The sequence below is a fragment of the Pavona decussata genome, unplaced genomic scaffold (genome assembly GCF_977016875.1).
Source record: "Pavona decussata unplaced genomic scaffold, jaPavDecu1.1 SCAFFOLD_242, whole genome shotgun sequence".
NCBI classification, from domain to species: Eukaryota; Metazoa; Cnidaria; class Anthozoa; order Scleractinia; family Agariciidae; genus Pavona; species Pavona decussata.
Genome location: NW_028145647.1, coordinates 35,844 through 158,087, shown reverse-complemented (window position 1 = coordinate 158,087; position 122,244 = coordinate 35,844). Strand labels below are relative to the sequence as shown.

Genomic DNA, 122,244 nt, shown 5'->3' with positions numbered 1-122,244 from the left:
TCGTAGTTTTCGTAAAGGTATGGAAACGTCCCTAAAGGTTTATTCATCTATTTTAATCGCATGTCCCCTACTGCATTTCTTATACTTTGTGAAGACAAAGAGTTTTCCATTTATGATCTCCTTCGATGTTCATTTGAGGCTGGTTTACACGTGCGATAAATACAAGCAAAAGGTGACATACGCAGGCGCAGTGAATTATAATTTTGGCGCCAAAATTTTAAATCAAAGATGGCGGACGCCGAGGAGATATTCAGCGACCAGGAGATGTTTCTGCTTGTTCTTCTCTTCTGCTAGTCCTTGCGTTATCCCGGTTTACACGGACGACCCAACGACGCAAACATAAGCGTAAGCACAAGAAAAGGGAACGAGTTCGATCATTTTCTTATGCTTGCGCTTATGCTTGCGTCGCCGCGGTTTACACGTTGGTTTATGGTGCTTATGCTTGTGTCGCACGTGCAAAGCAGCCCTTAAGCCACTGACCTAGTACTCCTTCTAGTGCATTTTTAGGCAAGGGCGTTGTTAAAGGGGAAGTATCATGGGGTTTTTGACCTCTTTTGTTAAAAAAGGTGAAATAAGACCTTCACTTTGCTACCAAATAATTCTAGACCAATGAGAGGAGAGAAATCACTTCAATTCTTGACAGGAACAACTCGTGATCTGTTCTAGCGCATTTTGGAAACAAAAATACGAAAACTTGAAAAACATTATCCTAACATTTTTCAAGTTTCAATCCATACTGGCCTACTCTGTGTCTGGCCAGAGGCACTAATCGACAGTTTTATTGCACTGGGGTGATAATTTATAATAAAACTAGACAATTTTTTTTTCTGCTGTCAGACAAACATTTTTGGGTTTTGAAATAACATCAAATTCTCGTGATACTTCCCCTATAATCGTATGTATGCATGAGTATAGTTTCAAAGTAAACTTTTCAAGGGCCCTGGGAAATGATAGCCGAACATTTCAAAGTCACTCCTGAAAGTTTCTCCCAATCTATAAATAATTTCACGCGGAACTTGTGAGTAATATTCTAGAAAGTGGCTGGACGCCTTGGACTGGCGAACTGGCGGAAGAGTCACGTGGTCATCAAGTCCTGCCTTTCTCATGAAGTAAGCGCCGTCCTCTGCTAAAGTTTCAAAATGGCCAATAAAGTCAAAATCGAAAGCACATGGAAAGCAGAGCTTTTCGATTTGTCGCCAATGCACATCACCAGCAATCACATTATTATTCGATACAATATACGTTAGAAATTCTGTGAAAGTAACATTATTTGTTTCTGTGCCAAGGTTTTCTACGTCGTGAGGTCTAAATGCTCTGACCATCGATCTACGAAACCAATTGGTATAAACTCTATGTTTGCCGAAGAATTTGTCTAAATAGCCAGAGAGTAATCTGTGAAATGGCTCACGAACGAACAGAAACTTAAAATGGGTCGCTTGACGATTGGATAAGTCCGTTTCGTTGTACTCACTCAAGAGTTTCCAGTGGTTCGGCAAATGAACTGAAGATTCTGTTTTTATGACTTTGCTATCATTTCTCACACGAATCAGAGTCGTTCTTATTAGAGTGCTGGCAATCTTGGGAACGGAACAGTAAATATAAGTGTTTTTGTCGTCGATTATAAACCGTTCGAGCTGGTTTTTCTTGTACCAGGGCAACTTTTCACGAGGATGTTGCTGGCAGTAATTTTTCAGTTGTTGTTTTCTCGTTTCTTGTCTTTCGGCTGCTCTTGTGAAGATTTCTTGAGCTGATCGAGAAGACCTTGACTGCAAAGGGAAAACAGGTCACTTTTAGAGAGGCATTATTACCGTCAATATTATTTCCATACAGTTTTTAATTTGGTGAGCTGGCCTGATAATGGTTTCTGGTAGCCAGTCTATTATAAAGCGGATTTTATGATTACTGGTTATATTTTCTGTTGTTTTTATTTTTTACTTTTATCGACAATCTCATCAATATACTGTAAAATATTACAGTTCGAGCACTCCTAAGAAGTCAGTGCCAAATTGTGTCTGGCTTACAACGGTCTTCAGTTTTCCTCTAGCGAATCAAGTTGACTCTCATCCTATTGTACACCGCATGAACACAATGTGACGTATGTAATGGATCAAAGAATAGGCCATTTGCGAGTACTTTAAACCTCATCACCAAAGCGAGGTTAAGTGCAAAGCTTTTCATGTAAAAATTAATTGTGTTTTGCATGATGCCCTTTTGAAAGCTTCTGATCTGTAATTTTCTTAACATCTTCAACAATCAGGACGCGAGTTCGTTGCATCAGGAGGCGAAAAACAAATCGATCAGACTATTGTCCTATTTTCTCAGTCAATACTCATTAGCTAGAGAGAGTGGTTTTCATTTGTGCGTCGAAAGTAATTCCATGTTTGTTTTGGATTTGTTTCAGTAACCTCCGTGATTCAGGTTCGTAAAAGCTCGCACCATTTTGAAGTAAAACAACAACCAAACGTGACTTCGTCAACTCGCCGTTTTTCTGAGTTTGCTGTCATTGTTAACTATGGCTTTTTAGTTATGATTAGCTAGTTATGATGTTTATGTCTTCCGTGATCGGCCCCAGTGATTACAATTGAAAACCGCTCTATCCAGCAAAAGCTCAATAAATAAACACTTACCAATTTCTTATCTACGGTCATGGTCTTGAGGTCTGACGACAGTGCAACTGGTTCTATGAATGAAATCAACAAAAGACGATGTTTATAAAAGAGTTAGTTTTAAGCTTCAGAAGAAGGTGATCTCATGTTAGTTACGATTATGTCATTTACAACCATGAGGAAACACCGCAAAGTTTTGCCAAAGGTTTTGTACGGTCAAGAGGCCACCTAAAGGGTTTTTAAAAACCTGACCGGCTATTCTTGTGCCCGCAGTTGCTGCTGCGGTGGTCGCTCTGAAGAAGCACATTCAGACCGAAAAACCTCACTACTTCAAATTAACCCCGTGGCATCGCGAATCAAAAGTGTTAGAAACAGGAATCCAACTAAAGGCCCAAAAGATTTTTTGAGTTGTTGTTGTGGAAGTTCTGATTGGATAGAAGAACGACTTTTAAAGGATATCAACGCTCATGAAATTAACGCGAATTAAAAAAAAAATTGGGTTAATTTCAATCGCATTATTTTCTTTGAGTGTTAATTTCCGCGACTTAATAAAGTGGACCGTTCATTTTTTATTTTAATTTCTGTTTTATTTTTCGAGGAAATTCAAAACTTAAGCAGTAGCTCTCTTTGTTCAGCATGTTTCAAGGTTTGAATGGGGAAAGTATCTGTTTACAGACATTCTTGTTTTTTAAATGTGCCAGCCATTAACTCTTTCAAATGTCTTTTTATTTACATGTTTTTGAGTTCCCTTTTTATAGATTGATCTTGCAGCATTACAAGCAACGAGAAGTGTTTACAACCATAATCGTTTTTAAGAACAGACTAAGAGCTTTCTATTCGTTTGTTTCTAGAGTGATTGACAGGTGACCCCAGTGCGGAGTTTTGAAGTCGATCAAACAGCATTTTTGTTTCCTTAAACTGGGAGAAAATACTTTTTTTGCCAGTCTTTATTGAAGGATCATTATCTGGCATCGTTTGTCTTCTGACAAAAGCTGTTCCTATACCGAGCAAGTAAAATTATCGTTTGCCGACGAGCGGTGAATTAAAGGAAAAATATTAAAGAGTAAAACAAAACAACTCAGGCTCTTTGTTTCACTCCAGCCAATAGGCCTCTGATTGGCATCGTTACCGTAAATCATTTTCGATATTTAAGCTACGAAAGCCGAGGAAGGACTTCCGACTTCCGACTTCCAACTCTTTTTTTAAAATTTTTTATTTTTTTTAATTTTTAATTTTTATTTTTTTTTTTTGAAATAAACTCTAGTGAAGTAACAAACGGCAAAATGTTTTAGCGCGTTTTTAGTTTGTTTTGTAGTGCCGACATTCTTTCGCTGAAATTGACTTCTGAGATAGTTTTATCTATAAGGTTATCGGGGTAACCTCTGTTGCGTAGTCTCTGTTTGAATAGAGTGATGTTTTCTTCAAATTTTGTTTTTGACGAGTTTGTTCTGAGAAGTCTTAAGGCTTCGCCTTTGATAAAGCCTTTCCTGACGCCTGGAGGGTGGCAGGAAGAAAAATGCGTGTACTGGAACGTTTCTGTCGGTTTGAAGTTCGTGCGCACGTCAAGTTTTGATTCTTTTTTTAATCTTTCGCCCTTGTATACATATGTGTCAAGGAAAGTGATTTCAATATCTGAAATTTCAGCCGTGAATTTTATGGTCGCATGATAGTTGTTGGCTAGCTCTATAACAGTTTGGATTTCATTTTTGCTTACGTTCCATAGAGAGAAGACATCATCGATGTATCTCTTCCATGTAAGCGGTTTTGTAGCACTACGGCCAATTATTTCTGTTTCGATCTCTGCCATGAAAATATTGGCAAAGGATACTGCCATCTTTGTACCCATTGCGGTCCCGTATCTTTGGAGGTAGTTTTTTCCATTAAAGATTTAACGTTAGGATTTAACGTTAAATCCGTGAGCCCCTAAATTAAACATTGCGCATTTTCAGCGTCACGCAGTATTTCCGTCATATCCTGCACGTAATGCCTTTTGGGTGTTTTTTCGCTGTTTGCACCCTCGTTGGAACGTGATTTGTACTACAATGATTAGGTATAAAATATGTTCTATCACTGTCTTGTTCTAACTCCCTGACGAAGTCTGTGTTATCAGACGAAACCGATAGTAGATAATAAAGAAGTTGACAAGATCTGTTGCTGTGTGCTACTCACTAGAGTTTATTTAAAAAAAATTGAATAAAAATTAAAAAAAATTGAAAATAAAAAAAAGTTGGAAGTCGGAAGTCGGAAGTCAGAAGTCGGAAGTCGGAAGTCGGAAGTCGGAAGTCCGAAGTCGGAGGTCAGAAGTCGGAAGTCGGAAGTCGGAAGTCGGAAGTCGGAAGTCGGAAGTCGGAAGTCGGAAGTCGGAAGTCGGAAATCGGAAGTTGGAAGTCGGAAGTCAGAAGTCGGAAGTCCCTCCTCGGCTTTTGTATTAAGCTCATCTGTCGGTGCCACAATTGTCTTTTCTTTTTTTTCTCGTGACTCACACGTCCCAGTTTCGGTTGGTTTTTATTAGGGAAGGAGTCGGAGTCGCAAATCAGAAGCGGCGAGCGTTACGATCTAGTGGAAATAAAACAACGATTACGCTGATGATTCCGTCGCTTAAGATCTAGTGAAAACCGGATTGTCGATCGTAGTCGAAAGCAGAAGAGGAACCCAAGAGACAACATTTTTATGGCCTGAAAAGGTGCGGTCTTGGTGTTAGGTTATCAGGCAGAGGTTCGGTCAATAAAACTTGGTTTATCCTTCTGCTAGTCTGTTTTTCAGTAGATCGTAAGTGATGTGTGAAAACAGTTTTTTTTTTCACCAGTGGGAAAACAAGGTTTTGCGTTCACAAAACGGAACACGGACGGACGAGAAACTCTTCAAAAATGCTTTGGTAAAGGCCTTTCTCCTGGGGGAACACTCGCTGGGTGCAAGAAGGACCGAGATCTCTTACGGCAAACGAATTTCTTTGAGACAGTAAAACCACACAGAACTTGGCTCCAACGTAGGGTTTAATACCAAAACTATAACCAAGGATCTAGCCAAGGATGTAACCAAGGATGCAATCAAGGAAAATCTTACAAAGCACTTGTATTTAAGCCTTAGCTATTGAAGCGATTCGAATTACATCATTTGCCAACGAGTCATAACAGAATACAACAATCATTTTTGAAAGCTTATTGGACGAAATCTAAGCTTATTCTGAAACATTTATTACTTTCAAAAGCTACACAGGTGGATAACAGTTTAACAAAAGGCTAGCGCAGGTTACAATAACACTTCAACGCTCAATTACAGTTATGATCTTATAGAAACCGTTTACGCCTAAATGAATACAACAGATTATATTTACGGTTTACTGAACTTGAAAGTAAGGAACTTAATATTTTCTACGTTGGTTTTTATATTTTTATCAGCAAAGCAAATTAAACTAAATATCTATAAATCCTCTCATCACAGATGGAATCATCGGCGCAGTCGCAAGAAAATGGAATTCTTGCGACTCCAATTCGGTCGATCATTAGATAACGGAATTCCAGCGTTTTGGTTGGCTTAGTAGCCGTGGGAGATCGGTCACTACCGTTCCCAAATTCGCAATTAGCCAACCAGAAGCTTAATCTACTGTCCTGATATCCTACTATAACAAATCGATGCCCTGATATCGCACGATATCACGGTCACTTTCACGTAAAGGAATGTTACCGTACGATAAACTGAAAAGAGGTTTTACTAATAAAACATAAAACCTCATAATTAAAAATTTAGCTGTTGATTCTGGTCGTAAATAAAATAGAGTAAAAACTTTCCCGCCAAAACTAACTCGAGGGCGCTCGCCAACTGCGCGACGTTTGCCGACAAGTACCAAAACATCCAGACTGAAACGATGGAGTCGGATTTCCCAAATTTTTTGCTAATTTGGAATGATTTTGAAAATTTCGAAAATGAAACTCCAAACAAACGAGTTAAAAAATGTTGTTGTTGCCGTTATTCTTCTCGCGGGTCACCCGATAGGACGCCTGACAGATTTTGTTAGCGTAAATACTAAAAATAGTCGAGCCATGACTCGACCAAACTCGTCTGATATGCCGCCGAAGCGTACCAAAATGGTTCGATTAATTATACTTTATATAATAAGATATTATGCCCGAAAAATTGCGGCCGTTAAACTGCCTACCGCTCTTTCTTGCAAAATGAAATCAGCAAGATCCAGCAATATTAACAGTAATATTTCTTGGTTGTTTTTAATAAAACAATAATTTTATCCGCTATTGTTGGATGATTATAGCCAAATCGAAGCTACACGTCTCGTTGGTTTAAGTATTTATCACTGATCCAGCGCAAGCTCATGGAATAATTAACAATTATTCACCGAAGTGGAGGTGAATAGTAATGGCTATTTACCGAGCCGCGAAGCGGCGAGGTAAATATCCAACACTTTCACCGACACTGAGGTCAATAATTGTTTTAGTATATACCACACAAGCTGAATAACTAATGGACCAAAAAATTATATTATTTCTGACAATATACCGACAAATGGTATGAAATTTTAAAATCTCGCGCACAACGCGGTAAGCGATTTCTTATTGTAGAAAGTTCCGTCTCGCTTTCTTGCAGACAAATAAAACTTTTGGAGACACTTGTTTAGTTCCTACGGTGTAATTTCTTCAATTTTTTCTGTGCAATTTGTCTAAATGTTGGAACCATGCTGAAAAATATTAGATGTTTCATTGTTTTCATTGTAATTTTAGTGCTCGGCAGTTTTCGTAAAAAAGGGATTGTATTTTCATTTTTCGCCTTAGAATATGAGGTTGAAAAGATTGAACAACTTACCATTTAATGTCCTCAAACCAAACTTTGTTGCCATTTATGTATTTTTATCAACAGCCGCCTCGTTTATCGAAATAGTTTCCTCTCAAGTAACCGTGGCGAAAGGGGAAGCCATCTTGTTTCTCTTCGGCTGCTCGAAGGTGAATAGTACTTGCTAATCACCTCCGAGCTAGCCAATCAGCGCGCGCGAAAAGTACTATTCACTTGTGTGGTATATACTAGTTGTTAATGATAACATGCATGACTTGTTGTGTGTGCTATCATAAGCAATAACTGTTCAGTTTTGATAATTTCCCACTAAATGACCTTTCTTGCCAATTTGGACTGTGGTTACCGGGCTTTGTGAAAGTAAAGCCATGAACTAGAAAACAAATCGCTGACGTCACAGTCGATATTAAGGTACCAATCAGAGGCCTAATGACGATCTTTTGCGGTGATGATTGACACATTAAAATAACAAAAATAGTGTTTGTAAACGAAGCTTTTTGTTTGTTGAAAACAAAACGTTCATCTGAACAACACTTGAAAGAAGAGCTTAACAGAATGATTTCTAAAACACTACTTGTACTGGATTTTCTTGACGATTTACGACAGGCATGATCGGCTGACAAGCGCTGTGAATCTATTGAAGAGCATCTCTATGAATTAAACTCCCTTCTCATTGTTACTCGTTAAATAGATTTTAAAGCTATAGAGTAGTTTTCCAGAAAACAAAGAGAATAAAGTTGATTTATTGAGCAATAAGAATAAAGCTTTTTTGAAGCTCTTTTTTTATCGACTTACAACTTAAACCTAATTTCGAATTTCTTCGAACACTGAGACTGATTCAGCAAAATCGGAACCGTTGTGTTTAAGGCTGTAGCGCATGTTTTAGATCGCCCTAAAAGGCCTTAACTGTACCTTACGTTTTCAAACGTGAGAATGATTTCAAAGAAATTGTTGTTCATGTAAGCCCAGAGTTATTATCACCGATAAACAATTCGACATATTATCAAAAACAACTGTAACCACGACTCAAATTAACCGTGAGGGGCACCCGACAGTTCATTAATCGCCTCAGAAATTCAGATCGGAGTTGTTTTAAACCAAATCTAAAGTACATTGGAAACTCTCAGCTCAAAATTTGTGGAAAAATCAGTATCGACTCAGTTATTACTTTCGTTTTCAGGGGGCAGATATCTCGTTAAATATGTGATGTAAAGCAACAATAGCTAGTAAATTCGGGAAAGGGGATAAAATTTCATTTCCTAAAAGTTTCAATTTCTGCGACTTCATTTTCAGCTAAATTATCCGAACAGATCGTACTGTATTAGCTATATGCATTTAAAAGGCCACCAAACGATCAAGGAGCGCAAAAGACAACATTTCAAGTGTTTTGCTGTAATCAGTTCTCGTTGGGTGTCTCTGAAAATAACTCTCAATAACTCGATAAACTTTTATTCAGCAGCGACTTACCTCTAACAGTTTGCTTCGAGAACAACTGCAGCCAAATACGAACTACTACAAGCAATGGCAAAGTAGCCAACAAATGTAGAACACGACGTCTTCGCAGCATGTCGAATACTAATGATCCGCTTAAACTTCGCGGCTACAAAAGAAATGCCAGCAATGTCCGGTTGAGATGCCTCCAAAGTCGCTAGACGAAATCTCCTTCCAGCTGGATTTCTTGAAGTTTGAAAACTGTAGCTTTAAGCTTTGAACTCCTTTTGTGAGAAAATTAATACAAGAAACATTATTATTGGTAGTAGTTAATCGATTACATCAGCGGTGTGTTTATTGATGGCACCTGAATGGACATAGCTGAATGCATCAGTTCCAGCATTAGGCTACCTCACTAGGCTACCTTTTAATGATAAAGGAAACGTCCACTCTCGAAACATGTTAACGTTACATTATTGAAAATACAATTTTCTTTGAAATTCCATTGGAAAACATGGAAATAATATTTCGGTGTCGGAAAAAACGTTATTTGATTATCGGCTATTTTCGCTTTTAAATTCCCCGCGCGCCGCCATCTTGGATGTCATGACGTAATAAGGCTGCTTAATTGTTTCACACAAAAGAACTTCTGCTGAATAACAATAGCGGTAACCATTACACGTGATAAAACTCAAAATGGCTGCCCCCAGGAAATTTGAAAGCGAGAGTTGTCGATAATCATATCTAATTTTTAACACACTTGAGAGTCATTTCTACGTTTTAGACGAAAATTTAGAATTTAAGCACTATTTCCAACGCTTACCCGTCAATTTGTAGTGAGAGTGGAGGTTCCCTTTAATGCTTCTATTATTTATTATTGGCACCTTTTTGCTGTAAAATTATATCATTACATAGCATTTTTGCTTTGGCTCAATAGATTTGTTCGTTCAGTTTTAGGAAATGTGTGTTCCTTTGCGTTATTCTAATTCTTATACCTTGAGCTTCATTTACGCTTTCAGCACTTGGTTTCTTTGACGTTTAACACTGAAAAATGCTTATTATTCGTGATCACATTATTTATTATAATTATGTATGCAGCGCCTTTTTAGCGTAGAATTACATGATATCTTGGCATTTTTGCTAATGGTTCTTTAGATCTATTCGTTCAATTTTAGGAAGTGTTTGTTGTAATAACATCATGTGAGAAACAACCGTTTAAAAACTAGATCTTTCTTTGCTCTCGAAACCTGCATTGTACCTGACAAAGTAACAAACACTAAATGGATATTTAACCAGGTAGAAATGGCGGGAACTGGGTCCCCAGAGAATGCATGCCTAACAACAGACGCAGTTTTTTTATAATGAAAAAGTAAAAAAGAAAACAGAAAAAGAAACTAAAGCTTCGCACTTGCTAAATTACATAAAATTGAATAAGGTGTGATGAGAGGATTTATAGATATTTAGTTTAATTTGCTTTGCTGATAAAAATATGCAAACCAACGTAGAAAATATTAAGTTTCTTAGTTTCAAGTTCAGTAAACCGTAAACATAACCTGTTGTGTTCATTTACTAGACGTAAACGGTTCCTATAAGATCATAACTGTAATTGAGCGTTAAAGTGTTATTGTAACCTGCGCTAGTCTTTTGTTAGACTCTTATCCACCTGCGTAGCTTTTGAAAGTAATTAATGTTTCAGAATAAGCTTAGGTTTCGTCCAATAGACTTTCAGATTGTTGTATTCTGTAATCTGACTCGTTGCAAAATGATGTAATTCGAATGTTTCAATAGCTAAGACTTAACAGGTGCTTTGTAAGACTTTCTTTGGTTACATCCTTGGTTACATCCTCGGTTATGTTTTGACTGTACGCGAGGTTACGGTTTTGGTATTAAACCCTACGTTAGAGCCAAGTTCTGTGTGGTTTTACTGTCTCAGAGAAATTCGCTTGCCGTAAGAGATCTCGGTCCTTCCCGCAGCCAGCGAGTGTTCCCCCAGGAGAAAGGCCTTTACCGAAGTGTTTTTGAAGAGTTTCCCCGTCCTTCCGTGTTTCCGTTTTGTGAAGGCAAAACCTGTTTTCACATGTGTTGTAATAACATGAGAAACAACCGTTTAAAAACTAGATCTTTCTTTACTCTCGAAACCTGTATTGTACCTGACAAAGTAACAAGCACTAAATGGATATTGAACCAGGTAGAAATGGCGGGAACTGGGCCCCCAGAGAATGCATGCCTAACAACAGACGCAGTTTGTTTTATAATGAAAAAGTGAAAATAAAGCAGAAAAAAAACTAAAGCTTTGCACTTGGTAAATTTCATAAAATTGAATAAAGGCATATTGGCAAAGAAACACTTGAGCTATGAGCTATGAGCTATGATAACGCGTTAAGGTCAGTTCCTACGCGGTTTATGACTGTGCAAGAAAAGCAGATCTTAGCAAGGGCTATTGGAATCCAAAAAGAAAACTAGGGGTAACTACGCTTTTTTAGAGATAATTAAGCAGCGATAATTTGAAAAAGCGCCAAAATACAAATTAATTATCTCTAAAAATGCATGGTAACCCTTTATTTTATTTTCGGATTCTAGTAACCCTTGCCAAGATCTGCTTTTCCCGCGTAATTATAAACCGCGCAAAAAAAATCTCTGTTTTAGCAGGCACGGCCATTAAGAAACCCGACTTTTTCGGACCGTTGAAAGATGCGCGGAACGTATGGGCAGTAGTACCGTCCTTAAATTGTCTTTAAAGGAGCTTATGGCTTAGACAACACAAAGTCCTTTAAGTTCTTTGGCGGTTTTCGTAGAAGCTCAGATCTTAATTCTAAGAACTGGCTTGGCGGAAGACAGTGCTTCAGCTGGAGAAACCTCTGATCCACTCCGACACTTCATCATCTGGGCTAAGAGTGGGTATGGTTACCTTTTCGGACACCGGAGACTGCGACTCGTCCGATCGCGGAACAAAGTGGCCTGAGTTTTTCGGCATCTGATGATTGTGCTGACGGCTCAGTTGTCTTTCGTAAGTGAACACGATTACCGAACAACACCATGCGACGTCTCTACCTCGTACGATCTCTCGTCCACTCGACTTCGCACAAATCCTTTCTGCCACTCTCGCTTGCCCAACTGAGACGGCTACGGTCTTACTGTATCTCCTCTCTTCAAACGATCCAGATCGACAGCACCTCTGTTGTAATACCAAGCCTGTTGCTGTTTGCGCTGTTCAAACGTGGCTCAGTCGGCACAGCGCGTTGTCTGAAACTTCCTTCGGTGCAAGCAAATTGGTTGTCATGGGTAGGAGACTCCTACTTCTTCTGTTGAAGAGACGCTGAGTAGGACTGAATTGGATACCAACAGGTGGCGTATTACGATGGTAGAGCAAGACAAGAAAGACATCTGATCCACCTACTTTGCACTTCCTGAAGATTTTCACTCTTGTTGTGGTGGGGACTGCTCGTGAGATGTTCGAAGTCCCGCTTCTTTGCGAACTTCAGGAAATAACGTGACATAAATTGCGAACCGTTGTCAGACACCAACTGCCCTGGTATGCCATACCGAGCAAAGTCGAACAGATCAGCAGCAACACGTCCAAGGTTGATTTGGGGTCTTAGATATCTGCTGTCATCCCTGGCCAGCACAAACACTCACGTGCTCTGTTTAGGCAGCCATTTACTCTAAGGTGTGAGTTGTGAATTCGTTTTAGAAGATCGGAGGACTTCGAATCGCTCGCCTTTGAACATAAGATCATCATCAAATCAAGTTACGTCGCGTTGCTTCTAATACGGGGCAACTGATAACGGGTGCGTTGTCGCCGCGATATCGCTAACCTCGAAGCTGTTCTTGGAACTTGGCGGCTATTTCTGAAACTTTGTAACAAACATAACAACCGAATTTGTTATAAATAATCACAAAAATATCGCACAAAATCGCAACGTTCGAGCGCGACAAAATCGACTCAGTGTGTAAACGGCCCCATGTGCCTCTTGAAAAAGTTTCTAATCAATCTTTTCATCGCTCAGAAATTATGCAGGTGAATGAAAACTAAACTAGTCACAGTACGCTAACACACGATATTTTCGGCAATAAGGCCGAAATTGTTCCAAAACTTACGGATGAAAAGAACACTTGACACCCCAGGCAGATTTAATCAGCAATTAGTGAAAGGAAAAGGCTGCATGTGCAAAAACTTGAAGGGGATTACCAGGGAAAGTTTGCGTAAATTCAAACCTCTGTAAAGGACCTCCAATATATTTAGTGATCCCCTATCGTGGTTAAAAATACTAAACTGTCAGTATATCTGCAGGCGGCCACATCAAAACCAATCGTACTGTAATATGTTTATACTCTTATTTATTATTTATCGTTCGCAGACTACTAGTTATCACTGAGAAGGGTCGACGGGATTCTGTGCCCCGCTGTGTGCGACATTAACTATGCATTTGTTTCCGTGCAGTTCGTTGCATGTTTTAAGAGACTTTCCCGAACGCTTACTGCAGAATTCCCGAGGACCTCACGCAAAAGGCAAAATGGAACAATTCTGCCGGGAGGCTTTCCAAGACTTCGCAGAGAAGGTCTCTCTGTGATTTGCGAGGTACTTGAAGCATTTTTGGTTGTTCAGTAAGATACTCATGTCCTTATCAGAATGTGTATTCCGGCATCCGTCATCCGTTTTCAAAAGAGGATCGTTTTTTAACTTGTCATCTGTCCTCATGGGCATACTGAAAACGTGTATTTCACACTTCCTTTCATAAACATTTTAGAAATATAAATTTCAGTTTCATAAAGTGATTGATATGCGAGGCAATGGCAACTGTGAATGAATAAAAGGAACTGCCGCGCATAAAGAAGCATCTTATCGTTTCTCGATTCTCATCGGTGGACAAAGAAAATTTAAATCAGACAGTAGGAGGAATTTTACGAGACTTTTGAATTCCCAGCTAGCTCCTACCTTAGTTACATCAGCGTGGATTCAAAAGGTCGTGGGCTTCATATCCGCTGAACGAGAACTGATTGCAAAATAATTAATACTCGGAAGTACTTAAATTGGAGGGCATATTACTTTGACTATCGTTTTTGTTGTAGGTTTACACTAATCTCAATCCATATCTAATTTTAAAAAACAACAAGTATTTAAATTAGAGGGCCTATTGCTTTGATTATATCTTTTCTAAAGTAGGTTTACTCTTATCGCAATCCAAATCTAAAAAAAAGCAAGGAAGATGAAAAGAGAGACTGTCAAACGAGAAAAAGGAAACAGGTCAAAGGGAAAAAGATAAAAATTAAAAATGCTATACTTAGCTGTTGATTTGAACTCCATCCCTCCAGCTCCCACGATCGAGCTATTGTAGTCTCCTGTAGCTCAGTGGTAGAGCATTCGAGCTAGTATACGTAAAGGGCCATGGGTTCTACTCAGTCCTAATGGGAGAACTCCAATTTACTTTTTCCAAGTACTGATGCCTGTGTCACTGAGTGACAAAATACATCTTTCGTGCACCTTGATCAGTGCTCAACGAATTGTGTCATTTATTCACCAGGCTCCAGTTGTTCAAAGAGCGGATAACTTTATCCATGTACTGGATAAGTCGCTATCCAGCGAAGCAAATGAACTCCAACTAACGCTTTTGGCAAGTTTTCCACACATTCCAATTCTTAAATTTGACATATGCTTCCACTCTTTTCACAAATTATAGGACTATCGGGAAAATCTTGCACACATTTTATCTGCCGGATAGCGAACTATCCAGTGGATAAAATTATTCGCTCTTTGAAAAACTGGGGCCAGCCTTAAAACGTGAAATTACAAAATAATTGAGACACTCTCAAGTGAAATTTTTTTGATACCTCTTTTTCTATTAAATTTTTGTCGCCGTTTGTTTATCCCCTTGACTTGACTTAGTAAAATTGGATTTTTCTTCTTTAGAACAGAACTAGGGGACCATTTTGTACTTTATACCGAGAGGTATCGCATACTGCACGAAAACAGACCATCATCTTTTCATACTTTTTGATTTCAAACTATTTCCGACCCGATTCAAATATTTTGAAAAATTCGCCACTAAGGTATCTTTTCCTTTTCTTGTTCAAAACACAAACTGACACAAACTGTAAAGGTCAGTGACATAATTTGTAATTTTCTGATGAGCTATTTTTCTTTGAAGCTAAAAAAAGATGTGAAAATAAGAAAAATGATCAAAAGATCAAAAGAAAAAATAACTAGACCAAACTGAACCTACACAGGTCGAAAGACAACGCGAACGCAGAGGACTTTCGGTTTTGACTCACAAAATTGTTGTTCAGGACCCTTATCGCATCTGCTCCTGTTCGATCCTACTGCAAGCCAGATGAACAGTTAGAAGTGCAATACGACAGCAGCCAAAGTCAGAGTGATCTTGGTGCGGCCTTGATGCAAAACGGACATCCAATCACCTACACAAGTAGAGTGTTAACGTAAATCGAATGCCGTTACGAAAAAATAGAAAAAGAGAAGTTTAATGACTACACTTGTGGTAGAAAGGCAGAGTTGTCTTCAGTCATAAACCCTTGGAGTCAATTTTCAAGAGGCCGTTACGTTGTGTTCCCAAGAGGTTACAAGTCATGATCATTCGTTTGCAAAAGTGAGGCATAAAAAGGGAAACAGGATGCTCCTGGCAGACAACCTTTCTAGAGAGTTCCTTCCGGCTGGCAACCAAGAAGAGTCAGAATTTGACACGATTAACATGATTTAAATCATGTTAAAAGTACTTGCCAGTATCAGAGGCAAGACTCCAGCAGATTCAACGAGACACCAAGATGGACGAGTCTCTTCGAGTGTTAAAGTCTGTCACTGGCAGAAGGGTTGGCCAGAGTGTAAGAGTAACCTACTCACAATTATCTCTTCTTATTATAATGTCCGTGACAAGATGTCAGCTCAAGATGATCTTATGTTAAAACTGAAAGGCGAGCGATTCGTAGTCCTCCGATCTTCTAAAACGAATTCACAACTCACACCTTGGAGTGAATGGCTGCCTAAACAGAGCACGTGAGTGTTTGTTCTGGCCAGGGATGACAGCAGATATCTGAGACCACAAATCGACCTTGGACGTGTTGCTGCTGATCTGTTCGACTTTAAAGGGAAAAGTTCCCTAGTCCCGTCCGACTATAGCCTCCCCCGCAGTCGTTTTTAGGGGACTCGAATTACCTCCTCCCCACAAACGCCTGCTTACCCAAGCGCCACATTCCTTTCCGTCGCTAGGCCAATCACAGCGAACCTTCTAAAATCTGGAAGGTTGACCTCGACCTCAGAGCGCCTCTCGCGCGCAGTCTCGAACAGTAAAAAACATCACGGCAGAGACAGAACTTTACCGAGTCTGCGTGAGCCTTGAGTATTGTGTGTCCTACGTTCAAACTTTCTCGTTTAAATGCCTATCAACGGACTGCAATCAAAGAATTCGAATTCTTGACGGGAAATAGCGATATTTTCGTCAATTTGCCGACTGGTTACGCAAAGTCGATTAAATATTTATTAAGCTTTGCCTTCAATCTTGTCGACCTTGTTGGTGTGGAGGAAACCGAAATATTACCCGATATGTCGGTAAACTTTAAAGATTTTGCAGTTGAAACTCGCTTTGTAATTGCAATTTATTCGGGGGCATGTACGACATAAGCTGACATTTTCCACAAGGACCACAAGTTGATCGGCTCTTTGTCGTTTAACTTTCCGTTTAATAGTCTTCAATGGACTGATAAATACTGCAGATCTTCCCTTGAATCGAGTTAGTCTCTCGAAAACGAACACATCTGCTCCAGAATAACGTAGAGTAGCGTAAGAAGTGATATCTTCATCGACTGTCAACTCGATCAGGCGGGGAAGATCGACTATACTTTCCCGAAGATTTTGAATCTCCCAGCAGATAACGGTGTCAAAAGGTCGCACAAGAAGCGCTTGTATTCACACTTGATATTTGTTTTGGTGTTTCAGCCATGACCAGCCATTCCAGAAGTGAAAAAATATATGTACATTCTAACTGGACTCCCGTATCTCTCAAGACTGTACCAGAGACTGTACAAAGCTCGCGGGAAACGGAAGCGGCCGTTGTAACCAGGAATTTGATTTGATATCATTGGACAATGCCTCGATGGTGATTGGCTAGGATGCTTGGGGAGTAAAACAATGGGAAAGGAATGTGGCGCTTGGGTAAGCAGGCGTTTGTGGGGAGGAGGTAATTCGAGTCCCCTAAAAACGACTGCGTGGGAGGCTAGTCCGACTACTACAGTGATTTGTTCGAGCTTGATCATCTGCGATCCACGGTACCAGTCTGTGTCATCAGGAAATTGAAAGATTACTTTGCACGGTATGGCATACCAGGGCAGTTGGTGTCTGACAACGGTTCGCAATTTATGTCACGTGATTTCCTGAAGTTCGCAAAGAAGCGGGACTTCGAACATCTCACGAGCAGTCCCCACCATAACAAGAGTAACGGTAAAGCTGAAAGCTCGGTGAAAGAAGCTAAGAAAATCTTCTGAGGAAGTGCAAAGTAGGTGGATCAGATGTCTTTCTTGTCTTGCTCGACCATCGTAATACGCCACCTGTTGGTATCCAAGTCAGTCCTGCTCAACGTCTCTTCAACAGAAGAACTAGGATTCTCCTACCCATTACCGCCATTTTGCTTGCACCGAACAACAAACAACAACAACAACAATTTATTTACAGATTTAGATTATATAAAGGGCTTGTCCCACAAATAGCCAGAAAGCTAGTCGAGGCGGGACAAGACAAAAAAAAATTACAGCAAATTACAAACATTCTGGAAAAACGGAAAACTTAACTTTACACAATAACGCAGATTTCGATAAGGCTATACATCAAAATTAAAGTAAATTATATGTAATTTTTTATTATCATTAATATTACAATAGAAAAGAATGATGTTTCAGACAACGCGCTGTGCCGAGCCACTTTTGAACAGCGCAAAGAGCAACAAGCCGGGTATTACAGCAGAGGTGTTGTCGATCTGAATCCTTTGAGGAGAGAAGATACAGTAAGAACGTAGCCGTTTCAGTTGGGCAAGCGAGAGTGGCAGAAAGGATTTGTGCGAAATCGAGTGGACGAGAAATCGTACGAGGTAGAGACGTCACATGGCGTTGTTTGGCGTAATCGTGTTCACTTACGAAAGACAACTGAGCTGTCACCACAATCATCAGATGCTGAAAAACTCAGGCCACTTTGTTCCGCGATCGGACGAGTCGCAGTCTCCGGTGTCCGAAAAGGTAACCACACCCACTCCTAGTCCAGATGATGAGCGGAGTGGATCAGAGGTTTCTCCAGCTGCAGCACAGTCTTCCGCCAAGCCAGTTCTTAGAATTAAGATCTGAGCTTCTACGAAGACCGCCAAAGAACTTAAAGGACTTTGTGTTGTCTAAGCCATAAGCTCATTTAAAGACAATTTAAGGACGGTGCCTGCTTTTACTACTGCGCATAGTTTACGTTCCGCGCATCTTTCAATGGTCCGAAAAAGTCGGGCCTCTTAATGGCGGTGCCTGGTAAAACAGAGATTTTTTTTTTGCGTGGTTTATGACTACACGGGAAAAGCAGATCTCGGCAAGGGTTACTGGAATCCGAAAAGAAAATAAAAGGTTACCATGCATTTTGTAGAGATAATTAATTTGTACTTTGGCGCTTTTTCAAATTATCGCTGCTTAATTATCTCTAAAAATGCGTAATTACCCCTAGTTTTCCTTTTGGATTCCAATAGCTCTTGCTAAGATCTGCTTTTCCTGCGGAGTCATAAGCCGCGTAAAAATAGCAAACAATAAGCAAGGAACCGCACAACGAAAATGCTGCAGGTATACGCAGGATCTGTGAAAGATCTAATCAGCCAAAATATAAATGACTCAAATTTCTGCAAGGCTGATCGGACTGCGTAGAAAACTTAACCCGACAGCCCTCAACGCGTTATCATAGCTCATAGCTCATAGCTCAAGTGTTTCTTTGCCAATATCCCTTTATTCAATTTTATGTAATTTAGCAAGTGCGAGGCTTTAGTGTTTTTTTTCTGTTTTCTTTTCACTTTTTCATTATAAAAAAAAACTGCGTCTGTCGTTAGGCATGCATTCCCTGGGGACCTAGTTCCCGCCATTTCTACCTGGTTAAATATCCATTTAGTGCTTGTTACTTTGTCAGGTACAATGCAGGTTTCGAGAGTAAAGAAAGATCTAGTTTTTAAACGGTTGTTTCTCACATGATGTTATTACAACACACACTGCCTAAAATTGAACGAATAGATCTAAAGAACCATTAGCAAAAATGCTAAGATATCATGTAATTCTACACCAAAAAAGGCGCTGCATACATAATTATAATAAATGATGTGATCACGAATAATTAATAAGCATTTTTCAGTGTTAAACGTCAAAGAAACCAAGTGCTAAAAGCGTAAATGAAGCTCAAGGTATAAGAATTAGAATAACGCAAAGGAACACACATTTCCTAAAACTGAACGAACAAATCTATTGAACCATAGCAAAAATGCTAAGTAATGATATAATTTTACAGCAAAAAGGCTGTACAAACATCATGAATAATGCCAATAATAAATGGCAGAAGCATTAACATTAATATTGAGGTAGCCTAATGATGTGAACTGATGCATTCAGCTGTGTCCATTCAGGTGCCATCAATAAACACACCGCTGATGAAATAGATTACCTACTACTAATAATAATGTTTCTTGTATTAATTTTCTCACGAAAGGACTTCAAAGCTTAAAGCTACAGTCTTCAAACTTCAAGAAATCCAGCTGGAGGGAGATTTCGTCTTGCGACTTTGGAGGCATCTCAACCGGACATTGCTGGCATTTCTTTTGTAGCCGCGAAGTTTAATCGGATCATTAGTATTCGACATGCTGTGGAGACGTCGTGTTCTACATTTGTTAGCTACTTTGCCATTGCTTGTAGTAGTTAGTATTTGGCTGCAGTTATCCTCGAAGCAAACCGTTAGAGGTAAGTTGCTGCCGAATAACTGTAGTTTATCGAGTTGCTGAGAGTTATTTTCAGAGGCAACCAACGAGAACTGATTACAGCAAAACACTTGAAATGTTGTGCTCTGCGTTGCCAGATCGTTTGGTGGCCATTTATATATTTGCGTTAGCTAATGCACATGAGTAACAGTGGTCTGTTCGAATGCTTTACTGAGCTGAAAATGAAGTCGCAAATTGAAAGTTTTAGGAAACGGAATCCGCCTTATCCCCTTTCCCCACGAATTCACTAGCTGTTGTTGATTTCACGAAAATGCTTTACGTCACGTGCACATTTTTAACGAGATATCTGCCCCCCTGAAAACGAAAGTTATTACCGGAGTTGATACCGAGTTTTCCACAAATTTTGAACTGAGATTTTCGATGACAACTTTAGATTTTCTTTAAAACAATCTGAATTTCTGAGGCGATTAATGAACCATCGGGTGCCCCTCACGGTTAATTTGAGTCGTGGTTACAGTTGTTTTTGATAATATGCCGAAATGTTTATCGGTTATAATAACTCTGGGCTTACATGAACAATTTCTTTGAAATCATTCTCACGTTTGAAAACGTAAGGTACAGTTAAGGCCTTTTAGGGCGATCTAAAACGTGCGCTACAGCCTTTTAAAAACACAACGGTTCCGATTTTGCTGAATCAGTCTCAATGTTCGAAGAAATTAGAAATTAGGATTTAGCTGTAAGTCGATAAAAAAAGAGCTTCAAAAAAGCTTTATTCTTATTGCGTAATAAATCAACTTTATTCTCTTTGTTTTCTGGAAAACTACTCTATAGCTTTAAATCTATTTAACGAGTAACAATGAGAAGGGAGTTTAATTCATAGAGATGCTCTTCAATAGATTCACAGCGCTTGTCAGCCGATCATGCCTGTCGTAAGTCGTTAAGAAAATCCAGTACAAGTAGTGTTCCAGAAAGCGCTCTTCTTTCAATTACAGTGTTGTTCACATTAACTTTTTGTTTTCAACAAACACAAAAAGCTTTGTTTACAAACACTATTTTCGTTATTTTAATGTGTCAATCATTACCGCAAAAGATCGTGATTTGGCTCGGGTTGGTATCTCAATATCGACTGTGACTGTCACAAAGCCATAACCACAGTCCATATTGGCAAGAAAGGCCACTTGGGAAATTATCAAAATGAGCAGTATTGGTTATGATAGCACACAAAACAAGTCATGCATGTTATCATTAACAAATATTCCATGAGCTTGCGTTGGATACTAATAAATACCGTAACCAACGAGACGTGTCTCTCCGAGTTGGCTATAATTATCCGATCCCTCATCCAACAATAGTGGATAAAATTATTGTTTTATTAAAAACAACCAAGAAATATTACTGTAAATATTGCTGGATCTTGCTGATTTCATTTTGCAAGAAGGAGCGGAAGGCAGTTTAACGGCCGCAATTTTTCGGGCATAGTATATATAAGGTATAATTAATCGAACCTTTTTGGTACGCTTCGGAGGCACATCAGACGAGTTTGGTCGAGTCATAGTTCGACTATTTTTAGTAGTTGCGCTAATAAAATCTGTCAGGCGTCCTATCGTGTGGCCCACGAGAAGAATAACGGCAACAACAACATTTTTTAACTCGCTTGTTTGGAGTTTCATTTTCGGAATTTTCAAAAATCAGTCCAGATTTAGCGGAAAATTTGGGAACTCCGACTCCATTGTTTCACTCTGAATGTTTTAGTACTTGTCGGCAAACATCGCGCAGTTGGCGAGCGCCCTCCAGTTTAGTTTTGGCAGGAAAGTTTTTACTCTTTTTACGACCAGAAACACCAGCGAAATCTTAAATTACGAGGTTTCTGTTTTATTGGTAAAACTTCTTTTCAGTTTATCGTACGGTAACATCACTTTTCTTGAAAGTGACCGTGATATCATGCGATATCAGGACAGGGGACTAGGCTTCTGATTGGCTAATTGCCAATTTGGGAACGGTAATGGCTGATGTCCCACGGCTGCTAAGCCAATCAAAACGCTGGAATTCCGTTATCTAATGATCGACCGAATTGGAGTCGCAAGAATTCCATTTTCTTGCGACTGCGCCTATGATTCCGTCGCTTACGATCTACTGAAAAGCAGACCAGCAGAAGGATAAACCCATTCTTATTGACCGAACCTCTGCATGATAATCTACTCGACTAGACCTTTTCAGGCCATAAAAATGTTGTCTCTTGGGTTCTTCTACTGCTTGCGACACCGACAATCCGGTTTTCACTAGATCGTAAGCGACGGAATCATTAGCGCAATCTTTGTTTGATTTTCACTAGATCGTAACGCTCTCCGCTTCTGATTACGACTCCGACTCCTTCCCTAACAAAAACCAACCTAAACTGGGACGTATGAGTCACAAGAAAACAAGAAGGTTGATGGGAATCGGCCATGTGTTACGAGCGCAAGTAGGAAATTAACGCTGGTATTAATTAAGAAGTGTATTGAAATAAACGCAAATAAGGGGAAATTTAGCTTGAAATCAAGACAATTAACCGACCAAGGAGGCTAAATTTCCGAACGAAAGAAATTTTTAGAAACGAAAGCGTGGAGGTCTCGTATTAAAAGACAATTGTGTCATCAGCAGTTGAGCTTAAATATCGAAAATGACATACGGTGAAGATGCCAATCAGAGGCCTATTGACTGCTATTGGCTGTTGAAACAAAGAGCTCGAGTCGTTTTATTTAACTCTTTAAAATTTTTACTTTAATTGATCGTTCGTCGGCGAACGATAATTTTGCTTTTTCAGTATATGAAAAGAACAGCTTTTGTCAAAAGACAAACGATGCCAGATAATGATCTTTCGATAAAGACTGGTAAAATAATGTATTTTCTCCTAGTTTAAGGACACAAAAATGCTATGTTTGATGGACTTTAAAACTCCCCAGTGTCACCTGTCAATCACTCTAGCAACAAACGCATGAAAGCTCTTTGTCTGTTCTTAAAAACGATTATGGTTGTAAACATTTCTCGTTGCTTGTAAGGCTACAAGATCAACCTATAAAAAAGGAACTCAAAAACATGTAAATAAAAAGACATTTGAAAGAGGTTAATGGCTGGCACGTTTAAATAACAAAAAGAATGTCTGTAAACAGATACTCCCCCCATTCAAAGTTGAAACAGTGCTGAACAAAGAGAGCTACTTCTTAAGTTTTGAATTTCTCCTGCCCAAGAATTGAGAAAAAATAACAGAAATAAAAAAAAATGAACGCTTCACCATATTAAGTCGCGAAAATTAACTCACAAATAAAATAATATTAATAAAAGAAAACAATGCGATTGAAATTAACCCATGTTTTTATAACTCGCGTTAATTTCATGAGCGTTGATATCCTTTAAAAGTCGTTCCTATCCAATCAGAACTCGACGACAGCCTCCACAACATCATCTCAAAAAAAAAAAAAATTGGGCCTTCAGTTGGATTCCTGTTTCTAACACTTTTGATTCGCGATGTCACGGGGTTCATTTGAAGTAGTGAAGTATTCCGGCCTGAATGGCTTCTTCAGAGCGACCACCGCAGCAGCAGCCGCGGGCACAAGAACAGCTATATCCCTGGTCAGGTTTTTAAAAACCCTTTAGGTGGCCTCTTGACCGTACAAAACCTTTGGCAAAACTTTGCGGTGTTTCCTCATGGTTGTAAATGACATAATCGTAACTAACATGAGATCACCTTATTCTAAAATTTAAAACTAACTTTTTATTAAACATCGTCTTTTGTTGATTTTATTCATAGAACCAGTTGCACTGTCGTTAGACCTCAAGACCATGACCGTGGATAAGAAATTGGTAGGTGTTTATTTATTTAGCTTTCGCTGGATAGAGCGGTTTTCAATTGTAATCTCTGTGGCCGATCACGGAAGACATAAACTTCACAACTAGCCAATCGTAACTAAATAGCGGTGGTTGACAATGACAGTAAACTCAGAAGAACGTGTTTGAGGAGGACGCATTTGGTTGTGGTTTTAGTTCAAAATGGTGCGAGCGTTTTCGAACCTGAATCACGGAGGTTGCTGAAACAAATCCAAAACAAACGCGAAATTACTTTCACGCGCAAATGAAAACCACTCTCTCTAGCTAATGAGTATTGCCTGAGAAAATAGAACAATAGTCTGATCGATTTGTTTTTCGTCTCCTGATGCAACGAACTCGCGTCCTTATTGTTGAAGACGTTGAGAAAAATACAGATCAGAAGCTTTCAAAAGGGCATCATGCAAAACACAATTAAATTTTACATGAAAAGCTTTGCACTTAGCCTCGCTTTAGTAATGAGGTTTAAAGTACTCGGAAATGGCCTATTGTTTGATCCATCACATACGTCACATTGTGTTCATGCGGTGTGCAATAGGATCAGAGTCAACTTGATTCGCTGGAGGAAAACTCAAGACCGTTGAAAACCAGACACAGTTCAGCACTGACTTCTTAGGAGTGCTCGAATTGTAATAACAGAAAATATAATCAGTATGTTGGAAATTTTTTAGCGCTTGACAATCAGTTAGCGTTACATGAGATATTCATGATCAAATAACATTGGCGTCAATCGTGTTACTTTCGCAACCTCCGAAAGGGCGTAGTTATAGGAACCTTCTAAGCTTTAGTGATCTAAGTTGACGAGATACTCGAGACATAAGGAATGAATTTAACTGCGACCATTAAAAGAAGCTATATCGAGATTGAGAGTGACTATTGTATCCGCGTTCCCAACAAGTAATCATAAAATCCGCATGTTAATAGACTGGCTACAAGAAACCATTATCAGGCCAGCTTACCAAAACTGTGTGGAAATAATAATGACGGTGACAATGCCTGTCTAAAAGTGACATTTTTCCCTTTGCAGTCAATGTCTTCTCGATCAGCTCAAGAAATCTTCACAAGAGCAGCCGAAAGACAAGAAATGAGAAAACAGCAACTGAAAAATTACTGCCAGCGACATCCTCGTAAAAAGCTGCCCTGGTACAAGAAAAATCAGCTCGAACGGTTTATAATCGACGACAAAAACACTTACATTTACTGTTCCGTTCCCAAGGTGGCCAGCACTCCACTAAGAATGACTCTGATGCGTGTGAGAAATGATAGTAAAGTCAAAATAACCGAATCTTCAGTTCATGTGCCGACCTTCTGGAAACATTTGAGTGAGTACAACGAAACGGACTTATCTAATCGTCAAGCGACCCATTTTAAGTTTCTGTTCGTCCGTGAGCCATTTCACAGATTACTCTCTGGTTACAAAGACAAATTCTTCGGTAAAAATAGAGTTTATACCAATGGATTTCGTAGATTAATGGTCAGAGCATTTAGACCTCACGATGAGGAAAATCTTGGCACAGAAACAAATAATGTCACTTTCACTGAATTTCTAACATATATTGTATCGAAGAATAATGCGATGGCTGGTGATGCGCATTGGCGACAAATCGAAAAGCTCTGCTTTCCATGTGCTTTCGATTTTGACTTTATCGGCTATTTTGAAACTTTAGCAGAGGACGGCGCTTACTTCATGAGAAAGGCAGGGCTTGATGACCACGTGACGTTTCCGCCAGTTCGCCAGTCCAAGGCGTCCAGCGACTTTCTAGAATATTACTCACAAGTTCCGCGTGAAATTATTTATAGAGTGGGAGAAGCTTTTAGGAGTGACTTTGAAATGTTCGGCTATCCATTTCCAGGTCCTTTGAAAAGTTTACTTTGAAAGTATACTCATGCATACGTACGATTAACAACGCCCTTGCCTAAAAATGGACTGGAAGGAGTACTAGGTCAGTGACTTAAAGGCTGGTTTACACGTGCGACGCAAGCATAAGCACTATAAACCAACGTGTAAACCGCGGGGCGTCCCAAGCATAAGAAAAGGAAATCGTTCCTTTTCTTTTTTTTGTGCTTGCGCTTATGTTTGCGTTGTTGCGTCGCCCTTGTAAACCGGGATAACACAAGCAAAAGCATAAGAGAAGAACAAGCAGCAACATTTCCTCGTCGCTGAATATCTCCTCGGCGTTCGCCATCTTGGATTTAAAATTTTGGCGCCAAAATTATAATTCACTGCGCCTGCGTATGTCACCTTGTGCTTGTTTTTATCGCACGTGTAAACCAGTCTTAAATAAAAACATCGAAGGAGATCCTCTTTCATAAATGGAAAACTCTTTGTCTTCACAAAGGATAAGAAATGGAACGCGAGGTTAACATGGATGAATTAACCTTAGGGACGTTTCCGTACCTTTACGAAAACTATTATTGTTTTCCATTTCTTTCATGGCAGAAAAGCTTTGAATGACTAGTTTGATTAGGTATGTATGAGTGTCGCGACGATGAAATAGAACTGGTAACCCGCTCTTCTTGCCCGTCGATCGCTTGTATGTGTTTGAAAAAGAACTTACTAAAAACGCATTAGAGCATGAAATGTTTCGTTTTCCGTCGCCCGCCCTACCTACCTTCTGCCCCGTTTTCGCTGGTGTTTCCAAATATACATCCTAGACACTCAGACATCTAGCAAATCGCCCTCATAATGGCGTCTTTGAACACTTTAATGTGACAGCGGCTCGATGCAAAGTCTTTTAAAAGTCGCGGTAATTGTAACTGTTAATTTGTCGATATTTCTTTTCTATACCTTTTTAAGCCACTTCTAATTAATTTATCTGACCAGCTAAACCACTCTCACGAGAAATAGGATGTCGACAAGAAAGGAACCTTTAATTTATTAGAACAGCCTACTCCGCACGAGCTGTAGTATAGTTTCCTCCCTTTCTTTAATTAGGGTAAAATGAACACGAAGAAAATATGTAGTCTTCATCTCATTCCTACACTGAAAAGCGAATTCTTTTCTCAATAAGCGGCCTCTGAACGCTTTGTAGTTTCCAAATCCTCTAAATCTACCATACGTTTTCTCTTGGTTCCTTTGTTATCGTCGCGCCATACAATTAGCTACAGTTTCACTTTTCTTGTCACGTTGTAATTAGCTCCCTCGGGGCGAGGAAACATACGAGCAATGAGCAAAATGTCCGCGCGTATTATATGTAAAACCATCGAATAAGATATATATATATTGTATACTTCTTGCATTTATTTCGCACCCACAAGCGGTTTTGTACTGAAGATGGATGAAGTTTCATTCGAAACATGTTTACTTCAAAAAACGTTGTAACTTTCAAAACAAATATTTCAAGCCTGCCGGCTCTTCAAAAATTTGGTAATTAAATAATTAATTATTAATTAAAACTTAATAAATTATGAATTTATTAATAAAAAATAATATTTACTCGGATTAATTAATTAATAATAAACTATTTGAACCTATGGGTTTAAAAGGTTTGAGCATTTGAATGGATCAAAAAGGAAATTGCACTCGGCAGTCCACATTCACCACTAACATATCGGTTCACATGATAAAGAAGAAAGCCATAGAATAACAAATCAAGTTACGTCGCGTTGCTTCTTATTAAATACACTGTGGTAACAAACAATATTATATTTTATTTATAACAAAATACCTTTACAAAGCTTTTCTTTAATATTTATGTGAAGCCAATGCAAGGGTGTATTTTTGACATTAATTTTAGAATACAGTTGTTATTTCCTTTCGGTAGTTTTTGATGGATATTTTCCAGATCATTTGACATTTTCCTGTTGTTCCAAGATTAAAGTTAACAGTTGTGCTGTGGACATGTTTGCCTACTTCCTTTAACCTTGGCTTGGGCCTCCTCGAAGGTTAAAATCAAAACAAAACACTTAAGTATTTTATCAACCTAACTGGTTTCCCTTTTTTATCTATTTCCCTGGAACAGTTGTGTTGTTCTTCCCTGTTGGTGTATTTGTGCAAAACCAATTCTTATCCCTGGTAGGGACCATCTGGCCTTGGTTGAATTAAAGTCGTTAACACGTTTACAGCACACTATAAAGTAAGGAATGATTTTAGGGATACTCTTAGAATTGATGTAAAGTAGTTGCAGAATAGGTGTACAGAAGAACCAGCTTCTTGAGAATAAAGAAGACCTACGAAGATTCCTGTTACCTCTCTGTTTAGCTGAGCGAGCCTCCCGGTTGCAGTTCTCGTCAAAACACCGAATGTTTATAAGACCAAAAACTATCAGGGGCCGACGCCGACTATTCAAGCACCGGCTGAACCAACACGGTCCTGAGCGCTGAACTTAGGGAAGTCGCACGCACGTTCGTCTGTTTGTCTGTTACTGAGCATTGGGTAAAGACTGATTTTAATTCACTACACTAATTAACCACTAACAACTTTTGAAAATGTCTCTGCAAAAAGAAATGTAATCGACAGTGGGTCCGAGTAATACACTCTAATTAACCTACTTTTTGAAGAAATCCGAAATCATTCTCTGATTGGTTGAGGGGGAGTTTTTACCTTTCATACCAGCTGATGCCTGCCTCTTCTTAGGTGAAACTGAAGCGGTGGGTAAAGTTCGCTTTTTAGCTGAGCCAGACAATAGGATTTTAGCTAGTCCAGATTTGGGACTCCCGCCCACTGGTGGGGAACCACCGTCACCTTGTTCTAATTCCTCAGTTCTTGAAAACGAATCTGTGTTACTTTCCACTGTCTCTTTAGCCAAGGCTGTACTCTTTCGATCATCAGGTTGGTCGTTTTCGAAAACAGCACTAGTTTTCTCTGTCGTGCAATTCTCCTGCACAGCTTTCTTTGCCGAACAGAACCGTAACATCCCAGTGTTGGAAATCTTGGCCTTCCAGTCGTAAGCGAACGTTCCTATTTCTTTTGTCAGGTTTTTGGCGTTGATGATAGGCTAAAAGTTAAAGAAAATAAAGGAATGAATTTAGAATCTCAAAACATTGATATGGTGGAAGCTAACGACAACACCCATCTGACATAAACGTTGGTATTCACCGATTTTCAGTGTCCATGGATTGATTGACTGACTGACTGATTGATTGATTGATTGATTGATTGATTGATTGATTGATTGATTGATTGATTGACTGATTGATTGGTTAATTGACTGATTGATTTTTAAGCGGCCTCTCAACGCCTCGCAGTTTACAAACCCTCAGAAAGTTGTTTTTGTGAAGAATGTAATATAACGTGATTGCATAGACGCCCAAAACGTTTGAAAAAGGTTTCGTGTTTCATTTCCGCATACTATGCAGCGTCATGTGACACTATTTTTTATTTTTCTGCCAATCCCTTAGGAGAGTACCTCTAAGAGTTTGTAATCAGAGATAAGGGGAGCGCTTTCGATGACACAAATCAACTTGTTTGACACAAATGGAAGTGTGACACTCGATGAATGCGTGGCTCTGCCCCTGCAACAAACATTACAAAAGACTCTTCCGAAGAGTTAATCGGCAGTCCCGACACCAAGAATGTTCAATTTTTTTGGCATGAAAGACACAAAGCAACCAACACGCCATTAGGCGATCAATTGTAGTCAGGAAGCATTACCTGATCTTCGTGGTCTGTTCCCCACATGAAATATATTGGCCCTTGTATTTTACTCTGCAGTTCAGGTGAGCACAAACGTTCTCCCCATCTGTGAAGGCACAAATGCGTCACTTGTTGATAGCCTGCAGAACAGGCTTTATTTAATTATTTATTTTATTTATTTATTTATTTTTTTTTCGCGTTTTTCAGGCGAGCGGAGCCAAACACAAGGCGAACGCACAGCGGCGCGCTTGCCTCCGCTCGCCTGAAAAATGCAAAAAAAAAAAAAATGAAAATAAAAACAAAAGTCTGCAGGCTACTAGTTGGATGTCTTTTCACTAACAAAAGTGTCAGAGGGTACTTTTTGCAAAAAAAAAAGAAAAGAAAGAAAGAAAAAGCGTATCGCTTGGAAAAAAGTTATTTTTCGGTGTGGATCCTGGCACAGTGAGCACTTAGTTTGCAGGGTTTATTATTGAGTGCGGAATTACTGGACTACCACAAATAGAAATAGATTGCCTGCTAAATTATGCAGTATAGCGTTTTTCTAGCATTGTTTGATCATGATTTTTGAGTCTCTTATTAACGAATAAGTAAGTAAATTATTATGTAATTTGTTTTTGCCTGGAATAAGTTTTATATCAATGGCAAATACTGTTTATCTTAAATCATGTATACTATTTTAACACTTTAATGTTATTATATTAATTTGACACGTGAACTTTATGAACGAACCAAATTACCTCTGAGACGTTACGTCATGTGTATAGAGATGATGATGATGATGATGATGATGATGATGATGATGATGATGATGATGATGATGTCAAACGTGAAGTGCTAAGGAAGGATGTGTTCCTATTACAAAGAGATTTCACAACTGAAAAAGAAAAACGTTGGTTTGCGTTTTAATAATAATTGAACTAACAGAAGAAACAGTCTAAGAAGTGTACGAAAACTCGAAACACTTAACAGAAGTGGTATGATTCACCGTCCCACAATCTGCATTAATTTTGTCCTCGTTTTTCCTGGCAAACTTCCACTCGTATGGGTGCACCATCCACATGTACTGAGTTTCCGATCGTTCTTATTCAAGTACAAAGATAGTTGAAAATGCATGTTTTTCGTCGACACGTATCAGTTCTCGTTTGTTTCGTTCTCCACAGGTAAACGATTTAAAACGATCGAGAACGCTATTTGTAGTGACTTCCGTGATCGATGTTGTTTCGCCCCGCTTTTATTCGTTTTTATCGTCCACACAGAAAGGCCTGTTTAAACGGTTTCTACATTTGCTCAACATTCCTTCAACAAAAGTTGAACGGATGTTGGGCAACTGTTGGATGAACGGAGTGTTCAAACGGTTTCAACGCCATTCAACGTTTTCAAGAACAAAAGAAATGTTGAATCGATGTTGAATGAAAGTTTAAACCAATTTAAATTGGATTCAACACCGTTTCAACAAGCGCTTTAAAAGGAAGGACCTGGCAGGATAGATTTGTTTTCAAATAAAAACGACCAAAACAGACGTGTGGACGAGGCGTTTTCCTGGCCTCAAAAATATGGGCGATGAGATGTGCTAGCTCCCTCTTATACTGAATCTCCTCCATCATATACATCGTACCTCTTAATTTCCTCTTCACCTAATACGCGATGTTTTCCTGTCCTTCGATGAACGCGGATGTAAGCAAAGTCACATGATCCAAGTGCCATGACAATCGGTACCACTCCACCTCGGTCAGACACTGAATCCTGAAATAAAGACCAAACTATTTGCATAAAATTATGTAAGTCACCCAATGCTGGAGGGTAGCCGTGTACAATTATTCCTTTGGACAGTACTGACTGTAGTAGGCAAATTAAAAGCACCCGAATTAACAAGAAAAAAGCATGACATCACCTTTCCATGATTTGCAGAATTGCTCTTGTCAACATATAGCTGCAGATAGAGATGGTAATGTCAGTTGATTAAATAAAACCAAGTCAAAGTGTATCAAATATACTATTAATTTTCCCTTATTGATTATTTCAGGGAAATATACTTCAAAGAACGATAAGGGTATTTTGCAGAATGCCAAACGCCTAATCCATAAACGTCCTATAATTTCAAGTGTCTACCATGGCAACAACTTAAAGCTAACCGTCTATATATTATAAGCAGTGCTTAACCCTAAATAGTATAGAAGAGTGCTTAGACCTAAATAATAATAATCGTTCCTTGCTGAACCTTAAACTGTTATAGTTGGCATAAAATGCAATGTTCGGTGTTGACATTCTGCAAAATACCCCTGCTGTTCAAAGAAAAGGCTCTAAATATTACCGGCAATTAAAACATAAGATTTAATGGCAAACAAAATAATTACCACCACGTATACACCAATGTAGTGAATATGTTTTGAGGGGAGGGAGTCAAAGACAAAGTGTAATGGGGGCCCTTAGACAAGGGTATGTCCAGATCACCAGGTGGCCCAGCCTCGTTCTCAGGCCAAATCACATTTACCGAGCAAGCCGAGCTGCCTGTCTGAGGCTTGGGACCGAGCAAGCCATCCCAATCAGCTCAATGGGTGCTGGCACCAAGGAAGACTGGGGACAAGGCTGCAGGTGGCCTGTTTTTCTGTTTTGTTTTCATTTTTTAACCTGAGCAATATGCCTATCTTGTCTGGAAAATGAAACAACAAATTTATCAGGGAGGAGAGAGGGGTAGGGAGAGATGTAGCAATTAACAGCCAGCCACCTCCCAATTTTCAATCTTGGAGCAAAGTGGCTCCTAGGAGGTTTTGGATTATCATCTCGCTCACAAACTATAAATATGCAATTTAAAAGAAGAATTATGAAGAATGGTAACAATAATATTAGAATTCTCTGGACATGCTTATTGAATGTACCTCATTTTGAAGTTCATCAGCAACAATCAGCCCTTTATTGAACGCAAAAACAAATGAGATAAATTTCATGAAATAAAATTAATAGAATGTCATCAAAACAGAGGTTAAAATAAATCGGCTTTTTAAAAAAAGAAAGCAGAGTTTCATCTTCACCAATGTTTGTTTCTTTCCACCCCACCATGAGGATAATTACAGATGACAACCTGGTATCAGAAAACTTATTTATAATTAAAGATTCTAAATTCTAAGTGCTTCACTGCCAACTGATAGCAGGAGTGATGCATGGAGCATTAAAACCGACCTAAATGACATTTCAGTTCCCCATTTGTTGTTTTAGCTCAGGTTCACTGGAGTTTTTGCGTACGACCTTAAATTCCTTCACGAAACATTGCTCCAATGTTTTATTCGCTTCTTTGTGCTTTGTTTTGTGATACAAACAGAAATCTTGCCCATAATAATAGGTTTTTATTGCAAACTAAGGGCAAAGCAGCAGATAAAACATTAGGGCAACATTTCCTGAAGGAATTCAAGGCGATATGCAAAAACTCCGGTGAATCTGAGCTAAAACAACAAAAAGCAATCTGAAAAGTCATTTGGGTTAGTTATCCTCTCAGCCCTTCAATTATAATCGTCACTCCAATAGAATTCCCCATGACATCAGTTACAAAGAGAAATCCAAACCTTTGTGTTTGGTGACAGGAGAGTAAAATAGGTGGGGGCCCAAACTACAAACATTCACTAGTTGTGCCCAGTCCCCTAGCTGGCTTCCACTATATCAAAACCATTCTTACAATAAATTGAAGTATGCAACTCAAAGGTCTTGCAGACAGAGTGTTCAATAAAATAAAGAGGGGCTTTAGAAAAGTAACAAAGGGGCTACTTACCAATGTTTTGCTGATTCAGCCAGTCCAAGGTCATGGATAGATTTTCTGCTGAAAACCAAACCCTAGACCGGAATTCTACAGCCATAGGGTAACGGCCATCAAGATATTTCCTGCACTCAACTACATGCCTCTTATTGTCGTCAGTGGGGTGATAGCCTGTGTGAAACTACGAAAAACAAAATATGTCTGATACGTTGTAGCCTAAATCTCAGGACTGTGGGGGAGGGGAAAAGGGGGCGCACTATGAACCTCCTCTCTCCCAAAGAAGACCTAATAGACAATGCAAGCCTTGGTTGTAGCAAAGTTTGCCCTGTATTTCATTTGCTCAGTAAGTCTGCAGTCAGCAGATGTCATTGAAATTACTTCAAAATAAACTAGATCTCAGATGTATCTGTAAATTAGTTTTTCTTCAACAAAACTTGACTCATATGAGAGATGACTAATGAATGTAACAATAGGGATAATTTGCATATCATTTTGAGTTTTAAATCACATTATTAGAAAAAGGGGGTGGAGGGATCCCAAGGGCCAAAACAATTAAAAAGAAAGTATGATTGGCTAAATTGGAATTTTCAGGGGGGAGGGGATGGGTGTTAGAGAAAATCCCTTTGGTGGAGGGGGGTATGGATATTTTCTGCAACTACACATCAGAGAATATGCATATTTTTCAAACTTTTGACTGTACTTTCCATTACCTGGAAGACCACAACTCCTAATTTGTTCTTCTGATAGGCAAGGAGGAGTGCAGAGTTGAACCTGTCCCAAAGCTTCTGTATTTGTGCTGGTGCCAATTCATCCCATGCGACAGATGTGTGTTGCCTTATGAAGCTTTCTGGTAGCTCATCTCTGACAACATGTGGTAATGCTGATAAAAGTACTGACTGAAAAATTATACATTTAGTATATATTAGTCCTTTTTCTTGCCAGTGAATTGAGTGCATTAAAAAATAGCTCATTTACCAATTGGCATTTTTTATGAATTTCTTGATACACCATTAACGCCATTGTATCTGCCCAGGATGAGGGGACTTCCTAGCTTATATTGACTGGCGCATACCTGCAAGATATCTGACTCTTGTTTTGTGTGCAATTTGAATTCCATTTATGTTTTCCCCAACGACAATCAGTGAGGAGTACTAATTAGCAACTGAAGGAATTTTCACAGAAAAATTATGTAATAAATGGAAACATTTCTCCAGGACTAGCACAATAACTACAATTTTACGTAATTTTTTATTGCGTGTAGGCATAGAGTTGAATGTGGGGGAGACCTGTCTCTCTCCAATCCACCTCCCACCCCTCCCAAGAAACACACACCCACCAGGCCTTCAATATAAAACTGGCTTTGAATTCGTGATTTTGGTTTCTTATCATACTTTGAATGGGTCACAAGTCAGCCTTACTTTTCTTGTAAAGAAACCGAATGCTTTGAAGTGAAACTTGAACCCAGCTGGAACACACTTGATCCATTTTTCGACTGCAGCTGGGCTGGGAATCGCATAGTTACTAGAGTCGCACTCAACACAAGGGAAAAACCTGGAATAATGCAACAAACGATCTTCTGTAGTTTTAACAGAGGCAGGATAGAACCTTCCACACTTCACAATGGACGAATCGGACCAGCCACATGTTCCCTGGAGAACTTTTCCCTTGAGATCTCTAGTATCTGTGTGAGCACTTTTCCCCGCCATTTTCCATTTGTTGTTGTTCGAACGTAGTCCCTCTCGTTATGTTGGGTAGGTCTGGGACAGAACAGTACACGTTTGTTTTCAATTTCAGAAGTTTTCAATATGGCGGTCGACGAAGAAGGAGGGCGACGTGACGAAAACCGCTAATCCAGCTCAAGTATTCATTCAATTTAAGTTGAAATAACGAAGCGAAAAGTTTCATTATCTCTTATTTTCCTTGATGTCTTCTTGGGCTGGATTCACAGACGAGGAGCTTTCTCGTTTGAGGCAACAGAATGCCGGTGAACAAGTGCCACCGGGGCATGGCCCGGGAGGACGAAAAAAGGCAACGATAAACTCTGCAAAAAGACAGCGAGCCCGGGAGAAAATACGAACAAGGCCACCTTCTGCAGATGTTAAAGCGTCGCTTTACAAGCATGAGGAGAAGGCAGATGATCAGAGAGAGCAGCGAAATAGTTCTACTCTGAACAGTAAGGAAAGGTCAACTTTACGGCATGATTCAAGAGAGGAAGAGAGCCGAGAAAATTCGTCTCCAGAATGTGAAAGACGAGTAAAGAATAAACAGATCCTGGAAGAAGCTCCACCGAAAATAAAATCTACAGATCGAAAAGTGGAAGATCCTTGCGAAAATAAGCTTACATCGAATGAGGGTAACTCTGCTGATGAGAAAAATATGATCGGCGATCTTCCTAAAATAATCGACGAGACCGAAAAGTAAGCTATATTTTGTTATATTTAAAGGATCTTAGTCAAATTTCCCTCACTGTTCACTGAAAACTCTGTATTTGTTCTTACGTTGCACATTAAATTTACATTCCACGTGAACCTGATTTGGTATCCTGGATACGTGAAGACATACGCGCTTCAATTAAAATCAGTTCTGTCGCAGATGCAACACAATAGGATCATCGGTACTATGAATGAGAGATCAAAACTAAGCAGAAATCCAAACCAGATTTTTAAGGTGATTCAATTAGAAAAGGTGATGTAATGAAATATTTTAAAACTTTGCGGTATATTAATATGGCTGTTTAGATGCATTCATCTTCGTCTATGTCAAAATAACAATTATTGATTACTCTATTGACTTCAAGCATTATAGCCTGTAGGAAAACCTGCGAGATCTTGATTATGTCTATACCCACACATGTTAGGGAACATGCTAACAATGCGAGAAATTATGTGAACTAAGGATACACAATGCAATTCAATGAAAACACATCAAGTGAGAGAATCGTATTGTAAAACTATTAGTCTTTGCATGAATTTGCCTGCATAATCAAAGAACTGTTAAAGACATTCTCATGATTGAGTTCCTGTGGCAAGAGTACCAGTCTTGTGTTTGGTCTCGCATTTTGAAATTATTTTTTAAACAGCCAACTAGTATTATAACTTACCAACTATTTATCAGTGCCCATCAGACCTCAATAATTCAGTTATTTTAGGGATAGTAGTTACTGGCATACAATTAAAATCTTCCTTGGTATTCAGTGTAATTCTAGTTTCCCTTTTCAAATAACATACCTATTGTAATATTGTTATAGAGACCTGGTTTGTTGATTCTGGGGACCAGTATAAGCCTTTGAAGTCCAGTCCCATAGCGACTTTGTGTACAAAAATGTGATGCTTTATAGTTTTTGCAGTTCTTTAAGATAAAATTAACACTATCTGGGGCTCGCTTATTTTTTTAAGGATACAAGCTATAGAAATGTCTGCACTGGAGAAAATGCAGGAGAAACAAAAGAAGATAGAAGAAGAAAACAAAAGGAAGAAAGCTGCTTTACAGGAAACAATAAAGAAAAGGTAAATCTACAATCTGATGACTGACTGCTTGGGGTGATGGACTGACTGACTGACTGACTGACTGACTGACTGACTGACTGACTGACTGACTGACTGACTGACTGACTGACTGGACTGGCTGCCTGACTGACTGACTGACTGACTGACTGACTGCCTTGGGTGACAGACCAATTGTTTGACTGACTGACTGACTGACTGGCTGGCTAGCTGGCTGGTTAGCTAACTGACCGACGGACTGACTGCCTGGGGTGATGGACCGAGTGTCTGACTGACTGGCTGGCTGGCTAGCTGACTGACTGACCGACTGACCAAGTAGTTGCTTGAGTTATTTTAATCGCTTAAAAGTGATGAAATATCGAGCTAAGTGACTAATAATGGTATGGGTAATTAAATGCTTGGGTTGACTGACTGACTGACTGACTGACTGACTGACTGACTGACTGATTGATTGATTGATTGATTGATTGATTGATTGATTGATTGATTGATTGATTGATTGATTGATTGACTGACTGACTGACTGACTGACTGACTGACTGACTGACTGACTGACTGACTGACTGATTGATTGATTAATGGTTGAAAAACCTTGCCTTTTGCAAAAACCATCAGTGACCTCCTTTGTTTTTCTTTTTTAATGCAGATTTCTTCTTTCATTAGTACATGCACCAGATCACCATAATACTTTCCATAACAATGTTTTACTTTTTGTCTCAGATATCAGAGAACTCAAGCTGAAGCCCAGATTCTGTCTTTGGTTCAGAAGGAGTTAAGCCATCTGGACAATCTGCTATCTGCTGATGTTGCAATTCTTAGAGACAAGATTGAAGAAAGCAGTAGAGAATATCTTTATGCACAGTAAGTTACAATTTACAATATGTTCAATCCACCAAAGATGGTGCCTCTACATTTTACCACAATACCTTGCAAACCTAACACAGCCAAAAGGCCCATGGAAAACCTTTTTTTTTTTTTGCCAAATCGTCCCTTTACTAACAACATTGTGTATGCTACATGAAGGTTTGAAGTTTTTAGAACTTTTCTGTGCATTTTTGTGAACGTTGTTGGGGTTTTTGTACGCTAAGAATTGAGTAAATGTTAACTCTACTTTTGTTTGCAGGAAGAGATACGAAAAGGCTGAACAAGAATTTGTCGAGGCAAAGATTAATTTACACAGAAAAACGGAGCGAAAAGACCTACTTACAGAGCATCTTTACACTATTATCAGAGAAAACGAACTTAGAAAGGCAAAGAAACTTGAAGAACTTATGGAAAAGCTGAATGTCTCTCCAGATGATGGAACCTTTCTGCAGCAGAGTTCTTGTCCTGAAGTTGGGAGCGATGAATCATCGAATAACCAAATCAAAGCAGAGATCACCGTGTTAAAAGAAGAAAAAGCAGCCGATAGTCAGAACAAGGAATTAGATTTAGAACCCAACAAATCTGAAGACAATGCGACGGCAAACACAACAACTGGCAATGGAATCAACGCTGGTATCACTGTAGCAGATAACTTGACGACTGAAAACCTTGTAGAGAATCAAACTACAGTCACAAGTTGATGAAAATCTTCTTGTGCTCTCGACATCCAACAGTTTTCTAGACCCCTACAATTTTTCCATTTAGCGACACCTTGAAGATTTCCAACTTTTGTTATTCACCATAGTAAAAATTCTCCCGAGAGTTACCCGATTTACTGTAGTCAGGCCGCTCCTGGTTACTTCCTTTTGCTCACAGTGCCGTTAATACGGACCTTTGGATTTAAGTATCTTTATATTTAACTAACACGTTTTAAAAACCTAGTCTGCCTTTTCGAAATAATCGACGTTAGAGAACGTTTAGTGCCGTTTTCGGGTTTTACTAAATTAAAATGAACGTTTTAACTGGTCGTTTTCAATGACGCTTGTACTTAGAGCATGAAAAATACCAAATAAAACTTCAGAGAAAGAACTGATAAAAAAAAAACGTTCCTTTATTCTGCGTCTTTCCGAAATCAGCAGCGCTTTTCCAATGGATAGTCCAGTTTTAATAAAAGTTACTACAGTGAACCCCCTTTACTGCGGACACCCTCGGGACCGCGAGTTAGTGTCCTTAGTCCGTAATATTTAGCATGAATTTATTTCAGTCAAATGACTGTAATTTATTTACTTTTGCCGGGGATTTAGCTGCTGTCCGTATCATCGGGGTGTCCGTAATGGCGAGGTGTCCGCAAGGCGAGAGTTGACTGTACAGACTGTTAGTGTATTGAAACCATGTTTATCGTAACTGTTTTTCGCCACGGTTGACGAGTCGGGTGGAAATGAAAAAAACGAAAGCAAATGCTTATTCGATATACTGGTTTGTTCTCCCTCTAAGAAATTCGTTGACATCTTGGTGTCTTAGAAATATTCCGTGAACAGAAAGAGGTATTTGGTTTCAGTTTCTACAAATATTTGACCAAACAAAGTAAAACTCCCGAATAACAAAGTCCTAAACGAAGGAAAAACGATGTGGGATAATAGATCCATTTTCCCTGTATACCTGCAACTTGAAAAGATTGACCAATTTTGTCAAGTTCTTCCCGTGTATTTTGAAGAAATCGCACGAAACTGATTATGCCGGCGCTTGTGAGTGGATGTAATAACGTTAAGGAAAAACATGACTATCGCTTGCTCCGGCTCACTAGTCTTGCTTTGTCGGATTTCAGTTCGCTAAGTTTGGTGCTTCATTTAGAGGGAATTACTTTGGTACAAGTCTGTTTTACCGGCTCTATACATCCTGGTACAATAAACTATTTAGAATTTAAGGCTAAAACCATCGGAAAAAGTCAATATTAATGATAAAGTTTAATTTTTCTTATTGTATGACTATTTTAGCGGTAACTAAACCCGATCAGTGACATGTTTGTACAGAATTCCTGATTTTGCGTCTCGGTGAAAATTGTTTTCTTTTCTTTTTCAAGCCAGTTGGGAAAAAATTAGGTGCGGCACTTAAAGCATGCCGTCTGAATCAGTGACTCCCAATCAAGGCGCTCCAGAGTCGAACTGAGATATATTAGGTTCGGCACATGAGTGGAGCGACGTCTAGAACCGGCCTAAAAGAAATATACAGAGGTCCACCCCTGATATCGTACAAAAGGGGACTCTCTCTAAAGGACATATTCCTGCGAGTGAAATTACAAAATGGCTAAAACGCGCGCGCGGAAGTCGCGCATGCTTGTTACTACAGTTTAATCCGACTGGCGGTATTAAAAAGGTTCCTAAGCGTTAGTGCGGCAACGGCAAAAGATCGTCGATCCCCCAAAGTTTTCAAATTACGTGTCGGCGTCTGTCCCAAATGTTTTCCAGACGAACGTAGACGCCGGGGAGGATGGTGGCAGGAAAGGAGTTCGGTAATTTTTTGGAGCCTCGAAAAGAAAAATAAGGAGCTACTCGTTATCTGAAAAAATTACAGAGAGATTTAGGGCTCGACGTTTCGGAGTCATCTTGACTCCATTGTCAAGAGAAAATCAGTTTATGAACACGGATATTTAAATAGACTAGAGCTGAAAATTAACATACTAATAGATGGTTAAACAAATACTTAAGCGCGAATTGAATCAGTTTGCACGCTCAGTTCTGGTTTGAGTTTGAGTATGAATAGCATCTCATGAATGAGGCAATCAAATTTGTTGGTGCATTTCGCAAGCATGTGCTCACTCGAGGTTAATGTGTTATCGAAAGGTTCAATCGCCATTAGGTAGCGCTGCCACAACGAATAATGAATCGAATAATGTAATTAGTAAGTGTTATAAATGACGTTGGACTTTATTTTGTTAATTTGATTTGAACATTGATTATTAACTGATTATTACCACAAATACGAAGGCACTTCCGATCAAGGACACGTGTTTTAGATCACATTTCATTTGACACTAAGTAACCTTTTGTTCATTGTCCATTATTTTGAGTTCGACACGCGGTCAGCATATACACGTACACGGACAGTGTAGACCATTTATTTCGTCTTGTGTTTTTTATTTGCCGCACGAGGATCTACCCTTCAGGTACTAAGACATCATTTCAATTTGTATTTTCCTTCATTTAAATGTAGTTTCTTCCCTTGTTGTTGTAATTTCACGTTTTCTGACTCTTGAGCAATTTTTGTAACGCCTCAAATATGATCGGAATGTTGCCAGAAATCGTCTCAAATCTTGGTTCATGTATTTTGGTTTCAGAATTAAAAATATTAATAGGAAATCCTTGTGCTGGCTCATCATTCGAGATTGTTCATACCAAAACTTCTGAAGGACAGTGGAAACGTTTTCCTTGGTATGATTAATCTGGGATAGTCCACTGACGGCTTGGACATGACAGACAAGCACAATTCCGACATTCCAGGATCGGCAGGCGGTGAAGAAATTCAGCCACAAAATGCTATCAAGTCCAAAAGAAAGTCGGCCCGTCGACGAATTACGCTATCGATCAAGCGCATCCGTGAGATAATTTCAAAAGGCAAGCCAGCTGAAGACAAACGACGTTTGGAGAAGGAGGTGAAACAGCTTCGGGACGATTTCGAAACCGCGCGAAATCTACATGGGCAGCTATACGAGTTCATGGACGAAGAGGAGTTTGATGGTTTGGATCAATGGGAGCACGAATTAACCGACGACGTATTTTCGATCGAGGAAGAAGTTGAAAATGCCCTTGCTTCCAAGAGTAAGGCGACTCAAGAAAATCCTGTTATCGATTTAACGGCCAAGGGTCATCAGAGTAACGAAGCCGACAATTTAACCGGAAGTTCAAAGAATCAAGGTAACGCAAGCGACAATTTGGTTGAAGGTTCCAACCATCAGGATCAAGCCACTAATGGTTTAACGGGAGGCTCGGATCATCAAGCTAAAGCAGGCGATAGCGTAGCCGGAGGCTCTGATCACGAAAACAATGTCAGCGATAACTTAGCTCCTACTGGTAATGGTGTTGAAGTACATGTACAAGAGGAAAACACAAATGGTCACGCAAGTAAAGTGACAAAGTCGGGAGGTAACGACTTGACCTCGCAAGTTCGCAGTCCAATCACAACACCAGCCAAGAATCCAGGCAAGAGTGTTTCGTTCGATGCGTGGATAGACGATCTGGTGGAGTTTCAAGAGACCGTATTACCAGCCGCCGTAACTACTAACCTCACCATCGCGGAGGCTCTTTTGAAGCTGGAAGCTAACAAAGACATCCCGTCAATCACGATCCCGGACTTCGATGGAGATCCCCTATCGTACACCGATTTCGTGGACCACTTCAAGATCCACATTCACGACAAGACGCATCTTACTGACGATGCACGAATGATCCAGTTGCGCATGCGCATCAAGGGCGAAGCTGAACGAGCACTAACGGGTCTCGGTTCAAAGGGCACCATGTATGCAACAGCCCTAAAGTCCTTGAAGGAACAGTTTGGTCAGCCCAGTGTCATTGCCAGAGCGGTAGTCAACAAGCTTACCAAGGGAGTGAAAATAACAAGAAGCAACAGGCAAGCTCTGCGGGAATTTTCTCTAGACATTACGAACTGTTTGGCCATTATGCATCGCCTCGATTATTACGCAGACATCAACGCCAATGAGAACTTAAGAAGAATGATCATGCGCTTACCAGAAAATCTAGTTGAGAAGTGGAAGGGTGTAGTGGCAGACTTAAGAGAGAAAGGCGAAGTTCCGAGCTTGCACCATATCGGCACATTTGTAAGAAAGCGCGTCAGGGCAGAGTTCGACCCAGATTTCGGTGATATCCAAGATGAGATGAGGAGCCAGAGGAGCGAGTCCAGTGGAGGCTCCCGAGGAGGAGGACAAACCAAAGGAGGACGTGGAGTGCACTCTACTCAAAGATCCAGACCGCTGAAGTGCCACATTTGCAAGGGTTCGCACGCAGCACCGGAATGTCCTACTCTGACGGATTCAACAGTCAGCGAGCGTTTTGAGTTAGTGACAAAGGCAAAAATGTGCTTCTCATGCCTCGGCAAAGGACACATGATCAGAGAATGTCGGACGAAGAAATTATGTGGGCGTAACGGTTGCCATCACTACCACCATCCCCTGCTCCACACCGACCCTTCTACTGCCAGTGGGGTAGCTTCAGTTTTGGATAAAAACGGTGTCTTGCCTATAGTGAGAGTTCGCTTTAGAGCAGCAAACGGCCGATACAGAGAAGGAAACGTCCTTATTGACAGCGGAGCAGCCACAACGGTGATCAGACAAGACTTCGCCAGAGCCCTTGGGTTACAAGGAAAGCGAGAACGGATAGACTTGGCCGTGGTCGGAGGCGAAAGAATAGAGCAGTCACAAAGCAGAAGAGTTAAGTTCTGGATCTCTCCCTTAGAGTCCAGTGAAGAATTCACTATAGAAGCTCATGAAATCAAGAAAACAATTTTGAGTATTCCGCCCCTGGATCGTCAATGGCTACGTTCCTTTTCTTATCTCAGCGACCTTAACTTTCCTCACAAGGCCGGTCCTGTTGACCTTATCTTAGGAGTCCAATACACCCACTTACATGCCGAGGACGAGACACGTCAAGGATTACCCTTCGAGCCGGTAGCAAAGAAAACCAAGTTAGGATGGCTGGTAATAGGGTCTGACAACCAGAGGAATTCCAGCAGTGTCTGTGCCATCAACTTTGTCCAGCCTCTAAATCTCGAGAAATTTTATGAGTTTGAAACCCTTGGAGTTCAAGCAAGAGACTGTCCTTGTCCAAAGGTGGCCATCTCTCGTCAGGACAAGGAAGCAATTGAGTTGATGGAAAGCTCTTGCAAACTAGAAGACGGCCGTTACACGATTGGTCTTCCCTGGAAGAAAGACAAATCCCTCTTACCCAACAACTACCCGCTTGCAGAAAAGAGGCTACTTTCCCTGGAAAGAAATCTCTTAAAGGATGAAGCAAAGGCAAGAATGTATGACGAGGCGATCATGGAGTACGAGAAAAATGGCTGGGCTCGCCCTTTAACCGAAGATGAAGTTAATGCTAACGATAAGACAGTATACTACCTGCCTCACCACGGAGTCTACCGCCCAGAAAAGAAGAGTACCCCCTTGAGAGTGGTGTTTGATCCAGCATGCCAATATAAAGGTGTTTCCTTGAACTCGTTCCTACACAAGGGTCCCTGCCTCATTGGAAATTTGCTCGGAGTTCTTCTTCGCTTTCGTGAAGAGCCAGTGGGTTTCATCGGAGATATATCGAAAATGTACTTGCAAATTCGCCTACCCGAAGGTGACACGCATGTTCATCGGTATCTGTGGAGAAATTTGGATCAGTCAAAGAAACCTACAACGTACGCCTTACAGAGGGTTACCTTTGGTGACAAACCTTCACCGGACATGGCAAGTTTTGTAATGCTCAAAATGGCAACGGAAAACCAGGAAAACAACCCAAATGCTGCTACCGTCCTCAGTAGAGACAGATATATGGATGATTTAATTCATTCTTGTCCAACACCAAAGAAAGCAGTTGACACAATCAGGGAACTAGACAGGGTACTCGACACCGGAAGTTTCAAGATAAAAGAGTGGCTGTCTTCTTCGAAAGATGTACTCAAGGAACTAACCCATGAGTCTGTGATGGAATCCCGTCGGGAAATTCCCAACGTAAAGAGTAACTCGGACAGTCCTGTCAATCTAGATGGAGAGAAAGGAGTCAAAACGTTAGGCGTGGGATGGGATCCACAAGCCGATGTCCTTAGCTTCGCAGTGAAAGAAACAGAGATTCGGAAATATACGAAACGATCTATCCTGTCAAACATCTGCAGGCTCTATGACCCCCTGGGCCTTGCATCCGCAGTCACCATCAAAGCCAAGATTGCACTACAAAACATTTGGAAATCGAAGGAGTACGACTGGGATGATCCACTCCCCGACGACATGAGCGTGCTGTGGCAAGAGCTCTTCAAAGAAATCCAGTGTCTGAAAGGCGTCACGTTTCCTAGATGTCTACAGCCTGAAAATGTGTCAGGTATGTCTCAGCTACACGTGTTTGCCGACGCAAGCGGACATGCCTATGGAGCAGTAGCCTACCTGTTATGGCCGACAACTGAAGGTCCTGACATTCACCTGATATCTGCAAAGGCAAGGGTCGCGCCTATCAAGCAGCCTACTATTCCTCGACTGGAGCTGATGGCAGCGCTCATTGCTTCAAGACTTGCCAAAACAATTTATGACGAGTTCAAGATCAAACCTTCTTCCGTGACTTTGTGGTCAGACTCAAAGATCGTTCTACATTGGTTGCATTCCGAGTCATCAACCTTAAAGGCCTTTGTTGGAGTCCGTGTCACCGAGATCCAGTCTACCTGGGAACCACGTTTCTGGCGGTTCGTTCCAACAGACCTTAACCCAGCCGACGACCTAAGTCGGGGAATTGCAGTGGAAGATATCCATGGTCGCTGGGAGACAGGACCCGACTTTCTCAAGAAACCACCTGAAGACTGGCCGAAAGATCCCAATCCGCCTGTAGTTGGAGATCCCGAAAGAAAGGCATCCCGGTTTCTTGGTCTTGTCTCCAAGGTCCCAACAATTGTTGATTCAACTAATTACTCTAGTTGGACACGACTTACAAGAGTTACTGCCTACATTTTGCGCTTCATTTACAATGTAAGAGGTGCTTCCAGAAACCCCAGCAACCGTAGGAGTGGACCACTCCAGCCAGCAGAAATCGAGTCTGCAGAAACGTATTGGATCAAGGAAGCTCAAAGCAGCCTGACGAGCTGGGAGACTGATTTCGTCGACTTAGCACCATTTCTTCAAGATGGTATCATCAGAGTCGGTGGGCGTCTACGAAGGTCAAACCTTTCTTATGATGAAGTCCATCCTGTCCTTTTGCCATCCAGTCACCACATCTCGACCTTAATAATGAGAAACGCGCACAAAATGGTTTTCCATGCCGGAAGTGAAAGAACCTTAAGTGAAAGCCGCCGACGATACTGGATTGTTCGTGGAAGAAGATTGGCAAAGAAACTTGTCCGAGACTGTACCACCTGTCGTAAACTGCGTCAACCGCCCCACATGACGTTAATGGCCGACTTACCACCCGAGAGAATGAAGCCGTTCTCACCGCCCTTCTTGGTGACAGGAGTTGATCTCTTTGGTCCTTTCAAATTGAAATACGGAAGAAATAAGTCAATCAAAGCTTGGGGCGCTCTTTTTACGTGTGCAACAGTGAGAGCAGTTCACCTAGAAATTGTTCAAGATTTGTCTACCCAATCCTTTCTTCAAGCACTTCGCCGTTTTGCCTCACATCATGGGTGGCCCAGTACGTTCATATCTGATAACGGCAAGTCTTTTGTCGGAGCCGAAAGAGAGCTAAGGAAGTTGTTTGTAGAAGGAAGGAAGGCCATCAGCGACTTTGCTGTTCTCCACAAGATTCAGTGGAAATTCACTACTCCACACAGCCCTCACCAAGGAGGAATCTACGAAAGTCTCATCAAACAAACAAAGCGATCCTTGCGTGTCGCAATTGGAAGTCAAGTCCTCTCTTGGAACGAGATGTCGACAGTGTTTGCAGAAGTGGAGTCACTTATTAACAGCAGGCCACTTGGTTATTTGTCAAGTGATCCAAACGATCCCCAGCCGCTGACGCCAAATCACCTGCTTCTTGGTCGCGCCTCACCTTGTGTTCCGCAGGGGCCGTTCGCAGAGTCAACGAATCCCAGGAAGCGTTTCGCGTTCGTCCAGAATCTCGCCCAGCAGTTTTGGAGACGCTTTCTTCGGGAATATGTCCCAACACTTATGCGCAGGTCAAAATGGCAAACGAAGGGACGTCAACTCACGGTTGGAGATGTTGTGCTACTTGTTGATTTCACGTCCTCGCGGGGAAAATGGCAACTCGCCCTGGTCAAGGAAGTCTACCCTGGTGTGGATGGTGTTGTCCGAAACGTCCTGGTCAAGACTAAGGATGGCGAATACAAACGGTCTGTGCAAAAATGCTGCATCATCATGGAAGCCGAGTGACCCCTCCCGTTCCTCAGTTCGTCCCCCCGGAGGATTTGTTATAAATGACGTTGGACTTTATTTTGTTAATTTGATTTGAACATTGATTATTAACTGATTATTGCCACAAATACGAAGGCACTTCCGATCAAGGACACGTGTTTTAGATCACATTTCATTTGACACTAAGTAACCTTTTGTTCATTGTCCATTATTTTGAGTTCGACACGCGGTCAGCATATACACGTACACGGACAGTGTAGACCATTTATTTCGTCTTGTGTTTTTTATTTGCCGCACGAGGATCTACCCTTCAGGTACTAAGACATCATTTCAATTTGTATTTTCCTTCATTTAAATGTAGTTTCTTCCCTTGTTGTTGTAATTTCACGTTTTCTGACTCTTGAGCAATTTTTGTAACGCCTCAAATATGATCGGAATGTTGCCAGAAATCGTCTCAAATCTTGGTTCATGTATTTTGGTTTCAGAATTAAAAATATTAATAGGAAATCCTTGTGCTGGCTCATCATTCGAGATTGTTCATACCAGTAAGGATTAAAGCTCATCAGCCATAAAAAAGTAACAACAGAATGTACGCGTTTTGATTGGTTCAAAAACACGTGGGTTCGAATCCCAGTACCTTTTTGCTTGCCGCAAAAGTTAACCGGCCGGAAAGTTAACCGGCCGGTCAACAGTTATATTTTGTTCCATTTTATTATTCCAAACCTTTACTCGTTACAATAATCCATTCAATTATCCAGATAATGGAGAAATTTAGGATTACATTAGCGGCAAAAGGCAAATGGCAAGAGATGACCACGTGACACAAAGAAAGTTATTGTTGTTGTTGTTGTTGTTGTGACCATGTTTCCCCTATATTTGCCGCTCGTTGTTTTCAGTTTCTCAGCCGTAAAATTGAGTTGTTTTGCGTTAGCATCAAAAGGTAGAATTATTTTGCACCAATCTCATCTGTGTACTAATTTTTCATGTCAAGAAAACATAAACGCGAATCTCCCGTTTGCCGTTTGCCGTAGACGCGATTCTTAATCCCTCTGATATCTTCGAAACATTTCATTGAAGCCATACAACAACGACCGAACAACAACAACAAACTTTATTTACCCCAGAGTCTACAAAAAGCATTTACTATGAAGCACACAAATAATATGAGTACTGGCTACCTGAAATGACCTAAGAGTTAAAAATGTCAGGCAGCCAGTTAACACAAAATTCAAATTCTAAAATAAGGATGTTTTCATTTCCGCACAATAATGACTTTAACCTTCTTTGTTTTTTGTACAGCACAATTAAATTAATTATGCACCAGACAGCATTAGTAATTACAGTAAAGGAAATTAACCTCAGTTCACTTAATAAACAGTGAAAAGAAGTAATCCCGACATCCACACCTTATTTTTTAGATATTACAATGATATCGCATAGCATAACTCAGTTTTCTTGAGACGCTACACCATGCGAACCAGCAAAGACACAACCTCGATGCAGCAGTTAAGAAACGTTTCTAAACAGAGAAAAGGGCACATGTTGAATGGAAATGAGGATTTAGAACTTGAAGATTTCTCTCGTCAGAGAAGAATCTTTTTACCTGCCTCCAACAGGCCGCTGACTCCTATCCAGGAACAAACGAGCTCCATCGAAACCGATGAGGACACGCCATTGCTTTCATCTCATGCCTGTTCATCTGTCTTCCACTTCCAGACTGCCCAAACCCACGACGACCCGTCGGCCTGCTACAAACCGAGGCTTGGATACACAGATAAAAGAAATAATCTGCAAGGTCTCCCCGATGATGGTCAACTGAAGACTTTCAACGAAGAAGAAGATTACGATATATTTTGTCTGCAGAAAAGCAACAGATACTCTGGCTGCGCAGTTATGCAGAATGAAATGCGACGAGATCAACCAGACACCGGTAGATGGCGGAAGACAAATGTTCAAGATGGAGATGCCAAGAAAGCGATCAAACAGTAGGGGATATCAGTCACAGTACCAACAGGCTAAAGCAATTGATCGAGGCTATTCACACCAGACACCGCCCCAAGTGTATCCAGGGAGACCATCACAAGCTCAAGCAAAAAGACCCGCTCACTCACACCAACCAAAAAACAATCAACGCGGTTCACTGCGGCAAGCAACTAAAAGAAACAGCAGAAGCTATCCACACCAGAAATCTTCCCCTCAGTTGTATCCATACCAGATGTTTCAAGCTCAAGCAAACAGTCGCAGATATTCACACCACCGGCCAGAATGCACTCAAGCCGGCCCACGCCACCAAGCTCAAGGAAATGGTTTACGCTATTCACACCAGTTAGCAGACACTGAAGGCTCTTCAAACACGGTCCATGCCGAAAATAACCAAAGTTTTTCATACCATCAAGTGAAAGGAAGAAGTCCAGGTTCTTCACGCCACTCAGTGAACACTCAGGATTGTTCATTTTACCAAGTTCAAGCAGACAGTCGATGTAGGCGACTGGACACTCAAGGCCGTCAACACCGCCAAGCTGAGGACAGACAGGAAACGCAAATTAACAGTATGTACGTTAATATGCCGCAGAGCCTTCCTGCTTCACAACGTCAAACAAGAGAGCCAAGGTCGTCAGCCATACAGCATTTTCCCAGAAGAAAAATGGCCGTGTCAGTGTTTCCTAACCAACTGAACGACACTCAGGAACATCCGCCTCCCTCGTTAGCTGTTCGCCGACATGGCCGACAGGATTTTTATCGAACAAGAAGTCAACATGGAGGGAGACGAATTGGAGTTTGCTATGAAACTGATGTCACCAGAGAGAACCGTACATTTGCCCGAGTTGTGGCCAAACGCTTCTGAGGAAATAAGGATCAAGAGGATCGAAGGTTCTGAAGAATGTAATACCCCATCATGATATCATTCTACAGGCGACAGCGTGTAGCATGACATTTTGCAGTCCTTAATAATTCCGAGAAAGAAAGTGATCCTTAAAGTAAAATTCCCAATTCGCAAATTTAAATAAAATCTGGAGCAATTACAGCACAGGGAAAACATTCATCATTCTGGACCAGATTCACGAAGTGCTCCCAAGTTAAGATTTATCCTACAAGTATCGTTTCTCATATAAGTTTATTGAACTCAGTAGTGTGAGGTCCGTACAATATTGGTCGAGTTCTTTTGTTTCGCAAGTTTACGAGCTAAGACTTGTACTGTGGGCCCCAAAATTATGTCACGCACAAAATATGTGGCACTCTTGCACACCTTTTCGCCTGTTTCCTACATGTAAATCCGCTCTTGTAGGTGCGGTTTTACGTAATGTAAAATTTATTTTAGTCTCTTATGTAGGTATATATACAGGTCACTTAATATGTTGTATTGTAAAACTCCCTGATGAAGTGTGCGTTAGTCACACGAAACGCGTAGGAGAAAATAGACGTTTTACAACTCTAAGAGTTCGCAGACGTGCTGCTCACTAGTTTAATCTTAAAAAAAAAACTCCTGTCAGACTAACAACGACAGCTTCGTGAATCTAGCCCAAGCAGAGTATTTCAGTGAAGCTTTTATTTGTCTCTTCTTTCTCGTACGTTTCACGTTTTGGCCTGCGTAGATGGAGGGATGTTGGGCGAAGGCAAAAGTTGGGCGAACGAGCTATCCTCGGAGACCCAATGGCAGCTAGTCGGGAGGAAGGGATTTTCATATGTAAAAGTTTCTTGTAGTAAACTTTCTCCAATGAAAATCCCTTCCTCCCGACTAGCTGCCCATGGGTCTCCGCCGGAGAATGCGAACGAGCAGGTATCCTTGTGTTTTTCTACGGCGCCCTGTATGGACTTATAGATTTAAATATTAATTTACTTACGGTAAGTCACGGGTGGGGACGTCAAAGCCAAAAATCAAGTCTTACACTAACAACTAACTTTTGTAAAACTACTACTTCAGTTTCAGGTTTCACACTTCGATAGGATTGTTAAGTTGTGGAATTTAATTTACACAGTTGCTCCTCCATCCTTCCCCCCCCCCCCCCCCCCTTGTATTTCATTATTGAAGAGTTTTGTTACCAAATAATGTTTTTCATTATTTTGCTCAGTCTTTGGTGTAGACAATCCTTGTACCTGGTACTCAGTTATGGACTGTTCCTTTCACAGGAACTAATTTTCTTTCCTTGTGCTTTTTTGTTTTAATGGGCGTGGGTATTTTTATATCCTAGAAGACAGTTTTTTTATCTTTGTAAATGGTTTCTTTTACCAATTTTATATAGTTTATGCATATTTCTCGGGGAGCGCCTCGCATGGGTACTTGTGTCCCGTTTCCGCTCTCCCCTTTGGAAAATGTCATATTTTTTCTTATACATATTTCTTTTCTTTATTTTATATTCCTCAATAAATAAACGAAACTATCCTCAGTGGAATGGCGATCTATAAGTTTCTTATGTTTGTATACAGAGTTTAATGTATTGTTTATCACCAAAGGAAACGGTGCAGTTACAAGATCAAACTCGACAAGAGCAAAAGAAAACCAAAGAACAAGCAGTTTGACGTTACATCAAGGAAAAACAGCTTCCACTCCTTTCTGTACCAAATATTTTTTTACAATGTAAATACGCACTGTGTGCAACATAATAAACAGCACCTCAAGAAAATACTGCTTAGTAGCTTTCATTTGGATGGTCACACTTTAGAATTTCATCCACAGACTCAAAAGTTAGAACCACATTGTATGGCATAATAAACAGCACCACAGGAAAGTACTGCTCAGTCGTTTTCATTTCAAAGGTCAAACGTTAGAATTTAATCAACTGATTCAAAAGTCAGAACCACCTTGTACAGCATAACAACCAGTCGCCGTGTCGCCACTCGGTTGCTCTTATCTGAAGTCACCCATCAGTAAACAACATCACAGGAAAGTACGGCTCAGTAGCTTTCATTTGAATTGTCACACTTTAGGATATCATTTACAAACTCAAAAGTTAGAACCACCATACACAGCATCATAAACAGCACCACATGCAAGAAAGTACTGCTCTGTAGCTTTCATTAGAATGGTCACACTTTAGGATTTCAAAATTACTGCTCAGTATCTTTCATTTGAATGGTCACACTTTAGGATTTCAATCACAAGGATGGGCTGAAACTTAAGAACCATGCTACAGCTTTGAATCATTATGGTTGAAGAGGAAATTCAAATGCTTGCAACTTCTGTGTTACGGTTGAATTTAGTAAAGACGACTGATACAAACAATTGTTTCCACCTAATTTATTACTGCATTAAATCATCTTAATATGACAGTTTTCAAACAGTGGTTCAATTAATCGTATATATAACGTTCTCTTGCCTTCTTGTCTAATATAAAGTTACTAACATAAAGGTTCCTTGACACGGGCGGTTCAGTTTTGAGTCGATTTTAGCCAAAACAGGCGAGGGGATCATTAAAGGTCCCTCAAGGCAGCCGCTATACTGACAGCGCATGCGCTCTGCTCTCATGGCTCATCGTGGCAAAATTTGTCGGTATTTCACTAATTAGCAAAGGTTGGTTTGATTAGAATCATTGAAATGGGCGCCAATAAAATCGCATCCCAAATCACCTAGAGAAGTAAAGACGTTTCCTTAAAGAAATTCTTTTATATCTGCTATCGTCTTGTAATCAAAGTCAGTTGGTGTGACAAACAAACTTCAGAAACAATTGTTTTTATTTTTGTTTGTATGGTTGTTTTTTGGGGGGAGGGTGGGGGCTTACTTTCTTGGAGCTGCCTATAATCGGAGGGAATTTTACGTCTTGAAAAAGATATCTTTTACTACCTTAAATGGGTTAGAAAGAGGATTCTGAACAAAACAGTATCAAACCAACTTTACACTGAGTCACGTTCATTTTGGAAAGAGAAGATGTGGGTGAAAAAGAACCCATTCCCCATGTCAAACCCCATTCCCTTACGTCAACAATGATCCGTCCTAAATCATTTTAATGCTTAATGCTGTATTGGACTAAATATATTGATTTAAAGAATCGTTAATGTAGTCTGTTGTGTTTTGAGCAGTGGAACCATGCCACTTTCAAGAGACGGTCGCTTATAAGAGGCTAAAAATGCAATGTTTGTCTGAAGCCGGAACCACAGCAATTCTGTCCACCAACGGGTACATAGTGCCTTTCAAAAGAGGTTCAATTCATCTAAAAGTAACTTGGACGAATTACCATTGACATTGAGCATCTATCAGAAATTGATTCTCTGTTTAGGTTTCTCTTTCTTTCAGTGAGTCTTCATTTGGAGAAGTCTTCTTCTTGAGGACGAGCATCTTTGGAGATTTGTCCTGTAAATTTATTCCGTTTCTGTCTTTTCCTCTCTTAACGCAACAAGCGGAGAAATGGACATGAACTGAATCCATTGATCATCTTTGGAAGACACAACCAGGGTTCCATCGGAGAAAAGCGCAATATCCGTGGGGCGTCCATCAATGGGGAATGCCCCAAGGAATGTTCCGTCGGGTTTGTAGGTCTGTATGGAACTGGAGCCCCAATCACACACCAAAAACGTTTCCTCGCTGGGGTCGAAAACCATTCCTGTCGGCAAAACAAGATGTCCATCGCCATTGCTTTCGTCATCCTTCCTCCCGAAATGTCGAAGAAATTCACCGTCTTCATTGTACACCATAACGCAACCTTTTTCCATGTCCGTCACATAGTAGTGTTTGTCGTGGTAAAGAGCTTTGAATGGGAACAACAACTCTCCTTCTCCTGAAAACCCAAATTTCAAATCGGGTTTTCCGAAAGGCGCTTCCGAATGCACGACTATACATGCTCGGTACTGCTTCGCCAAAGGCTCGCAAGTGAGCAGCAGTCGGTCCGAGGGATCAGTAGTGACAAAGCAGTACTTGACTCCCCATTGTGAACTGCTTCTGTAACTCACTTTAAACGTTCCTTCTTTTGGATTGATGACATGCACGTCTCGAGCGCCATTCACAGCTATTAGGTCTTTCTTGTCCTTGGAAAACGCGACACCTGAAAACATCATGGCTGGCTGGGAAGAATTTACTGGTACTGTAAATCTCTTCAAGAAATCACCATTTCTGTTCAACAGCAGAATGTTATTGTTTTCCGGATCAGCCACCGCGACATGCTTATCTCCATCCGTGGCGATACTCAAAGGAGAAAACGTCTCAAACCCAAAGTTGGAAGAAGTAATTTTGCGAAGGGTATTGAGTGATACCCTCATCACCCGCAATGGTGTACAGAGTCCGACTTTCACTCCGCTCTGGTCGCTCATGGTCAAGTTCCCAATGCCATGATCTGCAATCTTTTGCAGCATCTCTTTGTTCGCGTCAAAACTCACAGTGAATGAATCTAGCTCGTTAATTTCTTTGTGTACGTTTTCTTCGGGCATATCGCGAGCGAGCGATGCCAAAAGGTTTTTTACCTTGGAAATCTCAGCATCGTCGCCTTGGTCGTGAACGTTCAAAGAAATATCTACTTGATCTTGAACTTTCCGACTAAAAGATTCCAACTTGGTTTGAACGCGTCTGAAAACTTCGTTTTGTTGAGAAATAAAGTCTTGAAGTTTATCTGTCAACTCCACCTCGCTCTTTCTTATCGTTTTAACGATAGCATCCGCCGTTCTGTGAATTTCCTCTCTTAATAGCTCTCCGTGTTCCAGTTTTCGCTCTCGGCACATCTTCAGTTCCTTCACAAGTTCCTCTAAAACCTCTACTTTGGTAACGCACGCTTGAATGCCCTTAGAAAGCTTCTCTCGTTCCTTCTGCGGCTCAGTCTGCTGTAGCAATTTAACCAAAAACACGTTCGTTTGTAAATTGTCGATGTCTTCTTCCCTAATGAACGACCGTTGTCGACACGTCGGGCACTGTAAGAAAGCCGGCTTCGCTCGCATTATAATGTTTTCAAGACATTGTCTGCAAACGTTGTGATTACACGTCGGGAGAACTTTAGGATCTTGAAACTCTTCCAGGCAAACCGGGCAGCAATAATCGTAGAAATCCGTATCAAGATGCTCTTGCGAAGTCGCCATTTTGATTCACGGCTGATTCACTGAAACCACTCAATGCGAAACTGTCAGTTTCCAATGAACAAACGGTATGCTCGCCACAAAAAAATTGATTTACATTTGATAAAAGCTACGTTATGATAATCTGTACAATATGGTTTTCACGGATTTGCATATTATTGACGAGAACAGGTTGCGCGTAGCGAATTGAATGAATTGGTTGAGATCAACTGAAAAGACCAAGAGAAGAGTGTACAATCCACTAACATTTCTAAATAACAATTCATCCATCAATCCTTAGAAAACAATATAATTGTACTCTTAAAATGAATATTCTGTATACAGCTTTGAGTTGAAAAAAATTGATTTATTTATTCAGTTGCTATAACAGCCGGGAGCGAAACGAAACGATAGTTTACACAAAATAATATTCTGAAGAGCATGAATTTTTATATTACATGGAACTATAAATTATCTTATTCGGAGCAATCAACTGAAGTCAAACCATTTTCTCTTCTATTCAGTATTCGTCTACAAGTTTTTTTTCATTAAATCTCGAAGTGTCTCTTAATGTCCACTATAATGAGCATTGGACAATACTATCGAATTTCATACTTCATTTGTGTTCCGGGCAGATTTGTGATAAGCGCCGAATTTCAATCTCGCTGCCAGGTCTCCTGATTATTTTCAAAAATCGAGTATGAGTCCGATGGACAAGAGATTGCTTGGTAGTATGGGCTTGTTCGTCGTTTGTCTTTCGCGCTTGGTCGCGAAAAACTGCTGCTGTTGTTCCAAAATTTATCTAAATCACCATCGTAATCTGTAGAGTACAGACTGAGTCTCCAAGCGCCATATGTCCTAATAAGCAAACCACTGAAGTGATAAAAGATCGCCTCTCAAACTTGATTTACCCGAGCTAAGATACATGTGATGAGAAAGCACAGTTGATGGAAGAAGCTATCATTTCCGGAATGGACGCAATCATGCCCCTGAAAGTAAAATCGATATCAGCGAACGAGGCGCCATGGATGAATAACTCTATTAAACGCCTTATTCGCCGGCGGCAAAAGGCACTGGCCAACAACAATCTGGTTGAGTACAACCAGCTCCGGAATAAAGTGAACAGAGATCGGAAAGCGTGTCGAGCAAAGTACTATGATGCCAAAGTCAAAGATCTCAAGGCTTGTTAACCTGCCCAGTGGTGGAAGGAAATCAAACAGCTAAGTGGTTTTTCTAAGGTCGAGCGCGCGAGCCCCATCGCAGATCTTCAACATCTTGCCGATGAAGGGGAAGATCCTAAACACTTGGCCAATGTTATTAACGACGCTTTTTTGTCACCAATGACCGCCTTCACTCCTCTAGCCACGCCTGACGCACACGCGCACGCGTATACATGCCAACAAGATGCTCCCTGTCCTATATCTGAGTTTTCAGTCTTTAAGAAACTATCGGCGCTTAATACGAACAAAGCATCCGGACCTGATGGAATCCCCTCGTGGGTATTAAAAGAAAACGCTGACTTATTGGCTGCACCAGTGGCAGACATTTTGAACTCTTCCTTTTTGGAGCGTCGCCTTCCAACTTCGTGGAAGAAAGCGGACATTACACCCCTCCCGAAGACTTCGCCTGTTAGCGATGTGAACAAACACCTGAGACCCATTTCTTTCACCCCAATTCTTTCTAAAGTTGGGGAAGAGTTTGTTGTTGACGGCTACATCAAGCCTGCCGTCCTTGCGAAGATTGACCAGAACCAATACGGGACTGTCCCGAACTCCAACACTGTACATGCCCTAATCAGCATGCTCCACAACTGGTATAAGGATACCGACAGCAACGGTTCTAAAGTGCGCGTGGTGCTCTTCGACTTTAAGAAAGCTTTCGATCTTATCGACAACACCATTCTCATGGCTAAGCTTATGGATTATGAGCTCCCACCTTGGGTGCTGGACTGGATTGCAGATTTTCTTACTGACAGGAAGCAACGAGTAAAACTCGCCCACGATTGCTACTCGGATTGGGGTCCTGTCAGGGCTGGTGTACCGCAGGGGACCAAACTGGGGCCCTGGCTTTTCCTGGTCATGATAAACGACATCAATGTCAATGGCGTCAACCTTTGGAAGTACGTCGATGATACATCGATGGCCGAGACAGTACACAAGGGCCAACAAAGTGGAATACAAGCTGCTGTAGACGACCTAGTTAGGCAAGCCGAAATAGATAAGTTCCAATTGAATGAGAACAAGTGTAAAGAGTTGCAGATAAGTTTCTCAAAGTCTGTAGATCCCTTCGAAGCAGTTACTATTAACAGCAAACCAATAGAGGTTGTAACTAGCGTGAAACTTCTTGGTCTACAATTTCAAACAATCTAAAGTGGAACGCTCATATAGAGAATGTTATCAAAAAAGGAGCCTCTAGGCTTTATCTGTTAAGGCAACTTAAGCGTGTCAAAGGAGATCCTGCGCAGCTACTTTGTTTCTATACTACGTGTATCCGGCCCGTGTCTGAATATGCTTGCCAAGTTTTCCACAATGGTCTGCCTGAGTATCTCTCTGACGAGCTAGAGAAAATTCAGCGCCGTGCACTTAGAATTATTTTCCCAGACTTAGGCTACCAAGAGGCTCTTAAAGAGTGCAACATTACCACCCTCCATCAACGGCGCCAATGGCTGACGGAGAGACTATTCAATGAGATTAAGGACAACAGCCTCCCCAAATTACATGGCCTTTTGCCGCCACGTAATCTTAGTACCGTAGCTTTAAGGAGAAAGCGCGCTTTTAACGTACCTATTTGTAGAACAAATAGATTTAAGAATAGTTTTATCATGCATAACGCGGCTATTTTCTAACGTTTTTATCGTATATCCGCGGCTATTTTTTATATTTTACGACGTAGTATCTTTGTTCCTTTGTTTTTTATTGTCACTTATACTGTTATTTATTTATTTATAATAGTTTTTTTTATCTTATCGCGTATTTTAGCATTATATATTGTACAGTCCGTAATAGTCCAGTTATCTTGTGGTTTGAAGTCAAACTAATTGCAACAGAATTTCTGTCACTGCCAAATGATAGATAGTAGTCAACTTACTAACATACTGAAAGTTCCCCAAAATTCGTGTGGTGGAACGTGCTTAAATTAAGCATTATAATATTTCGAGCATGTACCACAGGGTACCCACGCCGCGGAAGATATTTTTTTATTAATAAGTTAACTTTAATTACAAGAAAGGATAAAATATTGTTACTAGCTAACGCAAATGTGTTTTTTCTATTACTTGCATAGCACGTTTGGTGAATTTGATGAAGACTGTGCAACATTTCAAGCATCTAGCGATGTTTGGCATAGCAGGCACAGGGTGTGTTCCACAATTCAACAGGTCAAAAAAAGAAACATAATAATATATATCATTTTCTTGGCTTATCTGGTAACCTGTACGTAATTATCTAGTTAAACTGATCAAACTGGATATTTGGGGGATTCCAGTGGGAATGGGAATGGGGCGGGGGGGAACTAATCTACCCGTTTGTCACATATTCAGGAGGGATATTGGTGTGATTTTCATTCATCGTTAATGCTGAGGTCTGGTGAGGCGGAAGTCGTGCAACTCTGTCCTCTACAAGTACCACGTGCAGCCGAGCAATCCAGTCCATGTCTTCTGCACCTTACAATCTCTAACAAAGACGTGTGAGCTGCTGCTAGGGCAGTGCTTACGGGTAGGAGACTTCCATCTACTAGTTTCCAACCCCAGTCTTGTGGCTTTAGCGTAACACCTCTCCACTGCTGTACCTGGTGGTAAACCCTGAGGTTGTGGTAGACCGTGGCTGCAGAAGTCGGAGCGGGAGACATCCGGGATGTACAAACGAGGACCCTGTTGTGATCGTCTGTCGGAATCTCGAATATCGTAATGAATCCAGACTTTCGTCAGACCGGCCGTTGTATAGACAAACAATGGCTTTCTCTCAAACTGCAATAATATCAATCTTTGTTGAATCTTCATTATTAAAAACCTCATCTTGCTCCTGAAATTCTAAATCCTTCATAATCTTCTTAAGTGCCAAACCTTTGCCAATGCCATGTATTCATGCCGGACGTTGTACCACACATCCTAGAACTGCGTGAACAAACATATTTCCGCAAGTTTCTGGTCCCAGTCTCTTTCATCTGTCTCTAAATCTTTTGCGTCGTTGACCTTTGCTTTGGCTGAGGAATGAAAAACAGATCACGAGCGCTTGTATCAGCATGATACAAAGCAAAACTACAAGGTCTGTGTCATCTCCTACAAGGACTGTTGTGACCTAGTTAGGCAAGCCGAAATAGATAAGTTCCAATTGAATGAGAACAAGTGTAAAGAGTTGCAGATAAGTTTCTCAAAGTCTGTAGATCCCTTCGAAGCAGTTACTATTAACAGCAAACAATAGAGGTTGTAACTAGCGTGAAACTTCTTGGTCTCACAATTTCAAACAATCTAAAGTGGAACGCTCATATAGAGAATGTTATCAAAAAAGGAGCCTCTAGGCTTTATCTGTTAAGGCAACTTAAGCGTGTCAAAGGAGATCCTGCGCAGCTACTTTGTTTCTATACTACGTGTATCCGGCCCGTGTCTGAATATGCTTGCCAAGTTTTCCACAATGGTCTGCCTGAGTATCTCTCTGACGAGCTAGAGAAAATTCAGCGCCGTGCACTTAGAATTATTTTCCCAGACTTAGGCTACCAAGAGGCTCTTAAAGAGTGCAACATTACCACCCTCCATCAACGGCGCCAATGGCTGACGGAGAGACTATTCAATGAGATTAAGGACAACAGCCTCCCCAAATTACATGGCCTTTTGCCGCCACGTAATCTTAGCACCGTAGCTTTAAGGAGAAAGCGCGCTTTTAACGTACCTATTTGTAGAACAAATAGATTTAAGAATAGTTTTATCATGCATAACGCGGCTATTTTCTAACGTTTTTATCGTATATCCGCGGCTATTTTTTATATTTTACGACGTAGTATCTTTGTTCCTTTGTTTTTTATTGTCACTTATACTGTTATTTATTTATTTATAATAGTTTTTTTTATCTTATCGCGTATTTTAGCATTATATATTGTACAGTCCGTAATATAATCCAGCCTCTGGGCTGCAATGGACTTTTAATAAAGCTATCTATCTATCTATCTAAATTTGTATCAAGGAATCTATTTCTTACTTTATTACTATTATTTTGTTTGTTTATTATTTTTTAGCAGGGCCGTTCTATAAAACACAGCTTGTGATGAACGCACCCTGCCTTAAGATGATGATGATGATGATGATGATTAAATTCTACCCATTGAAATAAAACACTAGACATGCAGCAGTTGTTACGAGTGTGGATCAACCATGATCTTGCAGCCTTCTCCAGATTTGAGCAGCTCAAATGCCTGCAAAAGATATCATGCATTAATAACCAGACAGAAAAAGAAATTGAAAAGCTCACGCAAACATTCCACGGACTAAGAGTAAATTGAAAATAGAACATCTGTAAGAAAAGCATCCTCATCGTTTGTCACCCAGTGGCTTAAAATACAGTCAACTCTCGCCTTACGGGCACCCCGATAATACGCACAGCAACTAAATCCCCGGCAAAAATAAATTACAGACGTTTGACTGAAATAAATTTCCATGATCAAGGGCTCTCGCTATTAAGGACACTAACTCGCAGTCTCGAGAGTGTCCACCATAAAGGGAGTTGACTCTAGTTGAAAGGTCGGTCAGTTGTTGTTCAAATTTCTTATCCCCAGCCATTTTGAATGGTAGTCTGTAAGTCACTCCGAAAGTGAGTCAGTCCGTGTACATCTGTTAGTCACACAGGAAAAGGAACTACGGCAGTTAGACTCGGAATAATAATGGCAGTGCTATAGCGATAGAAGTTATAGTCAAGAAAATTCACTCCTTAGTCCTAGAATGGAAATGGACACCTCTAAGTGGGAACTCACGGAACAAACGACCCATAGAAAGGATAGATGCGAGCTGTAATACCCTAATCACACAAACGTAAAGTATATCCGACTCACCTTTTCAAACTGGCTCATTGGAATCTCATGAGTGATGACTGGTGTCACATCAACTCTGCAAGAAATTGGGTAAATGATGATAATGACGATGATGATGATGATGATGATGATGATGATGATGATGATGATGATGATGATGATGATGATGATGATGATGATGATATAACACAACAGTGATAATAAGAAGGTGCCAAACAGTATGGACGGTAAAAAAGGAAACTTGGGAAAGTGTGAAGACAAACAAAGGGGCAAACAATTAGGAGTGAAATAATCAAGTTTTCTATGAAGCATTTTTTAGATCCAACATCAAAATCTCCAAACAGTCTAAAATGAAAAATAAAGCAAATTATGTGACACTTTAAGCCTTCGATGTAATTTGGCCGAACAAAGTTTAACCTATTCTAGATAGACGTCAGATTTTGGGGAACTGTATAGCTCACAACATCTTTTCTCCACGCACCATCTTTCCTTCACTCCACACAATCTGATGGCCTTGAGCAGGCTGCAGTTCAGTCATGTTACCCAGAGGGCGTTTACAAGCCATATCACACAAACCCAAATCATCTCAAAGGCTCATTATACGGTTCTACCATCGTGATACAAAAAAAAGAGGTTTTTCTCCGGGTACACCGGTTTTCCCCTCTCCTAAAAAACCAACATTTCTAAATTCCAATTCGATCTGGAAAGTGTCCCCAATTAGTGCCCTGCACTAAATACATTGTCACTTAAATAAAGTGATTTATTTATTTATTTATTTATTTATTTATTTTTTATTTTTAAAGATAGTAGAATTTGCTTTAAGAAATAGGCAAAACTGACAGCGCTGGTGCTAAGTTTGACACTGGGCGCTTGAGTTTTTTATTTGCGCTTTGTAACTGCCACGTTTACAATCCGCCCGGCAATTTAAACGTTCTGTGTCTACAATGACGCAGTTTACTCCCTCGCTTTTCCCATGTTTTCTTACATGGCTATGTCAATATTTCTTGAAATGCACCTTAAGATTGTGCACCGTTTCTATTTCAATATTTTTTTCAACTGTACTTACTTGTTGCTAAACAGTAATTCTTCGGACTTTTCCCAAGTGCTGAAAATCTTTCTCCCGTGAATGGTTTTTATTGTCAGAGACTTAAACAATATATCCTGGAGAAAGTTTTCCACATGAAGAGGTTGCTATCGGGAAATAAAGAGGAAAGAGAACACTCAGACAAAGCCGCTAGAGAATATCGGCAAACTAAAACTGTACTTCGATTATTAACTTACTTAACCAGTAGCTTGCGAGAACAGACGCCTTTTCCGCCGGGCTTTTGTTTCACACGCCGCTGGTGAAACAAAAGCTGGAAAAGGGATCGACTGCTCTCGCAGGCTACTCAATCAGTAGCCCGTTATCAGATCTTACAAGCCGACAAAGGACGTCTACTTTACGAGATAACTGTTTCAGTGGCCTTGTTTCAGGAAAGAAGCGGAAGATAGGGGTGTTCGCGCCCTTCCCACTAAGCCATGTGCCCCTGTTTTCAGCTCTTTCCACGAAATGCATTGGCCCCTGGAGACGAGGCAGCAAAGTTCTGGAGCCTTAGAACGGCGCTTATTCGGTATGGTTCGCTTGAAACCCACCCTGGGTACCAGAGGCTTTTCTTGTGAGGTTTCCGGCTGGTGACGTCGATTTTTGGCCGATGCTAAGTCCTCGCGACACGCGAGCAAAAACCTCTAGTACCCAGGCTACTTGAAACCAACTTCAAAGGAGACATTGTCAGCGACATTTTCAACTGAGTTCTTTATTTGTTGGTGTTATTGTTACCGAAAAAAAAAATAGTTATGCTTATTTCTTCTCTTGGTTTATTCAAGTTGTCAATTTTAATTATTCTTTAAAAGAAGCTCCCCCGAAAAAACGCAGCATCAAAATGTCGAGAAATTTTTATTAGGCCCTTATTTTGAGTAAGTAAGGTATTTAATATCTAATTAAATTTACCTTAAGTAGTCCTACAAGTACGATTCTTCCACCTTTTCTACGAAGAAACAAAACGCGCCAACGTGAATGTACACTCAATATTCACCGAGTTCCTGTTTTCCACTTAAATACAAATTTCAGACTTAAGCTTATACGATCGCTCCAATACTGAATTTGGATCTTCCGATCACTAAGAATGGATTCTTGCAACTGCGAATCGGTTTTAGCTATTTAGCCAGTTCCTGAAAAAGCGATTAAACTTTTCCAAATCGCACTGAGTTGTAGCGATAACTAGATGAGCGATTTTTCTTTTCAAGAAAATTAGACAAGTGTGACGATGTAGCACATACAATCCTGCAAAGGTAGAACCAATGACAAAATGAAGCACCTTTTTCCAATATTCACCTCAGTAATGAGAAGCAGTTGTTGACTAACGGAGCTGCTCCCGAGCACTCGAGAAGACAACCAACACCATCTCCTGACGTTTCTCTAAAAACTGGAAAACAACATGAAGTTTTACTCCCAGTAAATCCAACTCAACTACGCGTTATAGCGCGATACAACAATGATTGATGAATGAAGACGATATATCACTTATATGGTTGTGGTTTTCCCCAGAAATTGTACAAATCGGTCAAGATTAAAATGGATTGCATCTTTGTTGGTAGTTTGAAATGTTAGGGAGGCGAAAGAGAGTCTCTTAAACGAGAAGAAGGCTGACATTCCATACTTTGTTAACTAAACTACCATATTTATCAGCAAATAGAGCCATAGCGAATTTTTCAGCCTAGATTGACAGACCGTTTAAAAAATAAAAAGGAAAGGGCTCTGGCAATTTTTTTTTTTTTTTTTTTCATACGAAATAAGCAATATGTATGCAAGTTTTAACCGTACTGTTTCGGGATAATTGACGTCTATAATTTTCCAAAACGGAACAGATTCAACTAATTTCTTTTTCAAAAATAAGTTTTTGTGTAAACGCTAACATACATGCTAACCTGTTTTGGTTTGTTTGTTTTGGGTGCCGCGCGTGTATTTGGCTCCGCCCGGGTTCGGTACCGCATACACTTTAGCCGAACAGTTTCAAAGTAAATTAATAACAATAATTCCTCGTGTAAACGCTGGATTACATTTTCTAGATACTAGTTAACTCTTCATTCGGGCCGTTCCATTTTTCTCATCTTGTAAACAGCGCTACAACAGATTCAAGAACCATCTATATAGCATGATCCTTCAATTGAGGGCAGTCTTAACGTTTACTAAAAATTTAAAATAGAGTCAGTTGGCTAAGCTAGCGCACTCGTGTGAAGAAATTTGGAAGGGAAGCACTAAAATAAGCCTTATTTGAGCCACAGAAAATAATTTATTTGTTTGTGGCGACAAATAAAAGAGGCTTCGTAAAAATCGGTTACAGGAAATTGGGTTTTGTTGTTTGTTTGTTTGTTTGTTTGTTTGTTCGTCTTTTTGCAATGCTAAATATACAAACCAGTCTCTTTCAGGTTTTGCGTTTTTCCATTCACCAATACATCTGCACCCATCTGTTTTGCTTTGTGAAGTCGCTCCTCTACGATATCTGTAGCTATACTACAAAAACAAGAGAGAAAAAAAAGAAAAAGAAAAAAGAAACAGACAAAAATACTGTAAGTTTTAAGACTCCACTGACGTGAAATACGACGGACAACTTTAGTGCTTAATTTTGCAAGGTATGTCTCAGCGAAAGTTCACTAATCTGCGATCAGGCTTTCCAGGGGGTTTACGGTCAAAATGACCCAAGGACAAAACGCCTCCAACAGACAAGACATAACGCCCCCAACTGAAGACATGACGCCCTCGAAGTCAGTTAAGCAGAGAATGAAGAATTTAGAGGTTTAGTTGTTTTGTTCGTCGTATTTCTTTACTTGTTCGAAGTTTGAAGCTCTAATAGAAAGCGTGCTTGTAGCTTCTCACTCTTAGAACAAAGAATATGCATGTATATCTTGATTGTCTTTGGGGGCGTTGTGGCTTACAAATGAAGTGGAGTTTTGTCGGAGGCGTTTTATTTTGGGGGCGTTTTGACCGGTTACCTTCCAGGGCACTCAGTTGGCCCTGCCAATTGAGAAACCCGGCAAGACTCCTTACGAAAAAGTTTTATGAGTTTTTATTGTAGCTAACAAAGTTGTGGCTTACATCCTGGTGCTAGACACTCATACCATTGGGCCTAGGGGACGTCAATCAAGCTATGGACTGGATGACATAAAGAGCATTGAAACTGCGTTCACAAACTTTACTTACATCCCTACAGTATGTCACTAAAATCCACTATTTAAAGCTAAGACCTACATTTTGATGGCTCCCATACACTTGGCAATCCCAACCGCAATTAAACCAATAGGGCCACACCCTGTGGAGTAAAAAGGGAGGTAAACCTTCATAAGCCTTGAGGTCCACTACTGACTGGCTGTTTGGGTTAGTTAAATCAATTTAGAGATTTAGCTATTAGACAAAAGGAAAAATAAAACGGATCCACATTTAGCACACAAACCAATCTTAATTATTTTCACAACCCCAGCTGCACACAGTAAAATCAGGCAAGATTAGAGTATTGTTTTCGGTTTTTTGACCAAAACTCTGACATGCACCCTCTTTGCAGTCAACCATATAACTTTATGAAGAGAGTGGTAAGTCTGCATAAGGAAGAAATGGACAAAGATAGCGATTATCAAACAAAGGAATTCCTTGTTTAACAACTTCTTTGAAGCATGGAAGGAGAGGGCTGACTGCAAACCCCTCAACCACAGCTCAGGATCCGCCTTTGAGTCATACTAAATACTTATATACATAAGTTTTAACCTTGAATCAGTATGGTGTCCCCACTTGGATCAACCTCTTCCAGTGCCTGATGTGCAACACCAAATGCTAGAAACAATCCAAAAACATTTTAACCAAATTTAATAGCTCCTTGGCAATAGCAATGTGCAGATTACTGTGCAATGACTGTATAGCTCAATGTGAACTGCATGACTCTTAAAAGAGCAGTTAGAAGTTGCAAGTTCCATCCAAACAATGAAACTCCTCGTATTTGCCATTCAGTGACACTCAGTCTAGAAGATGTATTGTGAGGGTTCACTGTAGGTAGGTATATTGCACATGACAGGCACAAATAACCCCAATGAGTATTGGTAGCATGCAGGAACTAAGATAATACTACTCCCCCTGGATGATCCAGATGCTAGCTAAAGGGCTTTTTTTGTGAGTTGTTGATTACAAACCAAATTGGAATCTTTGTTGTGTGTGAATCTGGACCTTCTTACCCCAGCCATCGCCCTCTAGAGTGAAAATTAATCAAAACAACAGGTGTACATATAATTTTGCGACTTTGGTGATCATGTTCATAAACATTTAAGGACGGTACCCAAAAAAAGCTCCTTTTTCTACTCAACATATATGTGTTTGCTCATCTCAGAGCCTGATGTGCCTTGACGATGTGCCTTGACGAAAACGAAGATATTTTACACGGTTTATGACTGTGTGGGTAATGCAGATCTTAGCAAGGGCTGTTGGGATCCAAAACGAAAATTAAGGGTGACCATGCATTTTTCAGAGATAATTAACCTTCAATTTGGGGGGAAATGCCATACATTGTTTAGTAGTTTACAGCTTTTTTGAATTGTTGTTGCTTACTTATCTCTGAAAAATGCGTGGTTACCCCCAATTTTCTTTTTGGATTCAAAGATCCCTTGTTAAAATCTAGCTTTCCCGCATAGTCATAAACTGTGCAAAAATACCTTTGTCTTAGAATGTTATTAGGAGGTTGATATCCGTCCTTAACACATGCATGACCTTATTGGTTTTTATTAGAGTATCTTACGTTCCAGTAAACAGGCCTTATCCACCTCAAGGTTTGTTTTCAGTTGATAGCAGTAACAAGCTGGAATGATGGTATACTGTGCGAACCCTGTAGAAAAAAACAAATCCATTATTAGTTTGCTTGTTGGTTTGTATTCTCAGATTTGTCATTTTCTTTGCTACTGTCATTTTTATTCTGTTTTCTACATACATGCTGCCTCTCCCTCCAATTTTACTAAAATGAAATATTTTGAAAGATTTTGTGTATCTTTGTCTACAGTTTGACAAACCCTAACTGTACCCCTACCCCAAACCTAATACTTGAAATCATTCTTTAAAATTCTTGCATCTCAGATAATCTATTGCTATTACCTCCATAAATTGTTCCTCTTCCATGACCAAACTGATTCAGATTCTGACAGATGTGACGCAAATCTAGCATGTATGAAAACACCGAACATTACTGTATTTAAAAATTTCACTTGGATGGAGATACAAACACATTCCTTCATTCTGTCAGTATTATATTGTGTAAGTTAGTATTATGTAAGTAAGTATTATGTTGTAAAAACAATTAAAAAAAGAAAAAACATTCCGTCATTCACATTAATAAACATTAATTGAAGGGCTCCGTGGAAAAAGGGCGTAAGTGACGATTTTGGCCATTTTTTTAAATGTCATCCAAATGAGCTGAAATTTTGCATGTGGCTTTTGATGTAATAGAAAAACGTTGCCCTGTATTTTTTTTCGCAAATTTCTGCTTCATTTTGAAGAAAAACCTTAAGCAAAAAACGCGTCGGCGTTCTTTGCATTCTTTTATTCAAAGCGGAAACAAAAGAAACCGATTAAGTTCTTTGTTTCGTAAAATCAACCGAGCGGGAAATTTGAAGTCCGATATGAATAACAATGGTATTTTAAGCCTTTATTGAAAACCGCGTCGATTAGTATATGCCGCCGTGGCACACTCGGTTAGGCGAGTGGAATGCTGATTGCGGATGGTACCCGGTTCGATGCGCGCGAGATTCTATTTTTCTTTCCATTCACGGTCTCTAATTTTTTTTTTTTTTTTTTTTTTTTTGCGCTTCGTTTTCGAGAAATAACGCATGCAAAAAAACTTATTTGGCTGGTATTTGAATGGAATCGATTCAACAGCATCAGTCAGCTTTACGGAACGTAACCATTCGAAATCAGTTAAGCGCTCAAGAGAAAGCCAATGTTTACATGTTTTTGTCAATGGCAACGCGAATGCCTTCTGCGTTAAAGTTACATAATATTTACACTGTTTTACAGCGGTTTTGCCAACGATAAACCAATGATTCAACACAATATTTTTTTGTGCTTATAGTTAATGTTTTGCAAAGCAAAGCTATAACGGGAAAAAAGTCAAAACGACGGGAACGAAATCTGTTCTTTTTGGAACAGCGAGCTGGTCTGATCGATCATTCCTAAAATTGAGCTGATTTTAGTTCACGGCTTACCTCCTACATTTATCGTACGCCAAGCCTAAACGCCAGATAGAAGTTACATGGGTGCATGTCAAAGACATCGAAACACTGTATCGATATCGAATCCGTCGAGATTTAAACACAGAAAGCCAATGTTTACATTCGATCACGGCTTTCTGCGTAAGTTACAAAATGAACTTTTCAGTAAAAATTAATTTTACTGCTCACCAGTAAAAGTAAACCGACTCAATGTAAGTAGGTTTTTGCTGAACGTTTGCGTGTTTTGTTTAATCGAACACCCGAAGCGGAACAAAATCAATACATCTTCTTATTAAAAGAGCGCCTCTTTTTTTTTCTTCCTTCCTCCTTTTTTATATGCCTTAAGCTTCCCTTTTGATTAATATTTTCACGTGAACAGGCCGATTTCTCTTGCAACAAAAGTTGACCAAACCACTCGCAAGTGTTAGCTGAAGTGAATTTCGGGAGTGCTACTTTCATGATTTTTGTACCCTCCTGAGAAATCGAGCAAAGAGAAAGCCTCCGACTTAAAGCTTATGTCCGGTCTTTGTAATTCAAAGGCATCAAAATCACGAAACAACAAAATGAAATCGCGGGCGGAAACGGCACATGCCCATTCTAGCCTAATCAGGCTGATTTTACTTTGTTAACCTACAAACCGTTTACCTGGCCTAAATGTTACATAAGTTAGAAGTTATATACAGCTTAACAACGAGAAAGCCTCCGACTAGATATTTTAAAAATCACAGCCTTTAATGTTTATGAGTTTTGTCAACGATAAACCAACGATTCAACAAAAATAAGTTATTGGAGCTAAAAGCCGGTCTTTCTTTAAAGCAAAGCTTAATTGAAAAAAGAGTAAAGGCGACAGAAACGATATCGATTCTTTTTGGTGCCACCATAAAGCACTACATCGATGCCTGTCAAAAACATATCACCATGCGTTGTGTCAAATCCGTCGAGAAGTTGCTTAACACGGCTTTCTACGTTTACCCTCGCAGTACGATCTCTGTTAGATTCAAAACTGCAAGCGCGACCGATCAATTTGTTGAAGACAGTTTAATTCAATAATAAAAACATTAGTTATTTAAAAATATCACATCATGCCAGTTATTCATAAATATCATGATTGGATATCATAAATATCATATCATACCATGCAAGCACTGGTAGCACTTTCCACAATAAAAGTGATTTTCACAACAGACACGTTGTCCAACAGAAAATTCTTCTCCACAGTCAGGACCTACCTGGACAACCTAAAAAATTCAAATGAATGGAGAGTTCAAAGACTGAGAAATAAATGAACTGGCATGCTCTGGACAACCTATAATAAGACTTAATGTGACCAGTGTTTAAATAAGTGGATTCAGTAAAAATGTGTCAGCTTTTGAATGATTAAAAAAACAATTATGTTAAATGACAACAATCCTACCTCTCCAACACATTCGTGACCAGGGATAAAAGGTAAAGATGCTATCTTCTTTGCAGCTAGAGCAAACAGAGACAGAACAAAACTAGAACTCGGTAACTTGTAACATTTTTTGACAGCTTCAAGAAAAACATATATGTACACCAGATATTCAAATCCCTAGATGACTTAGTAAGTGATGTTGGAAATCAATAGACCCTTATCCCTCAGCGGCCATGTTGAGTTTCAGGGGATTAAAAAGCTTTGTTTTTGCATGGCAAGCCTCGGCCAGACGCTAATTCAGTGCAAGCCTAGCCATGAAAAAACAAAGCTTTTTATTCTCGTGGGACTCAACATGGCTGCCGAGTAATAAAGTTCTATTGAATGCCATCTTGAAATATAGTCGGTTGAGTTTGTTGTTGGTTCTTGTCCTTGCTCCTAGAGGTTTTTCTTTGGGTACTCCAGTTTTCCCCTCTCCTCAAAAACAAACATTCCCAAATCCCAGTTCATCTGGAAAGTGTCCCCAATTAGTGCTCTGTGCTAATACACTGACACTTAAATAAAGTTATTTATTTTTTTATTTATTTTTTATTTTAATGGAAAACTGGGCATACAAGATTTCATCTCTCCTGTTATTAAGGTTGCAAACAATAAGGTGAATTTTTCACTGGATACAGTTTTTTTTTTTTCAAATAGTTGGCATCCATCATGACCAGGGATAAAAGTTAAGGAGTCCCGCTCTGACTGCTAGCTGGAGTTGTTTCTCGGTAGCCCCAAGTTCAACTCCTTGGCCATGCTCGTAAATAACCAGCTGGTCTGCCTCCTGCCAGTTACGTTTTTTAACCATATTATGTTCTGATTTAAATTATTTCTTGGCCCCACTAGCACTTGTGCTATAAACCTTGCCAAGGGTGAATAAAGTTCATTTAATTTTTTATTTTTAATTTAATTTAATCCGTTGGATGCCTTTAGACACCCTTCTGGCTAAAACCTTGATGTGAGCTAATTCTCACAAAAATACTTCATTTGAGGCAGAAATTTAGTAGTGAGGCTGATAATCATTCAAGACAAAAACAAAACATGAAAAATACCATACTCTATTGGGCCACACATCTCCAAATAGAGCCGAGAATTTACCCAGCCTCATAACACCAATCAGAAGACCTTGTGACATCTGATGAATCAGGCATAAATTAAATACTTTTAAAAATAGTACACCTCCCAGCCCTGTAAAGAAGTATGTCAATACAATACAATACAAAACACTGTCGTATCAGCAGTAAATATAGGAGTGCCTCCCCTCCCCACTTCCAAAGGGCCAAAAAAAAACTTAATGGAATATTTTTTATGCTCTTTCCTTCCTAATTATTCCAGTCTGCCTTCATATCTGCAAATCTAAATTGAACACTGTTTGTTGTATCCTTGTAGTCAATATGACAAATCTATCGTCCGTTTAAGAAAGTCCGATCCACGATTCCATACTTGTGGTGGTGACACTGCCTGGTACCAAATAAATGGATTTGCATGGATGCATAAATCGCGACCAATACGTTAACAACAAACAGAGAATTGTGAATAAACCTTATTTCTCATACACAAGCAGCAGTCTTGCATAGAACAAGTGGCACTAAAATTCTACGTGAGAATGGCCGTGAAAATCCTGTGGCCTGCATACTGTGCAAAATTAAAAATATTGAGAAATTTTCTGGGAATTTTCTTACCTTCATTCCACGCGTAAAGGATGGAATCTGAACCACATATAGACACTTTAAGAACTTTTACAAGAAGTTCTCCTTTGCCAGGTTGTGGAACAGGAATATCTTTGTAAACATACGACGCTTTCTGTTCTTCCTTTATAAGCACTTTCATGAACTCAGCTGTGGCAGACATTTTCCCTTTTAAAATATAAGTGAGGACTGGTGACTAGTAACTACCCATGTGGACCGTTCTGTAGATGCAAATGAGGGGTAGGGAGGTCCAGAAGGAATCGTTCTTGTGTTGAATAAGACTTTTTTAGATGAAAAGCAAAAATATCTTTATCAAAACTTCTAAATTGGAAGAATTAAACCTTTTTCTACTTTCTCAGTTGATTAGCCTTTTTTAAATTTATCACTTTCAATATTATTCATTGCGGTCTCCCTACCCCTCCGTGGCAATTTGAAACTGACGGTTCAAAATGGCGGAAGAGTTGGAGGCGATTGAGGTCAGCATCGAAGAACGATTGGAAGACATAAACAACTGGCTGAAAAATGAAGGATACGAAAAATACAAAGAGGCAAGACGCTTGTCCGAAGAAGATTCTCGCGAGGATCCCGAAACAGACCCGTTCAAGTCGAAATACAGCGCCAGAAATATCTTATCAGAGTTGAAAGCCAAACTAGAATCTTTCCAAGACGATGATATTCCCAGCGAAAAATTGAAAATCTTAATGTCTGCTCTTGACTACCAGATTGGCCAAAACTACATCGAAACTGAGGAATTAAGCACGGGCGAGGAACACATTGAACGATCCATCAAGACACTTGAGGAACATCGGCTTGATAGAAGGTGCTGTTCGGTTTACCTTCATGCTTTGAACGAGCTGGGAATTTTGTGGTCGAAGAGAGGTGATTCCGAGAAAGCTTTGGGGTTTCTTCAAGATGCAGAGAAGTTGTACCTCACCTTTACCAAAGAGGAAGGTGGCGCGCCGTATGAAATTCATGAGTAAGTTGGCTTGCCCATTTCTACTACAGTGTTATTTTGAAGTCAAAATATTGCAAAAGTGCATGGAGGACTGACCAATAACCTACAGAGTTAAAATTAACCTACTTACAATGTTATCGCTGTTAAAACCAATGGCAAATGCCATTGCCATTGCAAAGTAAAAGAAAAAAAAAGAAAAAAATGCCAGTCTTGCTACTTGACTGTGGCTCGTAGCATACTTCTTTTTTCTTACCATGTTTTGACGTCATCTCACACGACCCCACACGACCCAACAAGCTCTGAGCTTTAAACCCCGTCATGTTTAAATAAAGGATATGTATGTATGTATGTATCTATGCGTTATCAGAGCACAGACACATCGCAAAATGGAATCTATTTGTTAAATAATATGGTAGGCACAATAGTATTTCTGCTTACTCGGGTCTGGGAATGTGCGCAGGCTAATTTCCCGAACAGCAGTTGGTCATCAAGCTTAATAAAATGATGACTGTTGATTTGTGGCCACCTGCAAATGCAGCTGAATGATGATGAATTTAATGATTCATGTGTAAATACAACCAAACTCACCATTATTTTGTCTCCCAGTAGTTTAGTGGGTAGAATGTCCAAGCAGTGAGTTGTAAGTGACATGGCTTCAACTCATATCATAAAAATGCATGACAAACTGAATTGAAACTCAACAATAGCCAGTAACATTAAATTTTGTCAATGTACACTGTAAAAGCCATTTTCTGTTTCTTTGCAGACTTTTCTACCCTGAAGACAATTTCAAGTCTGATTTTGAACGAGAAAGGGAGTTCAGTGCAACCTTCACACATACTCTCTATTACCTTGCACAAGTCAATGCAGCTCTGGGGCATACAAAGAAAGGAGCCATGTATTGCCATACGACTCTGTGCCGTCAGCTGGAGACACAGCAGTATGATCCAGTGGACTGGGGTCTAAATTGTGCAACATTGTCTCAATACTACATCACACAAGGGAACTACACACTGTCAAGGCACTGTTTGGGTATGTGGTGTGATTCAATGTATTCAGTCAAACCTGCGTTAAGCATTCTAGATGCCCTTAGGAAATGGAAAGGGGAAATGTCTACTTACTGTAAGAGCCAGTTCAGACGCCGTACTTCACATGAACCAAATCAAATTTAATTAAGTTGGTATCAAGTACAGTGTCTGAATCAATTCAGAATGGTCAATCTAATTGGGATTGGCCATCAGCCATTTTTCTCGCCTGGCTCATCCGGGATCAACAGCTGTGGACCAGCTCTGACTCAGACACTGTACTTCACATGACCTGAATCAAATCATAAACTAATACAAATCTGCAATTTTCTTCAGCCATAGTATGCTTCAGTGAATTAAGTTTGGCATCTGAATCAATTCAGCCAGGATTAGTTAATTTGGGGCGGTCTAAATTCAAATCCGATTCTGCTCATGTGAAGTACGCCATCTGAACCTGGCCTAAATATGTACTTAAATACATGCTAGGTACAAATTGAAGAGCTTGCTGAAGTCAGAAAATCTGCTAATTTCATTTGCCACCCCTATGGATGTTTGGGTACCCTGTTTACCTGTCAGCTAGAATCCTGGGAGACATGTTTTGTAGATTGGCAAGATGTGCCTATTAGACTAGGTTAGTTAACCTGGCTCATGTTCTGGCTCAAAAGTGGCTTCACCCGAAGTGGTTTCTTCACATTTGATCTAAAGTTGCTTCATAGTATTCAAAAACTGGGCCTTGGAGTTAAATGTTTGCATATGAGCAGCAGTTGTTTCTGAACACCTTAGACCATTACCTCTGTAAAATACTGTCTCCATTTCCTCCTAGATCCATGCTCCCATACATAACTTATGCGAGGTAGCAGAACTACAATCCTGGCCAAATCATTATGGACATGAGGCCTCAATGGGGTCAATCTATGCATGGTTTCATACCCCCCCCCCCCCCCCCCATAAAATGAGTCCCCCTTAAGGCAAGCCAGTGCCAGTGATGTCTACTAGTGTTAGTATCAACACTGAACACTGGGTGGGGGGGGGTAACCTAATGGGGGACTTATAGTGAAGATGTTGATGCTGTGTTGGGGCAACTAAACTGGCCAAAAAACTTTAAAACAAATGTCCCTAACCCAATAATATTGGCCATTATTACAGAATTTTTCTGTGAGCTTGAGACTTTCTTAGCCTTGCAAAAGAAAGTGAGACTCCAAGATTGCTTCATGAACAAAATCAAGACTAAGATAGTTGTGAAATTTGACTAAAATTTTGCAAGATGCATATTTTTTGAAAGACTATGAACTACCCCAATCCATCTAGCCTCCCAAGCAGTCACTTTTAGGGGACTCGTATTATCTCCTCCCCTCAAATACTAGTCCCTAAAAAAACCGCGTGGGAGGCTACAATCCATCTCACTTAAACCTTGTTGTAGAGGTTAACATATATGTTGTAGTTAATTTCTTATCTCAGTTAATTTTAAGTTTTCCTTTGTTGTTATGGATGGTACTGAGTGTAAAACAAAGGAAAACATCCATAACAAGTAATGAGTGTGAAACAAAGGAATCGCGCTATTAACTACATGTACAACATAAACATGAAGGTCAAATCTGCAGAGTGCTGTGAAGTCCCGGAAATTTACCATCTAAAATACTTCAGTAGTATTGAAGGTGATATAATGTCAATATTATTTGCACATAGCTTGCGCTAGTCGTGTGTTCTCAGAAGCCGAAGAATCAACTCCTCGGGAAACTGTGTCAGAGGATGATAGTCAAGAAGAACGTGAGAGAAAGGAGAGGATTCCACAAAGAAAGGCTGACATTTCCCGGTGCTGGAGTAAATATTGTTTAGACCTGTTGAAGTCATCAAGGGATAAGTTGATCCAAGAACTGAGAAACAGTAATCAGGGTGATGAAGACCGAAACACGGAGCAAGGTTTGAAAATATATTTTTGTTTGCTTTTGTTTGTTTGTCGCCGTTTATGGTTCAGTCCATACTTGAACCATATCAATGGTTTCAGGGAAGTGGTCAAAACTTCTATACTCAAATTGCAACCCACCAAACCACAAAATTGATCGCGGTCTCCGCCTGCACCCCCCTCCCCCCTCCACAACCTCAGAAGGTGGTGTCTTTTTTGCATAGCCACCGCTCTATCCAGCAGTAAAAAATTACAATGAGATTCAAACCTCCCTTTTCTTGTTTTTCTAGCAATGTTGACTCTTGCTAACTGAATATTTCTGTGTCAACTCAAATTTTAAAGCCAATAAAATTATTTTTTCGATAATGTTCATGAGATAGGTGGTGCGGTCTTTGATAACCCAGCCCCCTACCCCAGAAAAGGTTGGTCCTCTTCGAAAAAACTGTTATGACCAGTTACCTAAGTCCAGAGCCCATAGTCCCAACATAACAGGTACTTTAAGTTTACACATACCACGTTTTGACACAATTTAACTTCAAGAGCTCTGAAACGACCTTGACGTGACCCTGTCTACAGACCCCGTAACATCAAACAATAACGTCTAGGCCATGACTGATGATAATCTTTACTCTTGCAGAGGCTTCTGACAACGATGGTACCAAAAGTCGGGAAGGAGACGAAGAGGGTGACAGGAAAGAGCCCCTTCGATTTGAGTCCCTTGAAGTCACGTCCCTGGAGCAGTCAGTACCAGATCACGTGATCAAAACATATGATGAGGTAAAAATGAGGCGCGAATTCACTCGTACCCACCATTCTCATAAGTGGCATAATAACCACTGCTCATCTCGTTTAAACGCGAAAGGAATCATGACTAAAAGAGGTTTTTCTTTCACATGTATTGCCGTACCTAAAACCTTGAATTACGGGTAAAATGAAAACTGTTTCATTAAATTTTCGTCCTGTTCTTGATGACTGGTACAACTTCATTCTGAATTCAATGAAATGAATTAAACTTGGGTAGAAGAACGAAACCGCGTGACAAACATAGTTTTGGGTACAAGGTTGATATGCAAGTATTAGAGGTATTTAGAATTATGTTTAAGGCTAACGGAAATGACCACGTGATCATGTTTATTCTACTTTTGCCCCTCGCTGTTTTCAGTTTCTTAGCAAAATTCGGTAGTTTTGCATTAGCATCAAAGGCCAGAATTACTTTGCACTATTCTCATCTATGTACCCATTTTTTCAAGAAAACATAAACTTGAATCTCACGTTTTCCATTTCCCGTAAACGTGATTCCAAATACCACAGTTCCGTCTGCCTTCCAAGTACCCTGCTAGCAGAGGTTTCTTTATTTCTGGAAAGTCTTTTAGCATGTACGAAGTCGTTCGCGTCTCTGGTATTTCGGATTACGATCTAGTGCATGCTCAACGCGAAATGTAAGCGGCTCGTGGCAGAGGCTTCTCTCGGGGAAGTAAACAAGCCGACTACACGAAATACAAGAGCCGCGAACGACTTCGTACATGCTAAAAGACTTGCCAAAAAGAAACCCCTGCTAGCAGGCTAACTTCCAAGTTTCTTGTGAAATCAACGAACGTTTCCTTCATATGTTTTATACTTGTGCAGGTACTCTATCTGTTCCAACAAATTACAATGACTTGCACGTCTTTTTTATTTTTCATCTTCCGCTTCACAGGCTCGCACGCTATTTCTGGAGGGTCAGAAGTGGCTCAACGTCTCCAAAGAATTTTACGTCCTTGATGGTCACGTGTCAAATTACGTAGAGATCCTGCAGGACATGAGCCAGCTGTACAAACTGCTGGCCTTCTTCGACGAAGATTTTGAGAGGAGATGCAAGATGCACAAGCGACGAGTAGATACGCTTAGTGAGGTGCTGATCGAGCTAAATCCACAACACTATCTACTTGTTTGCCGGCAGCTGATGTTTGAAATAGCTGAGGCCTACAGTGACATGGTGGATTTGAAAATCGCCATTTCCGAAGAATCAGGCGGGCCTCCCAGCGTGCACGCAGTCAAGAAAATAAATACTTTGATTAACCAGAGCGTTAAGTTCTTCCAGAGCTTTCTTGATTCTTTGAAGCGTAGCGGTGAATTACCCGAGAAGTTTGACGAAGACACGGTGCGTCCGGCCCTCGTGGCGCAGTTCTACATAGCAAGACTATACTCCAAGTTGATATGCGCTGATAAACGAGGGAAAGTTGAAAATCTGAAAAAGAGTTTGGATATTTACCAGTATCTTGTCAAATACTGTGACACCCACCCTGATATGCCGGAGGGATCATTCAAAGACGAGCTTGACGTTTCCAGGGAAATGGCGCAACTTTTGCCTCTCAAGATGGACAAGATCATGAGGTCGGAGCTGTGACATTTTCCAGGAGATTTCTGCGTGTGTTGAGTCCTTTTGATAACATAACATAGCCTTACCTCTTTCCGTCGTATTCGAGGGCGGTGATTATAGTGTTGCAGTAGTATGAAAATGACACTCTTAGTGGCTGCTGCAATCAGTGAGCGAAAACTATCACGTGACTGTATATAGACGAATATTACATCCTCCATTTCACGCGTGTATGTGATCCACTCGAACGTCTTGTAAATAAATGTGCACCAGAATCTCAGAAACCAACATATAAACTCACGGAAATATGATGCAGAATATAATATATTCTAAACGGAAATTTTCGTTCACAATTACTGATCCATCGATAATAATTATTATTTATATTATTTTTAGCTGTTAATCCTACATACCTCTTACTAACCGAGTTCGAGGTCTGTGCTGTGAGTTACGGACAGGAGGTTAGTAAGATATTTATTATACAGCTTTTTCGACAAAGGTTGTCCAAAAAAAGCGTAAAAGCGTACGCGACAATGCCGAAAGGTAGTCTGGGAAATACCCAATAAATTTCGATAAAAGCTCTGAATCCATAATGCCTCGAACGTACAGCTACTATGCTCGTAAATTTTGTTTCACCTCTTCAGCTTTTAAGTTCTGCCGGAGGCATTTGCGAATTATTAGCTTATTTTGATGTTACAGTTGCTAGTTTGATGTTGAGGAAATTTATCCTGCGAACTTAAAGAAGAAAGAGTTTGAAAACAGATAAGAAGGTGTTTACAGCTCTAATTATTGGCCTTCGATGGCCACAAAAATCACCAACTAATAAACGAATGAACATTAATCTCAAGTCTTACGTGTAACACTTCTTTAAAGCAGTAAGCTAACAGCCGTCACTAGAAGCAGTAAGCTTTTCGGCAAAAAGAAGTAATTGAGAAATTCACTTCTGACCGATGTTAAAAAATTTAGCACCGATCTGTGAAAGAAATCTGCTCAATTCGGCAGCTTTTAGCTTGACCACGTAATTTCTGGCAAGAAACGTACTTAATTCTTTGCAACCTTTAGCTCGGTAATCCCTAACTTGTTTAACCATTGCCTGTTTTACAGGCACTCGGTATTAAAATTTTTTTTATGCTAAACTATGTCCGGCTTATTACGTTAAACCATAAACTCGTAAAATGTTACTTTACAAAATTTGGTGGAAGCGCCGAATATTCATGTGCGTAGAAAACGCTCGCGACGATGGGCTTAACTGGTCTCCTCAAGGACTTACCACCAATTTGAAATAAATGGTTGAAACTGACTTCTCAAATGAAATTTAAGTTTATGTATATCAGCTTTGCGGAGAATACTTTTATATTTGTACTGTAAGGTTTAATGTTTTCTACTCAGTCAAAAGAATTTCCTGGAGTTATCCCCAATGCTTTAGTTTACAGCTGTAGTGTTATAAGTTAAGACTGAGGAACTTAAACGTGTACAGGGTAATAAAATGTTATTAAACATCGAATGTATTTTCCGTAGACTTCCAGGAATTGCTTCAAATATCCTGAGAAACGTATCGCCGCAATTCATCGGAATTTATCTTCACTTGATTTCAAACTCTTTGCCTTCTAAAATAAACCTGGCTTTCCGTACGAGAAACAGGATTTCTCCGCTAGATATTGTAAGTGTTCTTTAGTGTATTTTAAGGCCTCAATTCGAGGGCCGCGAAATCGAGGAAAATTCAGTGATACCGTACTGAGAAATCTCAAAAGCTTCTGGCACAGAAAACGCAGGCTATTCACGTACACAGCCTGTAATGGTCATCTGCGAAGCCACCGGTGGTGGCCACGTAGCGTAGTTTGATGCGAGAACCGCTTTTAATACGGTTACCATTACAGTCCGACCTCTATTAAGCGGCCACCCTCCATTAAGCGGCCACTTTCCAAAGTCCCGAATTATTTGTCAGTAAAATGCTGTATTCGATACCTCTATTCAACGGCCACCTTTTTTGCTGTTGCAAGTCAAGTATTTCTTGGTTTTTACCTCTATTAAGCGGCCAGCAAATTACCTTTTCAAGCGAAATGGCGACAGATAATATGAAGATGATAACTGATAAGAACAAGAACTGCAATTTAATCTCCACTATCACCGATCAACTCCGACACTTTGCCCAGTTTCTCGGTTACCAGAACCTTGCCCAATCTAATGGAAAGGCAAATGACTTGATCTCCTCGTTACTCCGAGCTCTACAACAGCAAACAGCAGTGACGGATTATTTTAAATAAATCGTCCGTGAAATACTTTGAGCTAAATTTTTTACAGACTGTTGATGCAAGAAAAGGCCTAAGAAACTTGATGTTTTGTTACATAGATTTGCATATTTTTCTGTGGATACTCAACCGGCTAAAAATATTCTGTACTTATCGACTACGTGCTCTCTGTGTTAGAGCTAGAACTATGCACGGACTTGAAATGCGCAAATACAGGGCACTTAATGTTTTGTTTCAATGATTTTTTCATTCATCTTCACAAATGTTCACCTTTCAACAAGCGTTTTGCTATATAGAGGCAATAAAGTTACGTTGACTGCCATTTCTACCCAAGTTTTATTGTACCTCTATTAAACGGCCAACCTCTATTAAGCGGCCAGTTTTCAAAGTCCCCAGGGTGGCCGCTCAATAGAGGTCCGACTGTCAGTTGTAGGCGGTATCGGGTCGACATCAGGATGATGATTGCTAGTTGTTGGATTCTCTCCCCATGCTCGGACACCATGGGAGCATATCTAGTTTGTCCTGCTAGAAGTCGATACACTGTTTGAAACCGGCTTTCCAGTCGTCATCCTTTGTGCTTGAGAAAGATAACCAGTCTGTTTCAGTACGTCACCAGTCTATTCCAGGGCTTCACCAGTTTATTCCAGGGCGATACCAGCTATTCTAGGACAACACCAGTCCATTCCAGGGTCTCAACAGTCTGTTCATCGGCGTCACCAATATATCTCAGGGCGTCACCATTCTGTTCGTCGGTGTCACCAGTCTATTCCTTAGCGACATTAGGCTATTCCAGGGCGTCATCAGTCTGTTTCTTGGCGTCGCCAGTCTATTTCTCGGCGACATTAGGTTATTCCAGGACGTCACCAGTTCGTTCCTCGGCGACATTAGGCTATTACAGGGCGTCGTCAGCCTCTTCCTTGGCGTCACCAGTCTATTCCTCTTCAACATTAGGCTATTCCAAGGCGTCATCAGTCTGTTCCTCGCCCTCACCAGTTTATTACAGGGTAACAACAGCCTATTCTAGGACGTCAAAAGTCTGTTCCAAGGCGTCATCAGTCTTTTTTTCAAGGGCGTCACCAGTCTATTCCCTGTTGCCACCAGTCTATTCCCCGTTGCCACCAGTCTATTCCAGGGCGTCACCAGTCTGTTCCTCGGCGTCAAAAGTCTATTCCGGGGCTACACCAGTCTCTCCTAGGCGTCACCTTACTATCCAAGGAGTCCCGGCTTACTGACAAACGACCAATATCATCAACTACTTATTATGTTAAGGGTGTACAAATATGACTTGTCAGTACTTCACTTACCATATTATCTAGGTTTACCCATCATTTATTTCTCTGGGAGGGAACCTAAGTTTTACAAGCCCCATGGTTATTATTAGGCTCCCTTGCCACTACTTTTCTATCTCTTGTACTTTTATCACTGTAACTTTGTAATCATTTTTATCCACGTTAATGATTGTAATTTATTAATCATTATAACTTAATTGTGTGTGGCAAATAAACTAAATAAAAAATAAATAAATAAATACTTCGCTGACCAATCAGGTCAACAACCAGAGACATTTATACCATCTACCGACGTTCCACAAATTACTTGACTCTGAAGATGACTTCCGCTCAGGTTGTCGAAACGTCAGTCCATGTGACCTCAAACTGTCTTTCTCAGGACTACACTCACCAGGTTGATCATAATTTACGTACTGATAACATGACTCCTGGGTTCAAACCATTTATAGTTATCCAAGGAGTCATGTATACAGAGGATATCATATAGTGGCTTGAACTGGCAACTACGAGGCATCACCCATTCACCCTCATCAACCGCTGACCAGGTACTATTGTGGTTTCGGCGGCTATCAACATGACCACAATTCCTGGCTCCGCCAGCGGCAGATACAACTTGGTGATGCCCAGTCAGGCGTCCAGTAGCAGCAATCGTATGGTATATAAATAATATAACATAAGAATTTGAAGGGAAACTACTACACCGATAAACCCAAAACAACAACACTTTATCGATTTTACTTTTCACCACAACCAACGTTCACTGAAAGTAGTTTTAGAAATTTACGCATCACTCATTCGAACTTAAGGTACTGCTTAGTTCTTTACTGTCTGGTCTTTTTTGTTCTGTTGCGCTGTACTGTGTCTTAAAATAAGATCGGTTTAATTTGCTATTGATATCATCTTTATTGTGTGTAATTGTCGCGTTGCAGGTGGCTCATATGATCCACAAAAACCTATCCCCATTGATGGCTTTGATGTGTGGAAAACGATATCCCGCGGAGACGATTCTCCTAGAACTGAAATCTTACTCAACATTGACAATCCACCTTCCAATCCACGTAAACATGATCACTTTCAAGGAATGGCTCTCCGAATGGGAAGCATGAAGCTGTTGATGAATGTAAAAAATGTCACCTGGCTTAAGCCACCCGAGCTGGGGGATGTCTTAAATGAAAAAGGCGAGCAAAATAAGCTGGTAAGTAAGCTGCAGTGGCAATTTTATTCACCTACCCTAATTCCTCGCGGGCCCGAGCGTAGCGAGGTTAATAAATTTGTCGGGCCGAGCCGGCCCGAGCGGAGCTAAGCCGCCCAGTCAAGTGCAAATTCAGGCCGGGGGCATGTCCCGCTGTCCCCTACAAAGAAAATGAACCTTCGAACGCGTCTCCATAATTTCTGATTACCGCTAGTTTAATCACGCAGGGCAATCGACTGGACGTTGTACTTTACAACATTACCGCTGACCCAGAGGAGCGACACGACCTCAGCGAAGAGCTACCTGATGTTTTAGAGAAGATGAGAGAAAGGATGAAATACTATCAGGAGAGTGCTGTTCCCGCTGCATTCAAAGACGGCGATCCAAATGCATTGATAGAAGCTCGCAAGAATGGAATATGGGGGCCGTGGATGTAAACTCACTTTAGAAAAGTCTGGTCACGGTGTAGATAGGGAAAGTTGAATAAAACAGTTACTGATTGATGCACTTCATTGTTTAATAAGTGCTCGTGAACGTTACCCTTTTACCATTTATTTGTCCTTCCTGTTTATTATCTACGTGGAGCTCAAGTGTTATGTAGTTGCCACTCTTCATAAGGCTTCCGTTGGTTTTGTTTTGCTTCTCCTTCATGAACAATTTTGTGTTTTGCTCCACTCTTGGAGAGCCAGGGCCGAGCTAGTCTGAGCAGAATAAAGTAAAACCCTGCACAATTGGCACGAAAAATGTTTTCCAGAACGGGTAAAAGAGCCGCTGGTTCTTGAAAACTTTTTTGCCACTTTTTTCTCCATCCCGTCCCCGACTAGCTATCCCTGTGTATCCAAGAATGGTCTTGGACCCGTATGCTTTACGTTTTTAAATAAGTTTCTTTATCAACGCTTAAGGCCCGTTCATCGGAGCGATTTTTGATGCAACTTTGGTCCCCCTTCACTTTGCACAAGGCTTTGACTTCCGAAATCGCCTCACGTCGATCTGAATCAGCTGTGATTTCATCGCGATATCGCTGAGAAATCCTACAGCAGTTCAGAGTTACTTGGGAATGTCCTGAAAAGGCGTACCCTTTTTGTTGTTGACCAAAACTTGCAGCCTAACCTTCTATGCTTGTATCTTTTGCCACAAACTATGCGACGAGGATTTTTGAAAAGATAGTTGCGGTTTCGTTCATTAAAAAAAAACCAAAGGTAACCTGGAATATCGCTTGATGTTCTAAGGGTGGATCCGAGTTACAAAGGAACCTCGCCTGTGTAACTCAGTGCCAGGGGTTTCATATCCGTTTATAGCGAATTTGTTAGAAAACGACCAAAAGCTTCGTTATATCGGAGTTTTGCTAATAACAGGATCTCATATGGTAGAGTTGACGGTTCACAGCGTGCGAATACTCATTTTTGCCACTTGTCATATTTCGGAAACGCGCCATTTTGAACAAAGCGCGAACTTTTTTCCCGTGGAAACTGCGCCACAATTTTAATGAAGATATGACATTTAAAAAGAAAGAAAAGATTTGGGAGTGAACCTTTTCAAGCCTTGTGGGTTTCGGCTACTTATTTAAATTTTTTTTGGGAAGTTGGCAGAAATGATAACAACCAAAGTGGTTAAAGCTTTGCAGCTATTTACTATTTATTTTAACTGTCAAAATTCCTGCGCTGATTGACTCCTAGCTACTGTCTATAAGCCGTACAGACAATAAAAACGACGTCAGATGTAACAGAAAATAACCCATTGATCACCGTGCCGGCCAAAATCTGCTCGTTCTAATTCCTCGATGATTAAAAGTACTTTAATTTCATGATTTACTCCTAAAACAATTTACACTATACTACGAGTTTAAATATCGATTTCGAAAATGATTTTATGTGCGGCCTGAACCCTGGTCGAAAGTTATGGTCGTGGGCCGCGGAAGGGATCTCCATAAGCGCGAAGACAAACAACAAATAACAAAGCCGAACCTAACGTTAATTCAGCAATAGCGGTTTTCAATTGAATTCAATTCAATAGCGGTTTTCAATTCTCAATTTCAATTCTGAGTAAAAAGTACCCGGCCGCCATGGACGCTCTCTGCCTGGTTCATTTGGGGTCCAGAGAAGGCGAACGTTCTGAACATGAACCCTCTCCTCGAGTCCTACCATTTTAACCATGCCTTTAGTTGGCTCTCCTCCCTTTTTTTCTTATACTGATCAGTTCTGATAACTGCTGTTTAAGGGCGTCGTTACTTTCCGGAGTCTCGCATTCTAAAAGTTTAATCGACATATCTTTAAACTGTGTGGCTTTAGTCTTACTAAGCTTTCTGGGAACGACGATTTACAGACTTTTTGAAGTGAAATTCACATTTCTTGATGCGGTTAACAGCACTATCTCCAAATACCTTTCGTATCGTACTGCACTAAGATTCGATCCGGCCATGTCCGTGCACCAGCCGATGGGATTAAAAACTGTTACGGTACCTCCCGAGACTTTTACCAACACCAGATTGAATAACTCGTTTTCAGTATTTTCTGAAACAGCCTCCATTGTTGCTAAGGGAATCTATCGCCGCAACAAAGGAGAGTTTTGGTCTATTGCATGAAGAATCTAGTTTAAACTAGCTAGATTTCCCGGGAATTGACACTTAAAAAACGTGTTTTATTTGTTGTTGTACACGTAGAAGAGTTTGGTTTAAAATCGAACGGAGAAACCGTCTTCGCGCTAATGCAGGTTCCTTCCAAAGAGAGCAAAGAAAATAGTATCAATAATCTATCAATAACGTTAATAATCATTAATAATTATTAATAACGACCCACGACCATGAGACACTCCCCTTGAAATGTAACGTTGCAAAAATGCTGTTTACTGTTTGCTCCTAAATCAGGCAGTTTAAAGAAAAGTTATTACTTTGGGTTTCGATAAGGACTGACAAAAGGGTTTCGTCTCTGCAATTACCAAATGTAAATTACCCGAAATTTAGACTCCCTATGGTCTGACCTCTGGTAAGCGACCACGTCCCGTAAGCGACCACATATCCTTGACATTATGGGTGGTCGCTTACGGGAGGTTCGACCGTATTATTATTAAATACTGTAAGTTACGGATCCTTGTTTTCCCTTCGGTTTATGGCGTGCATAAATGAACGGGAAAAAACTCGGTCCGTAACTTACAGTACGGACCGACAGTAAGTTACGGACCGACAACTCGGTTAGTAAGAGGTATTTATTGACAATTTTGAGTGAAAATGGTTGAAAAGCGAGTTAGCGGAAAGAGCCGTAGATTTCAGTACAAATCAGGCACCGCGAAAATCTCATTACGAAGCAACAGTTTCAAGCAAATGTCTGTTGATTTTGTAACAAGATGAACATATATCTTTTGGGCCCAGTGGCGAACACGCCACCAGGCAGCTCCCTTTTCCATTCCTCTGGATAGTTCATAAGATGAACAACTGCTGGAAAGTGTGGGCCGGCTTCGTCGGTTGCAACACTTTCGTTTGTAAGGCCTAATTTATAGCAATTCCATTGCATTCCCTGCCTACTCCACATGCCCCTCGCATTTTAACGAGCGCTTGGCAAGAGACGGCGGGGCATTATTAGAGAAGTCTGGATACGAGACTTACGGAGCGTGCGCTCGCATTTCAGTCGCGTACAATAGGTTGGAAATAAGGGATAAAATCTGCACTCTGTTCAATTCATGTAAACTTCATGTATTGATCTCTCACAGTAAAGTGTATCCGCCGTCGTTGTTTGTGTGGTGTTTTGGGCTCATGTACTGCGATTTTGCTTTGTTTTTGAGAGGGGGTGGGGTAGGGTGCTTGAATTACTTTCTACGCGTCTGAATTGCGACTCACATGTTTGGGAGTCGTTATCAAACCTTGTCAGCCATCTTTATTGTTGATAACATTGGAGGTGCAATTTATGTTGGAAGAGCCACGACTGTTGTAACATTCCAGTTGAATATCTTAACGGGTACGTTTCTATTGGTCAGTTGTTCCAATAACATTTATACAAAATCTATTGTGGTTTGTGCGCGGTCAAGGCCAAATATGGCATTGAGTTTCTCTGGCTTCATAGCCATTGATTATGGTTTGCCTTACGACGGGTTTCAACTATATCGATTTCACTGAGGAAAAAGTTGTCGTTTACGCGAGGTGTTCACACAGAGGTTCGATTATACTTACTGCGATCGACGTAAAGAACGCACTCCTAATACAGATTGGAGTCAAGATTGAGCAAGAAATTCATGGTAAGGTACCATATAGTCACCCACATAACCCTTGTATGGGACAACCAACGAATGAATCAATGGATCTTGGGACGCATATCTGGTATCCCCCGCAGATTTTGCAGGGACATCATCACCAACTTGGCAAAGGAGAGAGAGAGAGCATGGTGACATCGAACGCACTCCCTGCTCTTTGATTATTACTAGTTTATAAAGAATAAGGGCGTCGTTTCATAGCTACAGTAACACAAGTTTCAAAGGAGGACTTGCATGGCATAAAACCACAACAGTGTTTTCGTGTAAAGGAATTCACTTTCTAATAACTCCCGGAGGAGGCAAGACCCTAGTGAACGTACAAAAGCAATATGTTACACACTACTGAGACACTTGGAAAAGAAGAACGAAAATATTTTATTCTTCCTTCGCCAGCGTATGCTTTGTACTTACTAAGAACAATTTTACATCATTGTATATTCATGCCGCAGACATTATAAAGATGGCAATTATTTTACAGACCATTAAATTAATGATTACCAGTATGAATCCAAATTCTGCTTTCAGACTTCATACAAAGCGTGTCCAATAGAATTAGAATGCAGAGTCTACTAAAAAAATTGAGATTCGTATTATGACAAGTTTGCGAAATTTAGATACCTTAAACTTAACACTCTCACTCGTTAATTTTAAAGTTTAAGAGCCCCAGTATCAAAAACTTGTGATTTGTGACACAATCTGAGCCTGCGCAGATGGCAACAATCTTCTTGCGGTAGCCCAGTATTGGGCGTAAACAAGCGACCAAGCCGCGAGGAGAATAGGCAGGAAGCGCCAAATCTATGCCTTAGCGCGAACAATCCCCTGCGCTAAGATCGATAGGAGGAATGAAATACCAAATTCCCTTTTGAAAAATAACGAAAACCGCACATAACGGCCTCACTTCAGGATCAGAAATAAGAAAGAACTTGAACTGCGCCAAAAAAAAAAAAAAGAAACAAGAATTTACCGCTCAGTAGCTTCATTAAGCCTACGAGAGCTGGCGCCTTTCCGCATCTTCGACGGGTGACACAAGAGCCGAAAAACGCGTCTGCTCTCGAAGGTGAGCTTTCATTTAAATACACACACGTTAGCATTTCATCTTTCATCCAGAGGTCGAGTTCAGGATTTTTTCCCAAGAAGCAAAAAGAAAAAACAAAAGTGCCAACGGCCCGGGAGCACGCAGCTCGCGCCGGACGGGGTCTCGTAGACCGGAAAAGGGAAGCGAAGGATTTGATCAAGTCCCGATTTCATCTAGACTAGAAAAGTTACGAATACATTAGAAAAGCGAGGATAAACGGCTTCACACCTGGGGTCTATTTCCAAACTATTTTCTTCCTTTAACCCTACCCCCCCCCCCCCCCCGCCCAACACTCCACCCCACCCCAACCCACGAACAAAGCTTACTATCTACTCAAGGATTCAAAACGTGCTGATTCGTTACAAACTGTGCAAGCAATAGGTAACTTGATGTCACAAGAAAGTAAATTTTAACGCTATAACGATGGGCAATGAAGTGAAAGATTTTTAGAATGTACCTGAAACACGCTCTATATTCCATTATTTAAAACACAAAAATCCCTACAATTTGCCACAGATGGTTGGATTGCATGTCGTTGTGTTTAACACAAAATGAACGGTTTTAAGTGGAGTGTCAAAAGTAATTGTCACGTTTCGAAACTTTGCTTTAATTTTACTTAAAACCAACCGTACCTGCAGAACGCAGGCGATTACCCGCGTTCGCTGCCGGTTACCAAGTAATGTGCTTCGAGTTCTGATTGGTTCATTGCGTTGTTCGCGTTTGTTTTGATTGGCCAGAGTACAATACAATACAATACAATCTATAACGATAAAATTGCTTGATCCAGTGAATGCTTTTGCTTAGATTTAACCACTAATTGAAAACCATTCTAACTAATAGTGCAAGTTATTAATTGGCATCAGCGTTAAGTGTGGAAGTAAGGAGAGCCGTCTGGTGTCCAGTCCACTCGCCTACTTCTTTCCGCCCTCTTCTGTTCCATCAGGCTGTGCGCGGTTCTCAACATGCAATATTTCCTTGAGCGAATCACTCATAAAGTACGGCTTCTCAGCGCTACCATCATTCATCTCAATGTCCTCCACTATAAACCAAGGTATCAAAGTTAGAATCTACCACAGACAAACTGTACACGGTGTGGCGGGTTCATAATGGCGAACCTCTGAGTGCATTGCGTAGGCAAACACTTTTACAAAGACATAACGGAGGTTTTCTCAACCAACCATTGTTCCAAGCAAAAACAAAAACAAAAAACCAAAAAATAGAAACTAGCAAACGGACTCCTAACAGTAAACAGAAACATCAGAAGCGGATTAAACTACACAAAGCATGAAATTCCCGGCGAAAGTCAAGTATCCATTTAACTTTTAACTGCAGACAAACTGAAATATCAATAAATTCTGTTGTTCCAAGTGCGTATGCTCGGCTCAACTAGCATTGGAATACATGTAAAACTTGGTGTTCGCGCGTAATTGAGTCATAAGAAAGGATTCCAAGCAAGCCGCGTACAAACAGAACAGTATTAAAGCAAGAGAAAACAAATCTGCATTCAACAACTTTCCGAAGTTAGTCACTTGGGACACGTTAACGTGAAGTTTAATTCGAGTTTAACTACTAACCAGTAAGCATTTTTCCCAGAGGATTTTTCCCTTTCAGTTTTGACTTCGACTTTTCTTAACCTTTAGCCTAAAACTTTAACGAGCGAGATCATAGTTCTTTGAGGGACTGGTTATGAAACCTTGCCATGAAAAGAATGGTGCTACAATTTATGTTGGAAGGGCCGCGACCGTGCACAATCCTCAGTTGAATATCTCAACAGGAACGTTTCTATTGGTCAGTTGCTCCAACACATTTCAAAATCTATTGTCGTATGTGCACTGTCAAGGCCAAAAATGCTAACATAAACATATAACAAAGAAGTTTGTCAGGCTTCATACCCATTGCCTTTCATTAACTATGGCCCAATGAAAACCTCTTTAACTTTTAATCGGGGATTGGCAATAATCGGCTTTCAAACAGCCGGGCCCTGCTGTGCATTTTAGTTACCCGTATATGTGCAGAGACATTTGTCAATAGGGCTGTAAAGGTGGTGGGGCACGGCCCACTTATTCGGCTCCTCGAGGTGTTTGTTTGAAGTCTGCGCCAAGACGCCATGCCTCTATTTGTTTCCTACATTTTCACGCAAGCCGGCCGTTTCTTAAGAATTTTAGTAGTCTGAGTTATTTTGGATTAAAACTGGGAAGCTAAGGATGAGCTGATACTTACAGAAGCACAGGAATATGGTGTCTATGGCCATATCATACACATCAAAGAACAGGACTGACACTGCGTACGCAAATATCACCATGGCCTAAGGGATAGAAAAATACCCTCGTTACAACAACGCTTGATAAAACCAGCTTGATATACCAGAAGGTATAATTCCAAATAGTTAGTCTACTCATGTCGCTGTGATTTCAAAAAATCATTTGTGTAAAAGACTACCGGCGCTTTAAAGGCGATATGAAAAAGTTCGGCAGATGAAAAAAGCGTTGGAGATGCGCCAAATGCAAAGTTCCTTGAAGGACCATCAACTGAATGTAGCTTTTCTGACATTGTATATATGCGCTCTACTCTCACTCCTATTCAACAGCAGAGAAAGTAGCCGCAAGGAAGTTTGCAGAGACGGATTAAAATCGCACTTATGGACGCTGCAAAATCACATCAAAACTCCTTTGAGTAAACGGCCCTTAAGGTGACCCGGGACCTTCAGAGGTGTCTCGCGTTTAAGCGATGTAGCGCGTCCAGTTTAAACTGTAGATACCTAAACCCGCATATCAAATTAAAGCTTATAGAGCTGACTATCGAACCATGCCAAGAATTTTGAAATAAAATGAATTGTCGAATTTTTCACGACCTCTAATTGCGAGCGTCCGAATCACCTTTTTAAAGCTACAAGTCTAAGTGAATTTTGTTTTTTGCTAATTTAATTTGCTCCTCAGTTTCCTGACCCAAAGCGCTAAAAAAACGTGTCTGCGTTTTGCCATATTAAATCGCAGTGAAAAGTTATAGAGCATTTTCGAAATAGGATGAAAAAAATGTGGAGTAATCGTACAAAAATCACTCTCGGAGAAAAAATATTTCGAAAGAAAAAATTCGCAGACACGTTTTTGTTGTTTATATGTTGAACTAGCTACTGTCCAAATTTGAAGGCAAACGAACAAATTCCTTTTGAGTTTTAGCTCTTTGAAGTGGCTCCTCCAAGTGAAAAAAATTTATTCGAGAAAACAGCGCTAAAAATTCGGCAATTCATTTTATTTCAAAATTCTTGGTTTAGTTGGATAGCCAGCTCTATAATCTTTAATTTGATATAAGGGTTCAGGTATCTACAGTTTAAACCGGACGCACTACATCGCTTGGACGCGAGACACCTCTGAAGGTCCCTTGTAACCTTAAGTTGGCCTGCGAACGTAGACGTATTCCCGGCTGTCGCTTCTCTCCGCCGTTATTTTTCGGCAGAGAGAAGCGACAGCCGGAAATACGTCTGCGTTCGCAGGCTACCCTAAGTTAGCAAACGAGAAACAGTCAAAACAAAGCGTAAATGAACAAGGATTACAAAAGATGACTAGCATAAAAACAACTACCACGGATTTAAACGGACCAAAACTCAAAATATAGATACACTCTATATTTTTCAACTACCCTACCCGTGAAGAAATTTTACAAAATATAAACGACTTTGCATTAAGACGAAAGATTCAAGGACTCTACTCATTGAAAAGAACTCACGATTGTTGGCACGACATCATATCGAAGAGTGGTTGGGTCGTCGGTGTTGATTTTATCAAACCAGAAGAAACTTGCCACCGCTGGAAGTAAAAACCATTGAAATAGACGAAAATTAAAGCTTATCTCACAAAGTACTTTTGATACGTTTTCGCCTATTGTCCACACTAAAATGATCGAAAACGCTGATGCGTGAGAAAGGAGGCTTTCGAAAACGGTTTCAAAAGTGAAGACTTTTGGAAACGCTCCGTTTCTAGCGTGGACAGGTGAAACCGGAGACTTGTGTTAAGCGTCGCATGCCATCGGTTCCAGTCCAAATCGGAGCATCTATCCAAAATGGCGGACGATCTGTGTGATGTTAACACATGCGCAATCCCAGGTCCCAGTCGTTTCATCATTTTCGAGCGTTTTAGTGTGAATAGGTGAAAACGATACAAAAACGCGTGTGGATAATATTTTCCTTAGTTTCTGATGAAAACGGAGACGTTTCAAAACGCATCAGTGTGGATGGGACATAAGCACACTGCAAGGACCACAATAAGGCCGAACATAAATGCTTTCTGTTTCGCACAACCGTAACATTTATTGAGGAAGCGAAACTGTCTAAAAGAATATACAAACGTTTCTGGAGCGTTTTCAGAAACATTTCGTTCCCAAAACAAACTTTGTGCTCGCGAGAAACCGGAGAATATACAGAATTATTTTAATGATGGCGGGGATCCTTAACGCAACGTTCTCCAACTGCACACAGACTGAATGGGTATGCCGTGCCATCACCAATCAGTTAACTCACCCACAATTCCAACAACCAGAAGTTTGCCCATGAATAACAAGAATGTCGTCACGCTGTTGACTGCTACTACCCTGTTAACAGAAGAAAGTTACTATAAGGTTTAACTTTTTACAACAAATCAGGTTCAAAAACAAAACTGGCACTTACGGGCGTTAAACCACATTTGCCGTTGGTTGCACTTTTTCCTACAGCCGGCGCTTGTTGCACTTTTTTCCCGCGCTCGGTACAAGTTGCACAATTTGCCGCACATAGAACCGGTTACGCGTTTTCCCGCGCTTGGTACCAGTTCCACATTTTCCCGCGCTTGGAACTGGTTGCACGTTTTCCCGCGCTTGGCACCGGCCGCATATTTTTTCTTTGAAGTCCTGATTGGTTCATCGTGTCATTCGCGTTAGATGTGATAGTTTCAATTTTAGTTTTATGACATTCCCAGGAAAACGTCTGAAGAATACTACCAAGGTAAGAGTAAACAAAGACAGCACTCTCACCTCAGGACATTTTCCAGCAGCAGCATAAAAGCCTCCTTTGCAGCACCACAGAAATTCTTCCCGTGAATGGCAATCTGAAATTTGAAGGAACACACTTTAAATGAAGCATGAGGCATAGCCCGTATGAATCACATTCCTTCGTGGGAGTGACCGTCCAATGAGAATTGAGGATAACTTCTGGAAAACCAGGTTAAGTTCAACTCTCCTCTGGATTTGGTTTCCCGAATTTTTATCCTTAGTCGCTTCAGCAAGCTATGCTAATAAATAAATAGGCACAGTTTGCGCTCCATGAAACTTGTTCTCGTTATTGACAAAACATCGGCTTCTTACCACAATGTAAGCATTCTTGTTGAGGAATTTGAGGCACTTCTCTAAACACCAGAAACAACACTTGCAACAGCTGAAAAACAAATCACACTTGTAAATCAATTTCCAATAAAATCAGCCCTAGTCAGAAGTGAGTTGAACAAGCAATACAGGGAGCACTGAGAGATGCCGCAGTGGTGAGAGCACTTACCTCCCACCAATGTGGCCCTGGTTCGATTCCAGGACTTGGCGTCATATGAAGGTTGAGTTTGTCGTTGGTTCTCGTCCTTGCTCCGACAGGTTTTTCTCCGGGTACTCCGGTTTTCCCCTCTCCTCAAAAACCAACATTTCCAAATTCCAATTCGATCTGGATTACTGTTCAAGCGCTTTATCATGAGCCTCTGGCTCGGGAGATCGTGGAAAGCACTCCCCGTGCTATTGACATTAAATTGCTATTGAATTGCTATTAAGTGCTATTGAATTTATTTTATTTTATTATTTTATTTATACTTACCACAAGATGAACTTGACAGCCTTGTTATCCTGGCCATACTCTAAAGATAAAGTGAAAGGGAATTTTAATCGCCTACAAAACATTATTTATTAAACTCCGTTACAATTTCAGTTTTTACGCCAGTTGTAAAGAAAGCTATGACTTGGTTCAATTCAAAAGAAAGTGGCAAAATTGCAAAGGATGACCTTAAGTTATTACTGGAAACTATTACGAATGCAAACTACGTTTTTCTCTATTTTTTGTTTGGTTTTGTTTCCCACTGCGTGAAATTTGATGTCCTAATAAAGAGAAACTATTCAACGACAAAAATCCTTCCAACTACTGACGTGAACTGATCAACCTTCCAAAATAGTGAGATGAATCTTTTGGAAATCGTTCTGCAAAAAGATGATTTTATTTTTAAATAATTAAGAAAAAACTACCAAGAATTCACATTTAAAATATTTTCCACGTTTCCCGAGTTTATTGACTCAACTTCAAAAACTCATTAATAATTCATAATCCCATTGACCAATCAAATGGTCGCTAAAACATTACGTGCAGTGGTTTTAAAACCCGATAAACCCTCCTCCTTATTAGTATGCAGTGTTTAATGTTTTTCTGGTATGCTAATTTCCAACGTTCACAAAAGCATCATTGTTATAAACTCTCTTGACACACGCTTTTCCCGGAATGTTTTTGAAGCCGTTCAAAAAACTCGCAGCACGTGTTCTATCGGGTCTAAATCCTGATAAAACACTGCTGCTCGTGTTTTAAACATTACTTAAAATATTTTCCACGTTTCCCGAGTTTATTGACTCAATGTGGAGCATATACAAGTGTTACTGTTTTGATGGGGAGTTTTAATTTTAATGAAGACTTTTAGCAATCATAGCGCATTAACTAACGTTATTTTGCGAAGCCTACTGCAAAACCCTGGGCTTGGCAATCAGAGTATTTTATACATGACTGTCCTACAGGTTCATAAAATGAGTTAGCACCTTTAAGTTTATGGTCAATGTACTCCAAAACAGCTCTGATGAATTGGACAATGGCAATGATGGCTGCTCCAAAGGCCAAAGAACCAGTGTGGTATCTGAAAAACAATGTTTGTTTGTTTATTTTAAACAAGGGGAAGCTTTACAATGGGACATATTCTGCCTATTACGAAAAAACCTCCATGTACCTACAAATTTCACACAAATTCTTCTTTCAATGCAACTGAAATGTTGAAAGAAGTCAATACTTTTACTGCCACTTTGACCATTTCGATATTTAAACGTGCTTGGAAAAAAGACAATTTTTCAGTGTACCCATCGCGTTCGGGTATGTCCTAAAAAAAATGCGCCCCTGCTAATTTACACAAAGCAAACCTTAGTGTCAAATTCCTAAAAGCACCATATTAATATAGCGCATCTGCATACAGGTGAGTAAAAACAACATTCAAATTAAAAATCAGACAACAAAGAGCGACAACCCCCCCAAAAAAGGCTATCACAAGAGACAAACTGGGTCTCGAGAGACGAGTAGATCACCTTGAGAGAGGCTTCAAAACTATTAAACAACTTAAGGCTTACCTTAAAGTGCGCCAGAATGAGGACATGATAGGCAAACTTGGAACATCCTGTTAAAAAAGTGATATCATCAAGATGATCTTCCGAAAGAATACAGGATGTTCGCTCATACTAGAGTACGAGTAACGTCTTATTTCTATCTGAGATAGAGTAGGCGAAACATGCGCGAGAGCGTTTGCCTTTGTAACGTTTTGCTAATTTCACAAGAGAATGTACGCTATGTTACATGTTTACTGTAGAAGTATTTTAGGCGTGCTTGTAAGGCGTCTCTAGGGACTAGTAGGGTATTTAAGGTTTCAAAATCAGGTATCAATAATCGAAATGTCCGCTCCTAATGTTGTGTTTTGTGACTATTAAGATTAGTTACAAAATATTTTATAATCGTTTCAGTGTGATTAGAGTACAAGATAGTTTCGAGGGGCATAAGTGATGATTTCTGTTACCAAAAACAAAACAAAAATATAAAATATATCATTTTGTTTAAGTGTCAATGTATTTAGCGCAAAGCACTAATTGGGAACAAAAACGTTCAAAAACAGTTTTCCTTTTTTTCGTACGATATACGTTGATCCATAATTACTTTAAGCTTAAAAGGGTGACATTTCATTGTAAATAATACAGATCATTTACTTACGTCGGGTTTGTGGAAGGCAAAGTACCATGACGCAAATGCACCGGCCAGCACACACTGACCGAGAGCAATGATGAAGTTCATAATCCACAGCCAGCCAAAGATGTGGTAAATTTGCATGCGAAACAGGTGCCTGGGAATGGAAAGTATCAGCAGATCAGCCAGTGGGATTGAAATTTTTTAAAGCCAACATTGGGTATACAGGTTTAACTAAAACTTCAACTATATAAGGATACAATAACACAATTAATTTAAAACAACTAATCTGATCAAATTTCCCAGTTCAGAAACTACGGGGGGAATGGTACGAGTGAGGGATTATGGGATCGCTTAAGCCAGCGACACACTTGGCGATTTTATTCGGCGAAAATCGCCAAGTGTGCCCGGTGCAGCGATTGGCGTATAAAATCCCCGATATCTGGCATGTCAGATATCGGCGATTAAATTCGCCGGCATTCGTCAAGTGTGCACGTTCCGGCGATTTTTATACGGTCATTGCTGCGAATCGCCAGTAAAGCCAACCCATCAGGTTGGGCGATTTTATCATATGACTTCTCAAAACTGCCAAATCGCCGCGATCTGCGAAAAAAATCGCCAAGTGTGTCCGCATCAATCGGTGGCAAAACTCGCTTGCGATTTTCGCTGCCAATAAAATTCGCCGCGATCGGCGTATAAAATCGCCAGGTGTGTCGCTGGCTTTAGGTAGGCGGATGGAAATTGAGCCGATGGGTAAGTACATTTCTGGGCAGTCAGTTGTACAGGAAATTAATACTCTTTTAGGCTTAAACTATTTAACCAGAGCTACGCTACCCCGAGAAAATGCCGAAAAATGCACTTCTTCGTCGGCGCCATGTCCATCTGTCTACCCAAACGATCCCACAATCAATTCTTCCTACCAGTCTTCTCGCAGTTTCTGGAGTGGGGAATTTCAATGTATTAAGGACGGTGCCTTCTTTTGTTACTGCGCATACGTTCTGCGCATCTCGAGATACTCGGGTTTCCTATGGATGGTGCCTCCTAATGCAGGGATATTTTTGTGCGGTTTAAAACTAGGCGGAGAAAGCAGAACTTAGCAAGTGCTCTTGGTATCAAAAAGGAAAATTGGGGGTAACCATGCATTTTTCAGGGGTAATAAAGCTTCAATTTGGAATAAACGCCATACATTACTTTGCATTCTGCTGTATTATTGTTTTTATTGTTATTATTATTATCATCATTATCATCATCATCATCATCATCATCATCATTATTATTGTTATTGTTGCTTAATTATCTCTGAAAAATGCGTGGTTAGCCCTAATTTTCTTACTGAATTTCAATAGCCCTTACTGAGATCTGCTTTCCCCGCATAGTCATAAATCATGCAAAAAAATACTTCTTTATTAGTAGGGACCGTACTTAAATTTAGAAAAAAACGTTTAAATAAAAGGGTTTAAACACTAGTTTTAAAAGTATTTAAGGACTTAAAAGACGTCAATTCTCACGCTTACAGAACTACATCCTTATACATTAAGACAAAACTTTCAATATTTTCCAGAGTAATTACAAAATTGAAACCGCTCTAAGGACTACTTAAATATATAAAGGGCACCTTCGATATTGCCAAAAACTGACAATGACTTACACATTCTCTTTCAGCCCCGCCAGAACACAGCTTGCAGAGGTATTCGAATACGTTGTTTCAAATTTCTACAAGCAAAACAGAACAACAGTCTGACAAAACCAAATATGTGAAGCTGTTATTTTAAGTTTAGCAACTGCATTGAGCGCACCTAATATACAGTAGGATACAACAAACACAACCTGGTACCCAAAATTGTAGCCCCCGAAAGTAACTTTCAGGGTTGTTACTCGGAAATTCTATTGCCAAGTAAGTGACAGATTCCCTGTTTACCTGTGGGTCACAGTCTGACTGGTTGGTTAGGTTGTATGGGTCACCGTTAGCGGGAACATCAATCACTTTGTACTCTGGAGTACCATTGGTTACAAGATAGCTACACAGCAGTTAAGGTAAGATAACTTACTACATCCAACAATTCGTTAACTACGTTTAAAACTAGTCTTCTCCAATTTTATCTGTCTTTGTAAGAAACTTACAGTCCCCCGTTTCGATAATTAAAATAATTGTTTTTAATTGTCTAGTAAAACATACTTTTCCAAATACCCTTCTATTGCTTGTAATTTTAGATTAACTTACCGTGAGGGAGTTAGGTTGCAATTGGGATGAAAGTTCCGTTCTTTTCTCCTGCCACCCCCACCCCCCCCCCCCCCCCATTTACGTTTGGCCTATTTGCTATTTATTTATAAGTTGAATTTTGTTATTATCTCCATTATCATCGTAATTGTTGTGGCAAATAAATCTCTCCCTTAAATCTCTCTCATGATTCTCTTACTACCAGATGTCTTTTCGCTTTTTAACAATGGAAAAATGTCTTTGCATTTGCATTGTCAAAAATAAACATTATATGTAGTTCATATCTAAAGGATACACCTCAATTCCAATAAACCAGGCGAACAGAGCAAGCTGCAAAAGCCAGGGAATGATTGGGAAAAACAAAGATGTCTTGATTGCAGCAACGGCCCTTCAAATAAACAAAAACATACCATCAATAGCTTTAATTGAAAGTTGGAATAGAGCAGTTCTGTTACTAAATTACTAGAAAATACAATGATTAATTTGCCGGGTAAATTTAGGCCATTCAATTCTCCACCATAAGGAGACTGAAATTAAAACAAGTGGACAGAACAACATGTGGGGTGGAAAAAATGGGCGTAAATTACACAGTCTAACAGGGGCTACATGTGAGATTTGTTTGTTCTTCTCCTTGTGCTTCCAAACAACAACAACCTTTATTTAAACACGACCGCAGTTAAAGCAACAGAATTGCTTATGAGGTCGGGTACCTAACTGAAGTTTTAAAACATGCATTAAAATTAAATATAACAAATACATACATAATCTTAACACATTAATAAAACTTAAAATCCGTTAAGCTATTTCTTTGCGTTTGAATCATAGTAACTATGTTTGAATCGAGGTTGTATTGAAGGCTAATTCTTTGATATAATCGTCCTTCTGACCTTGCCATAAAATAGCTTGAAACTGTCAGTATGTTAACTGGATGCAATGTTCCATGGTACAGCACAATTGATAGAGTACAGTAGTTGATCGAGTTTTTCATATACATGTACGAACAAAATCCCTTCCAAGTACCTTCACTGGATAATTTGAATTATGTATGTCTACAGTTATTTAGCAGAAGTGAAAATCAGGAGGAAAACAAAACATTCTGATCCTGAGTCAATTGCAATTTCACTCTTGTAAGTCTGGTTTTTTTTGTTTTTTTGGGGGTTTTTTTTATCTCCACTAATTGCTCCAGTCCCAATTTCAATTCCATCATTGGGGCATGAACATATAATATAGCTGGTTGCATGTGAACGTTTATACATACTTGCTGGCTTCCTTGATCATTTGTATGGCAATCTGAATTCTTTTACGCAAGACCAAGACAATCAGAAAAAGAATGACCAATAGAATGGTCAAAAAAATACCTGTGAACAAATCAAACACCAATCACTGTCACAGAATCAGAAGATAAAAGTACATATGAGTTGTATTATTGGTTGGATCTAAGCATGAACAAGTTCAATGCATGAACCACTAAAAACCATGCAATTCTAAATCAGTTGAAAACATGACATAACATTGTATCAGCTTGGTTATACACCAGTTCCTCCAATTTCTTCAAAATGGCACTTACGTTTCTCCGATGATGCAATTTTGAAGAATTTGTAGATCCCAACCTTAAAAATCGCGCACTCCATTAACAAACTGACTGTTCTCGCCAGCCAGTTCTCGCTAATGGAAAGCACCCTGAAAATTACTTTGGTGAGAGTCTCTTGGTTTAAATATTGCTATTGCTATCAGAAATGGAATGAGTTGTCAATTGAAAACACATGAAGTTTCATTGATATCTACATGTAACTCATGAACTGAAGTGAACTTTAGTGCTCCAAGAGAGCTAATTTGCTAGCAACTAAAGTATAAAACCATGAGCACTTGACTGTGGCAAAAATAAATCTTTTGAGCATTAAAAGAAATTTCTAAGTTTAATTCTGGTCAAGTGAAGCCTTCACTTTCACTTACAAGAACACATGTACAGGCTTTGTTTTGTAGAGGGAGCATAAACATTAAATTTGCACCTTTCAATGGATAACTAAAATTATAATTTATTAATTTACTATATGCACTTGCTAATGTACCTAATTTTTTTCAAAAGACCTGTCACTTACCCAAACCAAGCCAGGTTTCCTTGGATTTTGTGTAAGAGTCCAGATCAAAAGTGAATTTTAGTTCAAACTCTTGGCTAGTGCCAGAGTCTTCTAGGAACTTGTACTTGCTATAGCAATAGTACATGCCTAAAGACAGACAACATAACAGTATATTTAACAATTATCCTATGAAATAGTGCAGAATATAAGCTGATACTTAACAGACGAGGCTGTAGGCAGAGTGGGCAAAAAGCAGGAGATATTTCACAAGATTGAGCAGGATAATCGTTTTACTATTCAACACATTGTTAAAAAAGCGCAGTTTTATTGCAGAAAAGCTGGAGACTATCTTTATGCTGCCATTTCTCTCCCTGACCCACAAAATTATGCATAACGCAGGATATCTGTTGACTACGGATGGCAAATATCCAGTGCACTATGACCACATTTCCGTAGTGTTACAATTTGCTGAATAATAAAGTGGACAGTATAGTAATCACCATTTATCATCACCAAATATGTAGTAAAAACCCATTGTGCTGCAAGTTCTCCATTCAAAATGTCAAGAGCACTGAAGCTACAAAAATGAAATTGTAATACCAGAACTGCTTCCATTGTTGTTCAAAAATGGTAGAACTTACAATTTAGGATAGTTTGTTCATTAGTGGGGCATCAATACAGCACACTGCTGGAACCATACCCTTTAAAGTCATGACCATCAGCTCCATAGCAGAGCATACACTGGCAGGACAACACTAAAAAGATCATGATGCATGTAAAGATAAAATATTTACCATAAATAATTAGAGCAAAGACAAGAAAGATGGTGAGCCAGACAAGCAGGAATGTTATCCATCTGCAACACAAATTAAAGGAGTTTTAATTCCACAGATGACATTCACTATATATCTCTTTCATGTCCATTCAGTTAGTCCTTGAAGATGACAATATATGCCTCATATATCAGGGTACAAAAACACAAAGTAGGCCAAATTAATAGAGAGGTGATCACTGTTATGGGAAGGTATTTGTTTAAAGATGCAACAGTTAAATTCTTTCAAATATCGAAGAGTGGTAGGAGAATTTGGTCCCACCTAGCCAAGGGCTCCATAGGATCAGAGAAGACTTCACCTTCAAAAAAACACTAATATCAAAAAAGTTCAAAAATTACCTTGTGATCAGAATGTAGACAAAAGCTAGCACCATGATGAGTACCATTCCACTAAAGACAGAAAAAAAACGCAACATGATAAAATATATTAAAATAAATGTAAACCTCAAAGCAATTTAACATTATTTAATATTGGGTGAAAACCAAGCACACTATACATGTAATAATTATAAATTATACTTGTAGCTACAAAGTTATATGAAAATCATATTGGGTCATTTTGTGCAGAAGAAAATGCCATTTGAGGTAAAATGAGAAGAAAAAAAATAGTTTTAAAGCCCCCTTGCATGTATCGATACACAGCAAATTTTCTTTGACAAAATTTCTGTAACAAAGTTTCTTTGCTAGTGTACAAGAGAAAATTTGCCAAAGTTCTTATGCTGTAGAATTGTTTTGACAGGCCTGAAAGGACTCCATTTGCTGGCTCTTACACCTCTTTCTAATATTACAAATGTCCAAATTAAATCACCAGTGCTTGGGAAAGGAGACTAGTGATAGAGAACTTGTTAATTCATGCACACTGCAAATCGATCATTTGCCACAGAAAGTTTGTCAAAGAAAATTTGCTGCATTGGCATGGGGCTTTTATAACTTACATTAAAAGCCAGTGCCACACAGCTCTCATATCCTCAAAAATCTGAGAATTAAAGAAATAAAACACTTTTTATTTTATTGTATGCATGTTTATAATACAGTAAGTGAAAGGCAGTTATTAATTTAAAATCATTATCAGATATGATGTCATATTTGTAATTATGTCACAATAATCATTGTTGGTGAGTGTTAGTGAGGCAACACATTACACTTTACAACAGCAGAAAAAATCCAAACTTTTTTGGATGTAAGATCAGAAGCATGTGGCTGCAGATGTTTGGTTTTATCCAGGATATCCACGCCTGAAATGACATCGCTTAAAATCGCATTTGGAAAGACACCTGACAGAGTTCTAATAGATTAACATTTTTCTTGGCCCATTGAGGCAGATGTGCATTCATGTCGCAGTATTCTTTTCCCGTTGAGGCAATAAATCTGACCATTGAGTTGAAATCTCTGTCCATTGAAATAAAAAGTTTGACCATTGAGTCATATCGTTCTGTCTGTTTAGCACTTACCAGCACTTACGGTACTTTTACATTAAAACTTTTAGTTTCATTTATGAAGTTGCTCAACATACAGACCTGAACAAATAACTATGTGTAGACTGTATTTACATGTACAGTGCAAAAGAGGAAGGCAAGAATGCTAGAATTATTTCTGAATGGATAAACACCAAGCCGTTTACAATAGTTGTGGTTTGATTAGCTTAAAAGATAAATTTTACTACTGATGGTAAAACCTTCTTTGAGGAACTCTTTCCATTAGAAAAATAAATTACAGTCAACTCATACATACTTTACATAATAAGTACATATTTTACTAACTTCATACATGTCCCGGGGGGGGGGGGGGGGGTACTCCCCTATATAAGGTAGATAGGTATGTGCCGCCCCAAAGGATATGGTTTTTGAGCCGTTTTGGTCTGAAAACGGGTATAGATTTTGACAATTACGGTCTGAAATCGGGTCGGGTTTTTGGGGCGGGGAACATTTACGAAAGCTTACAAACATATTTTTCTTCTCAGTACGTAACTGGAACGACTAACTGATAGCGAGAAAAAGAAATAGATAAACTATGTCATTCCATTTTACTTTTACTCCTTGCGTCAACTTCCGTTCGGCACTGATGCATAATTATCAGGTCTGAAAACGGGTATGAATTTTAGAGGTCAGGTCTGAAAACGGGTGTGGAAAATGGCATGTCAAGGTCTGAAATAGGGTCGGGATTTGAAGACCCGGGCAGCACACCCCCACCAAGAATTCCGAGGAGTGCCCCCCCCCCGGATACATGACTAAGCACTTCACATCTGTCATTATCAGTCGAATGAGGTCTATACTAAAATAATACCCAGGATTAATTTGCGGAAAACTGGTGCATACAAGAAAATTACAATTGAATATAAAATGTAACTTACTGTCATTCCAAAATTTTGGGCATTCAAAAGGAACTGCAGCCCCCTATAGGAGAAAAAATAGTTTGTCAGAAAGAATAGAAAATATGAATTATACTTAATCTTATAAATGAATAATGCTAGGATTTGAATGAATGTCAATGAGTGGTATAAGTAAATGAAATGAGATGCTATGTTTTTAACCTGGTGAATGAATAGTTTTCTTTTTCCGAGTATGCCTGTGCCACAGACTGACTTTGCACATATTTAGACCAAAATATTAACTAGCTGGCATGGGTTAAAAATTCACAGCCGACAACTATTTTAGGTATAAAATTGAAAAGAACAGGTTTAATTACTTCAATCCTCCTTCAATAATTGCTTTCGTCATATTATTTCCAGCTGCATCTTGTAAGACGGTGCCATTTTCACTCAGCAAATCACCCACTAAAGTTGGTATGCATCGATACAGCACTGAAAACAGATAAATGCACCATCGTCATGTGGATTCAAACATTATTTAGAACTTTCTTGTATGTGAACAATCCAAGCCATTCTCAGTTAAATTTATCTCTTCTCCTCAGGCAGCTTTGGTTCAATTGGGGAGCAGCTAGGGGGGAGTTGTTCAAAGCCCACTTGCATGTAAGTTAATCCCAGATTAATGTGGACTTTGATTCAAGCTTAATGACATCAATAAAGTTTCTTCCAAAAGATTTTTGTCTCGTATTTCTGACTCAGACTTTTCTTCAACATAGCTTTAAGTGATATTATAAGCCTTTAAAAACATTTTGTAACAAGCGAGATGAAAACATTGGATAACTCTTAACTGGGGATTACATGTAGCATTAATCGGCTTTCGAACATCCGGGCACAAAGGGTCAGAGAAATGGTGAGAACAATAATTTGCCAACAAGTCACACTGGTAATAACTTACAGTACTTGGTTTGCTACAATATTACCCTTGCTCAAAGGATTATCTTTTACAGTGTAGGTCCTTCAGTTCTCCTTCCTATACCACACTGAATAGCAACTGTGTGTTTTTGGCTGTTTGACCACATGGAAATTGAGAGCGAAAAAATGGAGGAGAGGAGGGGAGGGGAGGAGAAGGAAACCCTGGGGTTTGCCTGCAAACATTTCCCCCCTCTCTCCTCCCCTCCCTTTTTTGCACTTGCACCATTTTGTGCGCACGCAAAATATAGAAAGTGGCCTTTCAGTGTAGGAACCTCCACAGAAACGCTTGCTTCACAGGTTATCATACATGCCTAAAGATCAGATAGTACATGATGTGGATTTCCCAGAACTCTAAATTTCATGACTTTATTCCATTTTATTTAATCACTCCATCAAATAAAACTGTTTTTGACCAAAAGGTTTGTTTAGGGACATTGAGAAAACATCTCAAAATTGAGATTTATTCTCAATGTCCCAAAACAAATCCTGGGGTAATTCAGCCATCTTTATGCTTACCTATTTTAAAGCAGACATACATATCAAATGCCATTTATTGATCAATTTCACACAAACCTGGCTCTGAGACCAAATAATATGGAGCACACTTTCCATGACGTACCATTTTTACCTTGGTATTCTACAAAAATAATCATTCAAACTTATTTGAGTATATACATGTATATAGTATATGCATGCAAAAAATACTTTTTAGACAGTCATATTTAAAGTAAAATATTTATTAATTATAATAATTATTTGTTACAACTTGCTAAAAACCTGAAAACAAAATAATGGAAGTGAACTATTGTTTGAAACTTGCCAAGGATGATGCTTATGAGGGATGGCTGTTCCACAATATCACTCCACTACCTTCACTAGTCAGCCAATTAAGGCTCCTTCCATTATTTTAATAGTTAACAGTTCAGGGAAGTGGCGTATAATTACTTCATACATGTAATGTATACTGTGGGGTTTCAATCCTTATTTTGAAACCATTTTGTTCATAAAAATATATAATTTTATCAAATGTACATGCGTGGATTACCAAAGCTAGGTCAGGACACACTAGGGGGCTTGCAGCTAGTCTTGTTTTCAGTTCATTTTAGTTTCAATTAGTTTATTTCACATATGCCTCTATCATAAAGAGATTGTCATGATTAATTCTTCACAATAATAATATTGTTAAACTTAATTAAATTATTTGTTTCAGTTTTGCTTGTTTTACACACTCTCAGATATAAAATGTAATACGCATTTAATTGAAAATAAAATATTCTACAAACCTCAGTTACAGTCTCTGTACCCTCTTTACACACCATGTCACTTGGTTCTCGATTAAATCCCACCTCATTTTTAGTGGGACATTTGGAGACACAAACCTAAAAAAAAAATGGATATTTACACGTTAGAGTTTATTAAAATCACAGATAGGATAACAAGTTAGAATTACTGAACAGCAGATTTCCTGAAGTTGAGTGTGACCAATTAAAAGTAATTCACTTAATTTGCTTTTGTTCTGATTTATTGCATTGTGATAAATTGACAGCATCTTGGGACTAGGGTGGGAAAGAAAAGAGTCTTTTTGGAACCTTATTCTGGATGGCATTACCTGTGGTGTTGGACATGAAGGAATGCTGACAAACTGAGTAAAGTCTCCGCCCTTAGTGATACAAGTACTGATGTCAAAGAAGAGAAGGTATTTCTTATCCCTGAAAAATACAGTTTAAAAGAGTAACGTCAGTCCAGTGTCAAACAAATTTTTATTTGCAATGAAAGTGCAAGAGTCCAAAGAAACTGTGATAAACAGTCAAGCACATTAGAATCGAATACTTATAAATACCACAACCATGTAGTTGTTTGTGATTACATTTTACAATTATATAAATTGACTTGTTTACGTACTGATAATCACCCTTCCCACAAGTGTTTCCTGCAATGTAATGATAACAGAATTCATTTAGTTTTGTTCAATAAAATTTAATATTTAATGAAAAAACTTTAAAAGAATGTTTAAACTAGTATACATGTACATATTTGGAAAAGATTTGGAAAAGCTAAATACATACACCAATTTAGAAATAGTCAGGCCCATTGGCCTAATTTGAAAAAGGAAAGTGAGTGACCAGATGAAAATCTGCACGATTTATTAAAATCTGTGGAACTGCTACAGATTTTTTAATCACGCTGATGTTCACCACAGTCACTACAGCAAAAGAGAAAGAAAAGGGTTAACAAATTGTGACAAGTAAATTTACCCGAGCAATTGAACCTACAAATTAGGCTGTTAATATTATTGGTACACGTTACAAATAAAATTACAATCAGTGTTAACTTGAGCCTGCATCACACCTGACTACTATTAATCCAATATACATGTAGTATATAGTATATAGTAATTAATATATTATTATTAATAGTAATATATATATATAATAATAATAATATATATCATTATTATTATTATACTATATACACTGTAGCCTACACTGTACATGACTCAAGATCAACAGACTATTGGAAATTATATAATAAATATAAGCTCTGACTGAACCCACTGTGATATGGTTAATAATAATCAGTCTGTAGCTGTAGTTATTTTATTAGTAATAATTTGTATATCAATCTCAACCACAACATGAAAACGTTGAAGTCTGACAGTTCAATTTACAAATTATTACTCATACCTGCACTTCCTTGCTTTTATTAATAATATTTAATTACCTTTAGAATCAGTTGGTAACAGGAGTCTATCAGGATCTCCTTCCTTGAAAGCTTAATAATTGAAAAAATAAAAGTAGAGTTACTTGCTGACAAGAACAGTCACACTGATTACTACATCCTTAGTTTTGTACATTCATACGTTACTTGTAGACTAAAAATTCATTTTTTTGTAAATTATCACCAAATGCATGCACGCACAGGTGCATTAATAAAAAAAACACAGTTAATCATAAAAGTTTATTCATTTTGTAAATTTTGATCAGAGCATGAAACTAAAAAAAATAAACTAACAAAATAATAATATTCACATGACATCTAATGTGACTTACCTATTACACCAACAACTATCATACCAACAATATAGGCTACGAACAAAATACAGCAGGGAATATCTGTGCATGACCTGCAGTAACAAATCAAACAACTAGTATTAACAGATATGGTGACCAACCAGCTATGGTTATTGTCAGCAACAATTTTTTTTTTTTTTTTGGTTGGGGGGGGGGGGGGGGGGAGTGTTGGTCATATGCCCCATACTTCATTGCATAAACGTTCTGCTCAGCCAAATTTAATTCTTCAGCCAATATCTAGCTGAACTATTTTAAACCATGTACTGTAATTTGCTTGTCAATGACTGCTTTCTTTTGTTCACAACTAACATTTGCTTTGCTTTGCCTTGCCTGGCTTGGTTCAGTCTCACACACAAAAGAAATCAGTTGAACATCGGCACCCCTTTTGTAGAGGTTGCTTGCATTTTGTAGAAAAGAAATATTAAGTTTTTTCTTGTCTAGCTAATATTTTGCTCAACACTAAAATGCACAGCTAACTTTTGTACATGACAACCAGTCTCTGTGCTAAAATAGAGATTATTTGCATTAATTTCAATTTGACGGCAAAAAATGCAATTATGCCCCTCTTGCCCAAACCTTTCACCTAAATGAATCTTGTAGAAAATAAATAAATAAATAAATAAATAAATGATAAATGAGAATTTCAGTGGCACATCCACAGAGTGGCTATTCATCCACTGTTTCCAGGTGCTATTGGAATTTGGAAAATTATGTTGGTTTTTGTGGAGGGAGGAAAACTGGAGTACCCAGAGAGAAACCCTTGGAGCAGGAACGAGAACCAACAACAAACTCAACCCAGATATGGCGTTAACTCTGGGAATCAAACCCGGGCCACATTGATGCTCTCACCACTGCGCTAATCCCTGCTCCCTTTATCAAAATGATCTTCCCCAATTTTTGAAACAGTTCAACTAGCTGGCCAGAATTGTGCTCCAGTCCTTTTAATGAATTAACCAAGGAAAGCAATATTATTATTATTATTCTCCTTATAAATAAAACTGTTACATGTATTGTGGGTATACAAAGTTGTGTACCTGTTAGCAATGGGTCCTTTAAACTCAGGATCACGCTTCCTTTTCTTCCCTGAGAAAAATGAAAGGAAACAAAAGCTGACTCATTAAATTTATCAACTGAAAACAAAACTTTTATCCTCTCTAAGGCTCACATCAATTAACAAAATGAAAGTATTCAAACATTTATGTGGGTTCTTCCCCTGCCGTAACTGGAGGCTACCTTGTATGTTAACCTTTGAAAATATTGATAAATGTTGTTGTTACTGCAGCTGTTGTGGCTTGTGTTGCTGTTGTTGAAATGGATGTGTAGCTTACTCAGCTCAAGAAATCACTATTTCTATAACCAATAATTATCAACAAAGCTTTTTTTTATACAAGGTATGCCTTTCATATACATGCTCTTCAAGAGAACCATGTAATTTAGAAATAAAATTTAAAAATGTAAAACTAATCAACCATCAAAATTATATGTGTAAATATAAAAACTAACTGCAGTGCCAAAGAGGTCTAAAGAAACCCTATCCAGACCAGGCTTTTTTTACTGTGGCCACGAAGCCACCTCACCCATCCCCTGCCATAAACTTATGATTAACCCTGCAAGTATCACATACACCTACAACGATGACACTTGGAGGAATGATAGTACGTCCAAAAATCTATCCTATGAGGTTCACAATGGGAAGCGGAAGTGGAAATTATAGCATAATTTTCAAATAGCAGCCTTCATGGATCCGCCGTTTTGGGGTTTTGGATTTCCCCGAAAACTTCTGAAAAACCAATAAAACTGATTGAAAAAGTTATCGAAACATGAAAATTACTGTCAGTAATTTTTGTTCATTAAAAGCAGGAATATTCCTACTTTGGAAAAACAGATTGTCAAAATTTGGTTATCGTGATAACATCAAATTCAGTGAACACTAATCTAAGTCACTTTTATTGTTCCCAGACAAATCCCCCAACCCCCTCACAGTCTAGATAGGGCAAACAATCAAAAGTTGGCCTGAACGATCTCACAATTTGCATGACAGTATAATTACACCACTTTCATTCTGAACTATTTTAAGTCTAACAGCTGAGTTCTCCACCTGTCTCCAACAACTATTTCTATTATCTCTTATCTGAGATGAACAGAGATTGGTCGGATCATCCGTTAAGATGTAAAGCTTATTTAAGGGTCACACCTGACCTCTAAAAAAAATATTGTATGAACCCAACTAAACAAGGACTGCAAATTGGACAGGAAGGTGACATGCAAATGCCATGTCCAATCCAGACTACAGCTGCAGCATTGATCAAGGAACTCAAGGCAAATTCCTTAATAAATTCATGAAGAGAAAACAAAGGAAATTACTACCATGAAGGAGGTTTGGAAATATGATGTTAATTGTCATAAAATTTGGTGAACTTTTCCTTGAATTTCTCCAAAAATAATTAATGGTTTGAGAAGCTATATCAGACTTGAAAGAGTGTTTCATCCGGTCTCCAAATACCTCAAGTTGGTAAAAAATAAAACTTGGCTGAATCTCATTTTTCAACCCACTTCTCGGAGTTTGGAAATCGGATGAAACTCTTCCTCGTGTTTGATGTATAACTTAATTACAACATCTGATGAATCACCTATTTTTTATAGGGTTATTCTGCCATAATGATTAACAAAAACTACATGAGATGTGAATGAAATAAACCTAGAAGATAAACTTCGTGTTGGGGAAGTATAAAAGAAGCAAAGAAAAAAGATGTTTCAATGAATTTATTGATAAATTAGGCTAGTGCATTGATCAAAGAAATGTTTTGTTTATAACACTGACTTAATTAATGCCCCAGTTCTTTGAAAATGTACAAAAATTAATAAACTCCTGGAAATCATGTGCTCTCATTGCACTGACATCTAAAAATATCTTCCCCGCACTCTCATGTTTTTTTTTTTTTTAAGTGACTGACGTGATGGAAAAGAAACGTGACATGTTAAGTCCGTTCACTTAAATACATGAAACTTGAACAATAATATTACAACAATATTTTCAGTGCATCTTGTTAATATTCTATCAAATTACATCGTGCCATTTTAAACTAGGTGATTTGTGGACACCAAATACCGGTAACCCTGAAGAAAAGTTAATATCCTTTTAATTGCCCAATACGTAAATATGTAGCTAGCTTTTATAATACCGTGGTTTTTTTTTCTGTAGCGACGAGCGCGGAGGTCTTCTTTACAAAGCCGATATCGACAGCCAAGCTGTCATCTTTAAAGTATACAAAATGTTAGCTCTGAGCTGTTCTTCGCGAGAACAAACTTCAAAAAGAGGTAGAGCGCAACAAACATTACAATCATGTGTTTGCGGTCAAAATCCTCACCATCAAGAATTCATCACTTACCCCTGAGAGCCTGTGTTTTCTCCAGCGTATGTCGGGTGTAGTAACCTCTGCTCGCAGGATAATTCATTACAAGTCAGGTCATAGGAAACACACACGAAATATAACACCGACAAAATGATTTCTGCGTAGGGGCCTTTTTGGTTCGAAAAAATAAAAAAACAACAACCCGGCACGAAATCTAGCGTGCGATATACAACGAACTGTAAACAATATTTACTTTTTGAAGGGCGAACGGTTGATAGTTAGCGGAGACGATTCGCAACTGTATTTTTGCTTGTATTTATAACTGTCAAGGTTTAACCTGTTCTCTGATAATCTGATATAACTAGTTTGACGAAAGGCACCGACTTCCACATTTATCCAGCTTTCCAACGCTCAAATAGACTGGAACAGCAAACATCCAGCCTCACTGGGTAATCAGCAGTCGGCACAACATGGAGAATGTATTTGATGGCAATGCAAATAGATTCGGACCGCGGAAAATAACTGCGAAACTTTTTTCCATGTACTCGGCTATTCTACAGCTAAACTTCTTAGACAGATTTCATATTTCTTAATCTTTGCGGCAATTCTAACAGCAAAAAAATAAACCGCTTACCGTCTTCTTGCTCTACCATCTCCATGTTGCATGCAGTCGACAGATAAATCAAAATGCAAATAAGTTAACTTAAATTATTCAAAAATCATCAAGACCAAAATCTCTTGAGAAAACCAAAGGCTTGTTAGCTCCTTTCTTTTACGTGCTTCGATGAATTGTTCTTCTAATCCGGTTGTTGAAGTGTTCAAAAATATCCTGAACACATGACAATGACATGAAAACACATGTCTGTTGCAGGCTTTGTGCCAGGTGCGGCAAGTAGGCGAAGGCCTGGGAGCAAGATCTTACGTGACAGAACCGATAGCGTGACAGACTTACTACTTGCGAGGCCATAGCAGGGTACCGCCCATGGTACCGCCACACAAGAGCCATGTTGCCTATTGATAGTTTACAAAAGAGACCTAGACATCGGCCCGTACAACCCCCACCAAAAATGCTAACAAATATAAAAAATTAAAAAAAAAATGCAAAAACAAGAATGATAACATAATACCAGGAGTCATAATCATGATCAGGGATGCTCCTGATAATACATAAGAATGAAAAATTCAGTGACGAAACTAAATACTGTAACACCCTGGGCCGGACAGAAAATACTTTAACATCAAAAACTTCACAGGGTGTTACTTAACAGAGTAACGAAGTAACGAGAAAACGAAAAACGGCAAAAAAATTCCACAGGTTAAAAAATAATAATAATAATAATAATAATAATAATAATAATAATAATAATAAATAATAATAATAATAATGATGATGATGAAAGAAAAAACGGGTAACGGGAAACAAAATTCGACGGAAAAAACAAAAAATAGATTAGAAAAGAAAAATTTTAGAAAAGTAAATTAAATGTGAAGATTATTTTAATGTATTGTAGCGCGAACCACTTTTAATTTATTCACATTCTTTCGTAGCCCCGAAGCATGCGATAGACATGCGGTTACAAACCAAGAACTGCCGCCTTTTGACTGACAAATGCATGTGTACTTATTTTAGATATTGTAATTATTTTGTAATCGGACGACAAATAAAGAAAGAAAAAAAAAACAACCAAAATGACGACGATAGTGGCAGGAAAAACGCATAAATGAAGCAGCGAAGGAAAGAACGGCGACAAACAAACAAACAAACAATGTTTATGAGCTTACTTCTTCCGTAACCAAGGCTCCCTCGTTTTCAGTTATATTTGCTGGCGTAGCTGTCCGCTGTTAAACAAATCTATGCGATACAAGAGGAAGAAATCCTCTCAGGGGCTTACTTTTCATAACACCAGCTGTGATCGAGGAAGGACCCCAGGAGGAATTGGCCACGCGATATCTTTGTGAAGATATCTCAGATTCCTTTCCACGCGATCTACGTTGGCAATTTATGGTTAATTCATTTATTATTTATTTTTTGTTTTTCACGTCGAATTTTACTTCCCATTTTCGTTTTCTCTTTATTATTATTATTATTTTTTTTTTTTTTTTTTTTTTAACCTGTGGAATTTTTTTTCGTTTTCGCGTTACTCCGTTACTCGTTACTCGTTTCTGCGTTACTCTGTTTAGTAACACCCCGCTTCGCATCTCTGAGGAAACAGAAAAACAAAATGAAAATCTCTGACAGCCCGGGTAGGTTTAGCCTATTCATCGTGATATTAAAGAAAATTCATACATGCCAAGTTATGACAGTCAAAATTGTTTGCATCTGTGCGTGTAAGAGAGAAAACCGAATTCAATAACGGTCCAAAGCTGTCTGACATCTAAACATTTTGGGAAAAAACTGCAGATGTACAGAATAACATGTTACAATATATAAAACGGCAACTTGTTTATCTGTTGTGATCTGCTACAGTTCAGTTCAGAATCGACGTTTGTCTTTTCTACGGAAAACTGAAGGAAAGCCGTGATATTCGAACACAAAACAGCGACCGCTCACTCACGCCCCACCTTCCCATCCCCTTCTCCAAACCTTTGGACTTACCTTTGAGAAGCTCCAAATTTTCACCTACAAAAGAACAGAGTATTACAATGTATTATTACAGCAGCCAGCAATGCAGACAAAACAATTACACATAGTTTAATTGTCATACGACCACTCAAGTTTTTCCTGCTTGACACGCTTCAAGTGTTTACCAAATTTACATTCTTCGGTAAATTGACTAGTCGTTGTTCATTTCGCTCGTGAATGTTCAGTGCGACTGAAAATTTGTGCTACTTTTCAGCTGATTTTTTCCCATACTGATTCATTCCTATTGAAAGTAACTAAGCAGCTTTGACCCATTTAATGTGTGTTGATACTGAGAAACGTAAACCTCCAGAAAAAATGTTGCACTTTGCATACAGAATTCAAAGTGTGAATTTTAATCAAACTGCTTTACTTCTGCTCTGAGCATTAGTGGAGTAAAACTGTGTTCCGTCTCGAAACCAAAGATTCAACCATTAGCTTCGGGTTGTTAAGTCAATTATGTCATCCTGTAACAGTTGGCCGGATTTCAATGTTTTTTTCCAAATTTATGGCTTCGACTTAGCACCCCAACCGATTGGTTCTCGCGTCGCTCCAATCTCAGGTTTCGTACAACAATTTATGAAAACATTTTCCGATACAAGTTTAATTTGAGTCAGTATGTATTTTCTCCCGGCCTGTCAGTTCTTTCAAGCGACTTTTCTTGATTGCTCTTCTTTTTAAAATTTCAGAAATTTCCCGCATAACAAGATACTGTATTAAGTTTAATATGCAGATAATATCATTTCACTATCAGCCAACAAGAGAGAAATTGATAAATAATATCATTGTTCAAGTGTTAAATGTTCTGGTTTAAAAGTTAAAAGAGACGAATAATCATTTCACTTATTCACTACTTATTTAACGAGAAATACAAAATTTTCACTCGAGAAAGAGTAGAAAGCGAACTACCATGTACCGCCCGCAAGACTCAGACTGTGTATTGATCGACTAGACAGCCTTCATATAAATTATGTTCACAGTAAACGATTTTATCGCCATTCTCAAAACGTTGCAGGCATACTTCCTCTCTTGGAGGACACAGAGTAAAGATATTCAACTACAAAGCGCCTAAACTTAAACGGAACTTGCCTTTCGCTTCGTCGCCCACTTTGTTACCATTTGCTGAAGACGCCATCGCGTTCAGATTCCAAGATGTCACGACGAAAGGTCACGCGTTGGGATTTAAACACGGCAACACCGCATAAATTTACATAGTAAACAAAAACCCACCAATCGTTCAGAGGTTCTACCAAAATGATTTCAACCCGCTAAATAAAATGAACCCACTGAATGGTTCCGTTGTTTTTCCATAGACCTTTGCGTGATCTCTGTAAGACGATAATGCGACTCGCCCCTAAAAACGACAGCCTGGGAGGCCACGTCCCGCAGAAACTTTAGTTAATGTGAAATTAGCGGCGTTCCGCCCCGAAAACGAGCTGATACTAGACTGCAAGCAGTCCCTTTCTGGATAGTCGAGAGGTTGCGCGAAATAGCCGAGCGCGAAAAAACTGGAGCAAACGAGCGGAGGGGGGCTTGGGGAAAGGCGTGAAAAAGGGGAAAGGAAAGCTGATAAGCTGATACATATTTTCTGGACGTCTTTTGCTGGTTTTTGTTCCCACAGTTACAAGTACTCACTTTTTTCATTCATTGTACTTCACAATACCAGCCAATACTTTTTCCACCGTCCCGTGCGCCTTGGCCTTGTAGTCTTTGTTGTAGCCTGTGTAGGGGGGCGTAATCGAGGAGGGGGAGGGGAAGGGGGAAAAAGTGAGAGAAGAAAAGGAGGGGGAGGGGACAGTAAAGTAACTGTCGATTACATGTAATGCAATGAAAAACAAATCACTGCACTGCGTTCGAGCTCAGTCTTCACGGGCGGTTTTTTTCTTTTTTTTTTTTTTTTTTCATTATGATTTTATTTTATTTTATTTTTTTTTTCAATTTTTTCCCCAGAGATTTTAAACTACTGCTGAGTTGGCACGTACCGATTTATCGACTGACCCGACCATTCGGTTCACTCATATCGGTCAATTTACACTGTCGTTCCAATTTGTCGGCCAATTTTTTTTTCTGTCGGTGTGGCTAGCCTGCTAGCGGTGAAAATCGGTCCGGTTCAAAAAATCTGTAGCACTGCCACTGATGTTTATAAATCGGGCCTATTTTTGTCCGCTCGTCCATCATCTTTATGACATTGGGCCAAATCGGCCTGATTATTATTTTTTTTACGCAAAAATTGGTTTTTACAATTACGTGATATTTTTTTATCATTCAAACATCTACTCCAGTGATCACACTTCGTCTAAATTTACGATCGACCTATCAGGCCTGTTTGAGTTAAGGGGACACATGGGGTGGGGTGTTCCTGAAACCCTCGCCAGAAAAGTTCATTTTCATTTCACTAACGTAAAGCAAAGTAACCCATTTTGCACTAAAAACAAGCATGGTGGCCCCCCTCTCCCTCCCCCATCGATTTTTCGGCCTTTCTGTTTAACAATGGCAGTGAAACCACTCGCCGCACTTGAGTCTGAACATTTTATGACGTCATTTCATGGCCTATAAGAGTATAGACCTTAGAACACTGTCGTCGATTTGTTAAATTTATAATAACAAGGAAAAAGTAAGAGCGGAATTGGCTTTATTTTTCGTTGAGAACGCGCGGGTTACATCTAACGTAATTTTTATTGTCTGTACTCTTATTGACAATAGCTACGAGCCAGTCAAGGAGCGGGAATTTTGACAGTTATTGCGTAAAATACTCATTATCTAACTGCAACAAAAGTTTCAAAAACAAAATCTGAGTGTGGTATGATTTTGGCGCGAACGTCTTCTAATCACGACTTTATGATTGCTACAGCGGGTTAAATTTATTCTCATAACTACTTACAATGTTCAGGTGCCATATTACAAAAAAAAACACTTTTATTTAAAATATCAGTTATCAGTTATCTACCGTTCTTTTTTGAGTCCTCTCTCTTTAATACAGACGTCATTCACTGACACAGCCAGCGTCTGACAAGAAATAAATATACAGTTTATTATTATTATTATTTTTTTTTTCATATTTTCTATAGACCACATCTGTCCGCGTCTAGCATTAACACAATGTCTTCATGTGCTTCGGCCGGTCAAACCAAACCAAAAAGTAAAAATTCCGGTAACTTAACACCACTATTTCCGGTAATGCTACCATCTCCGTTTCCGTAACTTTATCGCCGCATACTAAGCCACTTCCGGTTACTTTAATGTCTTTCAGTAGTGTCGCAGCCTAGCTGACATCAGCAGCTTCAGCGACTTTTGCTTTGACGCAGTTATCCTAGTTCCAATCTCCTTCCACTCATTTGCGGCGGGACCAAGTAGGAACCTGGGTTCCAACTCTACACATAACCTTGGGTTGTGTCTACTTCATGATACGATACTGTAGTACCAGGTCCCCTCCGCCTTTCCAGATAAAATGGCGCACTGTCCGTAAGTCCATGTTTGGATCCAGTACCTGTAAGTTTCAGTTGAATATATACAAACTTAACAGCAGAAAGATTGAGTGTCCTGACTGTCTCACTGACAGTGACTGATCGTCTGACTAAAGCACAAACTGACTTTCTGACTACATGAGTAACCGAGAGACGACCGACCAACAGACACACACACACTATCTTGTTGGTTGGCTGGCTGAATGAACGGAGGACCAACCAGTTGACTGTCTGAAGGTCTGGCCAACTGACTGACTGACTCACTGACTGACCGAATGACTGACTGACTGACTGACTGACTGACTGACTGACTGACTGACTGACTGACTGACTGACTGACCGACCAACCAACTGACTGACTGACTGACTGACTGGTCAACTGACCGACTGACTGACTGACCGACCGATCGACTGACCGACCGACCGACTGGCCAACTGACCAACTGACTGACTGACTGGCTGGCTGAGCGACTGACCGACAGACCGACCGTCTGACTGACTGACCAACCAACTACTGACTGACCGACCAACTAACTGGCCAACTGACTGACTGACTGACTGACTAACTGACTGACCGACCGACCCACCGACCGACCGACTGACTGACCGACTGACTGACTGACTGACTGACTGACTGACTGACTGACTGACTGACTGACTGACTGACCGTACCTGTTCATGACAAAGCAGCTCCACCCGAGCCTCAGCTAACGCTCCTAATTCTGCCAACTCTTCCTCAGTAGGTGGCCCGGCCTGTTCCTTATCGGTGTGGTTACCCGAGTTACTGTTCTCATTTCCCAACACCTTCTCGTACACGTGCTCGATAACTTTACGAACATGAAGCATATCACTGGCTGACAGACGGTCCCTGAAAAATAAAGCCGCGCCAGTCAGGCTAGCAGAAACTATACTCCACTTAGCTGTATTTAACTACTGGACTGTCGGTAATTATCAGCGAATAGCCAACGGTGAAATAACCAAACAAATTAGAGGATTCATAACAGACTGCGGTAACTGTCTGCCGCACAGTTTCCAAGATAGGAAGTTCCTTTCGACATAATCGGTTCCAGTATAAGCTCTTCTCATCTTCTTTTAACTTTGAGAGGTCCGTTGATTTGAAGACCAAGTCGTCTTCTGCATGATTAAAGCTGTCATTATAAGGTGCAGAGCTATCACTTTACCTTTTTAATGCTTTCGAAGAACTCGATGAATGTGGTTGCAAGAAGAATGCTATCTTGTTAAATTTCGGCGATAGTTTCTGTGGAAATAACGGTAACATTAATACTGGCAAGCTGAGAAAGCTAGACATTTTACTTGACCAACGTCGGGCGTAACTGCTAACGCCAGACCTTCGGCCCAGTCACATTCAGTATTTAACGTGTGACGATAGCATTTACGCCTGACGTTAAGTTTTATGCAACTAGTCCCAGGAGACTGGGCAGAAGAATTCAATTATGATGAATTATCTAGAATTTTTCGCTGCTTCCTTCTCGGACTCCCGCTTTATCAAACCGTTTCTCCCTTTGTTTTACTTCTCTTGAATGGACTTGTATCACTTTGAATAAGTAGCAAAAATGCAAAAAAGAATGAAACGCTGATCACTGTTAAGGCTCAAAGGATAAATCTTAGTTTTCTGCGATCTCAAATCAAATGTAAAAAAACATTTAAAAAGTCGCCGAAAAAATTGGGAAGATTAGAGATTTCTCTTTCATGTGAAGGCTGGATACCTTGACAGTGACATCCACGGCCCAGAACGGCACCGTCTCAGCGAGCAAATATCCCTCATTCTCACCAGACGCATCTGAAACCAGCAGTCTAAACAGAGTTCGTCCTGTTCCGCTACTCTCAGTGAATATCAGAGGCGTGTGATCAGGAATACTGAAAAATCCGTTGCCTGTCATTACACGCTGTTGAACCAATGGGAAAATCAACCATAAATGTGACTGTCAGTACGGTACTAACGTGATGACCGCAGAAAAATTGAATTCTTACATTTATGGTATTTGATGATGTGTTAGAAATGGACACAGCAAAAAAAAAAAACTGCTGCCCGGCAAAAATTAGCTCCTTATTGTAATTCGCGACTGACTTATGGGCATCTTTAAATCTTATTTCTCCACAGAAATCTCTCTGATTTTGCGCCGGTTCTACACTGAAGAAACCAGCGTAAATGTGAAACATTTATAAAGAGAGACTGCTGATATGTTCCAGATCAAGTTCACTCTCTCCACAGCTCCTGTCACGACATCCTAAAACCCGATCGACTTGTGTGTGGGGGGAGGGGGGGAAGAGGGGGTGTTAAAGACAGACTGTTTAGTTTCCCTGGGTAGGGAGGCATTCAGGATAAAACACCGGCAAACAGCAAAGTTCCAGTATATTCCTCCCAGCTTAATTGGCAAAAACTCTGTTCCATTCTCCAATCCTCTGATAGCCGTCCAGATTTACTTTGATACCTTTAAGAGCACTTACAGATTCAAGGTTGAGGTTAACCTCACTGGCACTTGCATCTCCACTTTCTGAGGAAATAAGCAAAGCCTTAAAGTGAGACACCGTTCAACACTTCTTAGTATTTCTTGCTCAACAAAGATAAATGGCTTACTGTTGTTGTTGTTGTTGTTGTTGTTGTTGTTGTTGTTGTTGTTGTTGTTGGAAATTGTTCAATAGTTCACAAAAAATATGATAAATTTTAGCCTCTCTCATGAGTGAGAAAAATGGCATGTTCAGTATGCCAGGAGCGTGGGAACAAACAAAAACTCTGAGGAATCAAACCCACCACCTTCCAAATAGCGGTCGGATTCGACATTAAGACCATGGCATGACATACTGTTCGTCATTTGTTCAGCACCCGTCAAATACGGATGTGTTACATTGGCTATAATATGCTGTTTACCTTAAAGAGTGTTTCAAAAGACAGGTCGGACGAACCAACGAGCTCACGCACGCGCGAACAGCGAGCGAATAAATGAAAGAATGACCTTTCGGTTACCATCCTTGGGACCTATCCCAGAAAATGGTGGGAAGTGAGAAATTTTAAAACCTCGGATAGTGGGCAAGCTTGTAGGCTATATAGCCAAATTAACGCAGATATGAGGTTTTACAAGGTTAGAAGTTGGACGGGCCGGTCTTGTTTCAACACACTTTGGTGCGGTATTGCTGGCGCGAAAAGATGTTGAGCGATGTATAGTATCTTTCCTGGCGTAGAGAAAATCTAAGGATGATTTAGGTTTGGTGCGGCGGTAAAGCACAGATATATGAACAAGAAAACATATGGATTACGCGGAGCACAAGATACGTGACCAGCCATAATCTTTGCTCAACTGGTGATCAACGGTGAAATAACACTTATTATTACACTGCTTCAGAACTACCCTAGGGATTATACAGTAGGCAGTGTTGACCTGGTGAGTCTGCTCTTGGAATATCCTGATCTGCGTCATCCACTGTTCCTGTGAAGGTCTCAGGCCAGTGCTCTAGTAATGCTTGCAGCAATAATACTCCATAATTCACTGCAACAAAATGAAATCACGACATAATGCAACAAGTCAAACAAAAGCCTGAGGAAACAGACATAAACAGCGCAAATTGGGAAGCAGGGATGGCGCAGTGGTGAAAGCACTCGCCTCCCACCAATGTGGCTCAGGTATGATTCCAAGAATTGATACCGTATCACTATGTGGGTTGAGTTTGTTGTTGGTTCTCGTCCTTACTAGGAGGGTTTTTCTCCGGGTTCTCCAGTTTCCCTCCCTCCACAAAAGCCAATATTTCTAAATTCAAATTCAGCCATGTAACAGTCTTCCCGATAAGTAGAACACTCGCGCCCGGCTAAAAGATATATGACTGAAATAAAGTTAAAATTATGCAGGCTACTATCGATAAAGATATAGCACGCAGAATTACCCCACAGTTCACTTGATGTAATTATACCTCGGCCACGGGGTTTTTAGTAGAGAAAAAGGTGTATCAACTGCTTTTGCGTACTCACCGTGTTTGATATCTGTGGTGAAAGCTGTAACCGAAAAATGAAAAACGAAATTAACATATTGAAACTGCGCAGCCTCGAAGTACAAAAGCATGATTTATGGGGTTCCTTATTTAAGGGTTTTCTTTAGCGACAATGACATATTTAACTTAGTGGTGTTCAGGTCATCTGGAAGACTTTTCACGAGCGCGCTTTGGATATGAGATGTGGATAGATAGCCAACGAGGCGCCGAGTTGGCTATAATTATCTCATATATCCAGCGAGCACGAGTGGAACAATTGTTTTATTAAAAACAACCGAACAACTATTGCTAGATCTTACTGATTTCGCTTTGCAAGAACAACCAGAAGACAATTTAATGGTCGCTAATTCTTGGGCATGGTATAACTGCTCATATACCATGGCTGCTAAGCCAATCAAATCCTTGGAATTGCATTATACGATGATCCAGTGTCTAATAATCAGCATTATACTAACCTTTTCCATCTATGATTTTAGGTTCTAAGCCTGGTACATCAGTAACTGAGATCCACGCAGCAAAACAGTCACTTTCCTCTAAATTTATAGTGAGCATCTGAAAAATAACGAATGATTTTATCTCTCTATGGAGGTACGTACCTGCAAACAATCAGGGAAACGTTAACAAAAAGAAACAGAGAATTTGTGGAGTGGCAGAACCGCAAAAACACTGTCACGAATACAGATACAGAATAACAAGATTAGGGTAGCAAGCGCTTCCTTGTCCACTTGTTTTTCACTTAATCAAGAGTTGATGGGATGTTGGACGAAAGCGAAAGTTGCGCGAACGCGCAGCGAAAGCACGGGGGGAATGGAAAAAAGGCGATTTCTAATCATGATTTCTCGCGGTTTACACCACTCGCCGTCGCGGCTTACGCCGCTCATGGCGGCTCCACCCCCAAAACTTTACATTCGTACGGACAATACCGCCAGCTAAGCAGGCTAGTCTGATTTCGTGGAGTATATTTTGAAGTGTGAGTGAAGGGGTCTTTCTCACTGCGTAGCCACGTAGCTAGGTTCGATAACAAGCCACTGTTCGGGAAAATGAGCCCCGCCCATTCCCCAGAGAAAAGACTCTTCTCGGGAAGGAAAGCCGGACCCGAGGAGTAGCGGAAACCGAGCCTGCCGCGTAGCCGTGGTCACTATTTTTTGGAGGAAGAGCTTCTGAGTGGCGGGGTATTATGCAGTTAAGTCCATGCACGTTTCTTGAATGACTTACCCCCGTTTTAATGTCCACTGAAAACCAGTTCGGTACAAACACTGCCTGGTTTCTCTTCTTGATCGCTTCTTCATAGTCTACCTTGCCAAGTTCCTCTACTTTGCATGCCTAGATCACATTCAATAATCAGTGAATAGTTATTTAAGCAGTTTTCCTTTGTGGTATCTCTAGAAAGTACAGTAAACTTGCACCTTTCAAAGCTCTATTTTCACTGGACCCTTATAACCTGCAGCTGTATTATTTTTCAGGGCTGAGAACATTGTTCTGTTGTTCGTTCTTTTGTCCTCTCGACCAACCATGTAAGAAATTACAGAAATTACAAGCAGCTTTGAAAAACTAAGAACAAGAAGGTGATTCAGTTGGAATAAAGAACAAATCGTGATCTCCCCTCCACACCCCTCAACCTACATTCATTGTTTTGCTGCTTAATCCACAATTTAATTCACAGGGACGAACCGCCTGGTGAAATCCTCAAAAACTGGCGTGTGTGTATAATGTACCTGTATGTTGTGGTTTAAATTCGTTTTGGGTTTGAAACATTTTCAAAACAGCTTAATTTTTTATTGTCTTTTCACTTTCATAATAGTTCCTCCTAGGAACTTACTTTTAAAACATCCCACACAGTGACCTTTTCTTCAGAGTCCTTGGTTATAACATGCCTTCTGTCTCTCAGTACGTGGAATTTTCGTATGCTAGGCGCTCCTGTTGGGATTCAGAAAGCAATCAATTAAAATTAATTAGGAATCAGTTAAAAATGTGAGCTATAGAATGATTTAGCACACTACAGGATGAACAAAAAGAATAATAGCTAAGAGACCCATGAGGAGTCGAAGGGTTCATTGGGACGTTTTAAGTACAGACTCCTTTTCCATTTACATTTCCACTTCTTGGGGGAGGACATGGGTGATCTTGTTTCTATTAGATCTGTGAAAAGAAATCGTGGCTAAAGATCTGAAAACCCCTGAATAGTCCAATTCAAGTGGAAATGCCCTACAAGACACTTCTAAGCCATAAAAATTTAACAAAAAGTGTGTGTTTTGTGACACAACTGAACCTATTTTAGGAACATTAACATGAGAATAC

The 122,244-nt window shown here is 39.8% G+C and overlaps 12 protein-coding genes across 15 annotated transcripts in view; 6 read left to right on the top strand and 6 right to left on the bottom strand.

The window, feature by feature from the left end:
- Positions 1-797: 797 nt before the first annotated feature.
- LOC146457486 (carbohydrate sulfotransferase 9-like) lies at positions 798-2,704 on the bottom strand. The gene is made up of 2 exons (XM_085091911.1): positions 2,628-2,704; positions 798-1,766 (listed from the first exon to the last, which is right to left on the bottom strand). Exons 1-2 carry the CDS (start codon positions 2,646-2,648, stop codon positions 918-920), a joined length of 870 nt encoding a protein of 289 aa, XP_084948037.1. The 5' UTR covers positions 2,649-2,704; the 3' UTR covers positions 798-917.
- Positions 2,705-19,557: 16,853 nt separating this feature from the next.
- LOC146457485 (carbohydrate sulfotransferase 9-like) lies at positions 19,558-25,647 on the top strand. The gene is made up of 3 exons (XM_085091883.1): positions 19,558-19,802; positions 23,568-23,620; positions 24,669-25,647. Exons 1-3 carry the CDS (start codon positions 19,703-19,705, stop codon positions 25,515-25,517), a joined length of 1,002 nt encoding a protein of 333 aa, XP_084948009.1. The 5' UTR covers positions 19,558-19,702; the 3' UTR covers positions 25,518-25,647.
- Positions 25,648-27,268: 1,621 nt separating this feature from the next.
- On the bottom strand, positions 27,269-34,804 carry LOC146457484 (uncharacterized). Its single transcript, XM_085091881.1, has 8 exons — positions 34,380-34,804; positions 33,672-33,857; positions 32,977-33,142; positions 32,093-32,124; positions 31,108-31,146; positions 30,832-30,959; positions 29,235-29,322; positions 27,269-28,578 (listed from the first exon to the last, which is right to left on the bottom strand). The coding sequence occupies exons 1-8, from the start codon at positions 34,665-34,667 to the stop codon at positions 28,129-28,131; spliced, it is 1,377 nt and encodes a 458-aa protein (XP_084948007.1). The 5' UTR covers positions 34,668-34,804; the 3' UTR covers positions 27,269-28,128.
- LOC146457483 (uncharacterized) lies at positions 34,721-38,430 on the top strand. Its single transcript, XM_085091882.1, has 4 exons — positions 34,721-35,378; positions 36,357-36,467; positions 37,185-37,325; positions 37,588-38,430. The coding sequence occupies exons 1-4, from the start codon at positions 34,885-34,887 to the stop codon at positions 38,027-38,029; spliced, it is 1,188 nt and encodes a 395-aa protein (XP_084948008.1). The 5' UTR covers positions 34,721-34,884; the 3' UTR covers positions 38,030-38,430.
- A 1,816-nt stretch (positions 38,431-40,246) lies between these two features.
- On the top strand, positions 40,247-46,940 carry LOC146457482 (uncharacterized). 2 transcript variants are annotated; one of them, XM_085091896.1, is made up of 3 exons: positions 40,247-40,491; positions 40,663-45,767; positions 45,798-46,940. In XM_085091896.1, exons 2-3 carry the CDS (start codon positions 40,795-40,797, stop codon positions 46,405-46,407), a joined length of 5,583 nt encoding a protein of 1,860 aa, XP_084948022.1. In that variant the 5' UTR covers positions 40,247-40,491; positions 40,663-40,794; the 3' UTR covers positions 46,408-46,940. The 2 variants fall into 2 exon arrangements, with proteins under 2 accessions (XP_084948022.1, XP_084948021.1); XM_085091895.1 differs by having other exon boundaries at positions 40,248-40,491; positions 40,663-46,940.
- Positions 46,941-48,244: 1,304 nt separating this feature from the next.
- Positions 48,245-51,406, top strand: LOC146457481 (uncharacterized). The gene is made up of 2 exons (XM_085091886.1): positions 48,245-51,116; positions 51,272-51,406. Exon 1 carries the CDS (start codon positions 48,290-48,292, stop codon positions 49,232-49,234), a length of 945 nt encoding a protein of 314 aa, XP_084948012.1. The 5' UTR covers positions 48,245-48,289; the 3' UTR covers positions 49,235-51,116; positions 51,272-51,406.
- LOC146457480 (uncharacterized) lies at positions 51,277-55,963 on the bottom strand. The gene has a single exon (XM_085091885.1). The coding sequence runs from the start codon at positions 54,382-54,384 to the stop codon at positions 52,684-52,686; it is 1,701 nt and encodes a 566-aa protein (XP_084948011.1). The 5' UTR covers positions 54,385-55,963; the 3' UTR covers positions 51,277-52,683.
- A 3,389-nt stretch (positions 55,964-59,352) lies between these two features.
- LOC146457479 (uncharacterized) lies at positions 59,353-70,973 on the bottom strand. The gene is made up of 13 exons (XM_085091894.1): positions 70,762-70,973; positions 69,065-69,120; positions 68,786-68,888; positions 66,539-66,601; positions 66,189-66,275; positions 65,171-65,236; positions 64,661-64,721; positions 63,828-63,925; positions 62,747-62,837; positions 62,363-62,399; positions 61,442-61,566; positions 60,397-60,451; positions 59,353-59,763 (listed from the first exon to the last, which is right to left on the bottom strand). Exons 1-13 carry the CDS (start codon positions 70,928-70,930, stop codon positions 59,704-59,706), a joined length of 1,071 nt encoding a protein of 356 aa, XP_084948020.1. The 5' UTR covers positions 70,931-70,973; the 3' UTR covers positions 59,353-59,703.
- A 215-nt stretch (positions 70,974-71,188) lies between these two features.
- LOC146457478 (KIF-binding protein-like) lies at positions 71,189-77,853 on the top strand. The gene is made up of 5 exons (XM_085091893.1): positions 71,189-71,743; positions 72,489-72,754; positions 74,434-74,667; positions 75,288-75,427; positions 76,347-77,853. Exons 1-5 carry the CDS (start codon positions 71,217-71,219, stop codon positions 77,034-77,036), a joined length of 1,857 nt encoding a protein of 618 aa, XP_084948019.1. The 5' UTR covers positions 71,189-71,216; the 3' UTR covers positions 77,037-77,853.
- Positions 77,854-79,969: 2,116 nt separating this feature from the next.
- On the top strand, positions 79,970-82,237 carry LOC146457477 (arylsulfatase B-like). 2 transcript variants are annotated; one of them, XM_085091898.1, is made up of 3 exons: positions 80,009-80,101; positions 80,144-81,739; positions 81,964-82,237. In XM_085091898.1, exons 2-3 carry the CDS (start codon positions 81,626-81,628, stop codon positions 82,171-82,173), a joined length of 324 nt encoding a protein of 107 aa, XP_084948024.1. In that variant the 5' UTR covers positions 80,009-80,101; positions 80,144-81,625; the 3' UTR covers positions 82,174-82,237. The 2 variants fall into 2 exon arrangements, with proteins under 2 accessions (XP_084948023.1, XP_084948024.1); XM_085091897.1 differs by having other exon boundaries at positions 79,970-81,739.
- A 4,089-nt stretch (positions 82,238-86,326) lies between these two features.
- LOC146457476 (choline transporter-like protein 4) lies at positions 86,327-113,659 on the bottom strand. Of its 2 annotated transcripts, XM_085091874.1 has the most exons (29): positions 113,570-113,659; positions 112,457-112,480; positions 107,542-107,590; positions 106,487-106,560; positions 106,158-106,208; positions 105,339-105,366; positions 105,046-105,145; positions 104,720-104,815; positions 104,010-104,073; positions 102,845-102,959; positions 102,510-102,552; positions 101,095-101,135; positions 100,499-100,549; positions 100,122-100,183; positions 99,349-99,474; positions 98,508-98,607; positions 97,545-97,637; positions 96,950-97,049; positions 96,680-96,744; positions 95,059-95,188; positions 94,428-94,474; positions 93,852-93,946; positions 92,872-92,911; positions 92,382-92,451; positions 92,052-92,125; positions 91,564-91,634; positions 90,774-90,853; positions 89,271-89,355; positions 86,327-88,089 (listed from the first exon to the last, which is right to left on the bottom strand). In XM_085091874.1, the coding sequence occupies exons 1-29, from the start codon at positions 113,613-113,615 to the stop codon at positions 87,962-87,964; spliced, it is 2,148 nt and encodes a 715-aa protein (XP_084948000.1). In that variant the 5' UTR covers positions 113,616-113,659; the 3' UTR covers positions 86,327-87,961. The 2 variants fall into 2 exon arrangements, with proteins under 2 accessions (XP_084948000.1, XP_084948001.1); XM_085091875.1 differs by lacking the exons at positions 112,457-112,480; positions 113,570-113,659 and adding an exon at positions 110,495-110,746.
- Positions 113,660-115,095: 1,436 nt separating this feature from the next.
- The window catches only part of LOC146457475 (WD repeat-containing protein 48-like), a 15,589-nt gene continuing 8,440 nt past the window's right edge, over positions 115,096-122,244 (bottom strand). Inside the window, exons 9-18 of the mRNA XM_085091876.1 lie at positions 121,766-121,863; positions 121,162-121,269; positions 120,402-120,498; positions 119,927-119,950; positions 119,343-119,450; positions 118,414-118,460; positions 117,672-117,851; positions 117,126-117,202; positions 116,617-116,812; positions 115,096-115,967 (exon numbers count right to left, since the gene is read on the bottom strand). Coding sequence (XP_084948002.1) covers positions 115,875-115,967; positions 116,617-116,812; positions 117,126-117,202; positions 117,672-117,851; positions 118,414-118,460; positions 119,343-119,450; positions 119,927-119,950; positions 120,402-120,498; positions 121,162-121,269; positions 121,766-121,863 — 1,028 coding nt within the window. The 3' untranslated portion in view covers positions 115,096-115,874. The remainder of the gene's footprint in view (positions 115,968-116,616; positions 116,813-117,125; positions 117,203-117,671; positions 117,852-118,413; positions 118,461-119,342; positions 119,451-119,926; positions 119,951-120,401; positions 120,499-121,161; positions 121,270-121,765; positions 121,864-122,244) is intronic.

Excerpts from the sequence above, each read along its gene's own strand:
- LOC146457486 (XM_085091911.1), bottom strand. The coding sequence starts at position 2,648 with ATGACCGTAGATAAGAAATTG. Across the intron at positions 1,767-2,627 it reads TGACCGTAGATAAGAAATTG|TCAAGGTCTTCTCGATCAGC; the intron begins GTAAGTGTTTAT and ends TTCCCTTTGCAG.
- LOC146457485 (XM_085091883.1), top strand. The coding sequence starts at position 19,703 with ATGCTGTGGAGACGTCGTGTTCTACATTTGTTAGCTACTTTGCCATTG. Across the intron at positions 19,803-23,567 it reads CTCGAAGCAAACCGTTAGAG|AACCAGTTGCACTGTCGTTA; the intron begins GTAAGTTGCTGC and ends TTTTATTCATAG. Across the intron at positions 23,621-24,668 it reads TGACCGTGGATAAGAAATTG|TCAATGTCTTCTCGATCAGC; the intron begins GTAGGTGTTTAT and ends TTCCCTTTGCAG.
- LOC146457484 (XM_085091881.1), bottom strand. The coding sequence starts at position 34,667 with ATGGCGGGGAAAAGTGCTCACACAGATACTAGAGATCTCAAGGGAAAA. Across the intron at positions 33,858-34,379 it reads TCGGTTTCTTTACAAGAAAA|TCAGTACTTTTATCAGCATT; the intron begins GTAAGGCTGACT and ends ATAATTTTTCAG. Across the intron at positions 31,147-32,092 it reads CTGATGAACTTCAAAATGAG|CTATATGTTGACAAGAGCAA; the intron begins GTACATTCAATA and ends CTCTATCTGCAG.
- LOC146457483 (XM_085091882.1), top strand. The coding sequence starts at position 34,885 with ATGTCTTCTTGGGCTGGATTCACAGACGAGGAGCTTTCTCGTTTGAGG. Across the intron at positions 35,379-36,356 it reads ATAATCGACGAGACCGAAAA|GATACAAGCTATAGAAATGT; the intron begins GTAAGCTATATT and ends TATTTTTTTAAG. Across the intron at positions 37,326-37,587 it reads AGAGAATATCTTTATGCACA|GAAGAGATACGAAAAGGCTG; the intron begins GTAAGTTACAAT and ends TTTTGTTTGCAG.
- LOC146457482 (XM_085091895.1), top strand. The coding sequence starts at position 40,795 with ATGACAGACAAGCACAATTCCGACATTCCAGGATCGGCAGGCGGTGAA.
- LOC146457481 (XM_085091886.1), top strand. The coding sequence starts at position 48,290 with ATGAAATGCGACGAGATCAACCAGACACCGGTAGATGGCGGAAGACAA.
- LOC146457480 (XM_085091885.1), bottom strand. The coding sequence starts at position 54,384 with ATGGCGACTTCGCAAGAGCATCTTGATACGGATTTCTACGATTATTGC.
- LOC146457479 (XM_085091894.1), bottom strand. The coding sequence starts at position 70,930 with ATGTCTGCCACAGCTGAGTTCATGAAAGTGCTTATAAAGGAAGAACAG. Across the intron at positions 69,121-70,761 it reads CCTTTACGCGTGGAATGAAG|CTGCAAAGAAGATAGCATCT; the intron begins GTAAGAAAATTC and ends TGTTTGCTCTAG. Across the intron at positions 66,602-68,785 it reads GTGCTACCAGTGCTTGCATG|ATTTGCGTCACATCTGTCAG; the intron begins GTATGATATGAT and ends CATACATGCTAG.
- LOC146457478 (XM_085091893.1), top strand. The coding sequence starts at position 71,217 with ATGGCGGAAGAGTTGGAGGCGATTGAGGTCAGCATCGAAGAACGATTG. Across the intron at positions 72,755-74,433 it reads ACTGTCAAGGCACTGTTTGG|CTTGCGCTAGTCGTGTGTTC; the intron begins GTATGTGGTGTG and ends ATTTGCACATAG. Across the intron at positions 74,668-75,287 it reads AGACCGAAACACGGAGCAAG|AGGCTTCTGACAACGATGGT; the intron begins GTTTGAAAATAT and ends TTACTCTTGCAG.
- LOC146457477 (XM_085091897.1), top strand. The coding sequence starts at position 81,626 with ATGGCTCTCCGAATGGGAAGCATGAAGCTGTTGATGAATGTAAAAAAT. Across the intron at positions 81,740-81,963 it reads AAGGCGAGCAAAATAAGCTG|GGCAATCGACTGGACGTTGT; the intron begins GTAAGTAAGCTG and ends TTAATCACGCAG.
- LOC146457476 (XM_085091874.1), bottom strand. The coding sequence starts at position 113,615 with ATGGCGTCTTCAGCAAATGGTAACAAAGTGGGCGACGAAGCGAAAG. Across the intron at positions 105,146-105,338 it reads TGTGGGAAGGGTGATTATCA|GGATAAGAAATACCTTCTCT; the intron begins GTACGTAAACAA and ends TGTATTTTTCAG. Across the intron at positions 92,912-93,851 it reads CATTGACCATAAACTTAAAG|AGTATGGCCAGGATAACAAG; the intron begins GTGCTAACTCAT and ends CTTTATCTTTAG.